Raw genomic sequence first — 110,774 nt, 5'->3', positions numbered from 1 at the left:
AGATAGATAGATAGATAGATAGATAGATAGATAGATAGATAGATAGATAGATCTCCTGCAACAAAATCTGCAAAATGTCCCTTGCAGGTTGATAACATTTTTTGAATATTTCACTTTTTAAATATTATATGTTCTGATTTTTGTGGAATTAGTATTATTATTATACCTATGATTTAACTCTTGAGATTTCTAGACCCGAGTTATCTTTTGGATTTGCCAGGTTGTTAATACTTTTGTTAAAGTATTAATACTTTCGTTAAAAATACGTTTTTATTTACATTTGTTATTGGGTAGATTTAAAATGTAATGAATATGAAAAAAGCAGGGGAGTACTCACAGGTTCATAATTAATGAAATTAATCAGTTATGTTTTTTATGGTTTATCTAGATTTTCATATTGTTTCAACTTGTTGCAGCCAGAGTTGCTTTGTGTCATTTTGGAATGTGTGATACTTGTACTGGAGACTGTGTTCAGTCAACTCTCATAAGAGAAAGTAGAGAGTTGATGATAGTAGCTGTGAACAGAAAAACAAACTGTGAACAGAAAATGAAATTGAAAAGCTTACTTTCTGGACTAAAGCTTCCTGGCTTTGGGGAGTTGTAGTCCAATATAACTTTTCCAAACTTTGAGAAATACAATAGAGTCCTGACCATTTTACTGCATTCCAAAGCTAAATCATATTTTTTGTTCCAGAAATCACTTGTTAAAATGGTAAATAATAATAATTACAGGGAAAAGGCTAAAACCTATCAAAGACACAACGTTTACTCCCTGATCTCAGTTATGTCGCCTAGAGGTCTGTAATTGGCAATTATTACCTTTGTTTGGATAAGTCTACAGGTGGTTTTCTTTAGTTAGTCTTCAGGTGTGCCTGTTGAAAACGTCTCATTCTCAAAACCTCACATATCCAGCTTCTTGAGAAATTCAGTGTTTTCTGCCTAAGAAAGGAGCAGGTAACCTCACACAGGACAGAAACTGCCTAGATCTGAAGGGAAGTTATTTTTTCTGTTGCTAATGCAATTTAAATTTATCTTGCGACTCTTTGTGTCTCCCAGAATCCACATAGTCATAGAGGAGTGATCACTTCCTGCATTGGTTGCTGACCCCATAAAGGCATCACTGTTTTGTGGATTTTGGATGAAAACCTCACATATCCAGCTTTAGTCTGTCACCCTGTCTATGCAATAGACAGAGCAAAATCAGGGCTCAGGCAGGCTGCGTTATCCAAATAACCAAAAGAACAAGGTTGGTCCTTCTCATATATCTTTGGAGCACTTTAGCTGATATGTCTAATTGGGTTTGGAAACCCACAGAGAAATTTGCCACACAGGCATCTTTGCTGCAACTAGACCAAAGGTTGTTTAAGACGTTGTAGTAGTCAAGGAAGTTGTGAAGGTGCAGAAATGGTTGGTATAAACAGAGTATGGAAGTAGTCAGTGATGCACAGGTGTTGCAATGTTTCCCTTGGTGATTGAGGTGTTTCTTTAGATACTATGGGGAAATTTAGTTGTGTTGCAGATGTAGCCAACTTCACACATCAAGATTCCTAACATTTAGACATACTTGCACACCTGTTTCTTCTGTTGCCTCTGTGATTGATCCCTTATTGATCCATCTACAAATGCTTCAGCTCATTTGGTTCTCTCTGGGTGGTATGTCAATACAACACACAAGCGAAAGTGCTTGAGTGTTGTATTAAGAGAACCTGTTGTCAAGAAGAACTAGGAGATGGGAGGTAACTGTGTCTGTCCAAGTATGTGGAATGGAGAGCTTAGTGTATTAATTCAGCTGGTACAAGAATGAGTAGCTTGCAGCCGTCTAAATATTCTTGAATTGCATTTTCCGTCAGGCCTAGATTGCACAGTCAGTGATAAGAGGGCCACTGGGAGTTGTAGCCCAACAACAGCCGGAGGGTCACAAATGACCCACCCCTGTATTAGGCAAAGAATGCATTTAGCAGCTTATGGGACAGCTCTTTTCTAGATTATACCAATACAAGGGATGGAAAAAAGGTATATTCTCAACATGTATTTATTGGATTGGATTGCAGTGAGGTGACAGGACCCCTTTTAAAATCAGTTTGTAATCTCATAAAATGCTTATTTTTGCAGTTTTGACATTTGTTCAGCCACTCCTAACAAGAGAGAGAGAGAGAGTGTACGTGATGGAATTTCGGAGGTTGCACTAAGTGGAACATGGTAGCAGGAGGAAAGTCTTTGCTTGGATGTTTCTGGTTATTATTACAAATTGATTGCAGGCCTGGGTATGTTTTGAGGAGCAGTAGGAAAATGTTGATAGCACTTCTTATCACAAGTGACAGTATTTCACTGCAGTAGATTCCTGTGGTGAACTGCGATTACCACTATTGTTTCATTTCAGCTCTGTGAAATTCTGTTTCCAGATTTTGCCACATAGGAATTTTGGAGGATTATTGTTTTTCATTAGCTTTATAATGATTTGTACTACACTCTTGCATCAATACTTGAAATAGTTTGGAGAGTCAGAAAGCAGAGTTTTTCATATATAGCTTCTGAGAGCAACAGAATAAAATACCTGATTGTATCAGCACTCTGGATATGCTGGTTTTCAGTCATTCCTTCTTCCCAAAGAAAGCTGGGAAATGTAGTTTCATGAAGGGCACAGTCCAGTGTTTTCTTCAAACAGTCAATACAGTAGTCAGATTGGCTGGGGATGGTGAGAGTTGTATCCAACATATCTGATGCACACCAGGTTGGTAAAGGTTACTATAAGATAAAGCTCTCCGTACCCTTCTAAACTACAATTTTCAGTATTCATTTTATAAGAAGCAAATGTAGAAACTGCTATGAAACTGGTGAGTTTGTTGTGTAGATAGGCCCTTTGGGAACTGCGCTTAGCTAGTTTGGTTTGGGAGAGTAGAGAATGAGACTGGATATAAGGGGAAAATGCTGTTTATTGAATAGACCACATGTATGAATGAGGAAGAGAATATTTATATGTGTGTCAAATATTTGTTATTCATACTATGAAAGTGTGTATGTGTGTATGTGTCTGTATAGATATTCACTCTGCAACACTAGTCACACAGGCCTGTTACAGACTGCCAAAATAAAGCTGCTTCGGGTCTCTTTAGAGGTATGCTATTTAAATGATGCATGGGTCCTAAGAGTCCGGAGGTCGCACCAAAACCACACTCCATTCCTAAGCAACGGAGTGCAGCTTTTGGTGCAGCTTCTGGATTCTTAGGATGCATGCATCATTTAAATAGCATACCTCCAAAGAGACCCGAAGCAGATTTATTTTGGCAGTCTATAACAGGCCACAATCTCTTACTCTTCTGGCCCTTTTAAACATTTCCTGTATCCAAACCAATCCTCAACAAATGAATTCTTACTCAAATCTCTAGTTTATATGACTCTTTTATTTTTCTGGTTTTATAAAATGTGTGAATTTTATACTGTAGGAAATACATATTATTGCATAAGCATTATTTGAACACAAATAAGGAGAATTTTTTATCTGCTTCTTGTACATAGGATTATTATAACATCTGGGCTTTTGTGTGAATCTGAATCTCCTTCACTAAAATGTGTTCAAAACACATTTCTACCTGAGTATAATTTTAGATAGATGGTCATTTTACTATTCTGTGTGTTTGTATGTGTGTTGCTATTTCCCTAACCAGTTGGCAAGATGGTACATACAATGAAAACATCCTAGTGGCAAAGAGCTTGATTTGGAACAAGCTGGTTGTCTATATAGATGGGGTTTTTTTCATGAAATAAGGTGGATGCTTAGATAAGTGTGCCTGAAATAGACGCTGAAGATAGCTGCTATTTCTGCACAACTTTGTCCAATTAGCTTCCTCCTTCAATGTACCCAGAAAGCTAACTTATTTTCTATCCTAGTCAAATGTCTGGCTCCTGATACTCTTGGCTGAAGTAGACCTGAGACTTTCAAAGGGCAGTAAAATATCTACTAAGTTAGACAGGATGTTCTGGGCTTGAAACTTTTGTTTAAATCTGCTCACTACATAGGAGACGAGGACTGGCAGGGATTTCTCAGCAACCTGTTGCATGGGTGATTTTCGCTGCTGTGCCTCTTGCCAAAACTCCGTCAGATTTAATTAAAAACAGTTCTGCTTTCTAGCTGACGTTTTGGCAAAAACAATGGCTTGCTGTATGTATGTGGTGCTTTTAAGACTTTTAAAAGTTATGCTCCTTTTGTGTATGAGAGTGGGTATTTTGTGAGATTTGGCATCTTGGAGTTCAGCCTATGGTATGTGCCATTAAATGCACTGACAAGTTTGACAAGGATAGGAATGAGATGCTCCTCTTTTTTTCTTACTGTATTTGCAGCCATAGAACCTTTTTAACTAGAAGTGTCAAGTGAAAAATTCATCACATTGGGATGCCACATTGTCTAGAAAACAAGCCCATTGCACAAAATGTTATGCTTTTAACAGAAATGTGATTTCCAACAAAAACAACATTGCTGGATCTTCCTTACTCCCTCAGTCTTTGCTATCAGCCTAACTGGGTGCTTGAGGATTCTCAGTATATAACAAATTAATACACTGTAATATTATGTCAGTGCTCTCCAAACTTGTCCACTTTTACCACTGCCTATTATATTTCATGTATTGCATTCATTTTAGCTTGCAACCATTGGGAGAAGTCCACAGATAACATGAATGTGGCCTTTGCAGCATTCCTTCCCTCCAGGACCTTCATTCTTCTGTTCAAATTATCTTTTGTTTTGAGGAAACAGAGCTTATAAGTTGTAACTGAGAAAGCCTTCAGAACCTCCAGAGCAGCTAAACTCATGCCACTAGAACTGCTCTTGAACGGTGGTGTCTGACTTGTGTGTCTCCAGATGTTGTTAGACCACAGTTCCCAGAATTCAGTACCATTATTGGCTGGGGCTTCTAGATGCTGAAGTCCAGCAGTTTCTGGAGAGCCAAATTTAGAAACCGCTGTTCTAGAGTATTTGGTTGGAGTGTGTGGCTTTATCCTGAGGATGCCACAGTAACGCATGTTGACTTCAGTGGCATTCCTTGGAGCATCAGGTACCTGCAGCCCCTGTAAAGCAAAGGCTGGCAATAGCTTTCAGTCACTGGTTTACAGGAATAAAAACCACTGTAAGTTGTGCAATTGTTCAGGAACTGTGTTGGAAAGGAGAGCTATTTATTTGGCTCAACAGCCAGTGCTGCCCTTTCTCCGTCACATACAAGTCTTTTCCTATATGTAATGCCAGCCAGCCAGCCTCAAAAGGATTATTTCTTTTAAAAGTCACAAATGATTTTCAGTATTAGTTAGTATTCACATTATATATAACTGCCTGTATATATGTGTATATAAAGAAGAAGTGTATTTGCTTTAAGAGGTTTTTACTTCAGGTTTCTATAGCTCAGTGGGGTGGCTCTGAGGTGGAAAGCTGTATTGTTCTGTATTGAAAATATACTTGTGCTTAATGTTATTGTGTGATTGAAAATCCTTCCATATAATTTTTGCACATTTTTCTTGCATGTTCAGCCCTTTGAATTTGACAGCTGTTTACTACAAGCAGTGATGTAATTATTATTATTTTTTGTAAACTGTTTTTGACACTGAATTATAAATAAAATGGTTTGGAAATTTATGAACACAGGTACTCGCGTTGCTTCAGTTGTCTCAAACTTCTCATTGACTTAACAGAGTCCCAAGGTTGGTTTCTATTACCTTGTCTCCCTAGAAGAGGAAGATAATTTATTCCTTTGTCTTCTTCATACAGTAGGGTTATGGATGGCCAATTTGTTCCTCACAGCATCTTCCCTGGAAAATGAGCTACCAAGGTCTTTGGCCTAAGAGCCAGACTCTATACCAAACCCTCAAGGGCTATTTTTGACCCTATAGCTACACAGCCAATATTACAATAATGATCTACTACAATGACATGTACATCTATACATCCTCACAAGTCAACAGCGTTCTTTTATGTTTTACATGGACAAAGGGGCCAGTCTCTGTAAGAATAAGGATGCTCAAATAACACCCAATGTGACCATGTTTGCCCACAATATCCATATGGCCTGCTCAGCAATGACCATTCATTCAGCATGAATTCTGAAAGAGGAGTCTGTCTATGGATCGAGGTATATAGACACCCCAGCAACTGAATGCTTATCCCTCAACTGCCCCAGTTTGGCAGGGATGATCCAGATTAATCTCATCTTTCCATTTTTTGAGCTGCTTTTAAACTGTCCCAGTTTCTCGCTCCTTGTCCCATTTTCCTTCTTTGCCCTCAACTTAATTCAACTACTGCAAACTTGAATTCAAAATGCAAAAATAGTTTGCATTCAATTAACTCAGCAGGAGGGAGAGGAGGAGACAGAATATTGCCCTTCCCAGTAGGTTCAGGCAAAAGGAAACTGCTATAGCCTCTCCTAGCTTGTGTGTTCTTCCTCGTTTATAGTTTTTGCCATCTTGACTATTCTATGATGCTTGGTCACACACATCCCAGTTCTCATCTGTGAAACGTTGGTAAGTATGTGAATGGAGTAGTTGTGAGTACACAGCTGTACGTACATGGTCATCATTTTTTGAATGTTTGCTGAATATCAGTTTGTATATCTGGAGGGAAGAACATAGCCATTTTTGATGCTCTATAGCACTCCTTAAAAAGATAATCGTATATCTGGAAGGAGCAGGGGTGCATGTCTTATATAAAATAAGACATCCCCACAGAAACAATTAACTGGACAGCCCTGGTGCCGCAGTGGATAAATGCCAGTACTCCAGCCACAACGTTGTGAGTTCGATCCCAGGGCTCCAACATTAACTCAACCATCCATCCTTTCATAGGTCGGTAAAATGAGTATCCACATGTTGGGGACAATTGGCTTACAGGTTGTAAACTGCTTACAGAGTCGTGAGTTCCCTATTAAGCGGTATAGACATGTAAATGCTATTGCTATTGGTCATTTCCTATTTTGCCAGAAGGGGCTGGTGCAGCCAACAGTGAGTCCAAGGGAAGATAGGAAATGGCCCCTGTGCCTTCCATGGTTGCCCATTCCTCTCTATGTTCCTGAATGGAGGTTGATGCTATCTTGTTCTTTGCCTCCAGCAGCAAAATATCTTCAACTGTCAATTGTTTATGCATTAATCTCTCTGCTTACCAAGGAAGATGTATTTCTGTGAGGGAATGAATCCTTAACAGAGCTTTGACTAATTTAATAGATTGCCAGACTATCATTCATACTATCTTGAGGGTAAGCCAGCACAGTTTAATTTGTGTGTAAATTATGGAAGTTCGTAGCACTGTATAGTTACATTTGAACAAAAATTGGTGGACATATGACTCTCCAGGTGCTGTTGGGACTCCACTTTCCATCAACCCAGCCAGCATGGCCAGGGATAAAATTGTAGTCCATCGATTTCTGGAAGGCCACACGTTTCTCACCCCTGATTTAAGCATCTTCTGCTTAAAAACCTCCCTTTACAACTTTAACGTATCAAAGAGGCACATTTTGTTACAGTGCTACAGTATACAGAAACAACTCTTTTCTTTGCAAATTAAATGTTTCTTTCCCCCCCAAAACAATAGCTGGCTTGCGTAAAGTGCTGAATTACAACCTACAATCTTTCTTCCAGCACAAGTCTTGTGTTTATAAGCTCTCTATTTTTAACTCCATGAATTCAGGGTTAATACTAGTTTGGAGAGGTGTCTAGACAACTGAGGAAAGGAAGGGAGTTGAATGTAGGGAAGAACAGGAAATATCCTAGATTGCAGAAGCAGTTGATGACCTTCTCTTGTGCCTGGGAAAAAGAATTTACTTCTGAGTTTTATTTGGAGATGGTCAAAAATACCAAAGGAGAAAAAAAGAAAGGAAAACCAAAGGAATGCAAGCTAAAACCTTTTTCCTAAAGAGAGAAATGGCTTAAAACAGATAGATCTACTCCTGACTAAGTTGCTTGTTGTGGCAAAATAATCAAATTACCACAGTGCAGAGGTGCTTTATATACATACGCATACGCACGCTCTTGTTTTTGTTTTACACCCACCAGCTAATTCCCTTATGTTCATCTCAAGGGAAATGTTCTATTTTTAATCTTGTTCTGGTAACTGAAAATCATCCAACCATATTAAATGGTATTTTCACATGGCCGCAGCAAGCCCTAGACAATGCCTCCCAGTGTTGGCTTGTCTCATGAAGATTCCAGTAAAGAAGTGAAGGATGATGATGATAAAGAGATCTTAGTTGATCATAAGCTCAACATGAGTCAGCAGGGTGTTGCAGCTACAAAAAATCTTGCTGCGATTTCAGTCTTTATTAATAGAAAAATCATTTCCAAGTTGTGAGAGAGACAGGATAGCTCTGAGTTATTCTGCCCTTGTCAAAAGTCATGTGGGATAAGTAGTGTGCCCTGTTCTGGCTAGCTCCAGGATGAAAATGCTGAACATGGTGCACACAGATGCTGGCGAAACGTCAGAAAGAAACTCTTCTAGAACATGGCCACATAGCCCAAAAAACCCACAAAAAACTATGGTGCACACAACTGAGCATCTGCAAGGAAAAACAAGGGCAGAGTAACATTATGAGAACATTTTCAGCAAAAAGACCACTCAAAGCTGTAAAAGACAGTTTGACTAATGGGTTTTTTAAAAAAAATAGTTTCCACAGAGAAAAAAAACAGGAATAATGTGCCTTAGATTGTACAAAATGAACATAAAAGTCTAGTAATGTCAACCTGTAAGAAACATGCCTGCTCAGAGCAGGAATCTACCTTAATCAGGGTGAGCCAGCTATAGCTACAACTGAAATCTGAAGCTGTCTATATATTATCGGTTCAGATTTCCTATCAGAGGAATTTATTCCTATTCAGGCAACCTGCCAGGAAGAGAAGGCCAATGGGAGGAAGAAAGGAGGTACAGAAAAAGCAGGCTACCCTGGCTCATTTTGGGCTCTGGTCCACCAACTTTTCTGTTATGTGGCCCCTGAGAGATTACTTTTGGAAAGATTACCTTGAACAAGAGTAAGTTTCCATCATTGATTTAGGACAATGACATCTTTCTAGCAGGTGAACATTCAGATGTTTCTAGGAAGCCCTAGCTACATATGAACTTGGAACCTTCCTAATATTTAATGTTCAGGGGTGATTTACCTCTAAACATAAAGGTTCCACCCCAGACAGCCAATATCGGTCATTGCAGACCTGTGTTAAAGTGACCAACAGCATAACTTGATATAAGACAGCAGCAGCTTCCTATGTTCCTAAAAATGCTAATAGTGCTGTCTGCTGGTTAATGTTAAAACTACATCAGACAAAATTCTTGAGTCGTGTGTAAAATACATTAACTGCGTATTTCATGAAATATGTTCTTATCTGTTAGCCATCTAGTTCACAGTCCAAGCTGAACATATTGCCTCTGTCCTATCCCACAGGAATGGAAATACTACAAATACATCTCCAGGAACTTGCTATCAGTCCATCTGAGAACACTGAGCTTTAAATAAATTCATTTTTAAAATATTCAGTCTTCCTCTGCCTGTGCTGGCTGTGATCGGTTAGGATGTGCTAAGATGCCAGGTTGTCCATTTGATGACGGCAAAGGTGGGCAGCTGTGGCTTTCCAGTTGTTTCTGGACTGTAGATTTCATTATGATTTGTCTTTGGCTTATGCTAGTGAGAACTAATGGGAACTGAAGTCAAAAACATCTGAGCTACATGATCATCTCAGATATCCAACAAAGCTGAGCATCTGCTCAGAACTTGCTGCAACTAGAAATAACATTGTGGTTTTATAAAGGTTATTTGTAGTATTAAGACATCCCTCAAAGGATGCCAGTCTACAACAGGTGAGGGTATGGAAAAAGAAGATAAATCAAGGTGAGAATTTGTGAGGATGACAGAATTGATATTGTTTGAACTTCTCTACTACATAAGTAGCCTTATGGTAACAATCCTGATGGAGGCTGCAATCTAATAACTTAATGCTCAGCCCTGGGTTAGGCAAGTAGATTTTGAAAATTGATTCTAAGTGTAGCCACTTGTGTGTGCACCTAAAAAAAGAAATACTCCCCAAGACCAAAAATGAGGCAAATTTATTCAAATAAATGTGTATGCATAGATTAAGATTTAGAGGGAAACTTCTATAACTTAAATAGAAACATAATACACCTGGTCTGTCTTATCCTTAAGCCAGACTTGAACTTGATAGTTCTTCAAATGAAAGACACACTTGGCAGACATGTCCCCTGCTCACAGTTAGATATATTTCTAGTTAGACTACAAGCATCTATATGTATAAATTAACACATTCAAATTTATGCAAATACTTGTTCCCTTTTCTCTCTCTCTTATGGTAATGTCTGAGTAGCCAGCCTGCAAAACTTCCTACCACCTAGAAGCTTGAGTTAGGTAATCTCCCTTTACAAGTTTTGCAAGTATGAATCCTTCAATAAAACCCATGAAACATGAAGAGCTTTTTTATTTCATCTGATGCCTGTAGAAACTCCTGACAGCTCTTCTTGCAGACCTGTTTTCTGAAGCATCAAGGATTTAACAAGAAAGCTTTGGTCTAATTCTTGTTATATATTACTCCTTGAAATTTGCTGTTATTGTTGTTTGCCAACAGGTTGGTTTCAGCTTATGCTGAACTTTTGAATGAAAGACCTCCAAGAGCTCTGGCCACTAACAGGCCTGCTAAGATATTGCAGACTGGGGACTATGGCTTCCTTTATTGAGTTAATCCACCTGTAATGGAGTCTTCTTCTTGACCTATCATCTCCCAATTTGCCAAGCATTATTGCCTTTTCCAGTGAGTCACGTTTCTCATGATGTGTCCAAAGTATCATAGGCTCAGCTTAATCATTTTGATTTATAGTTAAGTTCAGACTACATTTGTAATTTTTTTTAAAAAAAAGATTTTATTTCATTATTTATTTCTTTTCATTACATACATTATTTTATTTCCCCAAATGCAACCAAGAATATTATTCCAACTTTAAAACGTATTACTAAACAAAAGAATGGCAGATCTCAGCATCAAAATGAATGCTTCAGCTTCAATTATTCCCTACCTGGGATACTAAAATTAGTTCTTTGACTGCCAAATGCCTGCACAAAGTCAGGAAGTGAAAAGACAGATCCCCATCCAACATCTGGATTCATACTGATGAAGTTGTCCAGGTTCATCTTGAAGTCTTTAAAAAATGAAAAGCAAAAGAAAGACATTCAGGTTAATAATCCAGGACCCTTTCAGCAATCTAGTTGCTATCTTGTCTGATCGTATGATTTTACTGATAAAATTGCTTCTGTCTGCTGAACTGGGGGGGGGGGAGAGATGATTCCTCTCCCCCTTACTGCCACCCCCTCCTCCCTGATGCACCTTAAAAATCCACTCTGGAGGGCAGGGAAACTCCAACCAGATTTCTGGGCAGCACAGAGAGCTACAGCAGGGAGAGTGAGGAGAGAAAAAAGCTGATCATGCTAGGGCCATCTGCTGGTACTGTGTAATGTTGGATCTGTGATGGTTTCTTTTTTGGAGGCACATACAGAATCACAGAGTTGGAAGAGACCACAAGGGCCATCCAAATCCAACAACATTCTGAAAACACAAAGTACTCCTGAGATATAGCCATCCAGCTTCCGTTTAAAAACTTCCAAAGAAGGAGACTCCACCACAGACCAAGCAAGTATATTCCACTGTCAAACAGCACTTATTGTTAAGAAATTCTTCCTAATGTTTAGGTGAAACCTCTTTTCCTGCAGTTTGAATCCACTGCTCTGTGTCCTAGTCTCTGGAGCAGGAAAAAAAAAAACCTTACTCCATCCTCAATATGACATCCCTTCAAATATTTGAACATGGCTATCATGTCAAATCTTAAGCTTCTCATCTCCAGACTAAAGATACCCAGCAACCTAAGCCACATTTCTTTGGGCATGATCTCCAGACGAGAGATAATGGCAAGAGATTCACACAGAACATAGTCAAATCAGCCTAACACATCTGAGGGCAAGAAAAGATGTGGAGACAACAAGCTGGGCTGATGAAAGGAAAAACAAATCAAAGAGGAGAACTGAGTTGAGAAAGCTGCAGGCATGCTCCCCACAGGCCCAGTGGTGGCAGCAGGTAAACAGCTGGGGATCTAGATATTTGAGGGAAAACCTTGCCTGATACATAACTGACTGATCATTAAGATCTGCTAGGTTACATCACTGAAGTTCACTCACCATGAGAAACATCAGGAGAAGACTGTCTTGATGGTAGTCTGCCAGTACTGGACTGTCCTCCCTTTGGAGGCCCAGCTGGCACCGACACTGCCCTCATTTTGGCATTAAATTATAACCCAGCTGTTTTATCAAACTATCTGTTGGCTACTGAGACCATAGCTTTATTTCTAATCCCTCCACTTACGAGTTTGGTTTTCTTAAACTGATTTGAAATGTTTTAAATGTCTTGAACTACTTCAAGGTGCCTTTTATTGGTCCAACTACTAGTCCCAGCTGGAGCAGGCCTACTGAATAAGTGGGATTTAAGTTAAATGTTAATTTACTGTTCAGCAGATTGATTCAGTGGACCTACTTCAGTTTGAATTTGCAATTGTGTTTAGGTCAGGGGTAGGAATTGTGTAGCATTCCAGCATTTTTTTTTCATTGGCTATGCTGCAGCAAGTTGAAGTTCAGTAACACTTGGAAAGCCACATAGTACTTACCCCTGTTTTAGGCCATTTATTGTACCTCACCTTGTGATCTGCTGATACAGGTCTGCCTACAAATAACTAAATAAGTATGATAAACACAAGTAATTTGGGTGCACACTAAGCAAAGTTAGGGCTAAATCCAACATTAGGAAAATGTAGAGTACTGTACCGTATTTTCCGGCGTACAAGACTACTTTTTAGCCCAGGAAAATCTTCCCCAAAGTCGGGGGTCGTCTTGTGCGCCAGGAAAAAAAAGCCAAGCCTGCCGGCTGGGTCCTAAACAAAGCCCACAGCTGCAAGCCTTCTCCTGAAGGCAAAGGAGTCGCATGGTGTGTCCCTTCCCTTCCCTTCCTCCCCTTTCTTCTTTCATCTCCTTTCCTTCCTTCACCCTTTTCTTCCTACCTTTCCTTTCCTCCCTTCTTCCTTCCCTTCCTAAGTTTCTCTCTCTTTCTCAACCACTTCCTTCCTTCCTTCCCTCCCTCCCTTTCTTTTTCCCTCCCTTCCTTCTCTCCCTCCTTCCTTCCTTTTTTCCTCCTTTTCTTCTCTTCCTTCCTTCCTTGCTCCCTCCCCTCCCTTCCCCTCCTGTCCTCCTTTTCCTGGGTGGTGGCATTCCTCTCTGGGGAGGGGCAGCAGGAGGTCTTTCTACCTTTCCTCCCCAGGGCTCAGTCCTTCCCAAGAGAAGGAGCAGAGGGTTTCCCGCGCTCTGCCTCTGCCTCTCCTGCTCCTCTTCACTTCCCTTGCGTAGGATGGAGCCTTGTTGGGGGAAAGAAAGAGCTCTGGAGTCAGTTGGGAAGGAAGGACCCATTTTTTGTTGCCAGGCAAAAACACACTGCAGCAATAATCCAACCTGAGACCGCTTTAACTGCTCTGGCTAAGTGCTAGGGAATTCTGGGAAATGTAGTTTTGTAAGAGATTGAGCCTTCTCTGTCAGAGAGCTCTGGTGCCACAATAAACTCCATTTCCCAGGATTCCCTAGTACTGGGCCAGGGCAGTTAAAGTGCTCTCAAACTGGACTATTGCTGCCCTGTGTTTTGGACCTTTGTTTCTTTTCTTTGGCTAACTGGAGAGAAAAAGAAAAACAACAACTCTTGGCACGCAGAGAAACCAGCCAGGCTGCTCCTTAGGAGTCTGGCTGGAGGCTTGCTTGCTTGCTTTCTTTCTCACATGCCTCTCATGCTGTATCTACACCATAGAAGTAGAATGTGCCATCCACTTTAATTGTCATGGCTCCATCCTATTGGAATCCTAGGATTTGTAGTTTAAGTTTTATAAAACTACAAATCCTAGGATTCCAATAGGAGCCACTCCATCCATACAAAATCCCTGGGATTTGTAGTTTGGAGCAGCAGCCCCCCCCCCGCATTCTTTGGGCAGAGAAGGCAAAAGACCTTATAAAACTACAAATCCTAGGATTCCAATAGGATGGAGCAGCGACTCTTAAAGTGGCATCAAATTGCATTAATTCTACACTGTAGATGCACCAAGAGGAAGGGCGGGAGGAGTTTTCAAGGCGGGTGAAATAATGTTGTGTATGCTGTTATTTCAAAAGTGGAACACACTCCTTCCTCGGAGTATAGTGGAGTCTCCTTCTTTGGAGGTCTTTAAGCAGAGGCTGGATGGCCAACTGTCAGGGATGCTTTGATTGGGAGTTCCTGCATGGCAGAAGAAGGGAGTTGGACTGGATGGCCCTTGGGGTCTCTTCCAACTCTAGGGACATTATCAGAAGGCCAAGCCAGCTGGTTGAGTCCTAAAGAGAGCTTGCAGCTCCCCTGACTCGGGAGAAGGCAGCCAGCTAGCTGGGGCCTTCTTCTTTCTCCTCCTCTTCCCCTCTTCTTTTTCTTCTTCTCCTCCTCCCCTTCTTCTTTTTCTTCCCCTCTTCTTCTTCTTTCTCCTCCTCCTCCTCTTCTTCCCCTCTTCTTTTCCTCCTCCTCCTCTACTTTTTCTTCCCCTCTTCCTCTTATTCTTTCTCCACCTCCTCCTCTTCTTCCCCTCTTCCTCTTCCTCCTCTGCTTCTTTTTTCCCTCTTCCTCCTCCTCCTCTTCTTTTTATCCTCTTTTTCCTATTCTTCTTCTTCTTTCTCCTCCTTTTCTTCTTTCTCCTCCCCCCTCTTTCTCCTCTGCCGCTGCTGCTACTGTTATTGTGTGCCTTCAGTTCCTTTCTGACTTATCGTGGAAGAGAGGGGTGATCTTATACGGTGAGTATATCCCAAACACTCTATTTTAAGTTGTAAAGTTGGGGGTCGTCTTATACGCCTGGTTGTCTTATATGCCGGAATATACGGTAGATACATTAAAACCAATACTTAACTTAGGTGTGCCCCATTCATTTCAGTGGGCCTACTCTAGGGAGAGCTAACAATGGGTTTAACCTTTAATAATTACAAATGGCAGATAGAGATGCCCCGATGTATAAAAAAAAACCACAAAAACAAATGAAAAACAAACTATTCTACTCAATTCGAGCTGGGATTAATAATGGATTAAACTCATTCTTCAAAAAACATAATGTGAAATCTTTGAATCTGTCAAATAAATGTTGAACAGAAAGCGTGATGAGATCTAATTTGGGTGGGATGCTAAATACAACCACTTACCTGCGGTTTCAATGCACGGGTATATAGGTGGAGGCTTCAGCCAGTTACCACTGGCATCTTTCATATGGGATCGGTCAGAAGCGAACGTCCTCAGATACACATCAGCTCGAACCAATCTGACTTTTCTAAATAAGTCAAACACTTAAGTGATGGAAGTTGTATAGTCCGTGGCAGAAACATCAGGAAGCAGTGGGATGACTCTGCTCCTAGTATTTTCAACTACGTCTGAACCAAATATTAAATTGTTGTTTAGCATCGAACTCCTCATACGTAATTCACAATGAATCCACATTTTACAAATGCCATGGCTGCAAATGCCTAAAAGTTGCATTGAAGGCAACCTGTGGATATCTGCTCAGAAAGAAGTCCTACAGGTTTGCTGGGATTTATTCCCAGATGCTTGGGCAAAAGTCTGTATCCAGGGAATTATGTTCAAATGAACATGAGTGGATTTACTTCTGATATTCATAGGATGGCATCAAAATTTAGTACACTGGTACCCCAGGATACGAATGCGCCGCGTTACGAAATTTCCGGTTACGAAAAAATGTATTAAAAAAACTGTTCCGGGTTACGAATGTTTTTTTCGGGTTACGAAAAAAAATTTGGTGCTTTTCGGCGCGTATTTCACACCAATATCGCGGCTTTTCCCCATTAGCGCCTGGGGTTTTTCAGGCTTAACGAGCCTTTCGGGTTACGAAAGCGCGGCGGAACGAATTATTTTCGTAACCCCGGGGGAGCCCTGTATTTCTGAAGCCAAAGCCACTTGAAGTGTCTTTGTGGCACCATCAGTTTAATGCAGCATCATTTTTTTGTGGGAAAGAACCCTCTTGCCAGATGCATCTATGGCCCGCTACAGACAGGCTCCCAATACATACCCGTATGTACTAGGATTTGCCTGGGGTTATCTCTTTTAGACACCCGCAAACCCTAGTACGTACAAGAAACGTACAAAATGGCGGTGCCCTGTCACACGAGGGCCACTATTTTGACGAAACGAACGTCTAGCATCCGCAAGTCACGGTGCCCAGGTGACATTGTGAGTGCGCCAATGGCACACTGCAGCGTCACTGGTGTGCTGCAACTGGCGTGAGATGCAACCCGTCCGTGGCAAGAAGTCCCTCCTCATGGAAACTGCAGCCCATATTGGCCTTTATTAAGTAGAAATATTGAGAGATAGCCTGTGAACAGGCCATTGTACTGACTTGTTTTTTAAAACTTTTTAAAATGATATAATCCTCCTTCAGCACACAAGGTATACTAGTAAATTAAATAATGGCCTGTTACAGACAGCCAAAATAAAGCTGCTTCGAGTCACAGTGGAGGTATGGTGTTTTCAAGGATGCATGTGTCCTGAGAGTCCAGAAGTCACACCAAAGTACATGCTCCAGCCCTGGCTTTGGTGTGGCTCTGGACTCTTAGGACACATGCATCATTGAACACCATACCTCCACTGTGACTCGAAGCAGCTTTATTTTGGCTGTCTGTAACAGGCCAATGTGTATTAATTTGCTCTGGAAGAATTGGGGGTTATTTCAGATGCATAAATTGTTGTCCCATTAATATAAAGGTGAGGAATATTTGGTTTGCCAGGTACTTTGGACTGCAATTTTTATTGGCTTCACCCAGGATCACTATTAGTAAGCAATTATATGAGTGGTACTTCAGCTCCTCAGAAGGGCAAAAACTGGATCTACCTTGGTTCTGTTCTTAGCACTAACTGGATATGCTGCAGCGAATCCTGAGTTTAGCTTCCCAGGAAAGCTGTCTTCATAGTGGGGAAAATAAACTCATATCTGAACATGGGAATTTAATTTTTGGAGTTGCCATGCCCTCCAGCCACTAAGCAAGTTTCCCATTTGGTACCTGTTATTTCTTCATTTATTGTACCAGTTGAAGTACATTTTCAGCTTTATTAGTATGTCTCTTTTCTGTTCTTTGCCTTTCAAGAGGCAAAGTTTCACTTACCCAACCATGTAAGTACTTGTGAAGGGAGGAACTGGTTCGAGCCGGCCAATTACAGCTCAGAGAATACAGTGACTGGGAAGAGGGGAATATGTGGGGGGAGAGAAAGGATAAAAACCTGAAGCTTGTCTCCAAGAGAAGACAAATATGAGAAAGATGACCTAGAGACAGGGAAAGGACTGCAGAGGGAAATGGGGGAAAGGTGGTACAGAGATAGGGAAAGGATGGCAGAAAGAGACAGGGAAAAGCTGTAGTAAAGATAGGACAATAACATCCAAAATCCACAAAGCAGTGATACCTTTATTGGCCAACCAAAATGCACAAAACACATGATGCATTTTGGTTGGGCAATAAAGGTATCACTTTTTTGTGAATTTTAAATGTTATTGTATTTAGCTGTATGCCCAACACGGCCACAGATATATTTTAAAGATAGGACAGTCAGCCAGTTCGGGAAACTGAATAGGGTTTTGTGGAGCTGTGAATGATTATATAGTTCCAGGGTTATCTAAATGTCTATTATCTAAATATGTCTTAATACTGTAAACTATTTGTTGATTCTATTTTTTCAGCTGTGCCTGGCTGTTCCTATTAACTCCGATAGTCTGCCCATGCTTACCCCAGTGAACCCACAGAACAAAAAAATCAACAGGTCCATATGGGGATTGCCTTGAGGCCCAAGAACCCATTCTAGAGATGGATCTTCAAGGAGCAAGAGGCAAGGTGAGTGACAGGAACATAACGGTTGGAACTGCACTGCCAGCCTAGAGGGGGAATCTGTCACATTACTGTTATTATTTTTATTATTATTATTTTATACAACACTGTCAGTATACATGGATTAGATTTTATATCTTTGATAAACTGGTGGGAGGGTTTCCTTGTTGCCAGAGCCCTTGATGCAATCTGATTATTTTTTTAACTGAGTTGACAGTGTGTGATTCACAACTCTTGTGCCAGACCCAATACAAGGATAATGCTATAGCAGAAGCTTTGCAGTCATCCTTACCTTCGATATCCAGGACTAATAATGCTGTCTGATTTAAAAGCCTCTTCAGTATAGGTGTCAAAGGGGCAGGGGAAAGGAAGCACAGTGTCTAGATCATAAATGAAGTTCTGGTCTCCACTTGCCACATGAAGCAAAATAACATGGTAATCCTGGAAGTGAGAGACATTATGAAGTTCTTAGGTATTTGCATTTGTAACATTGCTATAATAATCAATGACCTAGCCATAGAATCATAGAATAACAGAGTTGGAAGAGACCGCAAGGTTCATCCAATCCAACCCCCTGCCATGCAAGAAATCTAAATCAAAGCATCCCTGACAGATGGCCATACAGCCTCTGTTTAAAGACCTCCAAGGAAGGAGACTCCACTACACTTTGAGGGAGTTTGTTCCACTGTCGAACAGGCCTTACTGTCAGGAAGTTCCTCCTAATGTTGAGGTGGAATTTCTTTTCCTGTAGCTTGCATCCATTACTCCAAGTCCTACTCTCTGGAGCATCAGAAAACAAGCTTGCTCCCTCCTCAATGTGATATCCCTTCAAGTATTTAAACAGGGCTATCATATCACCCCTTAACCTTCTCTTCTCCAAGCTAAACATCCCCAGCTCCCTAAATCGTTCCTCATAGGGCATGGTTTCCAGACCCTTCACCATTTTGGTCGCTCTCCTTTGGACACGGTCCAATTTTTCAATGTCCTTTTTAAATTGTGGCACCCAGAACTGGACACAATATTCCAGGTGGGGCCTGACCAGAGCAGAATAGAGTGGCACTATTACTTTCCTTGATCTAGACACTATACTTTTAAAGATGCAGCCTAAAATCGCATTGGCCTTGTTAACTGCTGCATCGAACTGTTGACTTATGTTCAATTTGTGGTCTACTTGGACTCCCAGATCCCTTTCACAAGTAGTCTTGTTGAGCCAGGTGTCACCCATCCTATCTCTGTTCAGTTCATAGCCATATGTGTTTTATTTTATTTGTATTCTAATTTTGATATTTTAAAACGGGTTGGACCTGATTTTTTTAAACGTAGTAACAAATTTACTGTTAACAAATTACTCCCATACAAATTATGTCAACATGATTTAGATGCAACTTTCTTTAAGACTGACTCCACCAGTGGGGTCCCACAGGGTTCTGTCCTGGGGCCAGTGTTAGTTAACATCTTTATCAATGACTTGGATGACAGAATTGGGGGTATACTCATCAAATTTGCAGATGACACCAAATTAGGAGGAATAGCTAATACTCCAGAGGACAGGATCAAAATTCAAAATGACCTGAATAGACTAGAAAGCTGGGCCACAGCTAACAAAATGAACTTCAACAGGGAGAAATGTAAGGTACTGCACTTAGGGAGGAAAAATGAAATGCACAGATATAGGATGGGCAACACCTGGCTGAATGAAGCTACATGTGAAAGGGATCTGGGAGTCCAAGTAGACCACAAGTTGAACATGAGTCAACAGTGTGATGCAGCAGCTGAAAAGGCCAATGCGATTTTAGGCTGCATCAATAAAAGTATAGTGTCTAGATCAAGAGAAGTAATAGTGCCAATATAGTCTGTTTTGTTCAGGCCTCACCTGGAATATTGTGACCAGTTCTGGGCACAATTCAAAAAGGACATAGAGAATCTGGAGCGTGTCCAAAGGAGGGTAACTAAAATGGTGAAGGGTCTAGAAACTATGTCCTATGAGGAACAACTTAGGGAGCTGGGGATGTTTAGCCTAGAGAAAAGAAAGTTAAGAGGTGATATGATAGCCCTGTTTAAATATGTGAAGGGATGTCATATTGAGGAGGGAGCAAGCTTGTTTTCTGCTACTCCAGAGACTAGGACCCGGAACAATGGATGTAAGCTACAGAAAAAGAGATTCCACCTCAACATTAGGAGGAACTTCTTCACAGTAAGGGCTGTTCAATAGTGGAATAAACTTCCTCGGAGTGTAGTGGAGTCTCCTTCCTTGGAGGTATTCAAATAGAGGCTGGATGTCCATCTGTCAGGGATGCTTTGATTGTGATTTCCTGCATGGCAGGGGGTTGGACTGGATGGCCCTTGTGGTCTCTTCCAACTCTACGATTCAATAATTCTATATAAGTAATTGGTATTTCTAGAACAATTTTATACATATGAGGAAGAAAGCTAAATATATATAGCTCAGGCTGAGCTGGCTGGGTTTGTTCTTTACAGCACAGATGAGGAATCTCTAACCCTCCAGATGTTTAAGATTACAGACCCAGTATTCACTTTACTATTGCTTATGCTGAATGGAGTTTCTGGAGGGGAGGTTCAAGCATCCAGATTGCCAAAAGTATATAGGTTCATAATAGGAATCTGTACATGGGTCACAGAAATCAGGGATTCCCCTCCTGCTTCCGCCTGAGGTGAATGAGATCTCTCAGAAATCATCTATTTTAGCTGCCGCTTCTAGTGGATTGAATCCCACTGGCACAGAAACACAATGGGGCATTGCCGGGGTTCCACTTGCACTATCTGTCTCTGACTCTGCAGAGACTTACTCCCTTCTCACCCCATGGGAAAACTGTGAAACAAGCAAAAGGTTTGTGAAAAGAGTGTAGAAGAGGAGAAGTACTTTTAAAGGAAGACTTTACACTAAGCAAAAAAATCTACATTAGCAGAAGGTATCTCTCTTCATTATGGGAGCACTTTTCCCCTCTCAGCCACACTTTGAAAAGTTACAAATTCAGCTAAGGTCAAAGAAAAATAAGCCCTGATGTAATTAGCTAAATATTCCCTATCTACTCAGTTCATTGGAGATTCTGGGATAGGATGTTCCGGCAGCAACCAGCTGCAGGTATAGGCCGTATGCTCTAGGGGCTGCCCATCTGGGTGCAGGAAGCACCTTTGTTCTCCCCACATCTCATGTTCCCCCTTGAAATTTTATAACTTTCCATGGGAAGTCTGGAAACCTCTACCAGGCTGGCCACCTAACTGGTCTGATTACTCTCATGACCTGTGAATCCTTGTGATGTTGACCCCCAATAAACACAACTGTAACACTATCTCCTTATTAACCTTTTATTACATGGAGGGTGTCTATTCCCCCAGCTGTGTTGCATAGATAATGGGAAGAGCCTGTCATCCCAACAAATTTATCTCTCTTTTGTAATAGCCACTTCTTGTACATTTCAAATGGACTTTTTAAGCCAGGATGAGCCTACTGTGGAGCTTATAGGGCTGCACCAATCCTTTGTGGCCATTATTTTGCATGATTAGAAGGGATGGTGCATCTCTCACAGTCTTTTTTTGGATATTACTTTTGCTGCCTAGGCAGGAAAGGACCCTGAAACAGGATTATTTAGTGATTTCCAGACAATATAAGTGAGCTTGGTGTTGAAAAATAGGGTCATTTTACTGAAAAATGGAGGGAGGGAGGTTTGCAGAATTGCTGGGATTTTCAAGACCTAACTGGAAACCACCACCACCATCTCCTGAAGGGTCTGTAGCCTGCAGGCTGCCCAATTACCAACCAGATTTAGGCAATAGATGTATTAGTAATGGATATGTACAAATAAAAACTACAGGAACAGTGAAAGGAGTAATATTAAATATAAGAAAAGAAAATGGGGATTTCCTCACCCAAATCACAGGTTGTTCTCCACATCCAGCTTGTTGCTTCCAAAGTGGCACCTGTGAGTTATAAGGAATGAATGACTACATTTAAAGATAAATCAGTATGCAAGCATTTGGATGACTATAGACTAGCCCTTTGGAATACGCTGCCCACTGAGCTCCGCTCGACTACCACCCTGGCCCAATTCAGGAAGGACCTAAAAACCTTCCTGTTTCAACAGGCATTCCCCGAATAAAAATCCTGCGGGCCTCCCTCCTCTTCCGTGGCCAAGAGGTTGGGCTATGGGGCTTTTTGTTTATTATTTTTGTAATGGTTGTTTGTATTGTATTTGTATTTTAATCTTTCTCTGTATTGATTGTTGTTTTAACTTTTGATGTAAGCCACCCTGATCATTGGAAGGGCGGGATATAAATAAAAATTTTATTTATTATTTATTATTAGGTTACCCACTCACTCCTACAATTATGTGACAAAACTAAGCCTTTTCAAAGGAACTGATGCTGAGACTCAAAGGAGAATTTGAAAGTCCGACATACATCTGGTCTTGTATGGCTCTTTAGAACCTGAGCACAGCATTTCCCATGGGACCTAATTAAACTACCCAAGCAAGCAAGATTAATTATGGATCTAGATTGTGACTTTTGTTTGTTCATTATTACTTTCTTCCAATGATCTCAAGGCAACATATATGACTTTATCTATGCTTACAACAACCTACTGAGGGAGGACAGACTGAGAATGAGGGGCTGAACCAAGGCAAAGCACTCAGTTTTATGGCTCATTAAGGACTTGAACTTGGTCTCCCAAGTTCCAGTCCACCACTCCAATCACTACACTATACTGGTTTTCCATATATTAACCATTTTTGTATATTTAAGTACCCTGCTTCTTCAACAGGAAGATGTTACACAGATATTTAACCCATAGAACTTCCCTTGGCACAGTGATAAAGTGATGGAAAAAGTTTCACTAGCTTAAGGCTTGCGATCTTACACCCAGTTATCTGGGAGTAAGCCACAGATAGTCAAGGAATAGTGGCCATGATGGTTTGAAAATTCTAGGAACCGTAGTACAAAAAAGCAATATTTCCAAGTAACATTTCCAGGCTCAGTATCGCTTATATACCAGGACCCAGATGTTGATTTTGAGACTGCAAATTTCACATTGCATTTTAGATTCAGTTCTGTATTACAACTCACCATCCTTCTATCATTGGAGATGAAAACAGCATAAAATTCTTCTAAAGGGTACTGATTCTGCCTCTGGATATATTCGCAAAGTTTCCAAACATTTTCCTCACTGTAAAACAAAACAATTCAAAAAATCACATACACATTTTTTTTCCTGGTAATAACAGTATGTTCACTGATATTAATTTAGAGGACTTAAAAACCACGCAAGGGTTATTTCTTAATTCCATTTCCATCTTTAACAGTTTGGTCCAATCTCATTTTAAAAGATCTGTGGGTATGTATGTGCACATGCACATACTTGTATGTGCTAAAACAAAGGTTTAATTTTAAGATTTATACCTGCCATGTAGACTGCTGATAACAAGTACAATGGGGGGGGAAACAGTGCGATGGATCCAAATTTAATCATGCTTTGAGGAAACCCACTGAAATCAATGGGACAAATTCAATCACGCCTAATTTTAAATTCTACTGATTTCAGCCCATCTACTCTAAGCATGACTAAAACCATACCCAATCCATTATCCCCATAACAATCTCCTCATGAGTTAAAATGATCAAGTTCTTTTCAAGAGATTAAAATATGCATGAGCATAAGGGGAAAATGAAAGTAAATGGAGACTTCTGAAGGAGTTGCAGTGTTCAAAACCATTCTCAGGAATGCTTATTACTTTTAAGAGTGTACAGAAGTACCACCTTGCCATGTTTGGTGTCCCACCTGCGTTGTCTGCATGGGAATTGGAATTTGTTCCCAGTAGGCATACTTCAGATCACACTCCTTAAGAGACTGTCTAGCTCTAAGGATACTCCACACAGATTTTAACTCCTTAGGCCTAGATTGTCCTGGAAGGCAATGGCAAACCTCCTCTAATGACAAATCCCATGATAGGGTCTTAGAGTCACCATAAGTCAGGAATGACCTGAAGGCACACATCAACAACAACAATAGCTTGTGAATCACTCTTTAATCTGTGAGTTATGCAAAAATGGTTCTGTAAAACTCTCTCGAGCATTGAAATGCATTTCCAATGCTCTCCCACTGTGCAAATGTATACACAAATAGTATATGAGAGAATTATGTATTGATGCAAAATTAGATAAAGGTGATAGGTGGGCCTATTTAGTTAATTCTTCCGAATGCATCTGAGGAAGTAGACTGAGGTCTATGAAAGTTCATGCTGCCAACTTTTCTTTCAGTCAGTCTCAAAGGTGCTACAAGATGTAATAATGATAAGTGAATTTATTCTTTGTCTTTTTTGAAAGTAGATTGATTTGTCAACAGTAAACCTGACAAAGTAAAGATCTCCCGGCTCTCCCCTTCAGTAAAGTAACTCAGTATTTTTGTTTACAAGATAATGTAATAATCTAAAATAATAACTCCTTAGCATCTGAACTAAGACCAGAAACAGCAACATGCAGGCCTATGACTAACATCTTCATTTTCTTCTCCTGTTTAACACCTTGCCTGATGAAGAAGCCAGTGTGACTTTGAAAGCTTGCAACATGTAACTGTGCATTTTGATTGTCCCAATAAAGGTATCAGTTTGGATCTTATTGGATTTGCTATATGACCCACACAGCTATCCCTGGATGTTGTTGGGATTTCAAGATACCACATTTTAGCCATCACAGGGGAATCCTATGGAAAGAGCCAGTGCACTGGGATCTTGCCATCTGAAGTGTGTGCCTCCAACAAAGGTAAAGCAATTTCCCCCTAATATTGGGAGTGATTGGCATGCTTTACCTCTAGACCACCTAAAGTTTTCCTGATGCAAAACATGAAGACCTGTTGGGAAATCCAGTGTCCTCTTATCTACATAGGAGCTTGTGGCTTCACAAAGGAAGGAGACGTGCTGAATTCAAAGGAAACATCTTCTTTGAATTGCAAATGGACACTACATTTCCTTGACTTCCTTGAAAATCTACCAGTGACCACATTGCCCCCCCCAAAAAGGGGGGGGGGTGCCAGCCTGCAAGCGATAGCACTCCCTAACACTTGAACTAAGACCAGGAGCAGCAAAATGCAGGCCTATGACTAACACCTCCAATATTTTCCTTCTGTTTGCCTGATGAAGAAGCCAGTTGCTTGCAACATGTAATTGTGTATTTTGCTTGGCCCAATAAAAGTATCATGGTTTGGATGTTATAGGATTTGCTATATGGCCAACAGGGCTACCCTACCCCTAAATATAATCAGCAGCAGCAGCAGGAGTCACACTGCCAGAAGGCTTTCTTACCAGTAGCAGCTGGTATAGATGCAGCCAGAAGGAAGAGGCAGAGCTGGCTGGTAGGCAGCCAAGGGGGATGCTGAGGCCCCAGCCAAGGCCCTCCCCAGCCCTAGAGCCTGCTGCTCCATTGAGGACCCCACACTCCTGGCAATGGGGAAGCTTTCTGGGGCTCATTTCCCAGGGAAAGAAAGCAGCCCTGAAGGAGCAGGAGACTCAGCAGCTGCAGGAACAGAGGAGCGGACCAGAGAGAGGACAGGGGTGCGCAAAGAACACCTTCCCCGGGAAACATGGCTGCAGACAGGAAGGTTCCGGGGGGACTCCAGCTCCCAGAATCCCAGGCTATTGGCCAACATGGCTGAGGCTTCTGGGAGCTGAAGTCCAAAACCTCTTAAAGGGCACCGTTTGGGGAACCGCTGTAATAGCAAGTACGTAATGGCAAATAGCATGAAAGCATCTCTTAAGACAATAGGATTCATTGATTAAGTCCAAAACACCTAGAGGGCCAAAGTTGGGAACCTGCAGGAGTGGTTCCCTGAACTGTGCCCTTTAAGAGGTTTTGGACTTCAGCTCCCAGAAGCCTCAGCCATGTTGGCCAACAGTCTGGGATTCTGGGAGCTGAAGTCCAAAATCCCCTTAAAAAGAGCCATCCAGTCCAACCTCCTTCACCATTTCAGTCGCCCTCTCCTGGACATGCTCCAGCTTGTCCACAAGCCTCGGCCATCTCAGTCAATATTCTGGTGTCCAAAACACACTGCAGAAAGAAACCAGTTTAAGACCGCTTTAACTGCCCTGGCTCAATGCTAGGGAATTCTGGGAACTGTAGTTCTGTGAGACACTTAGCCTTCACTGTCAGAGAGCTCTGGTGCCACAATAAACTACAATTCCTGGGATTCACTGAGCCAGGGCAGTTAAAGTGGTGCCAAACTGGATTATTTCTGCAGTGTGTTTTGGACCTGGGATCTCAAGTCCAAATTGCCTGGCTGGAAGGCCAGAGTTTGGGAATCACTGAAGTCCCAGAGGCTCCCAAGTTTGGTCCGCCACACTTTTTTGGACTTCATTTGCCAGAAGCCCTTGCAGTCTTGGCCAACAGGCAGAAATTCTGGGAGATAAAGTCCAAAACATCTGGAGTACTAAGGTTTGGGAACCACTGAGGGAGAGGTTGAAGAAGGGCTTTCAGTGTTGTTGTTGCTTTGGTGCCTTCAAGTTGTTTCAGAGTTATGGAGAACCTAAGGCGAACCTATCGGGGTGTTTTCCTGCCAAGAGTTGTTCAGAGGAGGTTTGCCCTTGCCTTCCCCTGAGGCTGAGAGTGTGTAATTTGCCCAAGGAAACTCAGTGAGTTTCATGGCCGAGATGGGAATTCAAACCCTGGTCTCCAGAGTCGCAGCCCAAACTCAAACTACTATGCCACACTGGCTCTCAGTCTGCATCTGAGATGTCATTGCCATCTCTGAGCATACTTGCTCAGAGAAACAGACCTGCCCAGGAAAGATACTTTTTTCTTCTTTTACTGAAATTCCCCAAATCCCCCCCATCAGCGTGGTCACTTCTTTGACTCAGATATCTAAGTAGAACAATTTTAAGTTCAAAGATGTAGACCGCATAGTCGCCCTATCAACCACCCTGCTCAGCTCTTGCAAATTCATGGGCCTGGCTTCTCTGATTGAATCTATCCATCTGGAATGCTTTCTTCCTCTTTTCCTATTGCCTTCCACTTTACCAAGCATTATCGCCTTTTCTAGTGAGTGATCTCATGTCATGATATGGCCAAAATACAATAACCTCAGTTATTTAGTCATCTTTGCTTCTAGGGACAATTCAGGCCTGATTTGCTCTAGGACTCATCCATTGGTCTTTTAGGAGTCCAAGGTATTCTGCAAGTCTTGGAATTCCATAGGTTGGAGCCATGAAAGTTAAAGTAGTGTCAAATTACTTTAACTCTACTGTGTGGCAGTCCCTTGCAGCATAAAAAGGAGGAAGGGAGAGGGAGATGGGAATAAAGAATTTAAAAAAGGAATGTAGTGACATAGAGACATAAGAGTTAGAAGAGACCTCAAAAGCCATCCAGTCCACCCTCCCCCTGCCATGCAAGAACTCACAAGAGATGACCATCCAGCCTCTGTTTAAGGCTAACTAGTTTTTATTTTAACATGTGCTTTAGTGAGATATATAGATCCACATCTTCAGGTGCAGTATAGAGAGATATTAAAGACGCAGGTTATAACACCTCATCCAACCCTTAGAAAATTTAGGGCATAGGGCATGATTTCCATCTTTCTGGAAATCCTTTTCCACTCCCACAATTGTATAGATATGTATTATTTCAAGGATTCACCTAGATGTAAATGCAAATGTTCCCTTTATGAATTGCAGCATTTTCTTCTATGGTTCCTGTTTCTACATCTTTAAAAGTTTAACAGCAACCTGAAAGAAGGAAGTTGACACTAAACAAGGAAAACGTGGCAACACACAACCTTCCAGTCTTGTGTCTGCTCCCTGTTGCACTTTGGGGTTTGTAGTTCAGTGAGGCCTAAAAGCTCTCTGGCTGAATGGCCTAAATGTCCATTTCTAAACTGCAAATCCCAGAACGCAACAGGAGCCAGCCAGAGCTGTTAAAGTGGAATAGCAACGCTTTAAGAATGTAGTGCGATAATCTCCTTGGACACGACTCATTAGAAAAGACCGTCATGCTAGGAAAGAGAGGAGGATAACACGCTAGATCAGCGGTCCCCAAACTGTGCCTTTTAAGAGATTTTGGACTCAGCCTTGTTGGCCAATAGTTTGGGATTCTGGGAGCTGAAGTCCAAGGGCATAGTTTGGGTATGAATCTGCAAGAACTAAGGAAAGTAGTATAGGACAGGGAGTCTTGGAAATGTCTCATCCACAGGGCAGCCATGAGTCAAGATCGACTCAAGGGTGGTTAACAACAACAAAGCAATAGTGCTAGGAAAGGTGGAGGGAAGTAGAAAGAGAGGAAGGCCGCATGTTGGATGGATGGACTCAGTGAAGGAGGGCATGGTATGAGTTTACAGGCACTGAGCAGGGCAGTGGAGGATAGGGAGTCTTGGAGATGTCTCATCTACAGGGTTGCTATGGGTCAAAATCAATCCAAGGGCGGTTAACAACAAAACCAGAGCAGAGCAGTGGAGGATAGGGTTTCTTGGAGGGTCGCCATGAGTCAGGGGTCGACTTGAGGGCAGTTAACAACAAATGAAGACCTATCGTGGAGTTTTCTTGGCATGATTTGTTCAGAAGAGGTTTTCCACTGCCTTCCCCTGAGGCTGAGAGAGTGTGACTTGCCCTAGGTCACCCAGAGGGTTTCATGGCCAAGCAGGGAACTGAACCCTGGTCACCAGAGTCCTAGACCCAAAACACACTGCAGAAATAATTCATCAGTGATACCTTCGAAACTGAGTTAAAGACAATACTATACAGGGAAGCATTCCCAGACGTTACCCAATGTTATTTTAATTTGTTGTCTGTGATATTTTATTCGTTGAATGTTAAGGTGTATTCATACGTATTATGTTTAATTATGTTTGTAGAATGTACGCCATAGGCAGGTTTATTTTATCTGTTTTAATTGATCGTGTGAACAGGAATGTGTAAATTTACAGTGCTTTATAAACAAATAATAATAATAATAATAATAATAATAATAATAATAATAATAATGGCCAATAAAGCTTGCAACAAGTGTATTCTGCATTTCATTTGGCCAATAAAGGTATCACTGGTGGATTTTCGTTTGGGTTTGTTTGTTAAATGGTCAACATAGCTACCTCTGAATGTTTGCAGAAATTTGAGATTGCTTTAACTGCCCTGGCTCAGTGCTGGGGAATTCTGGGAGCTGTAGTTTTGTCAGACATTTATTTTGTTGTGGTTTTAATGTTTGTAATTTTATATTGTTTTTAGCTGATTTTTTTTAAAAATTGCAATATGTTTTTAAAATTGTTATCGTGAGCCGCCTTGGGTCCCTTCAGGGAGATTGTAAGCCTGAGGGCAGCGAACTGGCTGATTAAAAATAATAATAATTGTAAGCTGCTCTGAAGAGCAGGGTATAAATACCATAAATAAATAAAGGCGGGATAGTAAGTAAATAAATCAATAAATTTAGCCTTCTCTGTGGGAAAGCTCTGGTGCCACAATAAAAAACTACAATTCCCAGGATTCCCTAGCACTGAGCCAGGGCATTTAAAGCGGTCTCAAACTGGATTATTTCTAGTTTTAGACCCTATGACTTTTTTGTTTCCTACTGAAGTAATAATAATAATAATAATAATAATAATAACAACATTGGGGTATTGATAGTTTAGATTTAAATGGGTTTAAAAATTCTACTAAAATTGTTCTCATGAGGGGGTTATGTTCTACAGTCAGCCCTTCTTATACACGGATTTCTTATACACGGATTCAAGCAAACACGGTTTGAAAATGTTCAAAAAAAGTATAAATTTCAAATATCAAACCTTGATTTTCCATTTTTTATAAGGGACAACATTTTGCTATGTCATTATATTTAATGGGACTTGAGTATACACGGATTTTGTTATACATGGGGGATCTTGGAACCAAACCCTGGTGGCGCAGTGGTTAAATGCGTATACTGCAGCCATTCACTCGAAACCACAAGGTTGCGAGTTCAAGACCAACAAAAGGGCCCAAGCTCAACTCAGGCTTGCATCCTTCCGAGGTCGCTAAAATGAGTACCCAGACTGTTGGGGGCAAATTAGCTTACTTGCTAATTAGCTTACTTGCTGTTCACCGCTATGATTTTTGGAATAGCGGTATATAAATAAAACAAAAACAAAAAACAAACAAAAACAAACCCCAGCGTATAACAAGGGTCCACTGTACAGTATATGTATTTAGAATATAATCGCTTATTAAATATATGTTGTATTTTATATTGTATTTTATTTGTTATTGCGAGCCACCTCGATCCTGCGGGAGAGGCGACTTATAAATAAAAATTATTATTATTATTATTATTATTATTATTATTATTTGGATATTATGTTATTATAATATGTTGGATATAATAATATTTTATACATAACAATGTTTAGTTTTTAATATATTCGAAAAAATAATTAAAAATTAAAATAAAAGTATTCGTGTTAGTGTTTAAAAACAGTCGCTGTGTGACTTTTGAGATTAACTACTTCGGTTGTTCACTGATCGATTTGGGGCTTATTTCCCCCTCAGAGAAAGCAACGGAGGAGGGTCGCATCATGTGTTTCTGGGGAAACGTTTTTTTGCGCGCGCCTCGTCGCTTTTCAGGCGCTTCTTATTCCAAAGGGGCGGGGCCTCTTCCGAAGCTGCGCGCGCCGGAGCCAATCAGAGCTCAGCAAAACAAACTCTTTGGGCGCCAAAAAAGTTCGTTTTCGAGCGGTGACGGAACGATGTGGTGTCCTTCCGCGAGCGAGGGAAAAATAGTCCCCAGGCCAAAGCAACAAGGCAGGAGGAGAAGGTTTGGGGAACAGGAAGGAAACAGGGGAGGGGTTTAAAACCGTTTAATTTAATGGTTGGACGCCGCTTCTCGTTTCTGTGAACGAGGAAAAATTGAGCTGAGGCGCGGAGGGATCCGAGAGGCGTTTTGGTGAGGCGGTGGGCCAGCTGAGTGGCGCCAGAATTCGGAGGCGACTCAGCGGAGAAGGAGCCTCGCGGCGGTTCTCCGCTGCTTCCGCCGCCGTTTCCCGCCATGGTGATGCTCCGCAGTGGCTCCGGAGGCGCCAGCCGAGCTGAGACTCACGATGCCGCCGCCCCCGCGGCTCCGGTCCCCGCCGCCTCCGGGAGCCGGCGCCGGCGCAGCGCCTCGTCCAGGTCCCTCTACGAGGACGAGATGGAGTCCAGCTCGGAGTTCCTCTCCCTGGAGGTCTCCTCGCCCTCCGCCCCCGGCGCCAGGCGAAGGGCAGCAGCCGGCGGAGCCGAGGAGGAGGAAGAAGGCCAGGGCCCCGCTGGAGGAGGAGGGGGAGCGGCGGTGAGGACGCAGTCATGGGAGAGTGATCGGGGAACCCTTGGCCATAGAGGAGCATTGCGAAATGCTTGCAGAGTCCTTGGGTTTTCATAGGCAAGGGATCCTCGGAGGTGGCTTTGCAGTTCCTTCCTGAGAGATACAGCCGGCAGCGCCTGGCTTTCATGATGCAGAGGGATCTTGTAGCCCCTCTGAGGCTCACTGGCACGAAGAGGGTGGCGGCGGCAGCAGCAGGATCTACTTCCTTAGATGCATTTAGTGGAGTGGAAGCCAGGGACTGGCATCTGGGCCGTTGCTGTCTGAGGATGTCGATTCAAGATCAAAACCCTTTCTGTGTGGAAACGTGTCAGTCTCAAATGCTACAAGATCTCTCTGCAGACTAAGAGGGCTATCTATGTCTGGTATTCATTGGCAGCAGCCTCTTCCCAAGCGCTTAGCTCCCAAGATCGATGCCCTCTCTGTCTATTCAAAACGAATGTCTCTCAGGCGCTCCTCTCTTTGACTTCGACTTGTTCCCTCCAGGGATAATCCTCAGCCCTTAAGGAACATCAGCCAGCGATCAAGGCAGTCCCCAGGAGACAGCGCCTTTGCCTTTCTTTCTGGGAAACCCAGTTTGCTAATTTACTGGGAAACCTCTTTATTTGTGTGCTTAGATACACTTCCCTTGTATTGTACAGCATAACTCCAAAGTGACCTGAAGCAGCTTTGTTTTGGCCTGTCTGTATGGGCCCTCTGTCAGTGTACTCTCATTGCAAGGGGGGCACTTTGCTCCATTTTGATGAGAGGGAGTGAAGGAAGATTTATTCCTGTCACCTTCTCTTAATGGTAAGCTCTCTGTCCCCACAAAAAAACTACCCAGATTTACACTCATCCCCAAAATAAAGGCTTGCTCTTATTTGGCCTCTTTGCCTTCTCCTTTTGGCCTCCCTTCCCTCCGGAGAACTAGAAGGAATCATGAACAGCATAGCTCCTAAATTGTTCCTAATGGTCTTTACTTGTATTTTCTCAGGCGTTTTCTTCTGACAAAGAATGTGAACATTTCCCAAGACACTTAAGATCTGTGAGGAAGACAGTACTCAAACAGTACTCAAACTCTGATTTTGACAAAGGCGTAACAATGCTCAGTGAGAACGGCATTAACAGGAAGCATTTTACAAGGTAATTGGTGTGATTTCCCTCCTCTTCCTGCAAAACATTTAAAACATTCCTACCTGAATCTTTTAGGCCACTTGAAGACACCCAACAGCAATAAATGTAGTAGGACTTTCTATTAAACCCCCCCCCCCCAATTCATGTGGTATGGTAAATGCATGTTAAAACCTGGGTGAAGTAACACTAGATGTAGAGGAACATCTCTAAACATTTGAAGGGCTGTTATGTAGAAGATTGAGCAAGCTTGTTTTCTGCTGCTCCAGAGAGTAGTACATGAAGCAATGGATTCAAATTACAAGAAAATAAATTCCATCTAAACATTTGGAAGAACTTCCTGACAGTAATGAGCTGTTCAACAGTAGGATGGACTGCCTTGGGAGATGGGAGACGTTCCTGCATGATGAGTAAGATTCTTGACAACGTTTTTGTGTCCCCACACAGAAGTAACAGATGCACTTTGGTCACCATGGTCTCAAAGGCTCCTTCTGTTTCAGCCTCTCCCTCTTCAACCTGTACTCCCTCACAGTACAGGTGCCATATGTATTACACAAGGGATCCATTCTGGGACCCTTCATGTAATACGATTTTTGCACAAAATCTGGAACCCTGTTTATTTTACCTGAAGTTAATGACCAAGTGTTCTCTCTGGGCATTTTCTAGGTCCTCCACAATTTTGTGGTATGCTTCTGCCAGAGTTTGACCATAGAGTTATGACCTTAAAATGCCCAAATAAATGTTCTCTCTAGGCCCTCCACCACAACTCTATGGTTACCTTCTGATGGAAGCACACCATAAAATTGCACTGGAGGACCTAGAAATTGTTTAGAAAAAAACACACTTTTTTCTGAAGCATGAAATTGAGCCCATGTTGTACAAACCTGTGTAATTTTATTTATTTATTTATGGTATGTATTTATTTGTGGTATTGATACCCCGCACTAGATCAGGGGCAGGGGAAGCTCAGGTGGCACTGATGGGCTCTTTCTCACTAGCCTTGAAAGCTGTCCAAATAAGCACTTTAAAAGTCCCACTTTTAACAATACCAGATCTTGTGTTGCAAGACCTGGTCTGCCATCTAGACCAAGTCTGGCTCTATATAATCCCCTTAAAATTGAGTGTCAAAATTTAGTGGATTTACACTACTCAGATAAAATCACTGAAGTTTGTCTGTCATATAGGTGTTGTTCACACATGCTCAGTAAGGGCTTCTGCTGTTTACCTTGCCTGTTACAAGGGAATCAAACACAGCTACAGTAGGATCTCCTAGAGCAGATTTTTTTCTTAGCTAAAGCTTTATTGCATTGTATACTGAAGACATCTGTGGCAAACTGACACCGTAAATCTGTTTGTCCAGCCCTCCTTCACTGTCCTCCCAATGTTAATGCTACTAAGAAAAGCTCTCTAGTTACATAAGAGGACAAGAAAGAAAAGGAAATAATATGGTCTTAAAAAGACTAAAAAGGAACTTTGTCAGATACTTTGTTGACTGATCCAATAACATCCAAAATCCACCAAACAGTGATACCTTTATGGGTCCAACTAAAATGTACATTATACATATTGCATGCTTTTGAAACTCCACTGGCTTCTTCATCAGGCAGGGTTTTAAAACAATGCAGAAAATTAAAGTTGAAGATGTTAGTCATAGGCTTGCATTTTGCTGTTTTTGTTCTCAGTTCAGATGGTATGGAGGGGTATTTCTTGCAGGCTGGCACCTCTTCTTTCTAGCCATGTGGCTATTGAGAGTCTCAAAGTCTAGGAAATTTAACATCCATTTGCAACACAAAAAGATACTTCCTTTGCAATCCAGTATGTCTCCATCTTTTGTGAGGCCACAGGCCCTTTTGTTAGGCAGAGGACACAAGTTCTACATTGGTGGAGAGGAGGAATCTACCCTCCCCTTGTGGTTGCTGGTCTGGGGGAGTAGGTGGGTTGGCCTCTTTCTATTCTGTATGTTCTCTGTGAGCTGTTTCACCTTGGCAAGGAGGTGAAGTGACTGAAGGAATACTGTTCTGGAGGACTAATTAATTTAAATAGCTACTGTTTTCCTGCTTCTCTGTTCCCCAAAAATGGACCTTTACAGTAAGTACCCAGTTTCTCAATCTCCTTTTCTCTCTTGAAGTCTGTATATGGGGTAAGCTTGTTGTCCTTCAAACAGTGGATATTTAACAAGAGATACCTGTAGGCACAGGAAATGCCAAGCAAATGGTATGTGAGTAATAGGAATTGCACCTTGTGATAGTTTTAAACAAAACAGTAAAATATGTGTATTAAAGAACATGTAAAATGGCACAAGATAGGATAAAGCAGCTGAATAAAAACAGCTGCTTAAAAGTACCAAAAACATCAGACATGATACCTAAAAGTCTAAATAAAAAAATAACAGCAACGTAGGCTCCAGGAAGTTTTCCTTGGTGGAAGAGTTCCATAGGCAGGAAACTACCATGAAAAGGCTTGCTTCTTGGCTATCATCCGCCTTACTTCCAAATGTAGAGGCACCTGGAGCTCCTCAGATCTAAAGTTGAATGCAAAAGCAGATGGGTACGTGTTGCAGTGGTCCAACAGATACTGAACTGTGAACTAAGTTGGATTTTTAAAATAAACGCTAGCACTTTGAATTGAACCTGGGAGTGAACAGAGAGCTAATAAAGTTTTAAAACATGTGATTATAAATCATAGATCTTACAATGTATTTGCTTCTGTGCAGGCAACTGGCTAGGCTGCAGGCTGATGCAAAGAATGAAGATCATGAAGAAGGTAAATTTAGTAAAACAGATGCTCTGAATTGTCAAAATAATAGGGTTGTAGAAGGACAACCTTCAGTGTAGAGGGATAACAATTAGCGGTTCACTAATTTTGTTCAGCATTCTGGTGTGGGAGGTGGGTATCTTAACATTCAGCACCCTGACTTGATTTTTTTTATTAAAAAAACTAGGGAATGTAGTTCCTGTCACCAGATCTGTGAAAAGTGTGAAGCTTCCTGAGCATGTTGCAGAAGAAAATGGTGATGTTGAAGTCCGACGCAGTTGCAGAATTAGACGAAGTCGCTATAGTACTATGAACCAATCAGTTCTGTTTGATAAGCTTATTACAAAGTAAGATTTTTTCTATGTAGTATAAAAAAATCCCTGAAAATCATAAGAGCATTTAGATAAACCAGCTGAAACCTCAAAAGTCACCATTGCATGCCTGAAACCATAGGATCATTGATGACCTATTGTTTCTGATTTCAGCCTTCTTGGGAATATTAAAAATTGTCTTATTCAGACCAGTTTAGGCACCTTAGTCCAGTTACACCAGTAGCTGGGTGTCAGCAGCTGGCTATCAACTGTCAACTCTGGCTGTCAGCAATTCTTTCACCTTTTTGAAAGATTCTTTCTTAGTTCTACTTGGAGATCCCTGGTATATTTTCTGGTTATCCTAATCCATATATTATCCAGGCCTGACCCTACTGAGCTTTTGAAATTGACAAGATAAGATGTGTTCAGGGTGGAATGGTGGCTCATGTGCTGTGTAGAAAGATACACATCAAGAGGAGTTGTTTTTCATATGGTAAAGGGGTTTGCAATGGGGGGAAAGACTATAATGTGGTCTTCTGCTTTTCCTAACAAGTGTTCTGTTCTTTTCCAACAAGTTAATATAACTGTTTCAGCAAAATCAGTGGAGTCCAAATGCTTGGGAAGGAAAGTCGTGTTTTATCTTGGTGCTAGAATGAATTCAATGGTGCCAGTTGGGCCAAAGAAAATAACATTCCATAATGAAACAGAAAATTCTCTTGTGATCATATACAATGTAAAATTGTTGAGATGAACTTTGGGAGAATATTCTCCAGCCTGGGAATCTTTGACACTTTAACACTTCTTAAATACATATTAAACAATTTTACTATTTGTTAATGTCTTCATTTAAGAGAAAAATATATCTTATATGTATACAACAGTAAGTTCCAGTTGGTAAGTGGTTCCTGCGACATGTGCACAAGGCAAAATAGATTTGTATTTATAGCACATGGTAAGCCACATACAAATGAGGATCTGGATAAACACGGCTGATTAAAAATGTCTGATATTTCACCATTAGACACGACTTCTGTAAAAGTTTATGTTAATATGTGGCATTCTAAACCCTACTGCATTTTCATACTTTTACACACTTTTAACACACTACTATAGCAGGCTAGATTTAACTTCTTTGTTTGTAAAAAATATATATTGTATTTTATCTTCTACACTACAGCACTGCTGAAGCTGTGCTACAAAAAATGGATGACATGAAGAAGATGCGCCGGCGACGAATGATGGATTTGGATGACCTTGGAGTATTCAATGATAGAGAAGAGGTATATATTTCTTCATCTTCTTCTTGCTTTCTTAAATGTGTAGTTTGCATATTAATTTTTCCAAAATCCTTTGAGCTATATGGTTATTCGAAGCTTAAATCTTCATTACATTGTTTGCTTTTAGCATTGGGGCTGGCCTTGAAGCTTCATTTGTCAAGAACTTATCTTAATAGTTTTTTATATGTGAGCCTATGATATGTGGTCAGCTGAATGATGTTTTCTTTCATTTCTAGGAAAGTCTTGATGTATACTCAAGAGGAAAAGCAAAAAGAGCAATCCAAAGGACTGATGAAGAAACCACTGATAACCAGGATGGAAGTGCAGGTTGTTATGCTTTTCCCTTTTTAAAACAACAACAACAATTTCCTGTTATTTTAATACAATTTATTACAACTTTATTTCATCTTGTCCCTGTGCTCCATTTAACTTTTGAGCAGATGAACTTATTCATATTTCTCTGTCAGACATATAAGGGCAGGATGTATGTAGTTTTTGGTCACTGTTACTGCACCCGTAAGGCCACATCTATTCTTTCCAGCAGCCCAGCTGTTCAGGCATCATCTGGGCTGAGGAAAGCTGTGTTATTGAGGATCATTGTGGAATGGGAAATAGTTTCACCTTGGTGAGGACAGCTGGATAAGGTCTAATAGAGGGGAAAGCTTTCCCATTACCCTGCTGATCCCATTCAGTGACAAGGAAGGAAGGTTTGCACCTCCCCATTACTTCATCTAAGACCTAGGACAAGAGCGTGCAAGTGTGTGGAATCCCTGACATGATATTACATGTAGCACTCAGGGCCAAAGAGGCACCCCAACTCCATTGTATGATTACTTCTCTCTCTTTGAATCTTTTTGTTTATATAGGTAAACATGATTAGAAATCCAGCTCAACCCAATACACACACACCAGTCTGAGTTCTCCTTTTAAAAAAAGAGGTTGAAACCTATGTTTGACTGAAAATGCATCTGGGAGCACTTTTGATTCTAAAGACAGTGGTCCCTCCACATTAGCTAGGGTTAGGGGTGAAGGACCCCTGTGAATGTGGAAAAACTGCAAATAAAAAAAATACTGTTCTCTTTACCTAAGAGAACACCTATGTAGGAATCTCCAAGTCCTCCAGTGCAACTCTGTGGTCAGCATCTGCCAGAGGTTGATCATAGAATCATGTTGGAGGACCTACAAATGCCTAGAGAAGTATTTTCTCTAGGAACTTGTAGGTTTTCCAGCATAACTCTATGATCAACTTCCAGCAGAGTTGTGCTGAAGCACCTAGAGATTTCTAGAGAGGACATATTAATCAAAACTGCAAATAATCAAAGCCACAAATGTGAAGGGCCATCTGTACTGTTGTAGGGGATCTTCATTCCTAAATAGCCAAAGATCTGTCTAAAATGTAATCAAAAATTCCTTCCTGGAACTAGGATTGCAAATGATTCAAGAGAAGACAATTCCATATATATTCTAGACACCAGATAGATTATACCACTTCAGCATACTGGGCCATAATGATGCTGGAAATGTTCTGAATATGGAGGAAGTTTAAATATACATGTTGTGATCCTGCCCAGTCATCATCCCCTCCAAACAGGATGTAGACTGGAGTACTGAGAACACAGTTCATGGATTTTTGCAAGTGGCTATAATGGCCAAGCACAATATCTTGCAGAAGTGGGAATCCAAAATAACAACACACATAGAAGATTGGAGAGAGCACCTGATAGAATTTGCCATGACAGAGAAATAACATTCTGTAGAAAAGGCAAATTTAAAAAAAAAACCCAACATAATTACTAGGAGCCCTGGTGGTGCAGTGGCTAAATGCTCTTCCTGCAGCCTCTCACAGACATGAGCTCAATCCTGCAGGACTCTAGGGTTGAATCAGCCTTGCATCCTTCCATAGGTTGCTAAAATGAGTACCTAGCTTGTTGGGGGCAATTACCTTACACATTGTAAACTGCTTAGGGAGTGCTTTAGTGCACTGATAAGCGTATAAAGTGCCCAGTTTACTAGCGTTAATTTCTGATTTGATCCTGTAATTTCTGAGGTGCCTACTGGGATCTCCCTAAAGTGAATTTTTATATATGCCACATATTCTCAAGTCAGAGCTTCCCAAATACACTCTCCAAACTTGGTTAAGATCCATCTAAGGAAATTAGTGAGTGTCCCACTAGGGTCCCCTAGAAATGTTTCTGGTTTATGGCCTATAGAACTTAGGTTTTAGTCTAGACCTTTGCAAACACTCTGTGGATTGATTGATTGATTGATTGATTGATTATGACTTTAATATTCTGTGTGTGCTTTATTCACTAACATCATCCTTATGCCTTGTATCCCCGCCCCATTGTTCCGTTGTCCGATCCCTTTGTGTGTACTTGTTTTGTCACTGTGTTTGCCTTACGTTGTGTGTGGGGGGGGGGGGAGTGAATAATTTGCATCATTATCTACAGTTAGGTATTTGTATGTGGGATCATCAGGAAGGGAAGGGCAATATCTGAGACGAACAGGTCAGTTGGGATGCAATCAATTTGTTTTTGCGGTATAAAAAAAACTTAAGAAATAATTTTTTTATAAAAAAAGGAAAGGAAATGAGACATTGTAATTTTTGTCTAGTTTGACCCTGACCAATGAAATAATGAAATTTTTTACTATATTCAATTCAGTTTTATTAATGCTTAAGCCAAAGGCTATTCGCAAGATTAATATGTAAAACCGATAACAGAAATTCAATATTGTAAAATGCTCCATCAAGTGACTAACATCTGAATGTTATACATTAAACATAATAAAATTACAGACAATTAACTAAAACAACATTAAAAACAACTTCAAAAATTAGATAAGATCATCCCCATAGCAATCAACTGCAATGTCCGCTATAACTCTTGCCCGAATTTTGACTGCTGCTGAGGCAAACAGTGAAACCTTATAAGTTACCTTAGAATCGATATCAGAAAACTTTTCAGAGGTAGTATTAGACTGTAAATTGGACAGAATAGATCCCATAAATTTAGTTCTTGGCTCAGTATATAGTGAGCAAAAAAGCAGATAATGAGGCAAATCCTCAATTTCTGGTGCTCCACAAATACATAAACGGGAATCCTTAGGTATGTGTGAATATCTACCATCAATCATAGCTGAGGGCATTATTTGAAAATGGAGAGCTGTAAAAGCCTGCCTAAGCTTTGGGACTGTAAGCTTCCTTAGGTAAGCAGCCATCTGGTGGTCCAGTTTATATAATCTAAACCATTTGGAAAATTTCGAATTATTAATAGCCTGTCGATCCAATCTAATTTTTTTACTGAGCAATAGAATGAATGAATTCGTAATTGCTGCCTATCGGTGGTGGCAGTTCCCCCCTTTCTCTGCTTCCCAAGCACTTCCTTCTATTCCCCCAAGTTCTCCCAGTGTGCCTCCTTGCTCTTGTAAAGCAGAATTTGTGGTAGCTTACATTTTGGAAGAATGCTGCTGTAATTTAGCAGTGAATCCTGCCACTAGTTTTCTGATTTTAAATATTTTTTTCCATGGAAGTCTGGGTAGCTGCAAAAAAGGAACATGGGAGCTGAGTGCCCCCTGCACTTCACCCACCACTCTCTAGGGGGATAATTCCCTTTTAATGTAGTGGGATTTACTTCAGAGCATGCAGATACAGGATTGTATTATGAAGCAACAGGGAAAATGTATTGTAATTTTCACTTTCATGAGTTCTTTTTTGCTTGTCTCAAAGACTGGCAATATCTAACCATAGAATTAAAACTTGCAGCCCAGGAATATGTGATAAGTAAGGTTCTTTTTTAAACTAAAAATATATATTCTATGATAGAGTCTTCAGAAGAGGGTGAAGACCAAGAAGATGAAGATGCAGAAGATAATCAAAAACGCTATGACCTTAGGCAACGAAAAACTATTGTGCGCTATCAAGCCTCACCAGAAAGTAGGTTTGCTTTGCCTTTTTCCCCCCTCTTGAAAGCTCTTTATCTGTGAATGTTATACTTGGAAAATGTAAATCCTGTCATAGGTCCAAAACACTGCAGGAATAATCCAATGTGAGACAGCCTTAACTGCTCTAGCTCAGTGCAAGGGAATCCTGAGAATTGTAGTTTATTGTGGCAGCAGAGTTCTCTGACAGAAAAGATTAAGTATCTCACAAAACTACAATTCCCAGAATTCCATAGCATTGAGCCAGGGCAATTAAAGTGTTCTCAAACTGGGTTGTTTCTGCAGTGTGTTTTAAACCATAAATAACCTCCATGATTATTTTCTGTCTTAAACTGCCAAGAGATTATGCAAATAATAAATCAACAAATAAATAAACTTGTTCAAATTAGCACTAATTGGATCTGGTTGATAGTCTTAAATTTTGACTCGCATTAACAATGTGGATGTATTGTCACATGTATTCTTGTTCATTGCTGTGCACCTGAAAAAGTTTAATCCTGTTTCTGTTAACAGAGCCCAGACACCAAAGGAAGCCCAAACTATTTTACCCTGAAGCAGCATCTCCAGTAAGGCGAAGATTTTCATTTAGCCCTTCGGGACCAAGGAGCCCTTACTGTAAAAAGATCACCAGGTTTGTGCTGGTATTCTAGTATGACCTGTGTTTGTGCTGTCATCTCTACTCCTGAGTTTTTCAACCAATAGGCTTTGCTGTAGCAAATCACATACATTAAGGCTGGGGACTTTTAGTCCTTGTTTCGGGTAGATAATGGACTATCTGGTTTTCCGTACAGAATCTTCTTGAAAGCCTTGACAATAGCCATCATTTAGAGCATGTTTATGTGGAATACACTTGCATCCTTACACCAGTGACTTCTGACCATCAATTCCCCCAATGCTCTCCCATCCTTTAGGGGCTGTTGGGGAAGGATCAGCATACCCAGCTGGATATTGTGAGAGTCCATCCACCATTTGAGGGACTGCTGTACACTTTAATGCATAGTCATCTTCCTGAGCTAAGACTGGGAGAGGGGATCAAAACAACAGAAACCACGCTTGTGTAGAAGTTTTGTCTATAGTCTTGCAGCTTGAGAGTACAATGTATATTGAGTTGGTAGCAAGTATGAGTGACAAGAAGCGAGTCATTGATTTTATAGGGGAATAGGACAATGGTAGTCTAGCAGTACGCTTCTTACTGTGGTAGTGTAAGCATGGTCAGTGGTCATTGTAAGAAAATTGGGAATACATGCTGTGCTATCGACTGCTCTGCTGACTTGTTTCAGCCATCCATAGTGTTGGTTTTGACTTAGAGTGTTAAATAGCTCAATCGCTTAGGGTTAAGCCCATCCTATAGAGAAAAGATGAGTGAGTTGATCTCTCTTGTGAAAATCAAAAATCCTCTGAGGGGCTTTAGTGTCATTTGCTCTAATTGTGGGATTTCATATACTTCATTATACTTTTTTGCTCTTAACCAATATAAAAATAACTAGGTCATGGAGTATTTCTGAAAAAGAATGGTATTTCTGGGAGGAATATTCATTCAGTTTCCTGGATAGGGTTTTAGGATTATCGACCTTAGCAAAGGAGAGTAATGAGACAGTGAGACAGTCAAACAAGCGATTTCAGTTCAAGCATGATAGTAGAAGTAGCATTTTCCCTCTTAAATAGCTTGGACAGATGTTCAGAAATAATGGCGGGTTATAGACCGCCGCTTGGTCCGCGCGGGAGCCGCAGCAGCCACACCGCGCGGCTCCTGCGTGGAGCAAAAAAGAAGCTCCAAAATGGAGCTTCTTTCCGCGGCGCACTGATGATGTCGCGAAGTGCCAAGGGCCCATTCGTGACGTCTAGAGTGTTGCCTTAGGTAGCTACTTTTACTTTTTTGATGGGAGATTCTTGTTGTATGCAATGCCTATGCTCTCTAGGAAAGCTATACCCCCTCTGTATCTATATTACTCAGCTAACTGCAGATTATATTGTCTGCAGGCAGCATCAAGTTTCTCATCATGAGGGTTCTTCTTCCAGAGAACAGAGTCTATTTCTTGCATGTTTATATTTGCCTTTATGTTATTTGTTTCTTTGGCCCGGTACATATGGGCCCTTTGCAACGCCCTCAACACGTGCTAGGGTTGCCTGGGGGCAGAGTGCCCACACGCTCCACAATCTTAGCACGGGACACGGGCGTAATGATGGCAGCGCCCTGTATACATGGGCGCCGCCATTGTTAACGTAAGTGCTGCATGGCGCTTACATAACCACTGGTTACGCCGCCGGCAGGAAGCCACACAGTTTGGCGACTGCGGCTTCCTACTGGCAGAAAAACAGGCGCCGGGAGTCCGCCCTTTTGGGGCGGTCTGTCCCACACCTTTGACAGATAATTTTTCCATTGTTTCCCTTCCCTATGTTACTGTTGGTTTCCTCAGATAGTTTCCCCATCTAGGAAACAGAATGAATCTTCCTCCCAGAAATACCATTCTTTTTCTGAAATGCTCCATGATTTGTATAGAGAATTATCTAAGCTTTGCCTAAATTTTCCTGACATCATCATTTCTGCATCCTTCTTAATATTTCCCTCAGATGTTTCCAGTTCTGTCTTAAACATTATTGTTCAGTACTTGTTTAGAAGTGTAGTTAGTGATCCTGCCATGTCATTCCTTTTATTGCCCTTCGGGATTCTGGAATAACAAATGCTGCAGAGACCATCCTTTTTTCTCTACAAAACATTGGGTCTGGATTTATTAATGCGTAGAATATACCCATTGAACTCAGTCAAACAACTTGTCATATGAGTTCTAAATCCATTTCAAAGGCAAAATATGCACAAGAAAACTATTTTTTGCTCAGGCTATCTTCCTGTCTTTGATCTTTTCCAACCCAGCACATCCACCTGCAGCATACTTTCTTTGCTGATACATGGAATGAGTTATGAATACATTAACTAGCTGAGTATTCATTGTATGTTATTTCCTAGTACAGATGCATGTCTGTGTTTATTTTTAAAACAGACGAAAGCATGCAATGCATAATAGTGATTCCACATCGTCGTCATCATCTGATGATGAGCAGCGTTTTGAGAGGCGTAGGAAACGAAGTCGGAACAAAGCATTAAGCAGGTATTTTGTCACTATTGCACTGAAGTGTCATATTCATTATTTGGCAACTAGCTTTCATTTATTTAATGGGGAATCTGTAGTACTTTAAAGTTAATATGGAAAAGATTTCTGACCTGATGTTGTATCCTCTGGTACTTTCTATATTTAACTATTTGCCAAATTGAAACAAATTGTATTGCCCAGTTATTAATCATCTTCACTTTCAACAATTCTTAATTTTTGGCTTAGGTGTCTTCCACTCAACTTTAGAAAAGATGAGTTGAAAGGAATCCACAAGGATCGAATGAAAATTGGAGCAAGCCTAGCTGATGTTGACCCAATGCAAATAGACTCTTCTGTAAGTGTTTTAATATTTGAGAAGCTTGAGATTTTTTAAAAATCGTTACTGTCCTCACTTCTTAAGTTAAACCCAGCTTTCCCTAGAGTTCTGAAAATTAGTTTGTGTAGATGCAATGGGCCTGCTTGGTTCTTGGGTACTGGAGTGAACAATTTTGAGGCTGCTGTCATTTTGGTTGATTTTTCTTAAAAATTTCCAAACTCTCTTCCTTTTCTAGGTACGATTTGATTGTGTGGGTGGACTCTCTAGCCATATTTCATCTCTAAAGGAGATGGTGGTTTTTCCACTGCTTTATCCAGAAGTGTTTGAAAGATTCAAAATCCAGCCTCCAAGGTAGTATTTAAATAGATGCTTTGTTTCCAGGATACCAGTGAACCCTTAAGCAAATCTGAAACTTGTATCTTTTCAGGATTTCTAGTTGCTTTTGGACCTTTTGCACAATAGTGCTTTCATATAGTTAAATACCTGTGTGTAGATGTACCACGTCTTACATTGAACTGTGCAGCAAATGAGCATGTGGCTGTTCTTTGTGAAAGTAGCAGGAAATCACAGTTGTCTACAAAATGGACATTTGTCTACTCAGTACATACGTGTCTAAATACGTGAAAGTGATGCTGGAATGGGGGAGAAAGCAAAGCATAGTTGAACCCAATGAAACAAAATACAGTAGTGGGTTAGATAGATATTTGGTTTGATCCATCAGGAATCTTGCGTTACTATAGTATGATCCCATGGAATTAACTGAATAAGATAGAGAAGTGGAGATACAATTTTCTGCCTGGCTAACAGATTTTGAGAGGTTTTTTGCAATTACAAAAATTACAAGTTCACTTAAAAATGTGAAATGGTTAGTTGCAACATGTTGTGTTTAGAGATGCTGATGCAATTCTGTTAACTAAAGCATTTTAATTTCCCAATTCTTTCAGGGGGTGCCTGTTCTATGGCCCACCAGGTACTGGAAAAACTCTTGTTGCCAGGGCACTTGCTAATGAGTGCAGTCATGGTGACAGAAGAATAGCATTTTTCATGAGAAAAGGTGCTGATTGCCTTAGTAAATGGGTGGGAGAATCAGAGCGGCAACTTCGTTTGTTATTTGATCAGGTAAATCTGCTATTTTAATGTCTGGGTTGTGTTCTGGGGGGGGGGGGGAGAGGTTTCCCCAGTATTTACACATTTGAGCTTTTCTTATAGGCTTTTCAGATGCGCCCTTCAATTATATTCTTTGATGAGATTGATGGTCTTGCTCCTGTACGATCCAGTAGGCAAGATCAAATTCACAGGTATGAGCTTCATGTTTAAAAGCATTTTCTCTCTCTCTCTCTCTCTCTCTCAATTGTAGGTTGAAAGCAACTGAATTGGTTCAAGGCTGCCTTGTGTTCAGCCATTTGATGAATTACAATATCAGAAAAGTAATATATGAATAAAAATATATAAATGTATAACTCCCCAAACCTAGGATGTCCTGAAACATTCAGATATTGGCAGGAGTGCTTGGCAGCCTTTTCAGCTGCAGCATTTGTGTAATACCACCCAATGAGTTTAGATTAGAGCATGCATTTGTGGATCATTCCAAATACCCTTTGGTTATTCCAGTTTTATAGGAATGCCTTCTTTGTTACCTTTGTGGAACAGTGCCTGAATTCCTCATGATAGCAAGTGATTCATTGGCAGTTTTAAAACAATTGCAAACTACTAGCCTTTGGGGAAGTGTTTTTCTGATATAAAATTCTAATACGATTCTTTGGTTTAGGGATTAGTCTTGCACTACAGACATGAGCTAATTTCTACACTGCTTCCCATATCTATTACTATAAATCTTTTTTCTTGTGTAGCTATGATATACACTTGGCTTGGAAATTCTGTTGAATGAGCTGAAATGCCTTCCACCTGTGCCCCTTTGGATTTGGGGAAGTGATTTCTATCCCTTTTTACTGGTCCATGAAAAAAATAGCCCTCAGCCCTGTAGAGTCAATTGTTTGTGATACCTGAGCAACACATGATAGTAGGAGTAAAGATGTCTTCTGTTTGTGCCCTGGGATATGCATCAGGCAGAGTGGGATCTAAGCCATAAGAAGATTAAAGTCTGCTTTTGTTTGTTCTTTAAGTTCAATTGTATCCACATTGCTTGCACTGATGGATGGTTTAGACAGCAGAGGCGAAATTGTGGTGATTGGAGCTACCAATAGATTGGATTCCATAGATCCTGCTTTGAGAAGGCCTGGACGTTTTGACAGAGAATTCCTTTTCACCTTGCCAGATAAAGACGTAAGAAACACAGTTTTGCTTATGAATAAATGTTCTAATCTATCTAGAATCAATGAGGTGTAGTAACTTTACTGGTAGAGCAATAAGCACCTTAGAAAAGTTGAATTTCAGTTTAACATGCCGTGGCTTGAAATTCAGTGGCTTAGAGAACTAGTGTGGTGTAGTGGTTTGAATGCTGGAGTACAACTCTGGAGACCTGAGTTCAAATCCCCACTTGGCCATGGAAACCCACTGGGTGACGTGGGGCAAGTCACACTCTCAGCCTCATAGGAGGGGAAAGGTAAACCCTCTCCACACGAATCTTGGGAGGAAAACTGACATAAGTCAGAAATGACTTTAAGGCACACAACAGCAACATTCAGTGGTTCGCCAGGTGCGTCATTTGCTTGAACAAGAATATAGATTTGAGGTTATTTGACAAATGGAATGTAATTTATATTTTAGAGAGGGGAGAAGAAATTGTTGTTCTTTCCAGTTGAAGTATGTTTTGATATTTTAATGCAGTGGAAGAAAACTCTGGGTCATACTAAGAAGATGGTGCTACAGCATTTGCTTTCTAATATTTCCTGATCCCAAATGTATCCAGTTGAATGAAGTTCCACTGTAGTCAGTGGGATAGTTTTTTTAACTTGCTAATTTTAAGAGTGAACAAGTGCAGTCCCTTTCCTGGATAGTCTCAAAGTTCAACAGCATGTATATGAAGTTAGGATTGTTTTGCTCAGCAAGTATTGCTTTGCACTTTGAATGTCATTACCTGTTTGTGGCCCAACTGCAGTTTCATGTTCTGCACAAACTACTAGGATTATAATCTTCTAGCTCTTTCTAAAATGTTGTCATTTATTGAGTTTATTTATGAAGTGTACCGTGGGTTTCACGTATTTAGAAGGTAGAACTATTAATTGTTTGTAAATATTATTAATATTAAGAATGATCTGTTGGCCTAACTAGAAGTGCATTGAATAACTTGACGTTAAATACATTGAAACGAAGATATATAGGTACTGTTTTAAAGCCTCTTGGATTTATTTGTTGTTGTTATAAAGCATTGATTCATTTACTTCTAGGCAAGAAAAGAAATCCTTAAGATTCACACACGGGAATGGTCCCCTAAGCCATCGGAGATGTTCCTTGAGGAGTTAGCTGAAAAATGTGTTGGTAAGGGGCAAAATAAACTTAGGAGCAAAACAGACCACCCCAAAAATTGTAGCCGCCCTGGAGCTGCGGCAAGCACATGTCGTGGCCCCAATCCACCCCACCACCAGCCTAGATAGGAGCAGAAAGGAACTGCTCCTTTTTTAAGCTGTTTTTTTTTTTTTTTACCACTTTAGGTGGCCCTAGGGCAGCTTCTGGGTGCTCTGGGAGCATGTGTCATTAAAACATCATGCTCCTGGAGTGGCTGGAAGCCGCCTCCATGTGATCATCTACACAAATTCCGGGCATCTTGGGGATGTGCGCTATCAAAACACCATTCCCCCAAGCCGCCCAGAAGCTAGCTTTCCCTGGCCGTCTGTTTGGTTCCTGAGTCTGAAAATAGACTTCTGTTACAATATTTTTTTATCCATTTGTTTGTAAACTTGGCTTGATATACTCTGTTTCTGTTTTTTAAAGAAAAGCTGAATTTTGTAGCCTGCATCATACGTAGAGCAATAGCAAGCTGGCACCATCCATGGACAAGAAAGAAATAATAGTAGGCTTTGGAGAACTGCATGGTTTCTATCAGTGCAGGAAAAAAGCTATAGAGAAAAAACAAAAGAGAATATTCGTGAACCAGAAAGCAGTCCAAGTGGGACTAGGCATGCTCAGTGACCAAGGGATAAAGGTGGAATTTTGCATTTTAATTGAACTGCATTGTAAAGTACTGCATGCTTAGAAAATACACACAAATCAAGCTTAGTCTTGATCTTGAAGAAATATTTGGAATGCATTTCCTGAATTATTTGAGGGGAGAAAGAACTATCAGAAAGTTTTCAGTGACATTTTTCACAGTTGAAACATGGATGGTATTTTTAAGAGGTGAAAAGCATGCTCTGCCAATAGAAACTATATGCATGTTCAGTTATGGATCTTTGGTAGCTGCTGTTTTAGATGGAGAGAAATTCTGGGTGGATATGCAGAAATAAAGCAGTTTGACACCACTTTAAGTGTTGTAGCTCCATTGTATGGAATCCTGGGGTTTGTAGTTTTACAAAGTCTAGCCTTTTCTGCCAAAGAGTGCTGGTAGTGCCTCACAAAACTACAGATCCCAGGATTTTCTAGGATGGAGCCAAATTAAAAAGAGTACATCAACGCCATAGAAATAATGCAGGTTGACATCAGTTAAAGTGATGTCAACCTGCATTATTTCTATGGCGTTGATGTACTCTTTTAAATTTTTTACATATTACAATTGTATGGATTTCTTATTTCCAGGCTCTTTGCTTTATTTCTTTTAGGGTACTGTGGTGCTGACATTAAATCTATATGTGCTGAAGCAGCCTTGTGTGCCTTGCGTCGGCGTTATCCTCAAATATACACTAGCAGCGCCAAGTTGCAACTGGATATATCTTCTATTAACATAACAGCTAAGGATTTTGTGATGGCTATGCAGAAGACCATACCTGCTTCTCAGAGAGCAGTGACCTCACCTGGCCAAGCACTCTCCACCATTTCAAAACCATTGCTTGAAAACATACTTCAGAGAATCTTGGAAGTTGTACAGAATGTGTTTCCACATGCAGAACTGGCACAGAAAGGAGAGGGCAAGTCAGGTATTTGCATATGTATTTCTGTTGATTTGGGGAAGAAATTATTTTAAGATTAGCACTGATATATATATGAGTTTAATTATAATAAAACATGTGATAGGCAACACTGAAACTGCATAGCCTTTCTCTCCCATTAGATATTCACTTATTTTGCTTCTCTAATTCTACAAGTAGATAAACCTACAAATTGTAGAACTTCTTGTGCTCCATATTGATTTTTCTAGTCCTATAAATAAGAACACACATCTGATTAGACTGCTCACCCACACATACATTGTTTATCTGAGGCCTAACTCTGAGGAGCTTACATATCTGTTTGTCTGGAGGTGTTTGTTTTTTCCCTTGTTACTGTGAAATGAGAGTAGCTATCTACAAGTCTGTTACTTGGAAATGGTTTTTGTAGTGACTACAGAAGATAGAGAGCCCTCCCTCCATAACTGTTATCTTTCAGCCTGTGAGGGAGAGAATAGGCTGGCCCAGCTCCATAAGGGCTAGCCTGAAGATAGAGCGCCCTCCCTCCGGTCCAACTGCCTTGGTCCAGGCCTCAGAGGGAGAGAAGAATGCTGGACCTGATTCCCTCCCCCCCTCACCATTCCCTTCTCCTTTTGTGTCGTGTCTTTTAGATTGTAAGCTTGAGGGCAGGGAACCGTCTGTTATCCCCTCTGTTGTAAACCGCTCAGATTCCCAGTGATTGGGCGGTATATAAATAAATCCTATTATTATTATTATTATTATTATTATTATTATTATTATTATTATTATTTATTATTATTATTATTACAGTGCCCCAGAGCCTTTGTGCTAGTAATTGATATAACAATACTGATGATTTGCAGAATCCAGCTGCCAGGCGTGCCTGCTAACAAATACAACTAAATCATTGTTCTTCTCTACTTGGTTTTAGGAGGGAACACAACTCAGATATGCTCCAGAAACTGTTGACTGTATAGGTTCTATGATGGCTATTACAGAGCAGTAGAATACAGGATCAGACATCTTGATCTCTTTAGAATGCCCCTAGGAACTTAAAAATCATGCAGCGTATTATCAGTTTTAGCTAGCTGAACTCAACTGAATATTTTGATTATTTTTTTTCTGGTACATGTGATTTCATTTAATTGCGCCAAATGTTCAGTTTCCTTAAGAAACTTCATCCTATTGGAAAGAGATGGGGTAGTAGATATTTTCTGGCCCTCATAAATGCCTAATCTTGGCTTCCTGTGCCAAATCTTTTTCCCCTTTCATAGGTCCTACGGTATATTTTTTTTCATGCTCAGATGGAGGAGTAGAAATAGATATTGGCACAAGATTGAGGATTAGAACCTGGATTGTCATCAAACAGCTGCAAAAGAATAGTGTAGGTGTGTGCTATAATGAAGAAACAAGATGTGTTAGCCGTTGTCATTCAGTCTACTTTCCCTGAAAACTTCAGCTTCTCTTACCCTAACAAATAAAAACTCTCAACCATGGAGACGATGAAGTAATGGTGAAGAAAACAATTTCTTTTTTTCAACTGTCAATTTTGCTCTCTAATTCTTATGGAAGTGGAAGACAATAGGAAAAGAGGAAGACTGCATTATAGATGGAATGATATAATTAAGGAAGCCAGAGTTAGCAAGAACTGGGCAGGGCTGTTGATGACAGGGTATCTTGGAGGTCTCTCATTCATAAGGTTGCCACAAGTTAAGGTTGACTTGACAGCACATTAACAAGAACAACAAGAATGATCTAGACCAGTGATGGCGAAACTTTTAAGGATCGATTGCCCAAACTAAAAGACTTTCCAGCACTGGGTGTTACCCAGTGCTGAGGGCAGGATTTCCAGGGAGGGAACAGGAATTCTCCCCCCCCCCTCTCCAGCCTTCAGCTGCTCATACCTGTTCCTCCTCCTCCTCCCCCTGCACCCTCCTGGAGGCAGCTGAAGGCTGAGGACAGCCAGGAAGAGGAGGAACAGGAGGAGCACCTTTTCCCCACCCTCTGTGTGCCCTGAAATATGGTTTTGTGTTCAATCTCTGGCACACATGCCATAGGTTCATGGCCACAAATCTAAACTTTGGGATGCTATTGCTGATCATGTGTAAGACGGCTTTTGCAGAAAGGGTGGTCCTGGGTTGATCCTAGGATTACTGTATACCTCTCAGGGGCATTTTTCCCCCTTTGCTCATGGGAATGGAAGAAGCAAAACATGATCAAAACTTGCATGTAATTAGGCCTTCCACACAGTCATTAATAAGAAGGATTTGGATCCAGCTGAGCTGATCAAATGTTTCTGGAACATACTGACTGTTACCCCGTGACTTACAGCTATATATTCTCTACAGAATTCTTGTAAACTAAAGAAAGGGTGTTTTTAAAATATTTAGCTGCTAGATTAGTTTAATGTTTAAAATTAACCAGAATTAGTTTAGAAATCATTGGGGTAAAGATTTTTATTTGGAATGGCACATACGCTTTATGTTATTTCATCAGACCTTCCTGTGTTTTTATTACACCTAGCCAATATTACCGAGCTACTTGACAGTTAATTAGTTCATGTAGCTCCATATAATATATACATGCTTCATTTAAATTATTTCATTTAGACCAGCTCAGAATAGTGAACTGTATCACTGGACCAAACTGCAGATAAAGTGTTACCAGTTTCCTAGTGATGGTGAGGAAAATAGACATTAGGGTTTTTCCCCTGTGCTTTAGAAGTAAATCAGTATTGAAATGATAATGGTGTTTTGTTTTGTTTTGTTTTTTAAAGATTTTCCTCATCATGTGCTAGACACTGATTTGCTATACAGTGATGAAGAGGGACCATCAGTATTTGAAACAGGACATTCACAGAAAAGTTTTGATAAACATAAACATACTTTCCTCAATTTTAACAGGTACGTGATATATTAAAGTGGCAACAAATACAAAAAAACCCTTAGTTTTCATGCATGGGGTAATCAGTTCACTTGGCACTTTTCTACTGAAAACAGTCTTTCTTGTGACATTTCCTTGGCAATTTCAGAAGATACAAGTACTACCTTCTGGTATTGCATCTTAACTATAATGAACAACAGTCAAAACATTGAGGATTATTCCTTAACTTGGATATATTTGGCTTATCAAACATGCAAATCAGAAAGAGTACAAGTTGGTTAGACTGTCAATTGCATTTGTGAATTTTTAAGAAAGCAAGAGTTGTGGATGTTTTACTCAATATTTTTTGTTCAAAGATTGGAAGAATCTCTTGTCCCAAATTACTTGATCTGTATTTCTATGGCTATGTTCTTTCATAGCCATAGCAAACTATGTTAAAAATCATGCATTTGCTTACTAGACAGAGCAATGTATATATCACATGAAACAATGCACTTGTTAGTACAGATTGAGTATCTCTTATCCAAAATGGTTGGGACCAAGAGTACTTCAGAGCTGGGATTTATTTATTTGAATTTCAGAATGGAAGTAGTGTACTTCATACCTGTACATTTTCAAGGCTGGAGAAAGACTCTCAGATCCTCATCTGTCCCAAGCTTCACAAATACAGTACTGATAGGTACTATGCTACTTGTACAGTGTGTTATAAAATAAAAAATACTCTAAAATCAAACCTTCAAAGTGTCATCAATACTAAGATTTTCAGATTTTGGAGCTTTTTTTTATTTTGAGATAAGGGATACTTAACCTATATTATGTTTGGGATGAGACAGTATACAAAAAGTTTGCTGAGCATGATGTGAAGGAGGCTGAAAGCCTGGGGGGTAACCTTTGATTAGACGTGATTGAAAAGCTAGTTGAGGGTTGTGCGTAACAGGGGTACTAATTTCTTGCAGACGTGCATATAATCAACCAACATCCTACCGACCAAGACTCTTAATAGCAGGAGAACCAGGATTTGGACAAGCCTCTCATTTGGCTCCAGCAGTTATACATGCTTTGGAAAAGTTCACTGTGTACACACTGGACCTTTCCATCCTCTTTGGAATGAGTGCCAAAACACCCGAAGAAACATGTGCACAGGTGTTGTAATTTGTTCTTTTATTTTATTTTTTCTAAACTATACTTATTTTAATTCTATAACACACTACAGCCTAGGGGTTGTAGTGGTCTTCCATCCAGAAAGCCCTGTAACCACTTAGTTTAGCAAGGGTTTTGCATTATATGCCCTCAGAAATGTTCTAGTATCATTATTTGTACCTGTGATTATAAGCTAAATAACCGCTTGTCTCAGATGACAAGCATATTTCAATGGAATTGGCTGTCAGGAGATAGTAAAATGTTGTCAGGGTTTTCCTGACAAGATTTTTTCAGAGGTGATTTGCCTTTGCCTTCCTCTGAGGGTGAGAGTGTGACCTGCTTGTGGTCACCCAAAGGGTTTCCTTGGCTGATCCCTGATCTCCAGAATTGTAGTCCAACACACTCAAACCACCATACCATCTCTCAGTGAAGTATTAGATGTTCAGTAATTTGGATTCAGTTCAGTTTTATGCTTAAAATGAGGAAAGCAAGAAAGGTATAGAGAGATGACTTGTGTAGTCCTTTTTAAAAGTACTGAGGAAATTGTTATTTGGCATCTGTTAAAATATTGCCATGAGCTAATTTTGTTTTTTTGCTTTGATTGAGAGGTTGACAGTTTTAGTTCAGTACCTTTTGTTGTTTTATTTATTTCCATCTGGTCATTTTTATATTGTATTTTATTATGTTGTATGTTTTATTAGTTGTTTTAGGGACCTTGTGTACAAAACAAAGAATATATTAAAACTGGGACAGTAATTTGGGACACATGACTAGTGACCAGTGTCCCATGGTTACAGGCACATAAAACATCTATATTTTATATATACAGCATGTTCCTTGGTACATTCCAACCTGAAACCATAGCTGTTGTCTACTTCACAAAATGGCTAGCAAGCATGAAATGCATATGAATAAAAGAAAAAACAACTAAAATGATTGACAGATATTCCTTTCGTTGTAGCTAAATTTTCTTCTTTTTCTAGTTGATATGTGAAGCCAAGAGAACAGCACCAAGTATAATATACATTCCAAATGTTCATATATGGTGGGAGACAATTGGACACACGTTGCAAGCAACATTTACTACATTGTTACAGAACATTCCCTCTTTTGCACCAGTTTTGCTCCTTGCAACATCAGATGTACATCATGCAACATTGCCAGATGAGGTACTTGCTGTCAGTGATTTCACAGAGTATCTTTTTAATCCATTATGTCTCATCCTACATTGCTGAATTGTTTAGCCTAATAATCAAGACTAGTGAGGAAGAGATGCATTTTTGAAAAACAGTCATAGTTTACTCTTCCCAGTATACACTTCTGTTTATATTGAGTTGGATTTTTGCATCCATATATTTCTGTTTGTTGAACCTGTAGTATTTCCTGCTTATTAAAAGAATGACATTGTTCCATTGCCACTTAAAGCACTGAGGCATACCTATACAAGTCCATAATGTGATGAAACTGCCAAGCTGAAAATAGAATGATTCATATCATAAGTTCTATACTGTGTACTGTTTTCCCTTTGTCAGATCCATCATAGTGAGCATAATCTTGCAACTTTGATCTTTTGTCATGTGATAATCACTCTTCTTTTGTTAAACATTTCATTATTTTGCTGATTTTTACTTCTCAATGACTTTTCCTTTTTTAGGTACAAGATCTATTTGCCAAAGATTATGGAGAGGTTTTTGATGTCTATTCGCCGAATGTTGAAGAGAGAAGAAAATTCTTTAAGGATTTACTTCTTCACCAGGCTGTTAAACCACCTGCATCAAAAAAGAAAGCAGGTTAGGATATGCAGTAAATTGCCTGTAGAGGGGCAGGGGGTTGTAAATATTGTAGCATTACAGGGGAGCTACAAATGGGAGACCACCCTAAACTTCTAATTTTTATTTTAAGTTTTGCAGAGTTTAGAAATTTTACCAGTAGCACTGCCTCCTGAACCAAGGCAGTTAACAGAAGAGGAGATCAAACAACTTGAGGAACAAGAAGAAGATACATTACGTGAACTCAGGATTTTCTTAAGAAGTGTTACTCACAGGCTTGCCATTGACAAGCGTTTCAGGGCCTTTACAAAACCAGTTGACTTACATGAGGTAACAGTTAAAATTTTATTTCACAAAAACAAAGTAATAAATTTTGCACTTCACTTGTCTTCTGATAAAATAGTTGACTGATTTAATTACCTTTGATATGAATTTAAGTATAATTTTCCCTGATGTGGATGCAGTAGGCATGAAAAGTAATGAAATGCAATCCAAAGTGAGTGCTTCATTTCACAGGAATTAAATAAATATCTATAGAAAGGAAAACGTGATTTAAAACTTTCAAAGTTGGAAATCAACATTGCCACTTCAGCATCTTGCCATTCGTTTAGTGATATGCACATAATGATCTAACCTGTGAAATGTATCCCTCTCTCAAAATTAGACCCTTGTAGTAGGTATAGGTAAATTGAATATGAGATGTTTACCCAGTTCCTGGTTACCTGCTTTACAAGAATGCTTGCTCTCTTGCTTCAACTTTCTTCCTCTGTCATTTTCATGCCCATGCTTCATTCTCGCCACCTATATGAAGCGGAAAGACATAGTACTTTGTCTAGTATGCATGTCTGCCTTTTCTCTTACTGACCTTCCCTTAAAGGATTTCTGGCTTACTGTTCACTTCTTTAAGACTGGGAGGGAGGAGAAAATAGTGTCATCTGCACGGATTATCTTGTATGTGACTCCATTCGAATCTTGCTCTTCATACATGTAATAAGAGACATAATAAAGTTGAGTGCTTGCATTGTGCCTTAATGGTAAACTTCTTGAGGGTTCATGAACACTTAAAGGTGTCTTGTATGAGTCAGACCATTGGTCTATCTTTGTCCAGTGTTGGTTGCCTTGACTAGCAGCAGCTCTACAGTCTCTAGCAGAGGTTTTCCCCCTAAAACCTGCTAATTTAGTTCTTCTAACTTGGAGACAGCAGAAACTGAACTTGGGACTTTCTTACATGCAAAATAAAAATTTACCACTAGTTAGAGAAGGAATCCACACATCCTGGTTTTCTCCTCTCACTGCCTAGAGATAGACAGGAAGTAACATAAAATCTTGTGATATCTGAATGAAAAGTTGAACTGATTTTCCAGCTCAACCTTCAGTTCTTTTTCCTACCTATGAAGGTACATTCTGGGTGATTGAGAGGAATGATGTTGGGGAACTGGAGCATGTCCAAAGGAGGGCAAGTAAAATGGTGAAAGGTCTGGAAACCATGCCCTATGAGGAACGACTTAGGAAACTGGGGGTGTTTAGCCTGGAGAAGAGAAGGTTAAGAGGTGATATCACAGCCTTATTTAAATATTTGAAGGGGTGTCATATTGAGGAGGGAGCTAGCTTGTTTTCTGCTGCTCCAGAGACTAGGACCCAGAGCAATGGATACAAGCTACAGGAAAAGAGATTCCACCTCAACATTAGGAGGAACTTCCTGACAGGGCTGTACGACAGTGGAACACACTCCCTCGGAGTGTAGTGGAGTCTCCTTCCTTAAAGGCCTTTAAACAGAGGCTTGATGGCCACCTGTCGGGGATGCTTTGATTGAGATTTCCTGCATGGCAGGGGGTTGGACTGGATGGTCCTTGCAGTCTCTTCCAACTCTATGATTCTTGAATCCACCTTCTCCCATTTCTTCAGCCTGTGATGGTCTGTGTAACTTCTTCATGGTCTCTGAATCTGACAAGTGGGTGTTCCTGCACCTGCATAGAGCCATTCGGGAACCTTATGGCTAAGATGGCAAAACTGAGAGGAGTCGATTCAACTTTTCATTTGGATAACATGAGACTTTGTGTTGCCAGCTGTCTGGGCAATGGTATGAGAAATCCAGGGTGTGTATTCTTCTCAACAATCTAGAATACACCTTCATAGTAAATAATGAATATGGTAATCTGGCTCATCATTCAAAAATTAGAAGGACTCTAGTCACAATGGGGCTTTGTTGATTGACAAAAGACATTAGTTTTGGGCAGGCATTTTTTGAAAAATCAAGATAAAGGCAGGAAAAGCAAAAGGTTGGCCTGTTACAGACAGCCAAAATAAAGCTGTTTCAGGTCTCTTTGGAGGCATGCTGTTTAAATGATGCATGCATCCTAAGAATCCGGAAGCTGCGCCAAAGCTGCACTCTAGTGCTTAGGAATGGAGTGTGGCTTTGGCGCGACCTCCGGACTCTTAGGACCCAGGCATCATTTAAATAGCATACCTCCAAAGAGACCCGAAGCAGATTTATTTTGGCAGTCTGTAACAGGCCAACCTTTTGCTTTTTCTGCCTTTATCTTGAATTTTCAAAAAATGCCTGCCCAAAATTAACAAGTAATTTTTCAGGTTGAGATGAATTTTTCTTAAATTTTCTTCATTCTTAAAACACCTCCGTAACCTTGAATATCAGCAAAGGGGCAACCTCTTTTATTTTTAATGGCATGCGTACCCTGGCTGCACGCATGGGGGGTGCCTCAATCAAGCCTATGGGATGGGGTATCCTGCAAAAATGGAGGGCCAACTGGTTTACTTTAGTTAAGTGTGACACTTTTAAGCTTGCTTCTTTCATTATATTCTTAGGTACCAGACTATGTCTCAGTTATCAAGCAACCAATGGATCTTTCAACTGTTATTTCAAAAATAGATCTTCACCAATATCTATCTGCCAAAGAATATCTGAAAGATATTGATCTTATCTGTAGCAATGCATTAGAATACAATCCAGACAGAGACCCTGGTGGTAAGTGCCTAATACACAATTCTAACACAAATGTTTCGGTAGAAGATAAGCTATTTTGTACAAAAGTCTTCATTTTTAAATAAATGACCACTGCAGCAAGGAGGTTGCAATACTATCTGAAAGTTAGTGTACATTTCTTTTTTGAGCTGCTGATGTAACTTATGAAATCTGTCTTCTGTATATCAATTTTAGATCGCCTCATTAGACACAGAGCATGTTCACTCAGAGATACAGCTTATGCAATAATTAAAGAGGAGATGGATGAAGACTTTGAACAACTTTGTGAAGAAATTAAGGAGTCTCGTAAAAAAAGAGGTGTGTGCACTTTCTCATAATTTAATACATTTTTTAAAAGTGCAATATTCTTTTTACAGAGATAATGACCTGTTACAGACTGCCAAAATAAAGCTGCTTCGGGTCTCCTTGGAGGTATGCTGTTTAAATGATGCATCCATCCTAAAAGTCCGGAAGCTGCACCAAAGTTGTACTTTGGAATGGAATGTGGCTTTGGCGTGACCTCCGGACTCTTAGGACCCATGCATCATTTAAATAGCATACCTCCAAAGAGACCCGAAGCAGCTTTATTTTGGCAGTCTGTAACAGGCCTATATGTTGAACATCCAAAGAATATGCCTAACAGACTCTCACATGAAGTATAGCCCAATTTCAAGCTACAGCCTCTTGAATGCAAAGGAGAATTGGGAAGTGGGGCTAGAAAGACATAATTCACATGCAGCCCTTTGGATCCCAGACACATAAACATGCATTCATATTTGTTGTTGTGTACCTGCATGTCATTTCTGAATTATGGGGACCCTAAGACCCTGTCATAGGGCTTTCTTGGCAAGAATAACAGTATAAGATCAGTAAAAGATGCCAACAGCTGTTTATTTCTTTCAAAGGTTGCAGCTCTTCAAAGTATGCTCCATCTTACTATTATGTAATGCCGAAGCAAAACACCACCTTGGAACGCAAGAAACTGGATCCTGAAAGTAGTGAGAAACTGAAAAACCCTCCAATACCTCTAGATTCTAGTTCTCCCTCCATTTCTAATGGTGAGTGCTACTTTATCAGTATTTCTTGATAGGTTTTTACAGATTTATAACCTTCCAATCTCTTGGAAATCCCAATCCTTTAAACAGGTACACAAATTGTGGACTGAATGTGACCACAAGCATGTTGTGCTCACCACTTGTTCTGATCTTTCTTGTTTTGGGGAAAGATGAAACTAAAATGAGTTTGATCTGTATTTAGCCTTATCCAAGAGAAAACTGCGAAGAAAGAGCCGATGGTGCCTGGGTAACCTAACAAAAAGAAGGAAGACTTCTCACTTCAATAAAGAGAATAAAGCTCCAGGAGAAGAACAAGATGAAGCAGAAACTGATGGAGAAGAATGTATGGAAAATCATGACTCCAGCATCGAGCAAGCTGAAGCTGAAATAACAGAAACTTCAGTAGTAGAATCTCAAACTGTGTTTTCAGTACAGTACAACAATGTGAAACCTAATACAGAGAATGATAAAGAGCAAACTGTTGATGGTAATGCTAAGTGTAGATCTGAGAAGGACAACAAAGATACTGACTGCTCAGAACAGAGCAAAGGATGTAATGGAGATGCACTGGATCATCCATCAGATAAGAATGCTCAAGGTATGTGGAAAGTCATTTGCTAGCCTGTCTGGATACATAGTTCTCCTTGGTTCCTCTTCCCCTTGGCATTCTGGTACTCATTTCTTGGTAAGTGGGTTTAGGATGGATTGCAGCCTGGAAGACAAAATAATTGTGAAATGGGACCTTAAAACAAATGTCATTATCTACCTATCTTGCTTTCCAATTTTCCTACACATACTATTCTTCCCCTACCAATGCAGACAAATGCAGTTAAAAACACTGTAAGCTACCATTGTTCTGGTTCCACAACAAACTACAGTTCCCAGAATTCCATAACATTGAGTTAGATTGGTGTCAAACTGAATTAGTTTTGCAGCATGGATGCAGCCTATAACACACATACTTACTACTGTAGATCATTATGTTCCTCATATGTCATGTATTTATAGTCATTCCAGCATTGTTTTTGTTACTTTAGATGTATGTATACTTCGCATGACCCGTGCTAGGCGCTCCCAGATGGAACAGCAGCATCTCATCAGTGTTGAAAGAGCTATGGCGATTCTCTCAGAGCAAACACCTCCCCTGATTGTGGATTATGAAAAGCTTAATGTATGTACATACTCTCTTTTTTCTCAATGCTGAAGTAATAATAAACAAAGAAATAAAATATTTTTAAAAAGCATCTTTAGACTGGAATAACTGGAACTGATACCTGAGTATTTAATCTTTTTTAAACAATATAATGAATTGAGTCAATCTCAGGTTTCATCATAGCCAGAACGGAGAAATTCTAGTGCATATGTACACGCATTCTTCCTGTGGGCCTAAACATTGTAATTTCATTGTGTTCTGTCTATATTCTAAAAAGAGTTGTTTTTTATTTCTCTTTTTCCAGGAATTATTGGAAATTGTTACTGAGAAAAGCAGAAATTACAATATACTTCAGTTGGAAAAACTTTACGCCTTGCTCAGTCAATGTATTTATCGACATCGAAAAGACTATGACAAAACCAAATTGATCCAGGTATGGTATTTTGCATCCCACTGTATTATTAGAGTTCCTGTAGTCTATTTTAACTGAAATGTCATTTTGAATATGATGCTGAGGTTAAGCTGTACAGATCACATGGAACATTTGAAGTCCTAATGCATTCTAAAGAAGAAATAGTACAGATATGGAACTAAGCTACTAAAATCCTATATTTGCTAATGAGAGATTTCCAGAACATTGTTTTTCCTGCTTACCAGATAGGGAGGTTGCTAAATCTGTGACAGTGAATGTTGGGTGTGATTTTTCCCCCCTTGTCATTCCAAAACAAAATTGAAGGAACCATGACTGAATCCCTTCATGAATGTCTTTTGGCTTCCTGACATCATTAAAATTGGGGAAAGTATAGGAGTTTGTAGTTCCTCAGCACAATTCTGTGGTCCATATCTTCCAGAAGTTGACCATAGAGTTGTGCTGGAGGGTCTACAGATGCCTAGAGATGTGTTCTCTAGGACTCTCTAGATCCTCCAGTGTGACTGTGGGCCTGAACAGAAGGCCAAAATAAAGCTGCTTTGGGTCACTTTGGAGGTATGCATGCGTCCTAAGAGGCCAGAAGCTGCTTCAAAGCTGTGCTCCAGTCCTTAGGACTGGAGCGTGGTTTTGGCGCAGTTTCCGGCCTCTTAGGACGCCTGCATCATTCAAACAGCATACCTCCAAAGTGACCTGAAGCAGCTTTATTTTGGCTTGTCTGTTCAGGCCCTCTATGATCAACTTCCAGCAGAGTTACATATTAGTCAAATCTGAATAAGGAAATCCACAAAAGACAAAGCCGCAAATGTGGAAGGTTGATTGTGCATAACAGTGGTGAGCAGTGAATGGAAGTGTAAAAGAGAGATCAGATTATTCTTCCCACTGGATCTGAAAACTGCCTGTGGGATGACTTTGTCCAACCTCTTTGAAAATCTGTGAATGTCAAAACATCAGAAGATAATTCAGTAATAAGGTATTTAGCAGAAAAGCCTGATTATCGCCATGTCACTATTTTTGTCAGTGATGTTTTTTTCTCCTTTTTTCAGGACATTTCAAGAGAAATTGCAGCTTTCAATTAGTTCTGTTTATAAAATCTGATTGTTAACATTGCTGATAATTAATTTGAAGCCACATGTCTGTATATAATAGATTTAAATGATTTAATGTTCTCAGTTGTACCCAGTGTGGGTGAAGAAGCCATAGCTTTGAAGCTAGAACTAAAGAGGGCAAGTGGCCTCACCATTGTGCCTGACTGTCTTCATAATGTGTGTTAGGATTTTCCTTCTTTTTTAAAAATTTATCTCTATCTGGTGCTAATATGTTTTTAAAATAGAATATCCCCCAATTACTTTTGTTTGGGGTATTGAGGTTCTGAAAATATGTGTACATAGCACCATTTCTTTCCTGTAAATTTAATTAAAAATAATAATTTATCCAAAACAAATCATGTACATATGTTGAGCCTGTATTAAAAAAAATAAATTTGATATCTTAACATCCCATATGGTTTTGGACAAATCACTACACTAATTCTTGTAGTGTTGGTGTAAGATCTCTTTGCTTCTCCAAATGTTATGTAATATAAAATTGTGTTACATTTTAAGGGATAAAATAAATTTATGTACTCTTTAAGACTGGCTGAGTGACAATTCATTTCGTTATTACTGTTCAGAACAATAGCTATCTGGTGAATGGGGAATTTAAGAAGTGCCACAAATGCCCATGATTGCAGTTGTCTTTTAAGGGAGACATTTCAAAGGGGGCTTGATAAAAGGAAACTGAAAGGGAAAGTCAAGAGGGCCAGATCTCCAAAACACTTAAGAGATCATTCAAAACCACAATAGTAGAGGTTCAGCTAAGCTGTACTACTCCCTTAATGGTGCTCAGTGGACTGGTGGGCTATTGGATGCCAGATTACTTCATTTCTCCAAGGAGGAAAGGCTGATCTTCTTTGTCCTTGTGCTTGGTGAGATCTAAACTTTTCAACTTGGGCTGCTGCTGTGGGAGGAGCTAGAAGCCTAATTGCAAAGCAGGCTGGGAGGGGTGCTTTTTTCCTTAAGGGGCTTGTGGGAACTTTGCTCAGAGGAAGTGCATCAGAGACTTGCCTCTGAACTAGCTAGTAGCCAGGAGCGCTGTACATAACTAGAGTCCCAGTTGACAGCTCTTTAACGGGGGCCCACAGGGATTCTTTACACCGGTGTTTAGCAGGGGAAGCCCACAGTCTTGTTCAGTGCCTCCTTAAGACTTTTCAGTATGGACACTGAAGGCCCTGCTGCAGTCACCTGCAACACTTGTGGGATGTTTGTATTCTTGCCTAGAGATATGGGGAACTTCACCTGCTCTAAGTGCAAGTTGGTGCCCCTCTTAGAAGTGAAAATACAGCAGCTGGAGGCCCAGGTAGCTACACTTCAGCATCCTAGGGAGCAAGAGGTTTTCCTGACCAGAACGGACAAGATGGTCGTGAACAGGAAACACAGAGGAGGTTGCTGGGGGGGGAGGAGGTCACTTCACATACTACAGAAGTAGATGGTTGGAGGAAAGTCGCACACAGAACTAGGAAAACCAGGGAACGTTCTGGGAGATTGCAGCTACAGAATCAATTTGAATCTCTGTTATCAGAGATGATGAAGAAGACCAGCAGGGACAGAGCAGGAGACCCTGGGAGTACCACCAAAGGGAACAGCCGCTGCTAAGCCTCGGAGGAGGCGTGTGGTGTTCGTGGGGGACTCCTTGCTGAGAGGCACTGAACCAGTGGTTTGCAGGCCTGACAAGATGTCTCGGGAGGTGTGCTGTCTCCCTGGGGCAAAGATCCGTGATGTGACAGAGAGGCTGACAAGACTGGTCAAGCCCACTGACCATTATCCCTTTCTTTTGGTTCATGTGGGAACCAATGATACTGCAAGGCACAGCTTTCAGAATATCATAAGAGATTATGAGGCTTTGGGTAGGAAGTTGAAAGAGGTGGATGCACAGGTTGTCATCTCATCTCTTCTCCCAGTCGAAGGGCATGGTCCAGAAGGGAAGAAAATAGCAGATGTAAACAACTGGCTCTGTAGATGGTGCTGCCAAGAACGGTTTGGATTCTTGGATCATGGACTGAGGTTCCATGAGGAAGGACTTCTGGCAAGGGATGGGTTGCATCTCACACCAGTTGGCAGAAACATTTTTGCCAATAGTCTCAAGAATTTGATCAAGAGGGCTTTAAACTGAATTGTGGGGGGTAGGGAGACAGCAGGGATGGAGAAAATAGCCAAACTGTCATAGAGGGAACAAGACAAACAGTGCAAGGACCCAACAGTGGGAGAAAAAAATGTTTGCACAGGCAGCAAGTAAAGGGAACACGGTCTTAAATGTATCTACACTAATGCACAGAGTATGGGAAATAAGCTGAACTTGAACTCCTAGTACAACAAAGCAAATATGATATAATAGGCCTCACTGAAACCTGGTGGGATGAGTCTCATGATTGGAAGGTGGAAATAGAGGGGTATAACCTTTTCAAGAGAAATAGGCCAAACAGGAAAGGAGGAGGAATAGCCTTATACATCAGGGACATTTACACCAGTGAAGAGAACCAGGACATCGATCCTGGAAGCCAGAAGGAGAGTGTCTGGATAAAAATTAAAGTGGAGGGAAACAACAAGGATGTTATTGTGGGAGTCTACTACAGACCCCTGAGTCAGACGGAGGAATTGGATGATGCCTTTCTAGAACAGATGACCACACAGTCAGAAAAGAGAGATGTAGTAGTGATGGGCGACTTCAACTATCCTGATATTTGCTGGAATTCAAACTCAGCCAAATCCTCAAGGTCTAGCAAATTCCTGACTTGCCTTGGAGACAGTTTCATTGTCCAAAAGGTGGAAGAGGCAACAAGGGGGCCAGCTATTTTGGATCTGATCCTAACCAACAGGGATGACCTATTTAATGGAGTGCAAGAGGTGGGATCCTTAGGTGGAAGTGACCATGTTCTCTTGGAGTTTGTTATAAAATGGAAAGGAGAAGCCAGGCAGAGTCAGACACGCCTGCTATATTTTAGGAGAGCGGATTTTAGTAAACTTAGAGAAATACTGGGGGTGAACCCATGGTCAGGAATAGTAAAAGATAAGGGAGTTCAGGACAGATGGGACTTTCTCAAAAGGGAGATACTGAAGGCACAATTCCAAACAGATCCAATGAGGAAGAAAAATGGGAGGTTTCTCAAGAAACCAGGATGGAACTTTCAACTAAGCTGACTTTTAAACAGAACATGTATAAGAAATGGAGAAATCACCAAAGAGGAGTTCAAACAAATAGCAAACACATGTAGGGGTGAAGTCAGAAAAGCTAAAGCACAGAATGAACTCAGGCTTGCTAGAGAGGTTAAAAACAATAAAAAGGGCTTTTTTGGATATGTCTGCAGCAAAAGTAAGAAGAAGGAAATGGTAGGGCCACTCTGTGGAGAAGATGGCAAAATGCTAACAGGGGACAGAGAAAAGGCAGAATTACTCAACACCTTCTTTGCCTCAGTCTTCTCAGAAAAGGCAAAGGGTGCTCAACCTGAGGATAATGGAGCAGAGGACAGAATAGGGGAATTTCAGCACAGAATAAGTAAAGAGATAGTAGAGGAATACCTTGTTAATCTAAATGAATATAAATCTCCAGGACCAGATGAACTACATCCAAGAGTATTAAAAGAACTGGCAAATGTAATATTGGAGCCATTGGCAATAATAATAATATTGTTTTTATTACGCTGTATTGTATTGTTATATTTATTGTTGTTCACCGCCCTGATGTTTCGAAGGGCGGTATATAAATAAAGCTTTTATTTATTATTATTATTATTAATCTTTGAGAACTCCTGGAGAACAGGAGAAGTCCCAGCAGACTGGAGGAGGGCAAACGTTGTCCCTATCTTCAAAAAGGGGAAAAAAGAGGATCCCAACAATTATCGTCCAGTTAGTCTGACATCAGTACTAGGAAAGATTCTGGAGCAGATCATTAAACAGAGAGCCTGTGAACATTTAGAAGGCAATGCCATAATCACAAAAAGTCAACATGGGTTTCAGAGAAACAAGTCATGCCAGACAAATCTGATCTCTTTCTCTGATAAAATTACCAGCTTGGTAGATGAAGGGAATGCTGTGGATATAGTATATCTTGATTTCAGTAAGGCCTTTGACAAGGTTTCCCAAGACATTCTTGCAAACAAGCTTCTAAAATGTGGGCTAGACAAGGTAACTGTTACATGGATTTGTAACTGGTTGACCAGCTGAACCCAAAGGGTGCTCAACATTGGCTCCTTTTCATCCTGGAGGGAAGTGACCAGGGGGGTCCCACAGGGCTCTGTCCTGGGCCCAGTGTTATTCAACATCTTTATCAATTACTTGGAGGACAAAATTGGGGGCATACTCATCAAATTTGCAGATGACACCAAACTAGGGGGAGTAGCTAATACCCCAGAGGACAGGATCAAAATTCAAGATGACCTGAATACACTAGAAAGCTGGGCCAAAGCTAACAAAATTAAATTCAACACAGAGAAATGTAAGGTTCTGCACTTAGGATGGAAAAATGAAATGCACAGTGCAATGCGGCAAGTAAAAAGGCAAATGCAATTTTAGGCTGCATCAATAAAAGTATAGTGTCTAGATCAAGGGAAGTAATAGTGCCACTCTGTTCTGCTCTGGTCAGGCCCCACCTGGAATATTGTTTCCAGTTCTGGGCACCACAATTTTAAAAGGATATAGAGAAACTGGAGCATGTCCAAAGGAGAGCTACTAAAATTGTGAAGGGTCTGGAAGCCATGCCCTACAAGGAACGACTTAGGGAGCTGGGGCTGCTTAGCTTGGAGAAGAGAAGGTTAAGGGGTGATATGATAGCCCTGTTTAAATATTTGAAGGGATGTCATATTGAGGAGGGAGCAAGCTTGTTTTCTGCTGCTCCAGAGACTAGGACCCGGAACAATGAATGCAAGCTGCAGGAAAAGAGATTCCACCTCAACATTAGGAAGAACTTCCTGATAGTAAGGGCTGCCCGACAGTGGAACACACTCCCTCGGAATGTAGTGGAATCTCCCTCCTTGGAGGTCTTTAAACAGGCTGGATGGCCATCTGTCGGGGATGCTTTGATTTGGATTTCCTGCATGGCAGAAGGGGGTTGGACTGGATAGCCCTTGCGGTCTCTTCCAACTCTATGATTCTATGATTCTATGAGATATCAGTACATTTCCAGAAAAACAGATTGGGAAATAAACCTTGCCAGCTCCTGGCATGACATCACATAGTGATGTGCACTGAAGCACTGAGGTATATAGTACGCATGAGGAAAGGTTCAGTAAAAGAGGATGCAAGTTCATTTAGCTAGCTAGTAGGGTTAAAGCAATAATGGTGAGAAGGCATTCTAAAAAATATTTAGACCAATGCAGAGAAATATTTAGATAGGCTGGACGCAAGAGATGGTTTAGAAGTGTGGTTGGATATAGTACAAAGGAGATAAAAGGTGTGTTAAACAAGAAAGGGCTGATTACAAAGAATTAATTGCCTATCTTTGTCTTCACCAAGATCATTCAAAATAACCTGAACATAGGGCCTGAACATTTTTAGGAGAGGAATCTGAAGAAGTGAGACACAGAGCCTATATAGACCGGCACTTTGTGCCGGCCTGTGGGCAGATCCAGGGCGCAGCATCTGCACACTGGATGCCCTAGCCCTGCCTCCAGGGTGCCATTTTGGCATGTGCCGGTCTACACTGTGTGCGCCATGATAACTGGCACTGCATCTACACAATGGAGCGCCAAAGGGGGTGTCATAAAGCCATGCTGTCGCAGCTATGACACTCCTTGGAGAGCACAAAAAGGAGCTGATTTTTGTGCTCTGGAGGCCGGATTGGGACTGCAGTGTGTGGTTGCTGCAGCCCCATTACAGCCAGTAAAGGGGCGGTTGCCCCCCCCTTCCTAAAATCCTGGCTACGTCCCTGATGCCACCCATCTGTATAGCCCCATAGTGCTGATGTTACAAAGTCAAATGTCAAATTTCTCATCAATAAAAATGTCCCTAAGATGAGCCTTTATTCAAACCTCAGAACTGGAAAGGGGCCAATTTAACTCCAGTGTTGCAAAGAAGTAGTACACGAGATTACAGGCTGGCTTATAATTGGTGGAAAGTTGTTAAAGATCATAATCAAGTATAAAATTACATTAATAAAGGTCCAAAATACACTGCAGAAACAATCCAGTTTGAGACTACTTTAACTGCCCTGGTTCAGTGCTACAAAATTAACTGAGTCATTGCAATTAAAACAGTTTCAAACTGGAGTATTTCTGCAGTGTGTTTTGGACCAAAATTAATTTTTGAAAAAAGATAAGTATTAAGTTTTGCTGAAGAAAAATCAACATTTCTGCATAGGTAAGTCATGTCTAGAGTATTCTGGGGATGTCAGTAAACATGTAGATAAGACCTTTTGACAGAGTGAAGTCGAAGGCTTTCATGGCCAGCATCCAAAATTTTTTGTGGGTTTTTGGGGCTATGTGGCCATGTTCTAGAAGAGTTTCTTACTGACGTTTCGCCACAGATGCTGGCAAAATGCCTAATTAACAAACTGTAAGCCGCTCTGATAGCCTTTTGGCTGAAGAGCAGGGTATAAATTATTATTATTATTATTATTATTATTATTATTATTATTATTATTAAAAAAACGTCAGGAAGAAACTCTTCTAGAACATGGCCACATAGCCCCAAAAACCCACAAAAACTTTTGACAGAGTCCTTCAGTAATACATGAGCAAACATATTTCTGGGAAAAGGGGTCAAATCTTGGTTAAAAGACCAAGGAGCAGGAATAAATAGTTGGTTCTCATAATGGAATGATCCTCTGAGCTGAGCATCTCTAGGAGATCAATGATTTTTTAAAAAATAAATTGTTCATAATTGAGTTAAGAGAGTCGGGAGATGATCTGTAAATGGTATCAGATATTTCAGGATAGTAAAAACAAGCAAAACCATCTCTCCAAACTGAATGGGAATTGCAATGGAAAATGCTGTTCAATGTAGAATGATGTTTGTTGCAGTCAATTCCAAACTTTCAGAGTCATTAAGAAAGCGATCTGGACAGCATGGTAGCTATTGCCCTCATTTCCAACTTTTGGGTTTTCTTAGGGCTTGGGCTGCTTTGAGAGAAGAAATATTGACTAGACTGGCCTCTGGCTTGTTTCATTATTGGATTCAGAAACAGAACAAGTTGAAAAATACCATGCTAGGTTCAGGACAAAGGAACAATTTCAAGATAACATTGGATCAGTCTCTGTAAATCCTGTGACACATAGAATCATAGAATCGTAGAGTTGGAAGAGACCACTAGGGCCATCCAGTCCAACCCCCTGCCATGCAGGAAATCCAAATCAAAGCATCCCTCATTACAGTCATGGGGTATCAGTCTTAACAATGGATCAGGTTTGGCTTATGCTGTCAGGATCAGCTTTAATTGCTCCTAAAAATGGTCCCAGGTTTCAAAACCTGTATCTTACTGGGCATCTCAGACCTTGTAAAGAGACTTACCATTTGTTTGTATTCCAATTTTGCCTTCAAAAGAAGCAAAAGTGGTCCATGACAAGTTCCCTGTTATATTCTATATGGTCAAAATAACAGAGACCAACAGAGGCCTCCAGTCAGTAAGTAACTAAGACCTTCTGTGGCTGCACTTGCATTGCAGAAATAATGCAGTTTGACACCACCTTAACTGCCATGGCTCAATGCTATGGAGTCCTGGGATTTTTAGTTAGTTGTAGCATGAGAGATCCGACGAAGAAGGCTAAATATCTCATAAAACTCTAAATCAGAATTCCATAGCACTGAAGCCATGACAGTTAAAGCAGTGTCATGGCTTCATTACTGTTGGCCCTCCATATCAACAGATTCAACCATCCATGGCTTTAAAGTATTTTTTTTAAATATATAAATTCAAAAAGGCAAACTTTTGTTTTCACCATTTTATATAAGGGACACTATGCCATTGTATTTAATGGGACTTGAGCATCCACAGATTTTGGTATAAATGGAACCAAACCCCAGCAGATAGCAAGGGCCCACTGTATTTCTGCAGTGCAGATGCAGCCTGTGTGACATTTCTAACCATGTAAGATGAGTATACTGTGGATATGTCACAAGCTCTCAGCCTCAGGGGAAGGTAATGGGAAGCCTGAACAAATCTCACCAAGAAAACACCGTGAGAGCTTCGCCATAAGTCAGAAATAACTTGAAGACACACAACAACAACAACAACAACAGCAACAACAACAAAGATGAGGTATGTTAGACTTCAGACTTTGCCAGCATATCCAGTGTTAATGCTGGGACTTGCTATCCAATATATGGAGAGCCTCCTTTTTGACGGCCCACGTTCAATGCCTGGTACTTTAAAGTAAAGCTAGGAAAGAGTAAGGGTCAGTGTATTGTAGTGGTTTGAGCAATGGACTATGGCTCCAGAGACCAGGGTTTGATTCCTTGCCTGGCCGTGGAAACCCACTGTTTGATCTTGAGCAAGTCACTCTCAGCTTCAAAGAAAGGCAAATGCAAACTCCTGAACAAATCTTGCTGAGAAAATAGGTCTGCCTTTTGTTGTTGTGTGCATTCCAAGTTGTTTCTGACTTATGGCAACCCTATTGCAGGGTTTTCTTGGCAAGATTTCTTCAGAGGCGGTTTGTCATTGCCATCCCTCTGAGGCTGAAAGTGTAACTTAGCAAAGGTCACCCAGTGGGTTTTATGGCTTAGGACCGCCATAAGTAAGAAATGGCTTGAAAAGCACACAACAACAACAACAAAGGGAAGAGTGGGCTAGGTGGACCAATGGTCGGACTGAATAAGGCACGTTGTTGTCTGGTGAGGTGAAGCCACATTTCCCCGGATGCCTCGGTTGATGTGAGTACAGTATATGCAACTATTCCTCTTTACTTAATATGACTGCAGAATTAAGTGCTCATTTGCTTGTGTGAATGAACCGTTACATATTTTAGAACATTTATATTGCCTGAGGGAACATGCTTTCAGTTAATGTACTAAAATGTGAAAGCTTAATCTAACAAGGAATGAAGGGTTATACATGTAATGTGAAAGTGTAGGAGGGGAGGAGATCTTTAAAGGAAAACTTTATTCTAAACAAGCGATTTACATAGAGACTGCTTAGGCGCTATGAAGTGGTATACTGTATACATGAAGCTGCTATTGCTATTGCCACCTCACAAGTTGATTGAACGATTATTAATATGTATCTGTGTTTGTCATCTTTTATGATGTTTTAATGTTGTTATTTTTGTTTTCTTAGATTGTATGCCTTGGGCAGGTTTGTAATTTGTGTTTTATTTTTGTATACTCAGTATGTAGACCACTGTGCAAATTTACAGCGCTTTATAAATAAAGTTTAATAATAATAATAATAATAATGATATCTCATCATGAAGGCACCTTACTTTAGGAGTTACTTTAGGTTACGAAGTTACAGGAGACTAAGGCCTGTTACAGACTGCCAAAATAAAGCTGCCTTGGGTCTCTTTGGAGGTATGCTATTTAAATGATGCATGCATCCTAAGAATCCGGAAGCTGCACCAAAGCTGCACTCCAGTGCTTAGGAATGGAGTGTGGCTTTGGCGCAACCTCCGGACTCTTAGGACCCATGCATCATTTAAATAGCAAACTTCCAAAGAGACCCGAAGCAGCTTTATTTTGGCAGTCTGTAACAGGCCTAAGTCATAGCCAGCAGAGGTTAAAAAATAAACCTTATTTCCCTAATGCCTCTACCTTTTGTTGTTTGTTAACTGACTTTGAGTCAACCTCAACTCATAAGTGAGACTGTTCCAAGACCCGTCTTTAGCTCCTCCGCTCACATCTTGTAAATTAATACCTTCCGGCATGCAGTCTTCCTCTCTTTCTACTGCCTTTTACATTTCCTGGCATTATTGTCTTTTCTAATGAATTGTGCTTTCTCATAATGTGTTCAAAGTGACAGCCTCAGTTTGATCATCTTGGCTTCCAGGGAGAATTCAAGCTTGATCTAGTGAAGGACCCATTGGTTTGTCTTTTTAGCTGTCCATGGTATCCTCAGCACTCTTCTCCAGAACCACATCTCAAATAAACTGATTTTCTATCTATCCACTTTCTTCACTGTCCAACCCTCATATGACATGGCAATAGGGAATACAATGTGAAGTCGAAGGCTTTCATGGCCAGTATTCCTAGTTTTTTTGTGGGTTTTTTGGGTTATGAGTCCATGTTCTGGTGCCCCTCCAGGAATAAGTTCTTCCAGATCATGGCCACAAAGCCTGAAACCCCCCCCCCCCCAAAAAAAACCCCTTAGGGAATACAATGGCTTGGACAATTCGAACTTTAGTGTTCAGGCGTATATCCTTACATTTTAGGATCTTGTCTAGTTCTTTGATGGCTCCTTGTCTACCTACACATTTCCTATTTCACTCACGATTTCCTGTTTTATGCACTTGTTAAAAAATAAATCAATATATAAATTTAAGGGAGACTGGGAGCCATTAATCAATTATTTAAAAAGGGAGGGGGTGCACATATGACTATTGGTTTGGAGTAAGCGAAAGGACAGATATAAGCAGACAAATTGAATTTTGATTGAATTAAGAAATAAAGAGGAAAAGTATATATAATATGGAGACAAACTGATAAGAAAGAAACTGAAGTTAGATAAACTAGAACAAGTATCAAGAATTCAAAGAGAATCAAGAAGGAAACTGAGTGTTATGTTTTTTATGTTATGTTATACCATGTAATCAGTTATATTATGTTGTATATTATGTTATATTGTGTAAGTGTGTTATGTTTTGTATAATGCTTTGAGCGTTTTTTTTTATACAAATGAAAAATTTAATTAAAATGGTTTAAAAATAAAATAAGCTTCTACCTAGATAGAGGGCAAAGAGGGAAGGAGGGGGAGCTGGGGTGTAAAAAGACGGTGTAAAAAGGAGCTTCTTAGACAGAGGCTTTGCTAACTCAGCTATGCCTGTATTTTTAGTTTAATTACAATTTTTTGTATGATATGAACTTTTAGTTTCATCCAAATGTTTTAAATAAATAATCATGTGAGACCTCAGTCACAAGGCATGTGTTGTGATGTTTGGAACTCCTTGACTGCCCAAGTGAAATCAGTATATCCGTGACCATCCTCCTTCGCATCCACATGGTGACCATAACATTTTGTTGATTCAGAAGCTATGGCACTGCAGAGAGTCTTTTCATGTGCTGAGTGGTGATTCTCTCTTCTTTACATAAATGCAAAGGACTGTTCCCACTGTTCTTAGCCTTTTTTTATCATTTCCTCCCACTACATAAGCATTTTGTGGCTTTTTCAACCTAACAGATAATGTAATACATTTGCTATTTTTTACTAAAGCAGAATAAAATTATTTGAAAACCTAGGAGAGGGGGAACCTCAAGGGTGTAGTTATAAGGGGTGGGTGGGTGGGTGGGGGGTAAAATGAGGGCATTGTCCCTTCGATAAGAATCTCCCTCCACCCGCAAATAATTTTTTCTTCAGACTCCAAATTTCTAACACTCCAGAAAGAGACACTGAAAACTGTTCACACTCAGAACTTTTCTGTTTGTTGTGTTCACTTTTCCCTGTGACTTTGCCTTCAGGTTGCCTGTCTACTTATGGCGACCCCATGAATTTCATATGGTTTTCTTAGGCCAGGAAAATTCAAGAGGTGGCTTAGTCACTGTCGTCTTCTGTAATATAGCCTAGAAACACTTGATATTCATGATAGTCTCTCCTATGTGCTAGCCAGGGCTGACCCTGCTTAGCTTCCATGATCAGACAGGATCTGGACCTTCAAAGCATTTGGATTCTTGGGCCCTATTTCTAAAGGATGAACTGTAATTCAAGAAATCTGCCTGATGAAGAGGCCAGTGGACCTTTGAAAGCTTGCAACAGGTACAGATGGCCTTTGGTATGTGCTGGGATTAGATTCAAGGACCCCCCATGGATACCAAAATCCTTGGATGCTCAAGTCCTATTAAATACAATGACATAGAAAATGGTGTCCCTTATATAAAATGGCAAAATCAAGATTTGCTTTTGCAAATTTATATATAAAAATTGTCGCAGCAAGGAGACGCAGAGACGAGAGTGGGGTTCACAAGCCTCCTCACAAGCTTCCTCAGCCAGGTTTTGGCCTGGGCTTTATTGTCATTTTGCTTACATTAGTCCGTTGTTTGCCTTACATCAGTTGCTAGGTTACGTGCCCTTTTTGCAGTGGAGCAGGATGTGAAGACCAGCTAAGTCAGCATGGCTTATCTATCTGATTAGGATAAAGCATTGTCATCTTGAGAGAGGGTCACATTTCTGTGGTTTGCCAGCAGAACTGTCACATCTCAATCTTGATGAGCATTGCTATCCGAGAGAGGGTCGCGACCCCGTGGTTTTGCCAATGGGGTTGCCACAAAAATAGTATTTACTTTTATTTCATTCACTTCATAGAACAAAGTAGTCTCTAAGCGATTTACAAAGCCAGGAGTAGGCAACATTTTGGGCCGGGGGCCAGGTTGCTGTCCCTCAGGCGACTGGGGGGCTGAAGCCGGGGGTGGAGCTTCCACCTTCCGGGGGCGGGGCTGCATGCCGGGGGTGGAGCTTCCACCCTCCGGGGCGGGGCCGCATGCCAGGGGGGAGCTTCCACCCTCTGGGGCGGAGCCACGTGCCGGGGGTGGAGTTTCACCCTCCGGGGGCCAGGCCTCCCCATCTTTGCAGGCCCCTGATGGGGCCCCAGGCCCTGTCGAGCCGGCAAAAAGCCTCTTGGAGGACCCCAGTGATGGCACCGGGCCTCCTGGAGGCCCGCTGCCGCTGCTGGAGCCCTGTTGGAGGGCGCCACCGACGGCATCGGGCCTCCAGGAGGCCCGCTGCCACTGCCGGAGCCCTCGAACGGGCTGCGATGGCAGCATTGGGCCTTCCAGAGGTCCACTGCTGCGGCTGGAGCCCTGTTTGGAGGGTGCCAGCGACGGCATCGGGCCTCCAGGAGGCCCGATGCCGTCGCCGGGCCCTCGAAAGGGCTCTGACGGCTTCAGCGGCCTTCCATACCAGTGTCCCTGAAGCCATCGGAGCTTCAGCGGGCCTTTCATGCCAGTCTCCCTGAAGCCGTCGGAGCCCTGTTCGAGGGCCCGGCGTGGCATTGGGCCTCCTGGAGGCCCGATGCCGTCGCCGGACCCTCGAATAGGGCTCCGACGGCCGCATCGGGGCTCCTGGAGCCGAAGTCTCGCGCGACCTATTTGAGGTCGCGCAAGGCTTCGCCTCTGGGCGGCAGCATTTTGGGCAAAAAATGGGTGGCGCCATTTTTTCGCCCAAAATGGCGCCAAACTCCTCACGCGACCTCATCATCCCCTGACTGCCTCTGCCTCCTGATCCTGGGCCCAGCGATCTATCCCATCATCCCCTGACTGATGTGTATGTTATATGTGAGTGTGTGTGTTGTGTAGAGAGGCAGGGAGGCAGGAGGAGGGGAGAGAGAGCGCTGGTGGCCAGGTGGGCTCTGCCAGAAGGTGCAGTGAGGAAGGAGAAGAGGAGAGGGAGAGCCCCAATGGAGCCCCAGTTGCCCTGAAGCAGAAAGGGCCACCGGAAGCAAATGGGGCAAAATGCCAGCAGGGCATCATGGAGATTGCAACCGGGGGTCTTGCGTGGTGTTCAAGAGCATCAGCAGATTGGAATTCCACACCAGACCAATCCGCAGTGTGTTCGAACCCAGCCTCGATGCGAATCCCGTCAATACACTTATTAGCAACACTCGCAAAATGAGGAGCCAGGAAGGATTCAGTTCGGAAGCCCCTGGAAGCCCCACGGAAGGGGCTCCATTGAAAGCAACCAGGTGTAATACAATGACGTTACGACGTGAATCCGCATCACTCAATTTGCACTCACCCTAGTTCTGGCTCAAAAAACCCAGTGTGTGATAGGTCCTGGTGCAGATGGATTTGAGAGCAGCTAACAACACCAAGGACAGGTTGATCTTCGTTTGAAACTCCCGGCCAGTGTTAAGGTGACCAGATGTCACCACAAAGTGTAGGACATTTGGAATATGCTGCCTTGGAGAGTGGAGGAGTCTCCTTCTTTGGAGGCTTTTCAACAGGGGCTGGAGGCAGTCTGTCACAGGGATTTGATTGGTGTTCCTGCATGGCAGAGGGTTGGAATGGTGGACCCTTGGAGTCTCTTATGATTCGATGATTCCATGACATTCAAGAAATGTTGGTCATGACCAAATAAAAGCTGAAAACACTCCAAAGAGATGTGGGGCAATACAGATAGAGATGCAAGGAAGTACACAATACAGAGATTGAGGGAACTGCTAGTGACCCTTGTGGTCTCTTCCAAATCTGTGATTCTGTGATTGTGGAACTCCTCCTGGGCAGAGGGCTTAATGGAGGAGCTGAGTCCTGAAAAAGAGGGGACCCCTGGTCTGACCCTGAGCTAGTATCCCCTTGCTTTTTTCCTGGCAGACATTGGAGCGTGTCTCCGCCTCTGCCTAGGAGTTCCTGCTGCCACTCTGGGAAAGGGAAGGAAGGGCAGAGGGGAGGGAGGCAGCCTTTCTCTTTTGGAGAGTCTGCCTTGGCTCCTCCCTCCCTTGTTATGCTAGTTCCTGCTTCTTTCTCTGCTGGCTGCTGCCTCTGGGAGCCATGCAATTGCACACATTGGCAATTTGTTTCTGTGAGATCTTTCCTCCTCCTCCTCCCCACCCTCCTCTCTTTTCCAAAAGCCTCTGGAGTCAGGAGAGAGAGAGGGCCTTGAAATCTCCCCTTTCCAAACTGTTTAGAGAGAAAGGAGGATCAGACCTCTTCCCCCTCCAGACCTCTTTGCAAAAGAAAGAAAGAAAGAAAGTGCTGGCTTCTGGTTCAAAGTTCACAAAGCATCCCTCCTCCTCCTCCTCCTCCTCCTCCTCCTTCCCACCCCAAAAGTGCAGTAGATTTTTTTTTAATGCAAGATGGCGGATTTGTACTGAACAAGGAGAAGCAGAGAGAGCTTGCTCCTCATTGCAAGGTAGGGGAACTTTTAAATCTATCTATATATGTTTGCAATAACCTTTTTGGTTAGGTTGCAATGCATGCAAAGGATGGGGGAGCCCTTGCAGCTCTGAAATGACTTGAAACAAGGGGGGGGGGGGGACTGGCAGAGGAAAATGCACAAGATTTCTTTTTTTGCTTTGTACACAACATTCATGTTTCAAGCTATTTCTTTCTGGGAAGCTGAATACATGGGAGGTCTTGGTTATCCATGGTTCCAGTGTTAAAGGGCTTTTATTTCTTTTGCCACAGCAGGGAAAGAAACAGATTTCCAAAGTAGAGGGGAAAACACCCCAATTTGGTACTCTGGGTGTCCCCACCCCTTATTTTTGTTGCTCTTTTGGAGCAAGAAAAATGAAAGGGTTTCCTTGTTTTAAAAGACACACTCAAGCAATTTGTCATTGCAAGGAAACACTGGTCATGATGGGGAAGAAAAGCAATTTTCACTATTATTGTTGTGCTTTCTGATCAGTGCTTTTTAGCTTCTATTGTTTGCTCTCCTTAATGATGATTCAGAGGGAATTAGGGAATTGTGTAGCTGTGGGATGAGGTTTAGCCAAAATGTAGGCCATGTGATGGAATATTATGATCAAGTTTCAAGTTTATTTATTGACATTAGCCAACTAGGCTTTTGCATACAACCATCAAACAATCCAATACCATGTTAAACCTGAAATAGGACAATTACATTGGTAGTACAAAATACAAATTACATTATTGTTGTTGTTAATATTATTATGTAATGTTCCTTATTGTCCCATTTTTGTCTGAGCATGTCCTATGCAAAATTTTGCATGTTTACTGCAAAATTATTTCGTCCTCCACTAACTGTTTAAATGCACTGCTAGGAAAATAACTTACTTGTTGGGAAGAATGAATCTTTTCCCCTCTCCTTATTTTGGTATGCATCCAAAAAAATGTATGCGAGGGAGTGGCTCATAGGGGATGGGGGTTTGTGTGTGTTTTGTGGCTGGAGGGAAACTAAGTGACCTGGATTAAATCTGGCACATTTGTGTCTAAGGGTGACGCACATGGGGCTAGCTTAGTTTTGCTGATAACAACCTTCTGGGGGTAGGTAAACCAGAAGGAGAGTAATGTGCCCAAGCCTATGTAGTGTTATGGATAAGCAAAGATTTAAAGCCATGTTCTGCAATAATTACAGAATACCACTCTCTAGCTGATATAGAAAAGTGCATTGAAATCATGAATGTACAGTGGGACCTTGTTATCTGCTGGGGTTTGGTTCCAGGATCCCCCGTGGATAATAAAATACGTGGATGCTCAAGTCCCATTAAATATGATGGCATAGCAAAATGGTGTCCCTTATATCACATGGAAAAATCAAGGTTTGTTTTTTGGAATTTATATTTTTTTGGAATATTTCCAAGCTGTGGATGGCTGAATCCATTGATAAATAAGGAGGGCCTACAGTATTACAGATTCCAGGGACTCAGTATACTTGAACTGTGCCAAGGTGTTCTCTTTGGGTCACTATATGGTGGTTGCAGAATTGTGTATTGATCTGTAATTATGAGGTGGTTGCAGAATTGTGTGCAAACCTGCAACTAGGCTGCAGAACCTGTGGTCCTCAGTTTAATGTGCTGAGAGAACGAGTGTGTGCTGTGCAAAGTGACTAAAATGGTGAAAGATCTGGAAACCATGCCCTATGAGGAGTGGCTTAGGGAGCTGGATGTGTTTTGCCCTGGAGAAAAGAAGGTTAAGGGATGAATGATAGCTCTGTTTAAATGTTTGAAGGGTTGTCATGTTGAGGATGAAGCAAGCTTGTTTTCTGCTGCTCCAAAGACTAGGTTGCAAACCAGAGTAATGGCTGCAAACCACAGGAAAAGAGATTCCATCTCAACATTAGGAGGAACTTCCTGACATTAAGAGCTGTTAGACAGTGGAAGATACTGCCTCAGAGTATAGTGGAGTCCCCTTCTTTGGAGGTCTTTAAACAGACGCTGGATGGCCATATGTTGGAGGTGCTTTGATTGTGAGTTTCTGGATGGCAGGGATTGGACTGGATGGTCCTTGGGGTCTCTTCCAACTCTATGATTCTCTGATTCTAACTCTGCCATGACCACTGTCATGCTTGGCTGTGACCACTACTGACTTTGTTTTCTCTCTGATCAAATTTCCCCATGAGAGAAGCAGCCCTTTGTTGGAGAAAGGATTCCCAACTCTGACCTACAGAGATGGCTTTCTTTAACCTGATGGAATCTTTAACAAAGAGCCACATGATTTGAACGTTGGACTAGGAATCTGGAAGTCCAGGATTTGATTCCCTGCTCAGCCCTGGAAACCCGCTGGGTGAATCTGGGGAAGTCAATAGCAAACCCCTTCTGAGTAAATTTTGCCAAGAAAACCTTGTGCTAAGTTCACTTTAAGGACGCTGTAAGTTGAAATGAATTGAAGGCACATAACAACAATGTCTACAACATTTCTAACCACGTTCATTTATAATTTTATTTTTCAGAGTAATACTGTCCTGGAGGAAATGCAGTAGAAGATGAGCCTCCTTCTGCCCCCAGAAAGAGATGGAAATAAAGAACTGGAGTCTTTAAGGAGACTTAAAATGAGTGTATAATTGTGTGAGGTTGCATGCCTCTGAAGAAACATCTGGACACAGTGATAGGTACTTTTTGTGCTACACCTGGTTTACTTTCTGGGGCTGGTTTTGTTTTTTCAGGTAGCTAAAACTATTGCCATGTCTCAAACTGAGTGCAGCATTTTCATCTTCTCCTTTTCTCACACCAACCTGTACTCATCTCTTCCTTTCAGAATTACGCTGGCCAGATATCTTTCCTCTCCCATTGTGAGTTTTTCTTCCTCCAGTTATTACACAGCTTTCCTTTCCTACTCCTTTCTTCAATCAATACATCCCCCTTCTCTTTAAATAATTGATATTGTAATGCCCTGAACATATCAACTGTCATCTGGCTTCTGAAGCTGGGCAGGTTGGGCTTGGCTAATATTTTGATGGGAAACCTCCAGGCTCTCCAGATAGGGTAGGGAAGAAATATTGGGAAGTCACTCAGATACAGTATTCCTGGGCTAGATGCTGTAATGGTCTGAATCAGTATAAGACAGCTACCTATGTTTCTGTGACAATCACAAGAAGGATATAAGAGAAGAGACAGAATGGGATATGGAGATACTGAGCTTTAAAGCTTTCTAGGTCAGACCCAGCTTCTTGCCTTATTTTTGTCTTCTTGTGATTTCTCCTGTATTTTGCAATTCGCTCTTCTGTATTTTAAGTTTTTTTCTTTCTCAAGTAGTTCTGCTCTTTCTTCTTAGTTTTCCTTTGTGTTTCTCCTCCTCCTCCTTCATAGAACACATAGATATTGGGCTCTCTTTTTCATCATATCCTTCCCATGTTTTCGATAAAACCTGTGCTGATTTTCTAACTGCTGAAATACTAATGATTTGTATAATATGCCCATTTCTTAGGACTTGCATCTTTTCCTTCTCTCAGTTATCTCCAGTCTACCAAGCCTGAGACTAGAAGTGTCTTGGAACAGGATTTTTACTATTTTGGTTATGCTGTAAAGGACTATATACTTACTTGGCACTACAGGTTGAGTATCCCTTACCTAAATTCCAAAATATTCCAAAAACCAAAGCTTTTTTCATGGGTGGCTGAGATTGTGACACCTTTGCTTTCTAACTGTTAAGTGTTCAGTTAAGGGAGACTCAACCTGTGTATATATTTCAACAAGTATTGGGCAATGAAGGTTTTGGATCAGTGCATTTTATGCACGCAAGAGACTGGACTGTTAAATTACCTCTCTGAACATAAACCTTAAACTATAGAGTGATACAGTGTAGAGCTCATTTGGAGAATTTTCTTCACATGGCATAAGTCTATCATATTGGATATGCTTTTGAAAGCATCTATAAGGAAAGTGATGAAGATCAGATATTATCAGTCTTTGGTCCTCCAGCTGTTATAGACATCAGCTCCTAGAAATCTCTGCCAGCATACCTAGTGGTGAAGGGATTCTGGAAACCTAACTCCAAAACATATGAAAGAAAAAAGACTGAGAACTACTGGTATAAATATAAGTGGTATCCTTTCATCATATCCAGATCACAGCAGAAAGAACCTGTGGCCCTCTATGATGGACTGATATTCACATTGACCAGAGTTGGCATAGTTATTGGTGAAAGTACTAGTTCAGCAGCATATTCAAAGCTGTGATCAGCAGTAGGAATGACTTGGAGTGAGATGTGGTGGGCTACTACCTGCTTTAAAAATGACTCTGGTGACGTTCTGTTGCTATAAATACAATTTCATCCTCCTCCTTCTGGTTAGGAAGCAGGGTCCAGGTTCACTGGTTTTAACTCTAGGAATTCTGGTCATCAACTTTTATGCTAGTCCAAAAAACACTTTTGTGATAAAGAGATATCTGAACGTCTGGTAGAACAAACTGATGCTTGGGGTGCTTAGTATCCTGAACCCACAATTCCTCTTTCCACAATTTGGACTAGTGGAACATAGGTCTCCATGAAGGTTATGGGTGTTGAGTGTAGTTATTTGAATCACCTAACACCCGAAGTTCTTTGTATAGAAATATCCATAATCTTGAATTTATGTTTCTGTTTTTCATTGATATAAACAGGTATCTCTTTAGAGACTAGTACACAGCTAAAATGCTAGGCTTCAACTGATATATGGGCAGAGTTTGGGAAAAGTTACTTTTCTGAACTACAACTCTCTGAATCTCCTAGCCAGCAATGATTGTTTGGCCATGTAGTATTTGGAAGAGCTTATCGTGTATATTTTAGCTGTTTGATTATCCCTCTTGGCTGTCACCAGTGAAATAGGCAGTTTGGAAAGTTAATTTTTAGAAAGTAACTAATTGCAGTCACAGTTCCAAGTAGTTTACATTACACTTGCAGTTAGTAACATCTTACTTTCCCATGATTCAAAATAGATACTAAAATAGATTTTTAAGTTACTATTTAAAAATCAAATGCTACCTCCCATGGGCCTGTAGTACAAAGGAAAATAGTTTTCTCTTGCCCAGCTCATCATTGTTTTCAGTACCCACATAAAAGCAAAGGACAGCAATATGAACTGCCACTTGAGTCATGTTGTAGTCGGTCTCCAGTAATCCCACTTGTAAATGTGAGCAAAACGTTAGTTTCATTTACAGAGGGATGAGCTTAACCTATCACTGAGTTATTGTTTTTGTTCTTGTGTGTTTTCAAGTCCTTTCTGACTTAGGGTAACCTATCACTGGGTTTTCTCAGGAAGATTTGTTCAGAGGGCATTTACCATGGCTTTTCTCTGAGGCTGAAAGATTGCAGCTTGTCCAAGATCAGCAAGTGAGGATTCAGCCCCTGGTTTTTCAGAGTTCATATCCAGTTCTCAAACCACAATACCACACTGGCACTCCTTCATCATTACATTACAGTCTTATAATAACATTTGATTATAAATTTCATTATTGGGGAAAGGAATTAATTAGGGTAACTCGTTATTAGAAATGAAGCAGGGATAAGGGGGTGGAGACTGATCCCATGTCCAGCTGTAAAATGGAATTACTAATGATTTACCTGGTAGGACCTGAGAAGACAGCTTCATGATCTCTGTAACTTATCACATATATCTATACAGATAATCTTTGGACACTTCTAGAGCTAGATCTCTCTGGCTGAAGGCCTTCTCTCTTCCATACAACACATGCTCAGTATGGTTCCCACTCAAATGCCCTTTCGTCCACCATTGTGGCCGCATCATAGGGAACTTTGCTGCACCAGCTACTTCCTTGGCATTTTTCTCAATTTTTCTCCTCATTTATGGCATCTACATCATTCCTCAAGAGTTGTGTCTCCTGCAGTAAGAAGACCTTCTATGTGCCTTCTTTGCTTGAGAGAGCCCCTCGTTGTGGATAAGTACTCCCATAGTAGAGTTTTTTCCCACCAGTCCCAATGGAACAGGACTTCACTTCTCAAAGTCCTTCTTTGGGAATTGGCTGTCAATACTGCTGGTATCACTGCCCAAAACAGGCCTCTTTTTATGTCCTCACATGGTTTGGTATCATCAGTTCTGTCTTCCAACATATCAGTGGATCATGCTGATACTAATAAGAGTTCATTCTCTCATCAAGGAGCTTCTACAAACTTTGGATTCCATCAGACCCTGTACGAGGCCTTTCATACTACACAAATCCGAATAGGCACCACCTGAAATCCTAGGAGAAGAAGAATTCTTCAGATGATTCTTTGTCTTGTAAGAAAAAGTCTAAATCTACTGATGTTTCTTCTGAGGATCCTTCATCTTGTCAGAAGAAATTCAAGCTAGTTGAAGCTAGTTGAAGTACTTTCTGCTCATCCAAAGAATTTGGATGCCCTAATGGTGCTGTCAGATGCACTAATTGTGCAAGCAAATTGACAGTACCATTTGTTCCAGTCCTTCAGGTTACAGTCAGGTTACAATGTGTGCTTGGCCTCATTGATGCCTGGATTACCTGCTCCCATTCTGGAATGTTTGGAAGAGGAGGTCCTTCTAACAGAATCGAACCTGATGGATGTCTAGTGTCATACTCTGAGGGCAAGGTGTTCAATCGATCTTCCATCTGCACCTTAGCAAGATGCTAATCCACCACTCCAAGCCAATTTTCCATTGCTTCTCATAGATTCAGATCTCCAGTTCATTAGGCCTCTCCTTGCAGACTGCATGAGCATTATTGTCTCCAAGAGCCACCTTGATATCATGCACCCCACCAGTGGACACTACTATGACAGTTATTGGGCGCAACTTCCACTGAGCTGGGAAAAACATCACCTATATGATAACAGTGACTGGTACAGACCCTACTATCCATATCCTCTTTTACCAAGGTCTTACCATAGTTACAAATCTGAAATAAGAAGTTCACCAATCCTGAGGACCCCACATCAGCATCTCTCTTGCTCCCACCTCCATCTCCTTCATCGACTGGTTCTTCCAGGTCAACCAGGATCAGCCATGTCTAAGGATACAACCCCTCTGTCTCCTTCTCTTAACCTCTCACACTCAGAAACAAGTTCAGCAGTGTGAACTTTGCAGCAGTCCTTCCCTTCTGGAACTCTTCCTCCCTCTGATACCTTGTCTGGCAGACATTCCTCCTCCACTCAGTCTCTGACATCTGTTTCCAGTTCTGATTCTGCCTCATCCTCCACCAAACCAGTCTCTGAACATAGTCGACCAGGATCTGGCATCTCCACCAGATAATGTATATTTGTATACTGTTCAAGCACTGAAGATGGCCAAAGTGTTGGAACTGAATATCTAATAGCTGCCTACCACAACTCCTGACTCCTATTGACTTTAAAGCTCATTCTCTGGTGGCTATTCAGTTCCTACCCACAAAAGGTTCCTAGAGGTCACCATCTTTGATTCAGCCACTGTTTCTCTGCATCAGTTACCAGTATTGGGTGCAGGATTTCACCTTTGCTATACTTTTCAAACATCCATTGTCTAACTTGGTCATTGTGGAAGCAGCTACTGCAAAACCATCAGGGAAGCCACATTCTACACCTGGGGATAAAGAGGGGCCCAAGCTTGACTGCATGGATCATAAGGCCCATTCCAGCATGGCACTTTCTCTTCAAACTTCCAACTGTTAGGCCTGTATGGGAGTGTACAAACCTGCTTTTTTGACAGACTTCCAGAGCAGGATAGGAAGGCTGCCTCTGCTTTTCGTTTTGAGACTCACACCTTAGCTGCTCAGCAAATTATTATTTCTCAGCATTCTGCTGATTGTAAAGCAAAGTTGCTTGCTGCAGCTGTTGCCTTGAGATTTCACTCCTGGCTTTGTTAGTCCAGTCTCTCCACCAAGGCCATCGTTGAAGACCTTCCTTTCAATGAAATGGGCCTCTTTTATGTGAACCTCTGAAGAGAAGTTGGAGCAGACTTACACAATGTAAAATGCTGTCAAGAAGTATGGCCTCCAGCAGTCTTATCAGCAGAACAAACAGAAGGCTTTGTGGGCTCGTTTCATCCCATCTTCTTCTCAGTGCTCCTTTCTGCCTTTGAAGCAGCCATCTCAAGATCTTCTAGACATGTCCAATTTTCAAGCAAGTACCGTTCTTCTTACAAAAAATAAAAGCAGTCAGACGTGTTGTCTGACTTAGACCTCACTCCTTCTTTCGCTGTGCATTTGTCTTGGTCCCTTCCAGCTTGGCATTTGATAACCTCAGATTCATGGGTCCTTGACACTGTTATCCATGGCTATGCCATTAAGTTCCATATTCTCCTACCTTCTGGTGTTTATCACACTGCACCCCTATCCCAAGCTTCATCTCAAAAGATCCACACCCTTTCCCACAAGGATGTTATTAGGCCTTGGAGGTAGAGAGGAACTGCTGGACCTCATCCCCTTCCCCACCACTACTCCCTTTTCCTTTCGTGTGGTGTCTTTTTAGATTGTAAGCCTGAGGGCAGGGAACCGTCTAATTAAAAAGACTGTATGTACAGCGCTGTGTAAATTTACAGCACTTTATAAATAAAGGTTAATAATAATAATAATAATAATAATAATAATAATAAGAAGAAGAAGAAGAAGAAGAATGTACATCCATCCCACCATCTGTGTTTCCTCTTAAGGTACTTTATGGTCCTGAAGAGTCCTTTGTCCCATCCTAGACCTCAGGGATGTCAACTCCTGTATCATTACCAAGAGGTTCAAGATAATACTACTGTCTCTCATTCTCCTTCTGTTGCCTTATTCTGGGCAATACTGGGTACAAAAGGTTGAGGTAGCAGATGATGTGATACACCTCTCACCTTGAGGTATGGAAGAGTTTCTTCTTCTAGTTTATCAATTTCTCAACAAGACTGGGCTAGCTGTATAAAAAGGTTGACCTTTTGTAAGGCTATTTCTCCATTTTATATAAATGAGTCCAAAGCTGCTTCGCTTGTCATGGCAAAAAAGAAAACGGAGCATTGAAAAGTTCCTGTTTTAGACAGTGGTGTCCAGAACATCCCAGCTAGCACAACTGATGTCATGCTGTCTGAGGAATTCTGCAAGCTATAGTCCAAAAAAGGAACTTTTCCAGCCTCTAGTCAAAACAGGTATGTGAATGCTGTTCCTTACCAAGCTTGGTAGTATGACAAGATTTTTTAAAAATTATTTCACTCATCTGTAGGTTCATGCCGTCACAATCAAATACAATACACTACTGAAATAAAAATTGTATCAAGACATTGTAAAATAACATATCAAACTAAAAAGCAAGTTGGGTTTTATCTACACCTGTAAAAATATCTGTTGTTTATAGTTTCTGGGGGTAATTTAATCATGCAGCATGCTTCATAATTAGAGCTTGCAAAAGTTCAGAATCGTCCAGGCATCATGACCACTGGCTGTGAGTTTTTATCCAAAAAAGGGAACTTTTCCAAGCTCTGTTTATAATACCTTATATTAAGAAAGAATATTTTATTAATGAGATTAGGAAAGCTGCATCATTTGTACAAATTAGTTTCATTTAAGGAAAATCTGTTGCCTGTGGAATTGATGACAACCTATTTGCCATGCATTTTGGCCCAAAGATGAAAAATTGCACCAGTTCACACAAGAAGCAGAGAACGGTTGACTTCACAGGAAAGAAGTAGCAAAAGTGACATGCAAGAGGTTCAAATCACATTGGATAACTTTTTAAAAGGTTTTGCACAACACACATGGATATGGTGCACTGGAGACTTTATAGATCTGCTTTTGCTGTTTGTCTGGGACTGAAACAAGTGTGTTTGTCAGTCTGCTGACACCAATCACAACCTCCTCATTCAGCTTCTTCTAAAATGCTTTAGGTTGTCCTCTTCCGGGAATGCTGGCTGGGGATGATGTAAGTTGTAGTCCAATGCTTTTTTGGATCCAGGACAGCCACTTTGAGGAAACACAAATACAGACAGAAAAGTAGCTTTAAGAGAGATGCCAGATGACACATCTCATTTCTCACTTGGCATCCCACTGCCGACTGCAGTGTCTGGTTTTATGGCTCATGGGTCTTGCATTAAAAAATTGGAGGAGAGGACTGATGAAAATGGCTAATTTGTCAGAATTCATAGTGTGTCATCGAGTATTCAACTGCATTAGAGAATATATTTTCAAGTAAGGTAGAAGGAAGGGCCCATGACTCAATATATTTTTAAACATCTTCCAAACAAATTTGGCAAATCTGTCAAATTCAGGAAATGTATTTTTAACAGATTTATTTCAGATTTTAGATATTAGTAATAAAGGGATGAGGCAAGCAGAAAGCAAGGTTTCCTAAAAGATTAGCACTTCTAGGTTAACCAAGTGGTATACAGATTTGTTGGGTTATAATACCTGCATTTTATCTTAATGTGATAAAATTTCTTGAGTGGAACAAGAGGTTGAAGCAAAGCAGGTGCTGGCCCATCATTACGATCAGCGCTAAATCATGGGCTGCTTGACATTGACTTGGTGTTCTTGTTTTTACATATATTTCTTTTGAACAAGTTAATAAGCTTGTTTGTCATACTAAATAAACACTCTTCATTAACTTGTGACAGAAATAGCTCTCTGCTTTTGACTTGTTACCATATCTTTATACAATATCTTAATAATGCTCTCATGGTTCAGTATGATTTTGTTGTTGTTACATTGGGCCTTGCACATTTGCTGGGATTAAGGGTGCAGGACCCTTGTGAAAGTGGAAAAGCACAAATAAAAACATTATTTTTTTCATCTGAGAGAACACCTCTCTAGGAATCTCTAGGTCCTCTAGCACATCTCTGTGGTCAACATCTGCCAGAAATTGGCCATAGGATTGTGCTGGAGAAACTACAGATGCCTAGAGAAATGTTCTCTCAGATAAAAAAAAATAGTGTTTTTTATTTGTGGTTTTTCTACTTTCACAGGGGTCCTGCACCCTTAAGGAGGAATCAGTAGGTCATCCAGTGCAATATCTGGTAGATGTTGACCACAGAGGTGTGCTGGAAGACCTAGAGATTCCTAGAGAGGTGTTCTTGCTGTAGGGCCTAGAGATTCGTAGAAAGAACATATTAATCAAATTGGTGAATAATCAAATCCGCAAAAGTCAAATGTGGAGGGCCGACTATAATTTCTATCAAGTCGACTTTGGCTTATGGTGACTATGAATGAAGAACTTCTGAGAGCCCCAGCCATTGACTGCCCTGCTCAGGTCTTGCAAATTCAGAGCCATGGCTTCCTTGATTGAATCTTTCCACTTGTAGAGTAGTCTCCCTCTTTCCCTATTGCCTTCCACTTTACCAAGCATTATTGTCTTTTCAGTGAGTCATCATATATCCAAAGGATGACAGCCTCCGTTTAGTCACCTTCACTACTGAGAGTTCAGACTTGATTTGCTCTAAGACACATTCATCTTTTCAGCAGTCCATGGTATCCACAGAACTCTCCTCCAGCATCACGTTTCAAATAAGTTGATTTTCTTCCTATCACCTTTCTTCACGGTCCAGCTTTCACATCCATACATATAGAGTCCCTATATTGGGAGAAAGGCAGGATAAAATAAAAGAAAAAGAATAAGAATAGAAATCAGAAATACTGTGACCTGGATGATTCTCACGTTAGTATTTAATTATCTATCATTACATCTGAAGATTTTATCTGGTTCTTTCATAGCTGCTCTTCCAAGTCCCAGTCTTCTTCTGATTTCTTGACTATTGTCTCTGTATTGATTAATGGCTGATCCAAGATACAGAAACTTTTAACTACAGCCAGCCCTCCATATCCACGGATTTTTTTTGGTCTGTGGATTCAAGCACCCATGGCTTGTAAATATTTTAAATATATATAAATTCCAACAAGCAAACCTTGATTTTGCCATTTTTATATAAGGGGCACTCTTTTACTGTGCCACTGTGTATAAGGAGGCTGGAGCATCCATGGATTTTGTTTTCTACAGGGAGTCCTGGAACCAAACCCCAACAGATACCAAGGACCCACTATATTTCATGGTGTTTTTTGCCCACTTTAAAGTTATGTAAATCATCATAATTACTCAGTCTTCTACCTTGTCACCATTGGGTTGACACATTCATGTCCATCACATTCAAGACCTATAGATTTTGGTTGTAGAGGTGGCAGATAGTTCTTCTGTGGCAATTGCAGAGCTAGTAAGCTATCAGATTTATTGAAGTTTGCTGTCATATATGAGATTTTTTATATCCAGTTTTTCATACTAACTGCTCTTTTTCTGACTCTCTCATGGCTTAAAACTGTTTATTAATGATGCAGGTACACCTCAGTTAACAAAGCCTCTGTCAAAGAAGCTCCATTTTACAGTCTTTTTATGCCTGCCTACCTCCCACCTTTCCTCCTTGTCCTCTGTCTACCTGGAAATTTATTTTGCAGAATCAGCATTGGGAGGATGGAGAAAAAGACTTTCAATATCAGATTGCAGCAGCAGGTCTGTAATAAACAAAGCAATAGAGCTTGAGCTGGGAAATAGTGGGATTCTGTTCTAGCTGATCCTACTGCAACTGTGTGTGCCTTGCTACAACAGACAAGGGCTGTGTCCACACTGCAGAAATAATCCAGGTTGACACCACTTTAACTGACATGGCTCAATGCTATAGAATTCTGGAAACTGTCGTTTGTTTTGGCACCAGAGCTCTCCGAAAGAGAAAACTAAACATCTCACAAAACTGTGTAAGAATTCCATAGCACTGAGCCATAACAGTTAAAGTGGTGTTAAACTGGATTATTTCTGCAGTGCAGATGCATCCATGGTAAATAGCTGTTGTCTCTAAAATCCCTTACTGAGCGTTCATCAACATAAAACGGAGAAAAGGGGGAAAGCAGATATGCTTGCTTTGCTAGCAAGTCCACAAATGTGAAAAAAACATAGATCTTTTAAGTTTGGCCACCAAAATGGAAATCATAAGAAAAGTGGAGGGTGCTGAAAGAAAAAAAAATTCCCTGGAAGAATCTTTTCAGTAGATTATAAAAGGATCAATATGTTTCTTTTTCTTTTTCTTTTTTTTTACTTATTTTAGGCTTATCTGACCTTGTTGTTTCATTTTACATGTGCAAATTGTTAGTTTTGGATAAAGCATTTGCTGAAAATTGTTGAAGCATTCTTTTGTTTTGTAGTGTAGGAATGTACTCCTATTCTTTCCTTGTGATTTCTACCTCTGGTACCAGATTCCCTATTAAAGAAGTAATGCCCAGGAACACATCTACTTTGGCTGTATGAATTAATGTAGTTTGACCCCACTTTATCTGCCATGACTCAATGACATTGAATTCTGGGGTTTGTAGTTTTGTGAGATAGCCCTTTCTGTTCATGAATTCTGGTGCCAGAACAAACTACAAATTCCCAGAATTCCATAGTACTGAGCCATTGGCAGTGTCAAACTGCATCAGTTCTGCAGTATGTCAGCAATCTTTGTTAAGAGATGTATTGCTGTAGTTATGTGCTTTAAGTCATTCCCAATTTATGGCAACCCTAAGGCGATCCAATCATGGGATTTTCTTGGCAGGATTTGTTTAAAGGAGGTTTGCCATTACTTTCCCCTGAGGCTGAGAGCATGTGACTTGCCCATGGTCACCCAGTTGGCTTCATGGCCAAGCTGGGAATCGAACCTTCGTCTCCAGAGTCATAGTTCAATACTCAAACCGCTATGCCACATGAAAATAAAAAGAATCACAGTAATATAATAAGAGCATAAGGTTAAATATCCTGACACTGGCTTTTGTGTGTCTTTTGACAAATTTTTGGTGATGTCATGGGATGTTCACAGGCATCTCAGTGCTAAGGTGGAAAGAGTGAGTCATTAAGGTGACAGCAGGAGAAGAGACTACAAAGTAAGTAAATGTCAGTTTAGTTGCATGGGGAAACTTCATACGGTGTCTAGGGTTTGCACTGCTTTTTGGCAGAAAGCAAGTGCAGAGGGAACTGCAGAATCAAAGGTGGGATGCCAAGAAGAAAGAAGGTCTAGGAGGAGAGGGACTGGAAGCGGAATTACTGAGAACCAGGAACTGATAATATATTCATGTACAAGTCTAGAAATTTTAGTGAAAAAATTGAACCAAAAAACCCCAACCCTGAGTTGACTTATCCACAATGTAAGTATTATATTTTAACTCTTATTTAAAAAGGAACTCTCCCCTGATAAATGGCAAGAGTTTAATCTGTCATGGATGCCCTGATCCTCCTCCAACACTCTTCCATCCAACCTTTAGTTTGAGCACAGGTTGTTTTGTCTGCTAGAATTTTGTACGTTCTTTGGCATTGTTTTCCTTTGCTTCATCCATTAGATCCTTTATAACATACCCTTAGGTTTTACTCTCGACTTATCCATGGGTCATATCAAAATCCATAATTTTGGGCCCCCAGACTTGCCCTTGACTTATACTTGAGGTTGGCTTATGGTCAAGTATATACAGTAGATAGATAGAGCATGCCCAGAATGGACAGAAGGAGACATCAGGACACACTGCAACATTTCCAATGCTATTTTTGCAATTTTCAGTGCTTCCAGACTCCTACCTCCATTATCATTCCTCTCTGTTTTTTTGTCTGTGTGTCTATGCCATATTTATTTAATTTATATCTCACTTTTCTTGTATAAAGGATTGAAAGCAGCTCATTTGTTCTTGTTAACTGCCCTTGAGTTATTTTTGATCCATGGCAACCCTGTGGATAAGACATGCCCAAGACTCCCTGTCCTCCACTACTCTGCCTAGCTCCAAATGAGCTGCTTTGGGTCCTTTATACAAGAAAAGTGAGATATAAATTAAATAAATAAGGCATAGACGCACAAACAAAAACACACAGAGAGAAAATAATAGAATTAGGAGTCCAGAAGCACTGAAAATTGGAAAAAAAACAGCATTGGAAATGTTGCCCAGCCCAATGTTAAGTAGAGATGCCAAAGAATGAACCTGGGACCATCTGCATGAAAAGTATGGACTTTATCAATAAACCACAGCCTCTTAAAGGAATAGAAAGGTCTTCAAGTTGCCTGTTGATTTATGGTAACCTCATTAATTTAATCTAGTTTTCTTAGGCAAGGAATACTCAGAGGTGGTTTGCCAAATGCTTACTCTGAAATATAGCCTATATTTATGTATTCCTAATTATATTCCCTCTATATTAGAATGCCTAGTATTTCTTGGTGTTCCCTCATCCAAGTACTAACCAGGTATGACCATGCTTGGCTTCCAATTTCAGACATGACCTGGTGCCTACAGATATTTAGGTTGTGTGTGTGTGTTGTGTGCCTTTAAGTAATTTCTGAATTATAATGACCCTAAGGCGACCCTACCATGGGGTTTTCTTGGCAAGATTGGTTCAGAGGAGGTTTGTCCTTGCCTTCCCCTGAGGCTGAGAGAGTGTAACTTGCCCAAGGTCACCCAGTGGGTTTCATGACCAAGCCAGGAATTGAACCCTGATCTCCAGAGTTGCAGTCCAATGTTCAAAGCACTACATCACCTTGGCTCTCTGATATTTAGGCTGCTTCTCCCCAAAAGAGTCAGTTGCCTCTCCTGGAAGGTGCCAGGAACAGCAGTTTACTTTTTAAATAAGAGGCACCCCCATGCTATTTGACATTTTTAAAATTGCCAGTCTTCTGGCCACCTCTGGGATTTGTTTTGTTTTTCAAAGTTTGGCCATCCATGTGGGTTTCAGAGGGTCCACTGGCAGAAAATTGGACACTTGCCCCCGGACTTGCCAGATTCATTCACTTCATCACTTAAAATCTCCCCAGGTAACTGAATGTGGAGAAAGACATCTGCATGGGACTCTGGAGTCAGCTAGTTAGAGTAGGTGGTACTGCACTAGATGGAAAAATAGGCAATGTAGTGTAGGCCAGTTTCAGACTGTATCTTGGAAAAGTTCCTTTATTGGACTACAACTCCCAGAATCCAGGAACCACACTGGCTAGGAAATCAGTTTAGTCTGAAAAAGTTATGTTTCTGAGCCTTGCTTTTGTTCTTCCCCAAAAGATGTTGCCTTGTAGAGGCATGAGACTTTTAAATTAATTTATAATCTATTAAAGTAGTCATGTGTGGCTCTCAATTTGGCCCAAGCTCCAGAGCCGCAGCCAAAATTTTTGTAAGGCTGGAGTACTTTACATGGGCCACTTCAGTTGGAGAGATTGAGTAATACAGTAACCACAAATTCAAGCAAGCAAGCTGAAAGGCGTCTTCCTCCTTTGGACCCAAATCTTAAAAATGAAAAGATTGATTTCAGGCAAGCTGCCTTTCAAAAAGCATCTGCTGGTGAAACTGATACCAGTAAATGGTGTCATGTTGACACAGACTCCTGCAGAATAAAAATATTTGGCATCACCTGCAAAATAGAAATGATGACAACCTGGAGTTTGACTATGCTGTCTGTTTGTTATCCATTTTGTGATGTACATTTGTTTTTTCTTTTAATGGGGATGAGCACTTGCTTCTTAATTTAGCAATTCAGGTTCACTAACAAGTCTGCAAAAAATTTAAAGCTAACAATTTTAATTTTATTGCCCTCTTTTCGTGTATACTTGCCATGGTCTATACCAATGGTTCCAAAACTTCAGTCCCCCAGTACTGTTGGACTGCAGCTCCCAGGTGCCCTGGCTATCAGCAGTGCAGGGTATAATTTCTGGAAATTATACCTTTGCAGCACCTTGGAACTCAGGTTTGGGAACTTCTGGTGTAGACCCAGCTGGTCTACTAAAAGAGAAAAGGCAGCGTAACAGAATGGACTGTACCAAAGGCATTTTCTCAGTGCCGTCATACTTTAGATATCAATTGTCAACCCAAAACTAATGCAATTGGTAAAAAAAATCAGGGCTAGAACCTTTGTGATTGCTCTGCTAGTTATATGCCATTCAGTTTTCAATTTTGTTTTATAGAGGTAAGCATTCTAGAGTGGCATAGTACTCAGAGCTTGACGAAGTTCCCTTTTGGATTGATCTGTAATTTTCAGAATTCCTTAACCAGTATGGCCTCTGACTGGAGAAACTGTTTTAATCCAATATTAATTTTTCCAAGCGTTGTTGTGGTGTACCGTCATGTCGTTTCTGACTTAGGTTAACTCTAGGGTCGCCATCTTACAAGGCTTTCTTGGCAAGATATGTTCAGAGGAGGTTGCCTTTGCCTTCCTCTGAGGTTGAGAGAGTGTTAATTGCCCAGGGTCACCCAGTGGGTTTCTTTGACTTAGTAAGAAATTGAACCCTGGTCTCTAGAGTCCTAGTTCAACACTCAACTGCTGCAACACACTGGTTCCAAGCTCTGTTGTACCTTTACTCTCCTGTAGACAAGCCTACCTGAAGCTAACATTCTCCAGCTTTGTTGTACTAATACTCAGACAACATGTCCTAAGACCTTCTAGATAACCAGGATAGGGTTGGGACTTTTGTGGATAGCCAATTGACCTCTCCGATTTAACCTTACAACTAACTTCTTAAATAGGGTTGATGATATGAGCAAGCATAAAGGTTTACTCTTTTATAATAAACCACATTTGAAATGTGGTGCTGGAGGAGAATTCTACAGACACTGTGGACTGCCAAAAAGACAAATATGTTCAATAACAAATCAAGCCTGAACTCTTTCTAGAAGCCAAAATGACTAGACTGAGACTATTGTATTTTGGGCATGCCATGAGAAGACATGACTCACTAGAAATGCTTGGAAGGGGAAGAGGTAGTGAGAAAAGAAGACGACTGCATTATAAACGGATAGACTCTGTCAAGTAATCCATAGCCCTAAAACCCATAAAAAACCACAGCCCTAAGTTTTCAAGACCTTAGAAGGGCTGTTGGTAACTGGATTACTTGGGGATCTCATTCTTAAAGCCTCCATAAGTTGGAGGGACCTTTTCAAAGTCTCATTTTATAATTGTTAGCTATACAGTTAATGAATAATTAAAGTGGGTTATATCCCCTGAGGAAGGAGGCAGAATATTTACAAGCTGAAGTGCACTGGCTATTTTAATAATAAAACATCACTGCATATCATTGTGAGATGCCTCGTTCAGATACATGAGTTTTATTGGATGTACAATGGTTTTTGCATTTTCTAGCTGCCCTGTCATTTTTGGCAGAAAACGAGGATATAAATTTAGTAAATAATTGCATAATTGGTGGTGCCACAGCACATGACCGATAAGCTGAATTTTAAATGTGTGGCACTTGCCAGTATATACAAGGCTGAAATGCATCTTTCAGTTGAAATGACTGGGAGTAAAATATACCACATTTCCCATACAGAAGCATTTTACTATATACAACAGAAACAATTCCTTGAAACATCTTTTTTTTCTCTTTCTTTTTTAAAATATAGGTGTCGGATGTACATGTTAAGAAGTTGCTGCTCATTCTTTAATCCCTTGGACTGCAAGTTACTGTTTTACTTAGTTGCACTATAAAAATGCTGCTAAGGGACTAATTGCTGAGAAGCTGCCATGCACTGACATTGTACCAAACGTCAAGCCCCAGGAAAGCCTAAAAGGACCAGAAAGACATCCATTTTGTTAGTTGTGTTTTCACTGGAGTAGAATGGCAAGTAAGCGAAAATCCACTACACCCTGCATGGTCTTGGCAAGTGAGCCAGATCCAGAGATAGAAGCAGCATCTGATGTTGAAGAAGGGCTGTCTGTGATGACACCAGCAGGTAGCATGTCAAGTGATGAGGACGCCCATGAATATGTGGACTCAGACAATCAGCAAAATAAAAAAGTTGAAGGCGGCTATGAATGCAAATACTGCACATTTCAGACTGCAGATCTCAATATGTTTACTTTTCATGTGGATTCTGAGCACCCCAATGTGGTATTGAGTTCCTCTTATGTGTGTCTTGAATGCAGGTTTGTTACTAAAAGGTATGATGCTCTTTCAGAACATAATGTAAAGTATCACCCTGGAGAGGACAATTTTAAACTGACTATGGTGAAACGCAACAACCAGACAATCTTTGAGCAAACGGTAAATGACCTTACTTTTGATGGCAGTTTTGTGCAAGAGGAGAACAGCGAAGAATTGGAGGGTTCTGAGGGTCAATTGTCCAGCATCTCAATTAGCAAAACCCCAATTATGAAAATGATAAAAAATAAGAATGAAACAAAACGAATTGCTGTTTTTCATAACACAGAGGATGGTATGGTGGAGGAAAAAGATGCTGAAACTGACCCAGAGTGTGAGGAGGTCATAGAAAAACCAGCCACTGAAGTTTCAGAAACCAATGCCAATAGTACATTGGCTGCAGAAACAATTAGCACAGTTGTGAACCCTACAGCTGTGATCCAGCCTGAACAAGTGATAACTACCATAGCATCTCCACAGAACTCTGGCTTAATATCTAAAGTATTGATCCCGATAAATAGCATTCCAGCCTACAACACTGCATTGGATAACAACCCTCTCTTGCTTAACACCTACAACAAATTTCCTTACCCAACGCTGTCAGAAATTGCACTTCTAGCAACTCAAGCTAAATATACTGAAGAACAAATTAAAATCTGGTTCTCTGCCCAGCGCTTGAAACATGGGGTCAGCTGGACCCCAGAGGAAGTGGAAGAGGCAAGAAGAAAACAGTTCAACGGCACTGTGCATACTGTCCCTCAGACTATTACGGTTATTCCAGCACATATTTCAGCTAGTAGTAATGGTCTGCCTTCCATTCTACAGACATGCCAAATTGTTGGCCAACCGGGCCTTGTTCTTACCCAAGTTGCAGGTGCCGGGACCCTTCCAGTGACAGCCCCAATAGCATTGACGGTGGCAGGAATCCCAAACCAATCCCAGTTGCAAAAAGCACAAGTCCAAGCCACCCAGCCTGTTACTGAAACCAAGCAAGTCGCTGCTGTTCCAGCCCCTCACCTTACCAAATCAGAAGTGGTGGCAGCTGCAGCTGGTATTGACACAGTTGGGGGCCGTGCTAAGAAGACCAAGGAACAGCTGACAGAGTTGAAGATCAGCTACCTAAAAAGTCATTTTCCTCTTGATTCAGAGATAATTAGGCTCATGAAAATCACAGGGCTGACAAAAGGAGAGATCAAAAAGTGGTTCAGTGATACTAGGTACAACCAGCGGAACTCAAAGCACAACCATTATAATCATCTCAACAATGATTCTTGCACTATCATCATTGACTCAAGTGATGAAACAAATGAGTCTCCAGGAGCAGGCCAAGCCCAGCAGAAACAGTCATGGAATGCCTCTGATTTTAACTGTCAGAGGTTCAAAGAAAAGACAGCTGAACAACTTAAAACCCTCCGGGAGAGTTTCGAAAACAATCCTTTTTTGACTGACGATGAACTGAACAGGATACGGTCCGAAACAAAGTTGACTCGACGAGAGATCAATGCTTGGTTTGCTGAACAGAAGAAATCCAATGCTCAAGGTGACGAAAGTGAGGAACTAAATGAAAGCAATACAGGGAACTTGAAAGAAGCATCCATTGCAGAGGCATCTGGAGGGGAAGGTGCTGGAGTACAGAAGTCGGGAAAGGTAACGAAAAAGTCTCCAGAACAGTTACACATGCTCAAAATGTCATTTATCCGGACTCAGTGGCCATCTGCGGTGGAATATGACAAGTTGGCAGAAGAAACGGGGCTTCCTCGGCCAGAGATTGTTAGTTGGTTTGGAGATACCCGATATGCCTGGAAAAATGGCGGCTTGAAATGGTATTACTACTATCAAGGGGCCAATGCAAAAAGTATGAACGGTCAAGGCTATTCTAGGAGGAGAGGGAGAGGAAGACCAAAAGGAAGAGGACGGGGAAGACCTCGCGGGCGACCGAGGTCCAACAAGAGGATCAAACACTGGGACAAGACGCCACTCATTAAATTTAAAACTGGAAAAGCAATCCTAAAGGATTATTACCTGAAACACAAATTTCTTAACGAACAGGACCTCGATGAGTTGGTTGCCAAATCACACATGGGATATGAGCAGGTAAGGGAGTGGTTTGGGGACAGACAGAGAAGAGCTGAACTAGGCCTTGAGTTGTTTGATGAGGAGGAGGAAGAGGAGGAACTTCTGGATGAGCAGGAAGATGAGGATGAGGATGAGGATGATGAAGATACAGATGAAAGTGACAATTGGGAACCTCCGCGGCATGTTAGACGTAAGCTCTCAAAATCAGACTGACGTGTAAGTTTCTGGGTTGTGGGAATGTCCTGTTGCTCTGTGATGCCAAATGATTGGTACTAACTATCCAGTCCTAGCAATCACTTCTTTAGAATTCACTTCACCTAGAAGGAGGGAAAGGATTGCTGGCTTGTGTAGCAAATACACACCTGCTCCTTGGTTAGCAGAGGTGGAAAAGCAAGGTTGGAATTTGGAATTACAAAAGCCATCATCAGTTTGGCTCTCCCCCATGTCTCTGCTGAAAGAGATGTGTTGCTTAAGGGACTCTGTGTTTAATAATTGCCTTATGTTTTGATTCCAAAAAACTCTGTTAAGGATGGAGAAGCATATGTTTTTAAAAAATGTTTTTTTCCCAAATGCAAAAGGAAATTAACTGCAAAATGAAAAGAAAAAAGTGCTGACCTGGTTCCTCTTACAAAACTGTGTGTCAGTTTTCCTCCCTCCAAGCATTAGAAAAAGTTTCAGAGGAAAGCAAGATAGGTTGGGATAAAGAATACCAAAGGAGAGAATCCATAGAGGGTGACAATTGCTTGAGGTGTGTGTGTGTGTATGAGGGTGTGTGCTTTAGAGCAATAGAGGAAAGAAAAGTCTCTGTTACATATAGAGCCTGTGTGCTAAGTTTACAGAAGTCCTATTGAATGTGTCTCTCTAGCTGTGTTCAGGGAGTTTGGGTCTAAAGTATGCTTTTATATTAAACTTAATGAGTGTGTATCACATTTAAACACTAGAGACCATTAATGAAGCCAATACCAAAATTTGTCTTTGATTGTGCAGTTATTTTTGAAACAGCTAAGATAAAATGGTTGGTTCCATACAAGAGGGCTTCCCAAATTCCACAGAGCCTGTTTCTTTCATTCATTAATACAGAAGAACTGAAAAACACACCAACACAAATGCACACACACACACAGCTGTTTTGAAATAGTGATGGCCAAATTCTTTTCTCTAGAGGACCCAGATAATTCCTTGACTTTGGCATTATATGCTGTGCCCTTTCTAGCCAGGGAAAGACCAACTTTACAGGCTACAGGACCTGACTGGTGCTTCTCCAGTTCTAGGGTTGGGATGATATGAAAGGACCAGAGCTAGTATTTATATCTCATTGATCGCAGTAGTGCTGTCCCAAGCCAAAAGCAGCTTGTGGATAACAGCTTCTTCTAGAGGATTTCCTGTTTCAAACAAGCTTCATTTATATACCTTATGGAGAAGTGTCTGGGTGCTAGGAAGTAGTGCCTTTTGCTTTCTGCCTGGCATGAGAAAGAATGGAAGGGGATAATGGGATCAAGGGAGGGACTGAAGGCTATGATTTGGCCATCCCTGGCGTAGAAGAACAGGGGTTTTCAAATATCATCAGGGCTCTTTACCAAGGAACTCATGGTATAGTGCTTCCCCCAGAATTATTTTCCAACAGGGTGGCTCTCTAGATATTATTGATTGCAGCTCTCCTCATCATTCCCTGTTGGTTAGAACTGATGGGAGTTGCAGTCAACAATATCTGACAGGCAGACCATACTTTTCCTGCCCTGGATTAAGGCCAGATGAGCAGATCCTCTGGCTGTATGTGCACCTGACTGTGTAACCTTGCAAACAGTGAGGGAGAGCAGGGGCCCTTTCACACTACACCTGACACTGGACAGCCCATCCTATGAAATTCTGGGGTTTGTAATTTGGTGAGGCACTAGAGCTCTCCGGTTGAGAATTTAAATTCTTTCTCTGTAAACTGCAAATCGCAGGAGTCCAATAGGATGGGATAACAGCATTAAAGTGGAAGCATAGTAATTGTATCTTGTGAAAGGGTTCCATGTAAGGGTGAGTGGAAACGAGTATTTTGCCCTTCGGATTTTAAGTAGCGCAAGGTGAAAAAAGACCATGGTAGAGTAAGTGATGATCTGTGTCACTGAGCATGGCTGTGGTTGTACACTGCATTGCAGATTTTTTCTAGTCCTCCCATCCCACCCTGGCCATTAGCAGAGTCCATATGCAGAGAGCAATGCTGGTGGACCAATCCAAGATCTTTAAGACTGAAATATGGAAGAATTAGCAGGGAGATCACAATGCCCTAACAAATATTGATCTCACAGTTTAGGAATTCTAGACTTGAAATAGATTTATGAACCAGACATGGAGTGAAACTACACGTTCATATAAGTATATTTCCCTTTGGGGATGGGGAGGGGAAGCATTTTTGCCAGTGAACCAGAGCTTGAATTTATAAAAGATCTGAAAGGGTAACATTTCCTGCTTTTCCAGCTTTGAGTGTTGCTAAATAATTCTGTGCAGTTCACAATTGCCTATTTTGCCTTCCTTTGCAGTAGATAGCACAAAGCAAGTAAATTTAAGCAGCTAGTTTACCTGTTCTTTGGGGTAATATTCAGGTAATCGATTACTTCTGCAACACAGCCAAGCGTTCTTCTCTTCATTTCAACTCTTGACCTTGTCTGATCTTAAATTCCCCAAGTGCTGGAATATGTTAAAGAGAAGTTCCTTTTTTGTTTGTTTAAAAAAAATATATATTATGCCTGCCCCGAAAGCCACATTTCTGTTTAATGCATTAAAAATTAAAATAGCCAGATTGGCTTTTGTACATCATGCTCCGTGGTCTGTTACCAATATAATGTTAGTTCCCTGAAAATTATGACCTAAAACTATTTGCTACTGGTCCATTTCTGGGCAGAATTCATAGTATTGGTTTTAAAGCCCTACACAGCTTGTATCCAGACTATTTGAAAGACCATATCTCCTTATACAATCCAGCATGTGCCCAAAGATCTGTAGAGGAAGGCTTTTTGTCCATCACACAACATTTGCAGGTTTGGTTGGAGAAGACTTGGGACAGAGACTTCTCTATGACTGTTCCTAGGCTATAGAACTCCCTTCCCCAAGAGATCCAGTTGGCCCACTCCCTGCTCTCTTTCTGTTGGCATATGAAGTCATTTTTATTCAAGCAGGCATTTGGTGACGGCAGATAAAGCTTTTTAAAGTTATTATTTCATCATGTTTCAAATGCCTTTTAATGCTCTTTTAACTTGTATTTCTAACATGTGTTTTTGAATCAGTTGGTTTAGTTGTGTTTTGACTTTTGCATTGGGAGTTTTTTGATTGTGTTGTGTTTTGGGGTGTTGTGCGCTGCTTTGGGTCCTGCATGGGAGAAAGGTGAAGTATACATTAAATAAATAAATAAATAGAAGTTGCTAGTAGGGTTGACAGAGTGAAAACTGGAGAGGCCTTCAGTACCTTTCACGGTTACTTGGTTGTGTGACAAGCATCACCTGCTGAAATTTCATCTTCTACACAACTATTAAAGGTGGTCCTTTGTTTTATGGGGAAATTTTATCTTTTCTTTTTAAAAAAATAGTTGTAGTGCTATAGGCTGATTCACTGATAAACTACAGCTCTTAAAACAGTTTTAAAAAAGAAAGCAGAGAACAGGTGGATACTGTTTTGTTAAAAAAAATCCACTAGAAAGTGGGAATAAAACATTGCAGCTGGTGCTGGAAATTGCCAGAAAATATTCTGGGACAACAGAAACAGTGTTTGGATCTTTTAAAACCCCTTAGAACTACGTACAGCAACAAATATCCAAACATGATTTGCAACACTGTGTGGATATTTGTTGCTGTATGTAGTTCTAAGGGGTTTTAAAAATACATCCAAACATTGTTTGGATGTTTTAAAACCTCTTAGAACTGCAGCAACAGATATCACAACCTCCAAACACAAATGCTCCATTTGGAGACACCCAAAAGTGAAGCAAGGGATTTTACATGAGTGTTGACTTTACCATTCAGTGGTTGATTTCATGAATGTGTTCTAGCTGAGATTAGCAAATGGTTTTAGATCCAAGAAACCTCTGCATAGTAAATTCCTTCTTCCCTCCCTTTGTTATGTTAACCATGGGTCAAGCATTGCACACACAGCAACCAAAGCTTGGAAAAGTTACTATTTTGGACTGTATCTCCTAGGAAGCCCCATCCATGCTGGCTGAGAGTTTTAGGATTGTGGTGCAAAAAAAGTACCTTATTCATGCTTTGGCAGCAACCATGTAAAACACTAACCAGGTACTGTTTTATCACTGCACCCTGCAGACCACACTCCATGCTGTGTTTTCAAGTTATAGTTTCTGGAAGATCCATCTTACTTGAAATGCCAGTTAAACTATGGCTGATGTCAGTAAAGGACAGGAGGTGAGGGAGAATGTATTAACCAGGTTGGCTCCTGATTTCTAAGCCATAGGCCCTTATCACACGAGCAAAATTTGAAGTTATCCCAGAGTCAAAGTGAAGGCAGTGCAGGGGCAATCATGAGGTTTCAAGTTTGTTTATCACACAACGCCAAATGCAATCAGGAGCCATCTTAAACACAATCGGGGGTCATTCCAGGGTTAGGTAAAGTTTCATGTTTGTTTATCACATGATGCCAGACACTATCGGGAGCCATCCTAAACACAACCGGGGGTCATTCCAGGGTTAGGAAAATTTGGGGGGGAAAGAGGATTTACCTAACCCTGGAATGACCCCCGATTGTGTTTAAGATGGCTCCTGATTGAAACCCCATGATTACCCCTGCATTGCCTTCACATTGACCCTGGGATAACTTCAAATTTTGCTCATGTGATAAAGGGCCATAGTCTCAAGGGGTCCAGCGTTGTACAGGTTGAATCTCTCTTATCCAAAATGCTTGGGGACCAGCATTTCTCATTTCTAATTTTTTCAGATTTTGGAACATTTGCATATACTGTACTGTACATAATTAGATATCTTAGATATGGGGCCCATTGTCTTGGAAATGGGGCCCATGTTCATGTCTAAGCATGAAATTCATTTATGTTTCATATACACATAGGCTGAAGGTAATTTTATATGTAATATTTTTAATAACTGAGTGCATGAAACAAAGTTGTTGTACACTGAACCCTCAGAAAGCAAAGGTGTCATTGCCTCAGGCACCAACATAGAGAATTTTGGAGTATTTTGGATTTCAGCATTCTGGATCTTTACCTGCATTTCTGTCAATACTCAGAATATATTGGCCAGTGATAATGAAGTGGTGCAAGTTGCAGTTCCACTCAAAAACGCTCCCCTTTAGCCCATCAGGCATTGTAGGTTGTTGTCGCAAGCATTGCTTGTGGGTTGGAAAAACCTAGTCCTGATTGCTTTGTTTTGCATCTAATGTGAGAAAGTCAAAGCCATTTCCCCCTCATCTTTCATGGAATATTTCATAGAAACAGGCTCCTCCTCATCGGTGGAAACAACTGATTTTATCTTGGGCTTTTCATCCAGCGTAGTAAATCTTTGTTATCTCTGGCTCATAGCACATCCATAGTGAGCATTGGGTCATGGAAATGACATTGTAAAATGCAGAGCTTGGAACTGTGTTTAAACAAACTGATGCATTAGCCTCAGTGGCTACTTAGAAAAATATGTACCATGCTAAAATTACTTGTTACTAGTCTTGCATTACTAACTTTTTACAAATTACTTATTTTTAAAGTCGGAAAATTAGAAAAATGTCCTCTACAAAGGCACCCCAAAACAACATTTTAAAAATGTTGAGTCAGCATTACGCATTATACTCAGAAATCAGGGAGCCATGGTTAGTGTTAAAACTTGAAGAAACAAAAACATGTTGTTTAGGGGAGTAATGTTATTTTTAATGTATTATTTCCAAGCTCTGGTAAAATCATGTTGCCATGATGCTTTTACCATATCAAAAGTCAACATAGTCACTAGAATGGAAGACAATATGTTTCTTGGGGAATGCATGTATGATAGTTTGAGCTCTTTTTAGAAATCTGGGGATGCTTATTATTTTGTATATATTTTCTTTGTGAGTTTTGTTTTAAGGAATGCCTTTTTCCATCCTTGTGGTTTTAAAGGAAAACCTGCAAGTATGTAGAAATTTTTATGTAGACTGCTCAAAAACTGAAGTTGGTTAAAAAGAATCTTTAAAATTCATATTGAAAACTGGTTCTATGCCTGTTTAATTGTTACGAGGGCTTTCTCTATGTGATTTCACCCTCGGATTTAATCTGCTCTTTGGGTCATTTTGTGGCCAATTTTCATGTCATGGATATGAGAGCTAGAGTGATATATAATAGGCCCTAGGAAGCCACTCTGGTTTGGTTCCAGGACCCTCTGTGGATATCAAAATCCATGGATGCTCATTTCCCATTATATATAGTGGGATAGTAAAAGTGGTGTCCCTTATATAAAATTGCAAAATCAAAGTTTGCCTTTTGCAATGTACACACACACACACACATATAGCAAAAGGGAAACCTATATATATAGAGAGAGAATATTTTAAATCTGAGGATTGTTCAAGCTGTGGATGGTTAAATTCCTGGATATAGAGGGGTAATAGTAGCAGTTATTTTGGACTGGGATTTGGTAAATTGAGGTTCAGGTCCACCCTCATCCATGAATCTCACAGGATTGGACTAGTCACTCACTCAGTTTGACATACTTTACAGGGTTTCACGAGAGGAAATTGAGGAGATGAGCTATTTACACAACCTTTTGGTCGCTAGAGGAAAGACAGACTATAAATGTAACTTATAATAATACAGTAAATAAATATAATTACAGTAATAAGGTCCTGTAACACAGACACTACTCCAGATCTCTCCATAAAGCCTCCATCTTTGTTTGAGATGGGAATATGGGAGTATTCTGTAGGTTTTAAAATTGCATTTGGTAGTTACTGTGCCTGTATGGCCAGCCATGCTAAGGACACCCCAATATATTTTGAATAGTTCTTTGCCAGAGATATAAACTATATATCAGATTCTTAAAAGTAATCAAAATTATTTGGATGGTGGAGGAATTTTTGGTAACAAAAGCTTTGTTTATTGCATTTTTACTGCAAACGCACTGCTGTCCATGCCACCAGAGGTATGTTTTTCTCCAGCCATCCTTCATCATCCTTTCAGTGCTGATGCAGCTTTTAAAAATCCAGCTAGACAGATAATGAGAAGAAAGAGGTCTGGGTAGGTGTGAAAAAGCTTTTGTAAAGAAGTTTCACCATCAGAGGCTTTATTAACTTTACTGCTCTTTATTGAAATGTTGGCAATATGACAGTGTACTCTATGTGAAATATGGTTGATCAGTTAAAAGGGTCAAATTGTTGATTCAAAATGTCTTAATTGAAAGATGGTTTGGAGCAACGATAGGCAAAATGCAGCCATTGGACAACATTGCCCTCTGCTTCCCCTGTGCCTCCTTTTTGCTGACAAACTGTCTCCCAGGCAGTATCCACACTGTTGAAATAATCCAGTTTGACATCACTTTAACTGCCATGGCTCAATGTTACGGGATTCTGGGAATTAGAGTTTGTTGTGGCACCAGAGCTCTCTGACTAGAGAAGGCTAAATGTCTTGCAAAACTACAGTTCCCAGAATTCCATAGCATTGAGTCACGGCAGTTAATGTGGTGTCAAACTGGATTATTTCTACAGTGCAGATAAAGCCCGGGAAGTCTTTAAGAGTAGCCCTTTGCTTTGAAAAGAGATTGTAGTGGCTCCATGCACTGTTTAACCTTTTTAAAAAATCCTGTTTTTCAAAATGAAAAATTTGAACTATTTTTTCCAGGTTGTGTTTGTTTGGTGTTTTTGGTTTTGTTTTGTCATTTTTAGCAATCTGTGTGGCCCCAGGATGAAAATGGTTGGCAGAAAACCAGTTCTTGGGTCCACTCACACAGAGACTTTCGACCATATTTGAATGCAGCGGCTGGAGAGTCCCTTTTAGGTTTCTTTGATTCTTTTTCAGATGTCTTGTGGATCCCAAACTGTTTCCCTTTCCAGAGGTGAAAGCCGTTAGCTCTGATTAAATAAACCCTCCCTCATAATAATACTCTTTCTGTTCATTGCAAAGCCTTACTTTGTCAGACCATGACTACAGGAAATAGTTTCAACTTGTATTTGTGTTTACAGCCCACATTTCCTAACTCTGTGAAAACAGATAGCGTTGCAAGCCCAACGTTTCGGAGGCTACAACCAAGCACTGTGACGAGTCAAGCCACAAGATATCCTGTTGAATGATGCCTTTCAAAGTGGCTTCCTTCCCAAATTCTGGAGAAAACACAAACCTCTTAATAGCTGGGAAAGATTTGGGAGTAGTAATACAGGGTAAAATAATTGCACTGAGTATCACAAGGGAGACAGACACACACAGAAGAGAAACGAGATGTGCTTCAATTTAAAGCTCGCAGCTTTTTCAACCCATACCAATAAATACCTTATTTGTCCAAATCTGCATTTGCAACGACTGCATTGTGATGTCTTTCAATCATGAGAATGGTAATTATGTTAATTGCTAATAATGATTTGAGATGAGCATGTAGCAAAGTTCCTAAACCTGTTTACCTGGTGTGTTATAATTTCAGGTGACAAATGCCATGGTGAGACAAATGTGTAAATTTGTGTGGCTTCACTGGTGCGCCGTGACTTAACCGTGGTCTTCCTTTATAGCTGTTCGAAGTGAAACCAAGTTTGGGGAAAACTGGCAGTGGAAGAGGCATGAATCCACAAGCTCTTGTTTACTGTGAATGGGGAAAAGGGGGATGTGGTCTTTTGTGAAAACAAGAAAAGTATTGGACATGTATAACCCCTGGATTTGGGACATGCCACAAGGATTGGATGGTCCATGTTGTGCCAAAAAACAACCCAGCCACTGTGCTTGGCAGATAAAGACTGATGAAATAAATGACAAGTTGTAAAAAAAAAAAAAGATTGGAGGGTATAGGTTTTATTACAGAACATTTCTATTCTGCTACACAATGGGAACGTCATGTTTTTAAGAACATTTATTCAAAAGGAGGATTGACGACCACTAGATTTCTTTCCCCATCTGGCTTGTATCGATACTGTATGTTCTTAGTCTAAAGATGGGATTCACCGCCTATGTTCTTTGATATGTGATTTAAGCTTATAGCTTTGAGTGACCAAACATTTTACAGAGTAAAAGTTATTAGAAAATGAGTAAACATCATGGCTAGTTCTGTGTCTTTATTTATCAGGATGTGTACAAAGATCGGACGTACCTGTATTTGTACAGCTGTTAAAAATGCACATGGAAGGTGGGCTGTACTTTCTAAGCATCATGCAGAATTCTGTTGCACTAAGGATTCTGTGGGTACAGATTATTTTGAGAGCGGCTGTGACTCCTTTAGAACTTATTCATTATTTCAGACTGAATTTTCTTGGTGATTATACAGCTGAAAAAAATGGTACTGAAAGGAGTTTTGGAGCCAGTTGCGAGCATAAATACTACAAAAACATTAGGAATTAATATACAAAAACCAGTTGCAGAATATTTCAGTCATCCTTGGTATTCCATCTCAGATTTCAGAACAGCAATCCTTCAACAACAAACTATAAAAGGAAGATTGGGCAGAGAAACAAGAGGACTGGAATATAGTTGGCCCTCCATATCCACAGATTGAAGCATCTGCAGATTGAAAATATTCAAAGAAATATAAATTCCAAAAAGTGAACCTTGATTTTGCCATTTTTGTATAAGGGGCATCAATTTACTACCCCGTTGTAAATAATGGGGCTTGAGCATCCATGGATTTGGTACCCACAGGGGGTCCTGGAACCAACCCCTAGTGGATACCAAGGGCCTTACTGTATATCCACAAACTCCATTCCATGAACTTTGGGTTGAACAGAAATAATGGTTTCCTGGGAAGCTATATTATAACACTAAATCCAATAACATGCAAACAGTGATACCTTTATTGGATCAACCAAAATGCAGAGTTGCATGTTGCAAGCTTTTGAAGTCACACTGGATTATTCATCAGGCAAGATGTTAAACAGGTGGGAAAAAATGAAGATGTTAGTCATAGGCCTGCATTTTGCTGTTCCTGGCCTTAGTTCAGATGGTAGGGAGGACTGTTTGCAGGCTGGCACCTTCTCCTTTGGCCATGCTGTCACTGGGAGATTCTCCAAGTCCAGGAAATTTAATATCCATTTGCAATTCAAAGAAGATGCTTCCTTTGGAATCCATCGTGTCTCCTTTCTTTGTGAAGCCTCAGGCTCCTTTGTAGGTAGGGGACACTGAATTTCTCCAGAAGCTTTCATGTTTTGCATCAGGAAAAGTTGAGGTGGTGTGGAGGTAAAGCATGGGAATCCAGTCCCAATATTAGAAAAAACACTTTAACTTTGTTGGAGACAGAAGCCTCAAGTAGCAAGGTCCTAGTGCACTGGCTCTCTCTAGGATTCTCTTGTAGCGGCTAAAATGTATCTTGAAATAAACATCCATGGGTAGCTGTGTTGGCCATATAGCACATCCAATAACATCCAAGAAATGATACCTTTCTTGGACTAGTTAACACCCCAAGATCATAGGGGCTCTGTTGACTATCACATCTCACAGGGAATTACGGTCTGTCAAAGTAATTTTTCCAGACTACATACTGGAGCTGGAGACTAATGGGCTGTAAGACAGCTGTTCCATGCTGCCTGCATGCCAACGTTGGCCAGGAGGTCACAGCAGCTGATGAATCCTTGTTGCAGCTTGAAATAACAGTTGTAGCTGCTCATAAGTTCACAAGTGGGTCTTGGTGAGTGAGTGACAACCACCACGCTTGGAAGTCAGCAAGAGGAGATCCACAGCCTTCTTCCACAAAATAACCCAGAACAATCAGTATGATTAAATTTCCCTTTTCATTATTTCATTCAAGCTCACATTTGCCTTACTCTGAAAAGTTGAGAGCGTGTGACAAAGCTTATTCATTAAAATATACCTTGTTATTGTTCAGATGGCACCTGGGCTTGGGAGAAGCATGACATTTATAACATTTAACCCTACTTGGAAACAGTAGGAATTTGCTGGGACAGACAAATATTCTGTCTGTGTTAAAAAGTATTAGTGCATCAAATTGGTGGGAAGAGGGAAGAGTAAAATGGGAAAAATGGATCACAATGACTGAATCCATGGAGATATGAAAGAATCAAGTTTCTCTCTGTACGTTTCAGTATGTGTATTATGTATGTATGTATTCATGCTGCATCCTGCTATGGTTGTACACAAAATATTTTTTCCAGTTAACAGCAGGGACTCTTGATGGTTCCCCCCCCAAAAAAAAACCCCCAAAATTAATTACTTGATACAGACTGATTCATGAATGAATTTGGGTTTCTGTTCTTACCTCTTCTGACCCACATGTTCAAGTTAGACCATAATATTCATTTGGACAGGATTTGATTTCTGAAACCAAGCAGCTTTAGAAATCGCAGCCTCAGCCTGCTTTCCTCTGGGGCCATAACACTGAGCAGGAGAAGGCATTAAATCGGGTATCTGACAAAGACACTTGTCCATGCCAGTTTCATGGTGTTTTTCCATGGGCCACTTGCCAGGAGTGCGGCTTAATAGGATGCAACCTGATTTTCAGTGACATTGGTACCTAAAGCATTTGGAGACAAAACAAGGATCCAATCCTAGACATGTTTGTTAGCAATAAGCTCCATTGAATAGAGTGGAACTTGTAAGGAAACATGTTTGGATGAAAGCGACCTTTGAACAGATGTGGATAAAAAGAGCCTACTAGATAGGAAACCCATTGTACTGTCGCCATAAGCTGGGAACAATTAGAAGGCACACGACAATAACAAAGATTTGCCTCTGTCGATATTCTAATAGTGTTCTATAATAACATGCTAATAATATCCTGGACAACCAAGTGCCTGTCAGCAAGCTTTCTAAGCAACCCTTGATGGCAGTACTCCTGATCCTGTAGTTCCCTGCATCTCTGCATGGATGTAGTTATAATGGAGGAATCATAGAGTTGGAAGAGGCCGCAAGGGCCATCCAGTCCAACCCCTTTATTCTGCCATGCAGGAACTCTCAGTCAAAGCATCCCCATTGACAGATGGCCATCCAGACTCTGCTTAAAGGCCTCTAAAGAAGAAGACTCCACCACTCTCCAAGGAAGGAGTGTGTTTCACTATCAAACAGCCCTTACTGTCAGGAAGTCCATCCTATTTGAAGTGAAATCTCTTTTCCTGGAGCTTGCATCCATTGTTCGGGTCCTGTTCTCTGGAGCAGCAGAAAACAAGTTTGCTGCATCCTCAATATGACATAATAATAATAATGTTCATTTATATCCTGCCTCTCCCTGCGGATCAAGGCGGGTTACAATGACAGACAAATGTCAGTAAAATACATAGAACATATAAAAACCAAAAATTAAATAATCCTCTAACCTTCCCCCTTCCTCCCTAAACAAAACAAAACAAAACAAAACAACAACAATGTAACAAACGTATTAAAATTAATTATTGGGGTGAGACAGGGCTAACGATTTCAATGGAGTGGGAGGTCAGTCTGGAAAGGGTTGCAGCTGGCGTATTGTTATTATGCTATAATAATAATAATAAATAGATCTTTTGTGCTGTCGATCCGCCTTTCTTGTGTCAATTTCTGGTTTGTTTGTTTTTAAAAAAAATCTAATAAAATTATTATTTAATCTAATATATTAATATTGTATAATAATAATAATATATTACATTATTAACAGTAATTTTTTAAAAACCCAGAAATTAAAATGAGAAAGGTAGATCAACAGCACAAAAGATCTTCTTGCAGCACCTTTGAGACTGACTCAAAGAAAGAAGTTGGCAGCAAGAAGAAGAAGAAGAGGAGGAGGAGGAGGATTAGGAGGAGGAGACCAGAGAGCGCTTTCAAACTCGGAAGTTTGGAGCCACGTGTGAGTCTTCACTATCCAAGCTCTGTAAGTCTGTGGGCAGCCGTCTTTTGTTTTGGACGTTCTAGCCCTGTGACGGCGCTGTCCTCTATAACCCGGAAGGGTCCGCTCTAGGCGCAGGTCCTCCGCGCACTCTATGCCCCCCTGGCCCAGGCTGAGGAGGATGGAGGAGCTCCCTTTGGGCGCCCATTTTGAGGACTCCGTCTTCGAGGGAGGCGGCGGCGGCGGCAACGGCCGGGAGCCGAGGGGCCTCTCCTCTCTGCCTACCAACTACTCCGCTCGGTGCTGCGAGCCTGAGGTGAGCGGGGCTGGGGAGGCGGCTCCTTCCCATACTTTCATCCGCACTGCAGGGTAAAAGCGGGTTGATAACGGGTTAATACCGGGTTGATAACGAGTTGATAGCACTTTCTTTCAGACCACGTTTCTGTCCCAAATGTCCTCCACTGAGACTAAGAAGCGTGGATTTAATAT

General features: G+C 40.8%; 4 protein-coding genes across 14 annotated transcripts in view; 3 read left to right on the top strand and 1 right to left on the bottom strand.

Moving 5' to 3' along the window:
• Window positions 1–10,877: 10,877 nt before the first annotated feature.
• NTAQ1 (N-terminal glutamine amidase 1) lies at window positions 10,878–25,515 on the bottom strand. The gene is made up of 6 exons (XM_042466135.1): window positions 25,253–25,515; window positions 23,022–23,121; window positions 21,828–21,878; window positions 18,232–18,380; window positions 15,258–15,382; window positions 10,878–11,164 (listed from the first exon to the last, which is right to left on the bottom strand). The coding sequence occupies exons 1-6, from the start codon at window positions 25,369–25,371 to the stop codon at window positions 11,031–11,033; spliced, it is 678 nt and encodes a 225-aa protein (XP_042322069.1). The 5' UTR covers window positions 25,372–25,515; the 3' UTR covers window positions 10,878–11,030.
• Window positions 25,516–30,877: 5,362 nt separating this feature from the next.
• Window positions 30,878–62,109, top strand: ATAD2 (ATPase family AAA domain containing 2). Of its 2 annotated transcripts, XM_042465652.1 has the most exons (29): window positions 30,878–31,223; window positions 32,227–32,375; window positions 35,077–35,126; window positions 35,305–35,464; window positions 36,606–36,708; window positions 36,942–37,032; window positions 40,529–40,639; window positions 41,158–41,275; window positions 43,644–43,751; window positions 43,980–44,088; window positions 44,306–44,421; window positions 45,015–45,189; window positions 45,280–45,368; window positions 46,194–46,353; window positions 47,418–47,508; window positions 48,786–49,100; window positions 50,345–50,458; window positions 51,847–51,973; window positions 52,910–53,096; window positions 54,077–54,262; window positions 54,748–54,883; window positions 54,996–55,192; window positions 57,686–57,845; window positions 58,038–58,160; window positions 58,748–58,900; window positions 59,100–59,495; window positions 59,935–60,068; window positions 60,355–60,483; window positions 61,524–62,109. In XM_042465652.1, exons 1-29 carry the CDS (start codon window positions 30,945–30,947, stop codon window positions 61,554–61,556), a joined length of 4,299 nt encoding a protein of 1,432 aa, XP_042321586.1. In that variant the 5' UTR covers window positions 30,878–30,944; the 3' UTR covers window positions 61,557–62,109. The 2 variants fall into 2 exon arrangements, with proteins under 2 accessions (XP_042321586.1, XP_042321587.1); XM_042465653.1 differs by lacking the exon at window positions 50,345–50,458 and having other exon boundaries at window positions 30,879–31,223.
• Window positions 62,110–76,046: 13,937 nt separating this feature from the next.
• Window positions 76,047–106,321, top strand: ZHX1 (zinc fingers and homeoboxes 1). 9 transcript variants are annotated; one of them, XM_042463456.1, is made up of 4 exons: window positions 76,047–76,491; window positions 78,991–79,149; window positions 94,790–97,401; window positions 105,526–106,321. In XM_042463456.1, exons 3-4 carry the CDS (start codon window positions 95,005–95,007, stop codon window positions 105,631–105,633), a joined length of 2,505 nt encoding a protein of 834 aa, XP_042319390.1. In that variant the 5' UTR covers window positions 76,047–76,491; window positions 78,991–79,149; window positions 94,790–95,004; the 3' UTR covers window positions 105,634–106,321. The 9 variants fall into 9 exon arrangements, with proteins under 9 accessions (XP_042319390.1, XP_042319391.1, XP_042319383.1 ...); XM_042463457.1 differs by having other exon boundaries at window positions 76,048–76,491; window positions 105,978–106,321; XM_042463449.1 differs by having other exon boundaries at window positions 76,048–76,491; window positions 94,790–97,573; window positions 106,063–106,321.
• Window positions 106,322–110,405: 4,084 nt separating this feature from the next.
• Window positions 110,406–110,774, top strand: part of C4H8orf76 (chromosome 4 C8orf76 homolog) — a 9,998-nt gene continuing 9,629 nt past the window's right edge. The window contains exon 1 of one of the 2 annotated variants that reach the window (XM_042465832.1): window positions 110,406–110,601. In XM_042465832.1, the coding sequence (XP_042321766.1) occupies window positions 110,440–110,601 (162 nt within the window). In that variant the 5' untranslated portion in view covers window positions 110,406–110,439. The remainder of the gene's footprint in view (window positions 110,602–110,774) is intronic. The other variant, XM_042465831.1, reaches the window with a different exon arrangement.

Source organism: Sceloporus undulatus, chromosome 4 (genome assembly GCF_019175285.1).
Source record: "Sceloporus undulatus isolate JIND9_A2432 ecotype Alabama chromosome 4, SceUnd_v1.1, whole genome shotgun sequence".
NCBI classification, from domain to species: domain Eukaryota; kingdom Metazoa; phylum Chordata; class Lepidosauria; order Squamata; family Phrynosomatidae; genus Sceloporus; species Sceloporus undulatus.
Note: the sequence above shows the minus strand (reverse complement) of the source record. Positions and strands in the feature narration are given on the sequence as shown.

Bases quoted from the DNA above. Each gene is read 5' to 3' on its own strand.
- NTAQ1 (XM_042466135.1), bottom strand. From the start codon at position 25,371: ATGGAGCAGCAGGCTCTAGGGCTGGGGAGGGCCTTGGCTGGGGCCTCA. The intron at 18,381-21,827 runs GTGAGGAAATCC...TCTCACTTCCAG, and splicing joins GAGAACAACCTGTGATTTGG to GATTACCATGTTATTTTGCT. The intron at 15,383-18,231 runs GTAAGGATGACT...TGACTTATTTAG, and splicing joins ATTAGTCCTGGATATCGAAG to AAAAGTCAGATTGGTTCGAG.
- ATAD2 (XM_042465652.1), top strand. From the start codon at position 30,945: ATGGTGATGCTCCGCAGTGGCTCCGGAGGCGCCAGCCGAGCTGAGACT. The intron at 47,509-48,785 runs GTAAGGGGCAAA...TATTTCTTTTAG, and splicing joins GTTAGCTGAAAAATGTGTTG to GGTACTGTGGTGCTGACATT. The intron at 60,484-61,523 runs GTATGGTATTTT...TCCTTTTTTCAG, and splicing joins ACAAAACCAAATTGATCCAG to GACATTTCAAGAGAAATTGC.
- ZHX1 (XM_042463449.1), top strand. From the start codon at position 95,005: ATGGCAAGTAAGCGAAAATCCACTACACCCTGCATGGTCTTGGCAAGT. The intron at 97,574-106,062 runs GTAAGCTCTCAA...CTTCCTTTATAG, and splicing joins ACCTCCGCGGCATGTTAGAC to CTGTTCGAAGTGAAACCAAG.